The 144,179-nt window shown below is 39.6% G+C and overlaps 2 protein-coding genes and 1 long non-coding RNA gene across 8 annotated transcripts; all 3 read left to right on the top strand.

Annotated features, from left to right (window-relative positions):
• Positions 1–86,138: 86,138 nt before the first annotated feature.
• On the top strand, positions 86,139–93,404 carry LOC144054129 (uncharacterized). The gene is made up of 3 exons (XR_013294608.1): positions 86,139–86,267; positions 92,669–92,779; positions 93,282–93,404. It is a non-coding gene; the product is annotated as an uncharacterized LOC144054129 (long non-coding RNA).
• A 17,835-nt stretch (positions 93,405–111,239) lies between these two features.
• Positions 111,240–122,548, top strand: ehf (ets homologous factor). Of its 5 annotated transcripts, none has more exons than XM_077569476.1 (9): positions 111,240–111,384; positions 113,475–113,560; positions 113,676–113,936; positions 117,022–117,063; positions 117,180–117,221; positions 117,339–117,401; positions 117,502–117,546; positions 119,227–119,422; positions 121,276–122,548. In XM_077569476.1, the coding sequence occupies exons 2-9, from the start codon at positions 113,479–113,481 to the stop codon at positions 121,373–121,375; spliced, it is 831 nt and encodes a 276-aa protein (XP_077425602.1). In that variant the 5' UTR covers positions 111,240–111,384; positions 113,475–113,478; the 3' UTR covers positions 121,376–122,548. The 5 variants fall into 5 exon arrangements, with proteins under 5 accessions (XP_077425602.1, XP_077425601.1, XP_077425603.1 ...); XM_077569475.1 differs by having other exon boundaries at positions 111,254–111,384; positions 113,421–113,560; XM_077569477.1 differs by lacking the exon at positions 117,022–117,063 and having other exon boundaries at positions 111,254–111,384; positions 113,421–113,560.
• Positions 122,549–124,746: 2,198 nt separating this feature from the next.
• Positions 124,747–143,184, top strand: pdhx (pyruvate dehydrogenase complex component X). 2 transcript variants are annotated; one of them, XM_077569177.1, is made up of 12 exons: positions 124,747–124,853; positions 125,655–125,824; positions 129,279–129,362; positions 130,325–130,425; positions 133,156–133,340; positions 134,524–134,622; positions 136,600–136,762; positions 137,809–137,956; positions 138,941–138,999; positions 140,031–140,189; positions 141,248–141,312; positions 142,423–143,184. In XM_077569177.1, the coding sequence occupies exons 2-12, from the start codon at positions 125,689–125,691 to the stop codon at positions 142,676–142,678; spliced, it is 1,455 nt and encodes a 484-aa protein (XP_077425303.1). In that variant the 5' UTR covers positions 124,747–124,853; positions 125,655–125,688; the 3' UTR covers positions 142,679–143,184. The 2 variants fall into 2 exon arrangements, with proteins under 2 accessions (XP_077425303.1, XP_077425302.1); XM_077569176.1 differs by lacking the exon at positions 124,747–124,853 and having other exon boundaries at positions 125,554–125,824.
• The last annotated feature ends 995 nt before the right edge of the window (positions 143,185–144,179 follow it).

Genomic DNA, 144,179 nt, shown 5'->3' with positions numbered 1-144,179 from the left:
ACTGTGAGAACGGTGGTCTTTCCTTTGGAGAGAGGAAGTCCCGTGACAAAATCCAGGGAAATTTCAGCCCATGGTCGAGAAGGAATGGGAAGAGGCTGTAGCAGACCCATGCGCGATCTGGTGGATGTCTTGTTTCGAGCACATACCGAGCAGGCCTCGATGTACTCCCGGACCTCCGGCTCCATGGAAGGCCACCAGAAACGCCGGGAGATGGCGTAAATTGTCCGTCGAACTCCCGGATGACAGGATAGAAGCGAGGTGTGACCCCAATGGATCACCTGTGGGCGCAGCTGCTCTGGAACAAATAGCCTATTCGCCGGGCACCCTTTTGGTGGGGTTGCCTCCCCGTTGGCTTGTTTCACCTCTCTCGATAGGCCATGTCACGGCTCCAATCACACAGTCGGGCGAAAGGATGGTCTCTGGTTCCTTAGTTACAGGCTCAGGATCGTAGAGACGTGACAGGGCGTCGGGTTTGACGTTTTGGGACCCTGGCCTGTAAGTGAGAGAGAAGGAAAACCGATTGAAGAACAGTGCCCATCTGGCCTGGCGTGAGTTGAGTCTCTTGGCTTTGCGTATATATTCCAGGTTCTTGTGATCGGTCCAGACCACGAATGGATGCTTTGCCCCCTCAAGCCAGTGCCTCCACTCTTCCAGAGCAAGCTTGACGGCCAGAAGCTCTTTGTCCCCAACGTCATAGTTCCGCTTGGCCTTGGATAATCGTCGTGAAAAGAATGCGCAGGGGTGCATCTTTCCATCCTTCTCTGCGCGTTGAGACAGGACAGCTCCGATCCCCTCATTGGATGCATCCACTTCCACCATGAATTGCCGCTGTGGATCTGGTACTATGAGGATCGGAGCTGTAACAAATCGTTTCTTGAGTTCTTCAAAAGCGGCTTCAGCCGCCGGTGACCAACTGAACCTCACCAGAGTGGAGGTGAGGGCATGCAGAGGGGCAGCTATTGCGCTGAACCCTCTGATGAAGCGTCTGTAGAAGTTTGCAAACCCGAGGAACTGCTGAACCTTCTTGCGGCTAACAGGAGTGGGCCACTCCGTCACAGCCCTAGTTTTAGCCGGGTCCATCTGAACCCTCCCCGGAGCTATGACGAAACCCAAAAATGAGACGGTTCCAGCATGAAAGACGCATTTCTCGGCCTTAACATACAGTTTGTGCTCCAGCAGTCTTTGAAGAACCTTGGAAACATGGATCTGATGAGTGGCTAGATCTGTCGAGTATGTCGTCGAAATAAACATATACAAACTGGTCCAGAAAGTCTCTCAACACGTCATTGATCATGGCCTGGAACACTGCAGGAGCGTTAGTGAGTCCGAAGGGCATGACCAGATATTCATAATGGCCACTAGGTGTATTGAACCCTGTCTTCCACTCATCCCCCTCTTGGATCCTAATGAGGTGGTAGGCGTTGCGCAAGTCCAATTTAGTAAATATCGTGGCTTGTTGGAGATTTTCAAAGACGGAGGACATGAGAGGAAGAGGGTAGCGGTTCTTTATCGTAATGTCATTAAGGGGGCTATAGTCTATACATGGCCGTAAGGAACCATCTTTCTTCCCCACAAAAAAGAAACCTGCTCCCGCTGGTGATGAGGAAGGACGAATCAGTCCAACCTTCAGAGAAGTTTCGATGTAATCCCTAAGAGCCGCCTTCTCTGGTCCTGAAACAGAATATAGGCGTCCCTTGGGAATGGTGGAACCAGGAATCAGTTCTATGGCACAGTCATAGGCACGATGGGGTGGGAGCGACATGGCCTTGGTCTTACTGAAGATCTCCTGGAGGTGATGGTAGCATGGAGGCACGGCACTCAAATTCGGGTATTCTGCGTCTGTGAAGGATTTGACAGAAATGTGATCAACCGTGGTGATGTCTACTTCTCGGTTTGGTGAACCAATCCCATGGCTCACACAATTCTTTCCCCATCCCAGAACTTCGCCAGTTACCCAGTCTACATGGGGATTGTGTTCACACAACCAAGGGTGTCCTAGGACCAGGGTCCGTGAAGGAGACTGAAAAACGTGAAAAACTAGGTGCTCCTTATGTTTGCCGACTTGGAGCTGGATGGGTTCTGTGATGTGCGTAATAATAAATAGTTCACTTCCATTCAGGGCCCTAGCCTTAATGGGCTTGATTAACGGCTCAGTCTTGGCTCCTAAATGTCTCACCAGCCCCCAGTCAATTAGGCTCTCGTCGGCCCCAGAGGTCTGTGGGAGTGGTGTGATGGTTGATCCTCACTGACGTGAGTCTGCGTGGAGCCGCCGCCAGAGTCGTGACTTGACTCACCTCTTGGGTCCTTTTGGCTGGGCAGGCGACCACGAGGTGATCTCGGTTCCCGCAGTAGAAACACAGCCCTTCCCGCTGTCGACGCCGTCTCTCCTCCAGCGAGATCCGCGCTCTGCCCAGTTGCATGGGCTCTTCCTCTGGTTGCGCGGGAGCTGGTTGGCGCTGAACTGACAGAGATCCGAGAGGAGCTGACCCCCCTGATGTTGAGAAGCGCGGGAAACCCTCCATTGTCCTGGTCCGGCGAGCGCGGCTCTGCGTCACCTCCTGCAGCCGATGATCCGTCCGTATGGCCAGGGCGATGAGGGAGTCCAAATCCGGTGGAAGATCGACTGCGATGAGAAGCTCCTGGATGGACGTTGTCAGGCCCTTGAGAAAAACGTCGTAGAGCGCCGTGGTGTTCCAGCCACTCTCTGCCGCAAGAGTGCGGAAGCGTATGGCAAAGTCACTCACGGAGTCCCTTCCTTGGATCAGACTGCTTAGCTGCCGGGCCTTTTCTCGGTCGGAACAGGCTGGGTCAAAGACTCCCTGAAGAGCGGCTCGGAATTTCGGGGCGGAGCTGCAAAGTGGGGAACAGCGGGCCCACTCTGCCGTGGCCCAGGCTCTGGCTCTTCCAGTCAGGTGAGAGATCATGAAAGCCACCCTTGAACGATCTGTGGGAAAAGCCTGGGGGGAGTACTCAAAATGAATGTCAGAGTCAAATGTCACAGTTAAAAAGGCCTTGCATTGTCCTGGCTCTCCAGAGAATCGCTCAGGAGAGGCTAACTTGATCCCTGATCCGGTATATGGCACGGGTAGGATCGGCAAGGTAGCTTGAGTATCTGGCTCGGTCGGAGGGCTATTGGTGCGACTTCGAGCACCCGGAATCTGAGCTAAAAGCTCAGTCATTTGCGTTGCCATGGCGGTCTGAAACTCCTCCTGTCGGCGTAGACGGGCATCCTGAGCCCGCAAAGCTGCGATCCATTGCTCTCTTTCTGCTGAGTCCATGCTGGCCGAAGTGTTCTGACACAACGAGGCTGTTTTGGACTCAGACGCAGAGGAAGAGGTGGAGGGTAAAGCAGCTTTTAATTAACAAAACAAAAGCTCTTCAATGAGAGAGGAAAAATAAAGACTATACAAACATTAACTGAAAGCGCTCCAAAAGGGAGGAAGTTCACAACTACATTCAAAAACAAAAATCACTCTATGACTAAACAAAACTAAGCTATACAAAATTACAAACAAAGGTTCTCTCACGAGACAAGGGAAATAAAGGCAACAAGGCAATTGGATATCAAGGCTGTGGTCTAAGGCAGACTTCCGTGGCTCAAACGAAAACACTTCGGCACAAGACAGGGAAAACGCAGACTATTTAACACATGAGGGTAATGGGGAACAGGTGGAAACAATCAGGGATCAGGGTTGACACAGACACCACACGAGGAAGGGCAAGTGACCTGAAACGAGAGGAGTCAGACTTTTCACAATAAAACAGGAAATGACAAGACACCCTCACCGCGGTGTGACACATCCCTATGACAGAACAAGACAAAACCTGCCTGAAGCCAGGAAACATCAAACATGGGTGGCTTTAAGATGTGTTGAATTTAGTCATATAAAACGCATTAAGTCATTACTGAGTTTTTCTCGGTGGTCAGTTTTAGTGCTGACATCATTTGTACATATATACCTATTATATAAGTGCCAATGTTCATCCCAATCAAGTGTACCATTAAAGGATCTTTGTGCAGTTTGTCACTTTTTTATTGACGATTGCCACCTCTGGCCCAAAGTGTAACTGCAGCATCTGTGTCAGGCTCATTCAAAGAAACTGTGGAGTGTGCTGGTCCGCACACTTAAAGGGAAGATAAAGATGATAGATGCAGTCAAAGTAAAACAGTCAGAGTTCTTCGTACTCATCTGGGCATTGGTGGAGCATGCATGACTTAGAAAAATATTTAATATTACCATTTTAAACAGCACAATGCACCTTTAAGAAAAAATAACTCCCTATAATTGGCTTATAAAAAATGTATATGTAGTTTTTGTTAAGAGTTTAAAAGAATGTTATTGCTAATGTCAGCAAACTAAAACTCATTCTTGTATGTGACAAAAATGTGTCACCCTTCTGAGAAGGCTCTTCTAAAGGTTTATCCTGCATATTTGAGTTAGCAGCATCGCAGTTCAAATCTAAGGCCTCGTCCACACGAAAGCCAGTTTCAATGTGTCCTCACAAGTTTCTTACCGTTTAGGCCGTTCGTCCACACGATGGCGCGGTTTTGGAGCTTGAAACCGATCACTTTTGAAACCGATCACTTTTGAAACCGTGCTCCAAAGTGGAAAGATTTCGAAACGTGTACGCGTACGTCTGGACACCTTATGCAGAATACTCCTCCAGCGATGACGTAATGGCCGCAGCTCGATGACGACACATTGTCGCAGATTGATGACGTATGCGCCAATTCTCGCGTTTATTCCCACGTTCAACAAGCGGTGTTGTACTTGAATCCCCCTCCATTGTCACTTCTCCTGTGTTCGTCTTTTTCATGTTGTTTCGATACATTCAAAGCCATGTTTGTTTTGTAGATTGCAATAAAGTTAGGAAAAAAAGTGTTGGTCTTCTTCGCTGATTCTTCTTCTATGCTTTCCGTTAACTCCCTGTGGCTGAGCTACAGCGCCACTCCAGACTTGGCATATACATTACAGCCGTTAAATGTCCTCAGCGACTTCTTTTGGACACACGCAAGTCTTGAAATGCTTCTGTGTGTACAAGATTTGTTTGAGGAACGAAGCCGGCTTTGCTTCCATCGGGGCGGGGCATAAGTGGTTTGGAATCATCAGCCCTTATGTTTTTTCTTCTGTAAATGAGTGGCAGGTGATAATGTGTTCCTCTCTCAAGTGGGGTACAGTCATCAATTACTAGTTACAGCAGCTGGCACGCTGTGATCGCCTACAATTTTTAACATATATAGAGCAATAAATTAAGCATGAATAATTGATTGACTCCTTTAATTATCATGCCTCATTGAAGCTGAGTCCATCCAAACAGAATACATTAATCATGTTTAGTGATATAAAATACATGTTGTTGGAAATACATCCTCTCTATTATCAGGAAAACAAATAGTCAGCATCCGCTCTAAATCCTGACATATATAAAGATAGATGGCTGTAAAGTGTGCAGTTGCATGAGTGCCCTCTCCTTCTGGCGAGTCATTAGGATTGTATCATTGGGGTCTACCTTCACACCTGGAAAAGCAGGTGCAGGTCTTCAACCTGGTAATGGAGTACAAGGTGAGCTCAAATGGTAGACATCTCATTGTGTTGGACATCAGTGATGTCATGTAACAATAAGGACTGGGTGATTTGTATCTACTGTAAAGTACAGTGTACTATTGAGTAAACTAACTTCCGTTTGTGAGGATTCTCTTGCAGTTTTGAATTTTAAAACTGAATTTTAAGGTACAGCCTTCAAACCGTGCCACCCAACACAAATAGATAATAAAAGGCTGCCATATGTTTTCCCTTAGTGAGAACACGTTTTTTTTCTGTCCAGGGAGAGAGAATGCTACACCAACCGCCAAGTTGGTTTCACTCTTGTAGAATTTAAAAGGATCATTGGATCATTTGAATACAATGATTAACAGCCGTGTGTTTGTGTGTGTGTCTAGAGTGCACCTCACCATCTATTTTTGCGCGTATATATTACCATAGGAGTTGCTTTCCTCAGAAGGAGGCTGATGAAATATGGTGGGATCAAGCCATATAGGAACTTATAGGTAGTTAGGAGAAGTTTGTGGATAGGGATGATGTGCTGCGAAGGCATTGAGTGGGTTTTTGAGTTGTAGATATATAGGAGCCTTGCTAGGCAACTCTTTGCAGTATTCCAGATGAGTGATCAGCTTGGATGAGGTTCAGTGAGTAACAGCCAAAATCTGTAAATGTTTTTGAGGTGGTAGAAGGCTGACTATTTTGGTTTGGAAAGATAGGTTGGAGTGAATAATAATTCCCAGGGTGTGAACTTCAGGAGACGAGTGGATGGAGCAGATGTCAATGTTCATGGAGATGTGTCCAACCTTACTGAGTACCATCTCAGGGGTCACAACCATAAGCTCTGTCTTAATTAACCGATTAAGGCCGGGAGCGCATTATCGCGTTTCTACCACTAGAGCCGGGCGCACATTAGCGGTCTTCTACCTTTAAAGCCGGGACAGCGGATACGTCATTTTGTTTTAATTTGACCAATTCTTAGCTGATGAAATGCATCAAAATATACAAAGGAGAGTGACGTGGGCCTCGTAATATGTCTTGGAATTTTAGATTGACGATGGCGCAGGGGGACTTCAAATCAGTGTGACCAGTCGACAGTGACATATTGTTAAGAAATATGTTTGCAGACAATGTAATGCTTTGTAACGGAATGGATGACAAATAATTACCACCCGATTCCCCAAGGTTATTACAACTGCGCTTCAGTGTTGAAGGTAAATACAACCACAGATGTGACACAGCTGTTTGTTGATGTTAAATTGTTTAAATATTTTGAAGGTTTATAATAATAATCGTAGGTTTGCGTGAACGCCACAAGTGTAAGCTCTGAAATGTTTTTGGGGAATTATGTTTCTATCTGCTTAAGGATATCAATTATTTAGTAGGCATTACAATGTTGTTGAATTCCCAGGAAAACTTCCGATTTTCAAGGGTAAGTCGAAAGTCACCCATAGGTTTTAGAAGCATGTTTTGGCAGGCGCTTTAGGCCTTAACAGGTAAAAGCAGTGGTCCCCAACATTTTTTCTACCACGGACCGGTTCTTCCGGACCCAGTGGGTTGCGGGGATGCTTGGCTGTTTGGCGGCTGACTAATAAAAGGTTACAACAACAAACACTAATCCACTTTGTATTGTCATGTACTTGTACTAGCAGCACAAACACCAACAAGGGTAGCAACAACGCTTTAATATGGTGAGGTCACTATGGTAATGGTAAGAGAGCAACACAAAAATCTGGGGTATTTTGTATTTATAACAATAAATGTGAAGCTACATTTTTATGTCACTATATTAGCAGCGCCCTCCTTAAATGCACCACAGAGAAAATCTAAAGTCCATGAATAAGTCACTCACCATAACGCTAAATTAAGAACCGCTTCACCACAGAGTGGGCCATGCTTGGGAATCGCCTTTGCATTTCTTCTTGGTCATAGGCTCCTGTGTTGTCTCATCACTGGGCCTTTTTTCCTTTGCAAAGAAACTTTCCAAATATGGCTGTTTTTTACTCATTTTGCTAACTTGTCGATTAGCATCAGCGCTACGCGACTGAGATAATTAGCATGTTGACACGCGTCAAGAGTCCGTCGTAAATAGAGAGAATCCGGTCACTTTTCAAAATAAAGTATTTTTAAGCCATGGCTAATTAATTAATTGGAAGTACAGAAAGTTTTTTTATTCTTTCAATTGTGCGGCCCGCCGAGACCCGGTCTAAAGTAGCCCACGGCCCAGGACCGGTCTGCGGCCCGGTGGTTGGAGACCACTAAAGCTCTGTTGAATCTTAAAGTATTTACTAACTTTTTCTATTATCTATTTTATGTTGCCCCATATGTCTCAAAGACATCTTCTCCCCATCATTTCTCTCTGTGTCTCTTATCAACAATCGCCTGTCACAATTTTCTTTCATGCTAAATCAAACCCCAGCTTACAATAACAAAAACAACACCACCAATATGAAAACATCCATTAAGAGAGCTTCTTTGCAACCATTGAAAGGGCCAATAGTAAGAAAGCAGAAAAACACGTTCTTAAAGAGAGTGTTATGCCATCTTTTGTTTACACGGATGTCTGAAGAAAACTTTGTCAGAAACTCTGTCCTCACAGAATGCATGAAAGTAGTAAGGAGAAGCACAAGAGGATGAAGAGATTTAACATGAGCGGGCCTGAATGTGAAAGTGAGCACATTATTTTACACAGCTAGTGACCACCATACGAGCAGAAAACTAGTTTTAGGAAGAGAACTGAGTACTGGTGACAGTGATTTTTTTTTTTTTCATTTATGGTAGTGATGTGGCACAAACCAGGGTATTCTACTTGAGTACAAGTAGTACATGCTGACAATAAGAGCACCACTGCCACCTACTGTAGTGGATGTACAATTGCACTTTTTTCTAGTACGGCCAAAAAAACTAACAAACATGTTCCCTGAGGACACGCGACCCAGTCTCCCATCCCACACCATTACACCACGCCCACCCTGTTTGAGAAGGATTTGTTTATAGGTACTATTAATAATACATCTTTAGCTTGACTATTATTTATTGTCATCTTTGTATGGATGAGTGTAATGAACCAATTAGCAAACCAGCCAGTGTAGATCACTATTTTTGCCTTGTCTGAAAAGTATGTGGTACTTGTGATTGGTTTCTAGCTGATGGAAGTAGTGGCTTGATGATTTTTGAATATATAGGATTGAACTTCAAACAAATGTAATGTGATAATAGGTTTCCTTGATTGCATTTTTGTCCAGTGTAGTCAATAAAATGATACAATGTTATTAAAAGACCATACTGTAAGCCTTATACTCAATTGTATTTTTTTTTAAACAACAACAACACTGGCCAAGCTCAACCTTTTCATACTTTATGAGAGCAATTAAATATAGCCTGTAATTGGTAATGTGATTGGTAATGTGATGCAAGCATTGTGTATAGCTAATTACAAGGACTGATTTTGATATTGTATATTATTAGTAGATAGAATGACTAAAGAGGGAAATGAAAGATGAGTGATGGTCTGTAACTGTTTCACAAACAATGGCTGGCAAACATCCCAAAAGAATAAACCTATTGTGTGGGTAAATGTCCTTCATAAAAAAAAAAAAAATGCAAATCTGTTGCCAGGCATAAAACAGTCAGGTGGATTTATTGTGCAAGCAGTATGTTGACATTAAACACACAATACAATCCCTTTGTAACATTATAACTGGGGAGAAGAAAAAAATGGAAATTTGCATTACTACATATTTAATTTATGGCTAGAAATGAGTCTAAGATCTTGTTAATATATTGTTTATTTTCCCCTGTGTGCTGATTTTCGAGTGTGGACATTTTAAAACTGTTCAACTTAGGAAGGTATAGTACATGTTGCTACTTTGCTCAATGAGATAATGTTCACATACCATTATTACATTATTAGGGAATGATAGAATGATTGCTAATGAGGAGCACAAAGTATGCAGTCAAGCCCTGATTGATGAACTGTGATAGAAGAAATGTCCTACTAGTGTGTAATTGAGTTTGAAAAGACATGTTCATCTTGAGATATGGGGTAATGATCAATGATCATGTATTGTATCATTATTGTGGCAGCGTTTCTAATTTGAAAATTTATAGTTCTTAGTATCATGGTAGAAAAAGGGCCGTAGCACAACTGCTCCCCATGTTGTGAGTCCACAACTGACATGAACACAATATTGGTATAATGTAATATATTCTCTTGTGTGTGAGGTTGACATTGTAGCACAATTAATGGGTTAATGAGAGGTGAAATGTACAGCTCAATAATGTGCCTTTTAATTTCCTGTAATTTACCAGCCACACTGTATAAAGCTTAATTGCTCATATTATCATATATAAATTAAAACAAGCCCCCAAGGCTGAATATACATCCGCTGTCCAATTTGCAGGGTGTGCTAATAAAAACAATGATTGTCATTAAGTGCTCCACTCCAACAATTAGCATTCACAACTACAAACCATCCAGATTGAAAATAAAATGTGCATTAAAATTCACTGATATGAAAACTTAATTTGTATACTATTGAGTGTTTTATTGCTTTCATATTACAAGTGACTGGAGGCCAATAGTTTTCAACCTTTGTTCACTGATGAAGTGTGATAGAAGAAATATCCTGTAAAAAAAATTAATCAGTCAAGTACCCTCTAACCAGCGCAAAGCATTTTTCGCTAGAAAAAAATGAATTAATTTCTTTAAAAAAGACTTAAAACTGTGCCATCTGTGTCTGATTTATTGCAGTTTTTCTCCATAGGTTTGGCACATTTCTTGAAACTGAGATGATATTTCAAAACTGCAGGCTCATTTAGCCAACAAGAACAGTTTTCAAAGTTTGCGGTTTGACATGCTCCACTTAAAGTCAAGGAAATTGCAACACTTTTTATTCACACAAAGTTACTTACACTTTAGAGTGCAACACCAAAAAGTTTAAGACAAATTATGTATGTTTATGAAAAGCTAATAACTAAAATGATATCTCGCGCACAGCGTAAATTAAGAACCAGCTACTGTAACACTTTCACGCCACAGTAAATTATGTAAAGAGTAAATTTGACTCTATTTAGAGTGGGACAAAATAGACTCCGTTTTAGAGTAATATTTACACTTGGAAGTGTAAAATAAAGAAGTGAAAAAGAAATAAATACAAGTCACTCAAGCGTTAAGGAATGAACTCACGGCCTTCAGCTTGGGAGACAGCCGATTGACTCCTTGAGCCACATAGCTCCTGCTGTTTGTTAGTTACTGTAGTATATTGCTCGTGTCAGCTGGAATCTTCATAACTCCGAGACCAAAAACATCTTGGAGCTAAGCAAACAGTAGAAGTGGCGTAGGTCAGGTGGTACTGCGGCCGTTTCACAACCTGAAGGTTCCTCAGCCCTTGAGTGACTTTTATTTTTTCAATTCTTTATTTTACTCTCTTAAAAGTGTAATTATTACTCTAAAACTGAGTCTATTTGGTCCCACTCAAATGTACTCTACAGAATTTACTGTGCCGTTACTATTGTCACCTTCCCCCTCATTCTTGGCCATCCATACGCTGCTCTCTGTTTGGCCAAATATTTTCATCCACGTCTCAGCCGATATTTTCCCTTGCAATGCAACGAGGGAAAAACGGCGTGGATGTCTCAACCATCCTCTACACAGATTCCCTTTAATATGCTGGACTAATTTTGACAATTGAACAGATGATTTTGCATTTTACACACTGAAATTCTGCTTACATGTTTTGGAGAGGAAAGCCATTAGACTGAAAAAACAACTAATTCAGTTCCATCAGCAAGATCTATTCATTCCGAAAATGTGCTAAATGTGGGCACATTGTGCTAACTGTAGGCTAAATGTACACGACCATTTGCACAGATGCAATGAGGCAATTGAGACATGTACTAAGACATTGGTAATTTGATGAAATCAATGGGAAATGCCACAGTGCAATTGTAAGGTGGTTTTGGGATTTGCCTGTGGTATTTTGAAAATGTCATCTCAGTTTCAAGAAATGTGCCAAACCTATGGAGAAAAACCGCAAACCCTGGAACTCCATTTGTCGTGCTATCTCTACAACGACTTGGAAATTAAAAGTTATAATTAAAGGAAATAAATTTGTTCTCAAAATGAAATCATGATCTTAAATTTAAATAAGAGTAGAGCCACTTGGGCTTCACTGTGGATCTTTGTCCTTTTTGGTTGCAGGGAGTTGACTGCTGTGGTCAAGCTTTAAATATATTTTAAAATCTCATGTACTTTCCGAAGTGCCTTCACGTAGCCATAGGGGTACGCATACCCCCATTTGAGAGCCACTGCTGTAGACAGCTGATTTGTATACATGACTTAAGAATTTTGAAATACTGTATTACTTAAAACTCTGAACATTAAACAGTTTAATGTTGGCAACATCTTAATCCTGCAATGGATTGGGTTTCTTTTCACAGCCCAAAACATATCGGAAAATTGTGTTCAGCCTTAATCCACACACAGATTCTAACAAAAATTACAATCTAAATGAAGAGAAGGCCTATTGCCTGTCTTTTTGTATTACACTGCATTAGTTTTATCTAGGTTTACCCATTATATTGGAGAGTGTATTTTATACTTTAATTAAAAAGTTAATACAAAAACAAATTGTCTTTGTTGTTGTTTAAATGAAATCTCGCTAGCAGGGCCCTCATTATTTTTATTTTTCCTCCACAACCACAAAGGTTGATTACTTCCGATTCACTTAGTTGCAGTGCTAGAAGACCTGTCACATCCTATTCCTCTCCAGCATTCAGCAGGATCACTGCACTGCTGAGAGGGTTAGCACACATATCAGTGTTTCCTGGCCTCGGCAAGTAGAGTGGCAATGACTCGGGATAGCATCGCTTCTCAATCTGAGCAATGCCACAGCCCTCTCTGTTTCCAGACCAGTGGGAGTTGATCAGTTGGCTAACAAAGCATTAATCTGCAGTGACACACTGAATCTCCCCTTGGAGGATGTCCGACACTGGGAAGCAATCCAAGAGCAAAGCACAGTGCTGCTAAAGTAATGCAATGAGTGTGTGAAGCTGGTCTGGAGAGATAGAGGATGTAGTGGGCAAGAGGAGGGAAGTGCTGACACGTTCAATCAGCAGACAAGCAAGGAATTGTTAAGTTATGCAAAATGAAGAAAGGAATGTACCACAGACCTGATAAGGACTCTGAGTTAGATGTTTAAAAGATGATGGAGGATCATTTTCTCCCAAGTTGTGTAAAACAGTAAAAGTAGATAATGAGATAATAAAATTACATTCTAGACAATATCATGGAACTGTCATTTTCGTGCCAGGACAAGTTCAGTTAAGCGCTTGTGAGTTTAGACATGATATACCTTGCTTGGTGTTCCAGCTGCAATCTCTAGTAATATCTCCTCCCTGACTGCACGTCTCAACGGGTGTGGGAGTGGGTACGGTAGATGCACTAAATCATCCACAAGGAGAGCTCTTGAAGTTTACCTGTATAAAACACACTCTGTATGCGCCAATCTCATCTGTCAGACCCCACGAGTCCGTTTCTGCTTCCCCAATGTCAAACGTGTGCACTTTCACTGCCCTGATTTTAATGGGAAAGAGGGGAGCCGCTTCGATTGGCCGGGCGTTAGCTGTGTTCCGTCACACAATAGTGCACGACGACGCAAATGCCCTCCTTACACTCAATTCTATCTGTGCAAAGTGTAGGGAAATACCAAAAGAAAGAAAAGTCAACCCATGCGCACAGTGTAACTGTGCTTTACATTAGACTTGCACTGGGTGTGAAAATAGGGCCGTTGTTGTTGAAATTGTTGAATTTTTTTATTAATGTGGGATAAACCTCTTGAGATGCAACATCTCGATTGTGAGGGTGTCCCACAATGTTGAATTATGTATTGGACATTATTTTTATTAGAAAATACAGTAAAGGGGTTATTTTTCCAGTGTGTGCACAATGTTCCAGTCACCAATTTACATAATCAGTATCTTGCACTGCTGCACTGACACCAGAGGTGTGTGGGAGAGTAATGGCCCAATGCATATGCCATAAAGAAGTTTAGGTGCAGTGAAGTCATGGGTTCTGCATTCCCCACGGCCTGAAAGACAAAGGCAGAAGACCCACCCCACAGATGTCAGAGGGAGCACCTGCTGCCACAATTCACTATAGAGGTAACAGCGAGAGAACACGTGTACACCAGCTGGAAGGGCACACACCAGCCACAGTGGCTCAGAGAAGCATGAGAAGATTGAAGAAAACAGACAGCTCATTAAGCGTTTAACAATATCCACTCTAAGTATTGGACCTGAGATAGGGGAGACCGGGGCTGGTTGTATCACGGGTAAGTTGTGACATTGCAATTGTCTTGTCCTTTAGAGGGTGCAACGAAAAAGTGGAATTCTAGTTTTCTTTGTTTAAATGGTCAGGGGTTGTGTACTATCTGAGAAGAGAATAGCACATTGTGAGCTGAGATGAAGTGCCAGTTATCTATTTTGCACAACCTAAAGTAAAAATGTTCTACTTCATAAATTTTGAAACGGGCATCGTACACAGACAAATTATTGCAGCAAATCATGTGGACTGGTTAGTGGAGAGATTCAGGCATCTTGTAATGCCTCAGTCACTGCTCTGTTTTAAGCTAACTTTAAACTACAGCAAGTATTAGCCAACATGGTAGTTTGGGGCAACTTCTCTCAATCATTTGGGGATTAGTTGTCACATATGCAAAGAATGGGCCAATGAAAAATGCACCTCTGGCAATTCTGTTTTCGTATGCCAGAATTGTTCTTCAGATGATGAGTCTGAAGAGTGAGGAAATTTGTTTGCCAGGTTTTGTTTCATTGTTTAAAAATCCATTTTCCAGTAGTTGGAACTACAGTATGCCCTCGTGTCAGGAATGGTTTAAGTTTCATGATGAACCATCCATCCGTTATCCAAAATGCTTTATTTATTTATTTTTTAATTAAATTTAATCTTAATGTTTCCAGTTTAAGGGAAGCAAAACAGGCATTTGTGGCTGAGAGTTATGACCTACTTGCCAGCAGTTCTTAAGGACTTTAATCGATTTTATATTATTTTATGTTAACGTTTGATCAATGACTATGGTAAATTTTCAAGATCAATGATAAACAATTTGTCTGGCTGTAAAAAAACAAACAAACAAAAAAAACAGGAGAACAAGGATAATTTTGTCCTAGTTTTATTAGTTGCAAAACCCAGTGTGACAACTTAACCATTGGTGGGGCAACATGTCACATGTTCACTATCTCTATTTGATGGCTTATAGTAGTTGTATTTTTTGCAATAAATTGTTTATATAACATCCGATGGTGGTTGAAATTTGACATCTTGGGGCGGCGTGCCTCAGTGGAAGAGTGGTCATCTCACAACCCAGAGGTTGTGGGTTCGATCTCATGCCATTGTGACCACGTCTAAGTGTCCTTGAGCAAGATACTGAACCTGCAGCTGCTGGTGAATGAGTAGTCGAATGTAAAGCACTTTTAGGGCCTTGTAAGGTGGAAAGGTGCTATATAAATGAAGTACCATTTAACATTACCATCTCTTGATATCTGTTGAAATGGTGTTAGAAATGTTTAATAGATGGCTTCTTCTTTGCCATCACTTTCTCTAGTACTCATGTACTTGATGGAACAATGCTGAGTGATTCATATATTTTTCATTTGTAATAGCTCTGTTTTCATGGCATTATCCATTAATGAGCGTTTGATAGTGATTCACTCCATATTCACCATAGCCCGTTCAAGGACACTTAAGTGCTACTAAAAACACATTTCTGGGAATAATTTAATCCATTTATACATATTTATAAAGATGTTTAATTTGTTAATCTGTCCTGTGAAGCTTTTAATAAATCAAGCAACACATTTTACAACCCTAATTCCATAAACTGTGCTCTCTAAAATATAAAAAGCAAAGATTGCAATTGCAGTTAATTTATTCTAAAGCATAGAACACACATCAACCAACTCCAATTGCATATTAATCAAAAACAAATAGGTGTGTTGCTGTGACAGCATTAATCCCTGATAATGTGAAGAGCCTCCTGCACAAAATTCTCAGGTGTGTGTGTTTGTGTTAAATATGCAAAGGTGGGCACTTCCGTCAATTGTCAATTCCTGTCAATGACGATGCCAACCTTTCGGTTAGTGTACAATGATGCGAAGCCTTGAAAAAATACACAGACTGAGAAGCGAGTAGAATCCTGCAACTCCTTTACACAGATATTGCGCTTAATTAAAGCAACCCTCAATTACAATTGCAATCAGGGAGGCAGAAGCTCTGCCCACCAGCCATCACACTATGAGGTTGCTGCAAGTACAAGTGCACAAACGAGAACATAACATTTGGGCATGTCAATCAGAAAGCCTGTCTTGGCTCACAAGCAAACAAAAATGAAGAGAAAGTTGAGAAAAAATGTTATTAATTGGCTGTTCTTCATGCAACGGTTACTGAAAATGGAAACTGGATCTTTTTAAGTCTAAATACTGAATCATGTCCATTTTGCATCCACAACTACACTATGCTTAACACCCCCCCCCCTTCCCCCTCCAAAAATCTTTTTTTTAAGTGGATGAAAACAACATGGGGCAAATGTTCTTTTTTTGTGTGTGAACGCATGTGTTTTGTGCGGATGTTTCTGGCTCTTGAATCCTCTCTGAAGGTGGGATGAGGTGAATGTGGGGTTGGTGGGGGATCTTTACTGTTTGGTTGAGTTGGTGTGTAATGTACAGTGTATTATTTATGGCTTCTCATCCATGTCAATGTTTTTTGACCATTTTCCAATGACATTTAATGTAACAGAAAAATAAAGGTAAAATGTGGTATGTGTAGTAAACCAACACCCATCAGAGCGGAAATGGGCGAGGAGGATGCAGCAAATGCCTTTATTACCTACTTCTCATTCTACTGTATACATCTTGGTAAACCACAGATTAAGAACACGATGGCTGTGGTATACTGTATGTAAATAATCCAATAAAGGAGACCTATGTATTATGTTGGATATGAGCTCCTCATACTCTTTCATCAGTCAAGTCTCACGAACAGATGTTGCTCAGCTGTTGAAGTCAACATGATGGACTGAGTCACTGGCAGGCACATCCATCTGTGGAGAGTTAGTGAAAGAGGTCATCTGGACAGTGAACAGCATGCCAGGGGGTTTTCACGCTTACGTCTTTCCTCCCAACATCGTTCGGGCTCATCTTTGACATTCATGTTCTTTCCACCCCAAGCCCCAGCCTGAGCGCCCGACACCCCACTGTTATGTCCATCTGAGTCCTTGTCAGCTATTCTGTTCAACTGATCATTTACCTGAAGTGTGCCCTTGTCCACAAATGATGAATTCAGCTTATAAAAAGGTCAAAATATTTATAATAAGTTCAGCGAGGCAAGGATGCGAGACGGAGACAAAATAACAGACTGAATCGTTCGAGAATCAGAATAAATTTTATTATCATCAGTGAAAGGTACAGTTCACAACAAAAAAAAAATTCAGTCCAAAGAAAATAAACAATAAGCAATAACATAATAATGTACAATAGACATCAGATGTAGTTGCAAAGTTTTATGGGACACATATTTAGTTTTCATGAGTCTGATACTTGAGGGGAAGAAGCTGTTGGTGAGGCGCGAGGATGTAGTCCGAAAAGACCGTCAGGGGTTGTACAGGCTGTGACCTGGGTGAGTAGGGTCATCTGTAATCCGAAGTGCACACCACCAGGTCCTGGAGACTTACAGGTCCTGAATGGATGTGATCTTAAAGCCGATCACCTTCACAGCGGTGTGCACCCTGCGCCATAGCCTGTGCTTGTCTCTGGCAGTGGCACCAGCATCCCAAGCTGGAGATGAGGATGGGCTCAAAGATGGCCATGTGAACTTCACCAACATCTTGGTTGGCAGTTGATGACCCTTGTGCCCGAGACAATGTTCCTCATGAGCATAGCTTTGAACCAGGGTTAGCTTTTGCTGTAACACACTCTGTTGGACATTGGTCCAAAGCCCTCCTCAAAGAAGGTAATATATGAGGTCACAGTATCCGAGTACTCATCCAGATAGTCTGTCACAGTCCTGAAAACTTTCCAGTCTGTTGTTTCCAAACACGTATGTAGCTCCTCCATCTCTTTGACGTCTTTACAACTGGTTAGCTTCAGCCTTTGTCTGTATGCACACAGGCGGAGCGAGAGGGGAGGCCGGGGTGGCACGTGCCCCTGCTCAAATGTGATTGGACCCCGCAGGCACCAAATGATTGACATATCACGGCACCGGCGCAGTGGCGCCGCACGTCACGTCTTGCATTGCAGCCTGCCAGCATTTTTATCAATCAGTGTCCTACTAATTGTTATGCCCCTCCTGCACAGTAGCTGCCGCTATTTACCACAAAATATTGTAATCCACCTCACTAAGAGTCTGGAGAAGAAGAAGAATCTCCCGAGTCCAATCAAGATGACATGTTTTTGGCAATGTCATGTTGGTTGCCCCATGAGACGTGAGTGACTGTTTAAAATAACTTTTATAGTATGTTCAGATAGATTGTTTTGGACAGACATCAATAAGTTAACGTTGTTTTGCACAAGTTAAATACAAATGCATGAGCTGACTGACGAACGGAGACATGAAACAGGAAACAGAACTACAGAGCGGCCTTCCAAATTAAAAGCATAGATTTCAAAATAAGATATTTAAACATCACACACAACAGATTGAAGAATACTTAACACTTAGTATATATACATTACAGGCCACTACTACTACTGTATGCCTTACGTTTTTAGTCTAGAATTAGGAGATTTAACTCTTTGACTGTCAGACGTTTTCAGAAAAGGGATGCTGTCAGTGCCAGCCGATTTAAGCATTTTGACTGATCTTTCAAGGTTCACAGAAAATGTTGTGTTTGGACTATGGAAACACACATACTACCAAATGAAAGATTGAACTCTCATCTTTCATCAGAAAAAAAAGTTTGTTTCTACCTTATTCCGTTTTTCAGTAATCAACAATAGAAAATGGTTAGTTTCACCCAAATGCTCTGTTTTGAAACAAAAAACGGAGAAATCAAGCTTTTTGTGAAACGATATGATTTCATGCACTCTAGTGGATTTGACACCTTTTTTTTTCCATGAATGATGCCGCAAACACCTAAACAGTGCTTTACTTCTGTAAAACACTACCACCAACAATGAAAAAGTGTTTTTTGATAGCAAAATACGTTTATTTACATTCAACAGTGTAACAATTTGACAAAACAATTTGACAAAACAATTTGGCAAACTATTTACAAATGTGTGCAACCGTGGTACTATTTACAATTGTGTGGATGTTTCAAATAGAGTTTTTCTTTTTGTAACACTCCCCTGCGTGCAAGTGGACGCAGCAGGATTTGCACAACAGATTAGTTTCACTGCGATTGCAGACGCAACACTTTTTTGCTGGCTTTTTTTCCCGGAGAATAGCAAGTATATACTGCAGTGTGTGTTTGGCCATGTTGCCATCAAGTCTACTCTCAGGATCATGATACGGTGACGTTACGGTGGTGTTACGTCTGGCTTCCTCATGTCCTTCAGTTCCTATACCGGGTGGTTGATCCATCTTATCCGCTCCATTCATGGTGGCATCGTAGTCCATAACCAGTGTCTTCTCTGTGATCAGACTGTACCAACTCCTCCGATGAATATGCATTGGACTCGGGGCACTCTTCGTCGTCCGATTGAACGTCCGCCTGAGCAGAAGTGCTTGGTTGTGCTCCACGTTTTCCGGCGTTAGCATCGCTAACCGGTGAGGCTTTATGACGTGATCATAGCCGCCGCGTCAACGCTTCCAACTTCGGCGTCAACCTTGGAGTCACCATCATCATCATCATCGTCGTCATCAATGTGCTCTTTAGCATTGGTCCATGCTTTTCGTCTTTGAAAAAAATGCTCAAGCGTGAGCTGCTTGCAACCGGTCGCCATTATGGCTTCCTCAGCCATTGTCCCCTCAACACTCTAGCTCCGCCTCACGTCTTCTACTGACGCCTACCCAATCTTGTCCAAAGAGAGTCATCGCTGCCATCTAGGGGCCAAAAATAGACATTATGCTAACTAGATCTTTCAGCACAGCTGGCCAAGGCTTTCCTCCACCCGTTTCCCCCAAAAAAACTTGGTGAACGTCTTTTAATGTCTTTGGCGCTCCTCCGTAGGATTTTACTAAACGTTATTTAACGTTTTTGGCAGTCAAAGAGTTAATAACATCAATAACATGTGGCTGTAAAAAGAATAGTTTTTTAGGGTGTGTGGAAAACAAAATAAGGGGACAAAATGTGACTTGTTCCTTAAATGAGTTCCTTAAACTTTAAAGCGTTAAAATTTAATTCATGTTAAACACTGAGGTTAATTAGTTCATAGACGTTGAATGTTTTTGTATATTGTTAATAAACAGCACATTATGTGCAAGAATCTTCTGCATGCTTAATATGTACTTAAATATATTTCAACATTTAGAGACTCCGATTGAAATTAATTTACTATGAAACTAATTATTTGGCATAATCTTTAGATACCCTGAGGTAGACGAGCATCTATCGGACTGAGCTAACAAGCCAGTAATTATTTTTGTGTTGACTACCTGTTCTGCAACGTCAACCATACTACAACCACTGAGCCTCTTCCGAACCCCAACCATTAGTGTCCCATGTAAAGACGTAACATGTACAACCTCACTGAAAGCCTAATACTAATACCATTAGTATCCCATCCCAGAAGTGACAACGAATTGACGTCAAGAAGGAGTATGCCAAATACACTCTATTAGGTCGTATTTTTGTGTATGGTAAAACGACTGATATGGTCATATTCGCGGAATACACTTTACTTAGTCGTATTTTCGTGCATGGTAAAAACAACCAATATGATCGTATTAATTGGACGTCTTGTTCCTCTTGTGACCATGGGGGAGCTGTCGTTGAATACGCTCTATTTGGTCGTATTTTCATGCAGAGTAACACAGCTAATATGGTCGTATTGTGTTGGAGGACTTGTTGGATCTGATAGTCCAAGACTGTAGCAGCGAAGAGCACAATAGGCTCTGCTAACTGTAGGGCCTAAAGACTGTTTGTGCTTAGGAGCCACGTGTGTGTCACTGGTGATGGGCATTGTGATGTTGAGGAATGTTATATAAGTGCTCATTTGAAAATGTAAACAATGGAAGAGATTTACAGTATAGAAATAATATGCATATTTTATTCGAATGTATCCGTTTTTTAAATATTGTGACAAATTATTAACATGATCAGTGTGCTCACATAAATGAATGTCAATTAATAAATAGGGCTGTCGCTAACAAATATAACAAATATATGTTGTATTAAATCATAACGAATACACGCCAAAATGAACGGTTCCATTAACAAAGTGTTTCATGATTTTTGAATTATGCGCCAAAAACCGGGCAAGCCAAACCAAGAAAACCGGATATGACGTACTACAGCCATGATGTAAACAATTCTGCTGGCTCCGTGTGCATGAGTTTTTTCCTACTGATTCATTTAATTTTTTTTATTCATTTGGATTATGCCGTCACATTGCGTTGCTCATGTCTCTTACACTTTAAGATCTATTTGTCACTGAGGCCTTAGATTTTTCCCGTCTCAGGGCAGTCGTTATGAGACAATCACAAGTCAACAATTTTTTATCATCTGTGTATGAGAATTCTCACTTTCTATCCACTTTTTCTTTTTTTTGTGGTGGAAAAGAGTAGAGTATGACAGGTTACAATAATAGTAGGCAGTGTAACAAGATATGTCAATGGGCAGTATGAATGAAGCATTATTTTATCCTATTTTTGTTCTCTCTGCAGTTGTTCCCAGTAAAAGCAGTCATCATCGTGTTATCTTTCGGAGATTTGGGGTTAATGTTAAAGCAAGAATCTTAGCCATTACACATTATTTTACAAAATATGGCCAAGTTAGCTCAAGTCAAAGGTGTTCCACATTTCAATTACTGATTTTTGTTGCTGCTAATCATTGAAGTTACACATGGCGCAGTATTACTAACACTGTTGCTACAATGATATGACGCATCCAAAATTAAATTTAGTAAACAGTGCGTATTGAGGTGATTTGTGCTGCATAAAATCTAACATTGGCATTTCTTCAAACATTGTAAAAAGAAGCTCCAATCTAGCCAAAATAAAGATAACAAATGTTTTTTTATTGCCATGCATAAGATAAATATAATAAGATAAATATGCTGAAATGAAAGATGCATTGCATACTTGTACAATATAATATCTATGTTATATGTTCAATAAAATTAACGAATCCCAACTGCATATTGAATGACAAGCAACATCAAAAATGTCAACTTCAAATGTCAAAATTGAGAAGCTGACAGGGTCTATATCGCAACTTGTTACCTTACCAGATGGTGTGATAAAACCTTCCAATTTCCTGTGGGCTTTCATCCCTCCACGTAGGAAGTACAAAACCTTGGGAGGTGTGGGGGGGTACTCCCTTAGTCCCAATTCAATATGAAATGCAATTGCTTTGTCTCACATTTTACTCCCAATCTTCCACACTCAACCACCTTACCTGTTTGGTTTCATCCCTGAGCAAAGAGCTCCCTTGACATAAAAGAAAGAGATATTGGAGAAAAGGGATGGAAATTTGGGATTTGATGTTACATTTAAGTCAAATACATAAAATGGTGTTCATCCTTATTAATTGTTTTTTTTAGGGCAATATTTCATACCATCAATATGTCGTTTATAAACAAAAACAAAACAAAAAACAGAAAACACGCCTGTGACTTCACCATTCTTCTTTTGCAATATTTCGCTAGGCATCTTTCTTGAAATAGATCCATCCATTTTATTTATTGCTTGTCTTCATTTAACTTAATGACTTAACCCGGCAATAAACTATCCCATGCAATCAAAGGGCTTATTTTAAATTTTGCTTGTTGTACTGTGACTCCTGTTTATTTCAATGCTTGCACTCACCATATTTCTGATCACTCGCTGAGATATATCAGTGTTGATATAACTCTTACCAAAACTAACTTTCCTCATCTCATTTCATGTAGAATTTTAAGGACACTAGCACATATGCTCTCTGTATCAAAAGTCTCCCTTTACTGACTGTCTCTCTACTGCTGCTGTTGAATTGGTCATCCACTAAAACAGAATTATTGATACTCGTCTCAAAAACCTTAGAAGAATCCGATCAATAGCTCTCACCTATTCCCTATTCAGTTTTGCACTAATGAAGATGACAACTTGAACACAAACAGGACTCAAAGTTACCATGGAAATAATTCCCAATCATCAACTATACTACAAGTAGTGCTCAGACTCTTATCAGTGCTAATGGAGGTAATTTCATAAGGCCCCATTCAAAAACGAAAAAGGTCAAATTAACCTCAAGAGAAATATGACCATTTTAGTGGGCTCGTTTACAGAGATATTTATTACAAGAGATGCACAGTACATTTGCCATTCTGTCCCTATTACGAGGACAGGCTGACACCCTCTTTCGTTTTGTAACAAGTGGCCTCAGTTGGGTTGTGACCTCGGCCGTGCTGGCTGATGTTGAGGCAGGTCCGGTTTAAGAGCGATGCCCGATTCTGTCGCCGATGCTCTATGTTCTGGTGATGGCATGGACCGAACGCTGGGTAAGCTTTCCAGCTGTCTAACCGAGGCTGCAGTGACCAAGGCACCCGTCCGTCCCTTTGCTCATTGGCACTTTTAACTCTTACTAAAAGTAATTATTTAAAGGATTACTTTTTATTTTTTCTCTAGTCACGTTATTGTAAACAGTACTCTTACTTGAGTACAATTGTGGGTACTCTTTTCATCTCTGGGACTTTCCCAGAGGAAATTTTTACTGTTCAAATCACGGGACTCAGCGACAACCACCTGCTGGCCCCAGCTGTGCAAGGTAAGCGGCGGTCAACCCACTGGGTCCGACACTAGGTACACCACCACCAGGGCTAGCTATGTTTGCTAAGTTCTTGTTCGGGTTGCCGTAGCAGAAAGATGTCAGCGAAATATGTCAGCCTAATTAGCAATTATTAAACCTACGATAATATTTTTTTTAAATGTACGTTTTTTTTGCATATTACTGAAATCTATATATATATATATATATATATATATATATATATATATATATATATATATATATATATATATATACAGTATATATATATATATCCATCCATCCATTTTCTTAACTGCTTTTCCTCACAAGGGTCGTGGGGGGCCTATCCCAGCTGGCTTCGGGCAGTAGGCGGGGTACACCCTGAACTTGTTGCCAACCAATCGCAGAGCACACAGAGACGAACATCCATCCACACTCACAGTCACACCTATGGACAATTTAGAGTGTTCAATTAACCTGCCATGCATGTTTTTGGAATGTGGGAGGAAACCGGAGTACCCGGAGAACCCGGAGAAAACCCACGCAAGCACGGGGAGAACATGCAAACCCCACCCAGGAAGGCCGAAGCCTGTACTCGATCCCACGTCGCCTGCACTGGGAGGCGGACGTGCTAACCAGTCAGCCACCGTGCCACCCATATATTATTATTATTATTATTATTATTATTATTATTATTATTATTATTATTATTATTATTATTATTATTTACCACTAGATGGTGCAAAATTGTAGACACTGTCTCTTTAAAGAACTTACTCTATACGCAGCTATAAATATATTGATGGACAAAAGAAACATCAGTGTGAGAGGCTCATCTCTACATAATCGGTGGCATTCCCTGCACCCACTTAGGGTTCAAACCTAACACATAACCCATCTTGGAAGCGGAGCACGCTGTCTGCTGAGCTTAATTCCCAAGCCTCAACTCAGCATCCAGCACCCTTTTTTGAAAGGGATGACGTTTCACAATCACATTCATCTTTATAATCGATAGCAAGCCTTTTGGGATGAATAAAGTAATCTGGATACGACAAAAATATTTGTCTTTATTAAATTTCAACAAAGCATTGAACAAAATGACATGTACATTCAAAGTATTCATATAGAGAAGTAAACCAAGAAAGACAATCCTCAATATACTGAGCATGATGTATTTGCTTGCAAGTTAGGGATTTAATAAACAGACAGATTCCCAAAGCAGATGGATGAAGGGAACAGTTGAAAGGATTCAAGCAATTGTCAGGGAAAGTTCCAAAAAAGAACAAGAAAGTGGGAATAGAAAGTATACATCATAAGAGAGTGGAATAAAAAGCTTACCAGGGTGTAACATCGAGGGCACACACACATCACAGTGTCTGTCAGATGGAAATGTTACCCACTTGGAAGGACAACAGGGGTCGGGATTTGGCCATCAAGGGTACAAGCTGTCTGTGTCCTCTTGATCCTGTCTCTTGGTACCCCCCACGTAATCCCTGATTTAGACTTCAAGGCCATTGTGATCTGATTCCATCCTGTTTATCTAGTTCAGCATACCCATTAAAAAAAAAAAAAGGAAAAGATTGAACTGGTTCTTTTTGTTGTTGGTGGTGTTTTATATTGTTTGTTTCAATTCGAATTTGATCGCAAAGAATTTAGAGACATTAAGGTTCCATGACTGACTGGGACCTTAGAAAATAGTTACTGCTTTTGGGCTGAAACGTGGTTTTGACTTATTGAGCACACCTGAGGCCAACCAAAACTATGAATGGCAGTCAGGCAATGTGGTGTCACAAAATAAAGCACACTTTCACATATAGCCTACAATTGACCTTTCTGAATACCTTTCTACATATGCGATAAATTAAAAGCATACAGCGATGTCATCAAATCATACACTGAAGCAGGAACGAACGTTTACATTGTTTTACGTCCTTTTATAAGAAATGTTGCATGTACTGACTTGGAGATTCAGATTGATCAGACAATGAGGCCTTTGGTAAGACAAGAGCAATTTTACAACATTATAAGCGCAGCACAGCATGCGGGAACATTTCCTGTGATGCAAATCACTGACATGTTACAAAAAGATGAGACAGCAGTTGTTGACAGTGATGCTTCTTTTTAACATCTGCACGGTTTGAAGGGCAAGACCTACACAGACCACACCCCCAATTAGACAACATCCCGGGACATGTAATTAAAGGCTCATACAGGGCTGCGAGAATGGAATGGTATCTTTTTTTTCTTTTTTTGTGGATGGGGGGTCAAAGTCTGGATTTGGAAATTCTTGCAGCTTACTCTCAACCCATCATCTTTGTAGAACTTAAAAAAAATAAAAATAAAATAAGTACCACTAATTGTCACACTCACCGAAGTGAGGAGAAATTCGTTCTCCGCATTTGGCCATCCCCTGAGGGAGCGGTGAGCAGCAGTGGGGGCCACGCTCAAGGAATCATTTGGGGATCTAACCCAACAATTCCAACCCTTAATGCTGAGAGTCAAGCAGGGAGGCAAATGGATCCCATTTTTATGGTCTTTGTTCTAACCCAGCCAGGAATATAACCCACAACCTCCTAGTGTCAGGGCAGACACTCTACCAGTAGGCGATTGATCTAGACACACATTTCCATTTTTAAACACTATATTATTTATATATTATATTGTAATCACTTATAATAATTAATACATACATTTAGAATGCAATAAATTGATACAATACATATATTTCCAAGTGATCTATCTAGACTTACTTTCTATTGTAACCAATTTCATTGTGTGTTTGGCTAACCAAAAACATTGGTATGCCCGTAACCACCCAGAATGGTCAATGTCTGACCAATCTATTGGTTAATCAAGCCAATATGAGCTTAACCATCTAGATTGGTAGTATTTTTTAAACCAATCCATATTTAAGAGTGCAGTGGCTGTTCTTTATAAAGTCAAGGATTGTCTAAATAAGGAAGGCCTCCACATACTGTATTTTTCACTTGTATTACCTCACATGTCATATTGTGCTGAAATTTGGGGTAATGTGTATAAAACAAATGTAGACCCAATTGTTAAAATACAGAAAAAAAGCAATTATAATAATAATAAATACATTTGGTTACAGGGAAACAACTAAACAGTTATTTATAGGATCTGGTATCTTTAAATTTATGGATATTGTGTACTTAAAAACAATGGAACCACTTTTTCGTGTCGTAAATAATAGCTTACCTCTTTGTATTCATTAAAACTAAGAAAAAAAATCTATAATTTAAGGGGTTTGACCATGTTTGAAATATGTAACGTGAGGACTAATTTAAAATACAGATGTGTCTCAGTTTTGGGTGTGAAATTGTGGAATAGTCTTGATGATAAGCTAAAGCTATGTACTTCCTTTTTGGGGTTTAAGGAAAAACTAAGATATAAAATCATTCATGTCTATAGTGCCATAGACAAAATGTAAAATATTAGGGAGCTGAGGTGTCCGTGGAATTATGATTTGCTTTGTGGTATTTTTATGTGACTTTGTGTGATTGTATAGGACTGTGTTTTGAATTATGTTAAAAATGAGTCTTGTTGTTTGAAAATATAATTATATTATTACATTATTATTTAAGTTGTATAGGGGTAGGAATTCAAAAAGTGTATACTTCTTTCTACTCCTTTTTTGGTCGAACATGTGAAAAGGTTATATGTTTATGTTTTATATGATTTTTCTTATCTTTGAGTAGATATATATATTTTCTTATCTTTTATATATATATATATATATATATATATATATATATATGAACATTACTAAATTAGTTCATACAGAAAACAAGTAGCTTAACCTTAAACAAATTTAGGGCATTTGTGTCACCCATGCTTGAGCAGTTTTTGCAGCTTGGGATGCAAGTGTGAGTTATGACAGCTCAACTCAAATGGTGTCAAATGTCTACATCTCAGCTGAAGAGTTTGGGGACAGTGCTCGCAGTGTTAATTATGTTTGAGCAGCCACTGTGTCGGTAAGGTTTACACAAAGATGTGTAAACAAGTGCAACCAAACACATTATGAGCTGCCCTTTACCATTTTGTTAATGGCTTGCACGAAAAAGCAACATGCATAAAGCTTTTATTTATTTTATTTTTTTAAGAAACAACAAAAACGGCATTGATTACGGGATAACAGTGAATTGCAACCTGACATGTAAACATTTGATTTGAAAATAGTTCAAATGATCAGTCATATAATTTGAAAGGCAGGACATTCAAGGCTCTCAACTTCTTCTGAATTTAAAGAAAAGGTATCACAGGAGGGTTACAAAGAACAGACCTCATTCCTTCTGACTGATTAAGGGCAGGTTTGTGGGACAGGAGTCTCATTTATAAGGAGTGACATGCGTTCTACTCAGAGACAGAAATCATCTGCTCTAAATTTAGATCCACACAACTTTAACCTATGAACAGCCACCAACAGCATCACAAATTTGAGATAAAGCAATCAAGATCTGATTTAGAATTAGACTTTACTGCACTATTAATGCATCATATATCTATAGCATTTCAACAATCAACTTAAATGCAGACAATACCATCATTTTAAAATATTTCACAGTCCAGTTTCATTTGCAGCTACACACACACCTACCTGTATAGCATAGCACACACCTACCTACACTAAGTTTGGGAGGTATGCTAGAACAGTTCCTACTCGTTCTCCATACATGATGTTTCATCTGTTCAAAGAATTGGATTATGATTGGTGTCTGAAAACACTGTAGCCACTTATTTTGATGCCCTCCGGCAATGTACACATGTTCAGCAGATACATTCTCTAACCAGATATGCAGAAACACTCTTCAGTTTTGAATTGCAGGATTCCCATTGTCTCCAAATCTTTGCCCAGTTGCTGCTCTAAAAGTAATAGATCTCGTATATTGACATTGCCAATCAATAGGGGTGTGCCGAAAAATCGATTCTCATAAGAATCGCGATTCTCATTTAGTACGATTCAGAATCGATTTTAAATGTCCCAAAATCGATTTTATTAAAATTATTTTATTCTGTCTTGTCTTTGTCTGTGTGTGCCTTTATTTGGAGCGCTGTTCATGTTGTACCCGGTTTGGCCACTGAGGGGCAGTGTGGTTCCACACAGTCTAATACACTGTTAAGTTGGAGCCACATTAGATCAAGTTATTCCAATAAAAGTTTGTTTTTTTCAGCATGGAGCCGTTCTTTTGAGTGATAAAAGTGCCGCGAGTAGCGCGTGAAATTAGCATTGGCGAGTCAGACTGGAGTAGATCATTACAATTCTTTGCACATCTATAGATTGAAGCAAAAATCATTGTGAATCAAATCATTTTGAATCAAAATCGTTCTTAATTGAAAATCGATTCTGAATCGAATTGCAGACCTTTTGTTTGACCTGGACTTGCGGTTTTGGCCCCCAGGCCTGTGCTTCCACAGACCCTGGGTGCTAGGAGGGGGTGCCCACTGCCCTCTGTCCGAATACACATTCTTTTACTCTTACTGCGCTTCCACCTGCTTCTCCATGCCTGACTATATTTTCATTTTTGTTTTTTGTCACTTAATTTAATTAATGAACTTTTGTGATTGATTTTAAATGTATTTATATGCATATGCTGTACGACTGTACGCAAGGAAAGTCAAACAGTCTTTTGGTAATTGTAGTTCTCTGAATGTGTATCGAGTTAAGCATTTCCAGCATTGGACAGCGCCTTTAGCGAGTGCATTTGATATGTTTATCGTATATAAAACGGTGTTTATTTATTACTCTGGTCCCAACTCTTAACTTTCACTCAGCTTATCTTGCCCAGCAACGCGACAACCGGGCAAAATGTGCTCGTCTTTTTATGATCCATAAATAAACAAATACTACATTGTACTACCGGGCTTAAGTGAATCAAAGTGTAAATATTCCAAGCAAGATGGAAGAGGAGAAGGCCAATACTCAGCAGCAATGCATAGTTTGGCACCTACTTTCTAATGAAAGACAGCTTCTTTCTTTCTTCTTCTTCCTTTCATCTATCTATCTATCTATCTATCTATCTATCTATCTATCTATCTATCTATCTATCTATCTATCTATCTATCTATCTATCTATCTATCTATCTATCATCCATCCATCCATCCATCCATCCATCCAATAGAAAGCAACCCAAAATACTATAACATAATATTAATAATAAGGTAAGAACTGTGTCTCCTTTAAAATGACATATGGACATATGAAGAATGAAAGTCCAAACCAGAGTCACTCTGGGTAGGTATTGTTGCAGTGGACATGTAAATAAGACACTAAAGGCCTCTGATCAGGCTCTAATCGTATTCATAGTTGCCAGGGGTCCTTTCACTACAATATTATTGAGATCATTTATTATTCATGAGTTACCCTAAATTGTCCTTGGGAAATCTGCAGATTATGGGAGGCGGCTGACCTGAGGGCTGTGAATAAACATGAACAACAATCAAAAACAATCAGTGTTCCATTTAAAGGCATAATTGTCTTCAGTCATATGTCACCATGCAGGGTAAGAACTGAGAAGAGGGTCATCAGAAAAATCATGACATCATGGGATCAAGATGAAAATGAATGGTGATATCCTCTCACTTTTTCCAGTTTAAAGTCACTGAGTGCATTTTAGATACAACAAGTAATATGCTTAGTAGACCATGAACTTGTGCCACACTCATACTCACAATTACATGAGCAAAGAATAGTCAGTTATTTTTAGTTAATTGAACTAATCTATAAATAGGTTAATTCAATTCACTGTTCCAGAGAGAGGCAATCTTTGTTTAAATAGACGGCAAATTCAATGATAAAATAAAATTTGGGCTACAATGAATAAACTGCATAAAATATGCATTCAAGTATTGAAATCCCACCCTAGCTGTCATAATATCAAGGTTTCATCTGTGACCCACTACTTTCAGTCAAACAGCATTGTCGAAGCAGGCGCAGCGACAGGAATTATAAGGGTTCAGGTGCTTCAATTTAGGTCAGATCCTGTAGCTACCCTGAATATTCCACCGCTGGGTATTGGTATATAAGAGCTACAGATGTGACGTTGAAAAACACTTTGGAAATATACAAAATATCATTATGAAACATCTTCCTGTAAAGATGAAATATCTTAATTATCCAAGACTAGAATCAATTAATTGATATGTTTGGCAAATACCAAAACATTTATGATGTTCTACATTTAACTAGCAACATTCAAGTAATAACATCCTTATGAACTCAAGGGCACAAACATTTTCTGATTGAGAGCCATGGCCCTAGATTTTGATGCTTAATCTTATACCATCAGCTTTACACTCTCTTCTTCATGGCTTCAGACTAGACATTTTCCAACAACACCTTTGAAAATCATAAACACCACCAGTGACAAATTACAGCCCTCCAAAAGTTCAATGTCCATTGTAGCAAAATGTATGCAATTGGGGAATTAAGGGCTTCCTTGAATTATACAGGCAAGGCAAGTTTATTTTTATAGCACATTTCATACACAAGGAACCTCAATTGCTTTACACAAGACACAACACCTACAAGCACCAGCAAACATGACAGTTAACAACATTCAGAAGCAAAGCAGTCAAAATAAAATGTGCTTATAAAAATTACTAAAAGAACATGCATTGCATTGTTTAATGATTGATTTGATGTGATTGCTCAAAGTCCGGTCTGAGTCAGCTCTCCAAGATCTAACTTGTTTTTGGCTTCTAAAGACAGTGACTTGAGTTGTATAACAGCTGTCCTCTTTTCTTTATGGCCAAAAACAATGAACTCTGTTTTGTTTTGGCTTAGATGAAGGAAATTTGGGTTCATCAAGTTCTTAATTGGCTCTAGACAGTGAGGCAATACGTTAATTGAACTGATGTCATTTGGGGACATTGACAGCTGTGTCATCTGCATAACCATGATAGTCAACAATGGCATTCTGAAGCATTTACCCCAAAGGAAACACATACAGATTTAACAAGAAGGGGTCCAAGAACTGACCCTTGAGGGACCCCACGCCCTGGCCATTTGATCAGATTCAAAATTTCCAATAGTCATAAAGTGACTCCTTTTCTCTAAATAGGGACTTGAAAATAAATATTAAATACCCATGTTGCCTAGGAAGTTAAATTTTATGACTTTGTGTAATACAGTTCATCATAAGCATCATCATCATCATTCTTATAGGCCAGCTATAAGGAGTCGATTTGAATTTTTTTTTTCAAAACTTATTTTGTCCCATTTATTAAGTAATCTGTATCCCCCATAATCATAAGTGCATGGTTGTGAAATGAGTATGCCAAATATGTGGCTTTACTTCAAGACTCATTTGTTATGCCAAGAATAAGGACAAAAAAAAATAGGTGCCTGATGAAAATGACCTCTATGTTAATAAGATTCTTTCAGACAGACAGCCCTCCTCTTTGCTCTCTAATTGACAAAGTTCACTCCTGCATGACACCACTTACCTGTGCCAATTTTGTGTGTTCATTTCTCCTATAGCCATTTGTTACAGTCAGCCTGTTTCCATTTTACATTTATGCTCTCAATGGGAAAATTATTATTATTTTTTTTTTTACTTTGACACAAATCCTTTTCTACTCTCATTCTAGTTTGCATGTGCATTGTTGCCATAGGTTAATTTGCAAACCCCTATTACATGGACGTTGGAATATTATGTAAAATGTAAATACAACTATACTATTTAATGTTCAAACTGATGAATGTTATATTTTCTCTCCAAGTATTCTCTCATTTTAAATTTGAAGTATGCAACATATTCCAAAAGAGATTGTTCAAATGGAAATTAGGCATCTGCAATCAGTGGGAAGTTCAAAAAACATAATTTGTTTTGTTATTGGTGTGTGTTTTGGAACGTCTAACTTTTGGGAGCAAATTTAAAATAAGTGAATATTTACAAAATAACAATAAAATGTATCAGTTTGAACAAAAGGATTTGAAAATCATTGTATTCTGTTTTTACTTACATTTTAAACGCGTGCCAACGCCATTGGAATTGGAAATGGGATTTGTAACAACGTCAAATTCTTATGTTTTATTACTTCTCCAAATGTCTTGCATGTCTGACAGCTTCACACATAAGCCGGTGTTTACATGATGTTGAGTCTCTGTGCATGAGATGCATGAATGTACGTACACAAGCAAGTCTTGTGAAGCCAGTGGGATAATTCATATTTTATAGACAGAACAAGTGAACTGTGTAAAGTTCAAAAGGAACATCAAAGAAAATGAACAGAGGCAGTGACATTTTAATCGAAACCACCAACCATGTAAAAATAGCATTGTTGACTGAGGAATTTCATTTTACCTGAACACATTTTTACTACCGCAAACACTCATTGAGACATAGAAAACATAAATGCTTTTCCATGAAGGTCAAACAAGAGCAATAAATAATAGATAGAATATACTTTGTGTATTATACAATATTTGACTACCTTTATTATTAAAATATGAAATATATATATATATATATATATATATATATATATATATATATATGTATATATATACATATCTTAGGCTACACACTGCAGGGCGTGATGCCCAATTAGGATTTGTTGTTAAATCCGTTCTTTTTATGTACCGTTCACATTCCAAAAACAAATGCGACATCTAATGTGAACGCAACGCGCCTGTGATGCGAGAGCACACGTCAGGTGACGCACACCTAAAACAACGATGTCACGTTGCGGTCTTCACGGAAGTAATTATTGTCCCGACTCGCAACGTTTTACCACCAGCCAAGCCACTGAGATAAGCGACTTTTATCAGTGCCGCCAGTGGTGGATTCGTTTCGCGGACGTGTTAGGAGTTCGATTTATATGTCTTGTCTGCATACATTATGCAAATTAAGCTGTGTGAACGCCCAGGCTCCTGGTTGGTGGACTGTTTTCACCTTCACTCCTGATTGGCTGCTGTCCTCAGCTTCCTGGTGGGTCAGTTTTGAATGTGCTGTTTACAAACCGAAATCCATCTGACTTTTTTTTTTTCATCTCATGTCGCCAGAGTAGCGAGGTTGGTCTAATTGGAAAGTCTACCGAAGATGACGACACGTCATCGCCGTTCGTGATGAACCGTCTACAGGGCTGACACTTCATGTTTCAAATCGGATTAAATTAAAGACAAATAAAAAATGTAACACTCTTACTCAAAACAGCTATGTATATATTAACAGACGTGTCAGTAGTTTATACATATCCGATTTATATCCACATGCAAAATAGGCCCAGGTCGGGTGTGAAAAAATCAGAATTGTACCGTTCACACTGCAGTGTCAATGACAGTGTGGAACGATGGATGACTGGTGGGCCTCACAGTTTGGAGGTTGCGGGTTCAAATCTGAGCTCCAGCCTTAATATGTAGGATTTACATGTTCTCCCCGTGCCTGTGTGGGTTTTGCTCAGGTGCTACGGTTTTCTCACACATTCCAAAAACATGCATGGTAGATAGTAGATTGTTTGTAGTTGTGAATGGTTGTTTGTTTATATGTGCCCTGCGGATTGGTGACCAGTTCAGGGCGCACCCTGACTCTCACTCTAAGATAGTTGGGATAAGTGTCACAACATTAATTTTATACATTAGCCTAACTAACCCCTGAGAAAGAACTGAAATAATTTGCTCAAACTCAAAATTACAAGACATTGAGCAATCTTCTAAAGCCCAGTTACTTTTTTTATTTGGATGGGAAAGGAACTTTATTTCATGCTATATTATTTGAACTAGATAAGGTACAATAGTTTAGTAATTTCATACATGCAGTATGTGTTTGAGATTTGATGAGCTGCTCATAGAATTTGAGGGAAAAAAATTCGGTCACATATCATTGACTTTGTGTCATGTTTCACCATCCTCACATTGTTCTAAGGAAAATGTGATGTCACATTGGAGCCGTCAGGAGAGAGGGAAAATTGATGGTCGACAGGAGTTCTTCCGATAGTGCCACTGCATTACTGTGAGTGATAAGATCACTTTTCACCATAGGACATCGTTGCCATGAAGAACTAATTCATTTTTGTTCGGTAGTGCCGCCAGTTCGTGTAGACATCATTGAGAGTTTTCAACGTACGTTTATCATGACAACTCACCTCACCTTCAAAATTCCCCGAAATGCAATCTTTCAAGATGACACGAAGGTTGCGTTTTGAATGTAATTTACTTAGAGTACTTTGAGGAAAACACTCCGTACAGCGGCCGTAATAATTGTATGCATGTAACCGTTAAATAATGTGATATGATATATTGTGCAGATCTTTTTTCCCTAACTAATTAATAGGACTGCATAAAATAGAAAACACACCATTTTAGGTCCATATCCAGACAAGCCACGGATTCATTGCTTTACATTAGTAATCAGTTTGTTGCCTTTTTAAGAGTTAATACAAAAAAATAGATTATTAGATAATTAATTATTAGTTAAGATATATTTTCCACAATTTTGTGGCGCTGTTGCCTGTGTTGCCTAATAAGCCAGTCAGGTCTGCTACAAACAAACAAGGTCATCGAGTTCACCAAAACCCAATGACCACCATATACCGGGATATGAAATCTCAAGCCAGAGAGAAGAACTTGAAACCTTTGCAGCCTGCAATGAAGAGAAAAAGAGAGCACCACCGAGTGCTTCCTTTGTTGTGCTAAATAGCTTTGGCTAATGCAAAATAATATTGCTACGATCCATATGACTGATAAACAATGTGAGACGACCAAGCAGTTCCTGTGTTTATGATTTGTTATTTGTCGTTTAATGTATATGCACTTTATTTTATTTTTTCAATTTGAAGACATTAGACATTTGTAAAATGTATTTAAATGTTTTGTATGTATAGTCTTGGTTTTAATGACGTGTGCTGTTGACCTCTTGGCCAGGTCACCCTTGTAAAATAGATCTTGGTCTCACTGGGTTTTTATCTGGTTAAATAAAGGCTGTATTGCTACATTGGTACAGTTCAACAGCTGTAAACAAGCAAATACACTTACTGTACTGTATGTTACTTCCTTGTTCACCACTGGGTCCCGGGGCTTGCCGTAGTCTGGGTGACTAGAGCTGCGTGTGGTGTAGTCTGCACCCAAAGCACAAAAGATCACTGGTGCCAGTCAAAGGGGTTTTTAGTCTACATTGTGTCATCAACCTGCTTCCTGGTACATCCAAGGGATACATATAAAAGCTATATCAAAATTTGGCAGCAGTCAGCATTGCTCATCCTCTCCCACTGTACTACTTGACGAGATCAAGATTCACTTCACGACTGCACCAATCCTTGAGAGCAGCTTATAATAGATGGATCATTGAGGTGTGTGCAGTTGTGCACCAGGGTTGCGAGCATGTTGTGTGTGTGTTTGTGCGTAGGGGTAGCGAGAAACTTGTCTTATCCATCCACCTCTCCTCCTGATAAAAGAAATCATGATATTGATAAATGTGAAATCCTGACAGTTAAATTGGCACCAGTGGGGGCTTACGTGTTGCAGAGAGGCAAGGTACCATTCCAAATTCCGACAGATCATCTCAGCCTGGTCGGTTGAAAAAGAATTGAAGACAGAGTTTTGTTCTTTGACCAGCTTACTTTCTCCTGTCTGTTGAGGGCAATTTTAAGAAAAGCAAAGAAGAGATTTCAGATATCACTCCCTTTGTCCCTGAGTTACCTCAAGGGTCAGCCATGTAAATGGGCTTTCACTTGTATAGCTTTTTTTCTACCTCAAGGTACTCAATGCCTATTCTGTCATGCTCCTGCTCTCAGTTCTGTTGTGTGTCTGGTGCTTTTTCAGGGAGCAAGTGAGGGGGCGTGTCCTACTAGCGCCGCACCTGAAACGCAACAATGATTAAAGGACTTTAAAAGGGACTGTGCAATCGCATCGGGTGCTAGAAGATTCACCTTGCTCACTGTTATTGTGCCGAGTAGTTTTCCTAGCCCTTTCATAGTTCCTTTGCTTATGTTACCGTAGTCTTTACGCGTGTAAGTAGTTTTGTACTCCACGTTGTTTTTTGTTTGTAGTTTCGAGTGTCTTGTTTTTTGTGCGCCCATGTAATAGTATCTTCCTTCGCTCGTTTTACTATAGCAAGATATTTTTAGTTGTCTCGATTTTCCCTTACCAGTTGCAAGTGGTTTTGGTTATTATTTGTCCAGCGGCTTTTGTTGGTATTTAGTTAACCTCTTTTTCTGTAATAAACAACCTATTTGTATCCTCTCCTAGTCTACGGTTGTGGGATCCAACCTACCGGTACTCTGGAACCTAACATATTGGACAAGGGCCATAATCTCTCTTGTGCATAAGCCAGAAAAAGCGTGCTGTTCTGCGCATTTCTGGCTGCACGCATTCTCCCATCCACTCAAATCTGCTCTCTTTGCACCCCTTGTGCCAGGTATGCATTTTTGTTGGAGCAACCATGAGTCATTCAAAGTTTAAAGCTTGCAGTGTGAGTTTCATACATAAATGTCCATAGCTGCCTCATTTCAAGCCATCAATCCTCCAGCAAACTATCCGGTTTTGTTGGTGAGCCCAAGACATAGATGGAATGGCAGCTCATTGAAGCTTTGATTGGTCTCTTTGGTGGCTACCTGTGCACAGTCTGTGCCAGACGTTTCATGTCCGCTATGAATACAGTGCCCTTATTGTGTAATGGGTGTGCTCATAAGCGGCAAAAAACGGGCATCATACACTTAAACATGGATAGCGCTGAGTCACCAGATCTCAGAGCCTGTGTGAATGCCAGGAGAATAGACACAAGATCCATGTATTGTCGCCAGAGGGTAAAGGTTGGTTTGTCTTCATTAACCTCGTTGGACTCTCTAAGTAGATTGTGGACCTCTCCAACTTTTACAACAAGATCTTCCTAACCTGCTGCAGCTGCTTCTACTCCTCCACGTCACGTGTGTTCCATAGTATGCTGCATAGGCTACTGATAGATGTTTGTAGACAAATAGACAAATAAAATATATCATCTGAAATACGTGTCCCTGCTTAGATCGTTTACGTCTGTTGTGATAATCTTCGCTGGAGATTTTGTTTCATGCCTCATTCCAAAACTGTGCTGACAAAACTTTGGCTCCTGTGGTGCAATACTCCTTTGGTGTACCACCTGAATTAGATTATATTGCAAATTTGCTCACAATTAAAGGACAATGGTAATGAATTTTACAAAAATAATATATAATATTTCCTGAGCTGACAACCTGGGTAAAATACATGTTGAGGAGTCAATTATTGAAATTGCATAGGTTGTCAGCTTGCACCCTAAGGTGTCAACATAAGTTACAATATCCATTATGGCCCCCTGACTACAGTGAACCTCCATAAGTCGCGTCAACATATCCAGACTGACCACACAAATCTCTTGAGAAGAAGCTTGTTTAACTAACGATCATTTTCTATCATTTTGTTGAACGCATCCTTTGCCAGTACGATCCATCTGCAGATTTCCTTTTTTTTTATCGTAACCGTCCAAAGTTCTCAGTGTTCCTATGTAGATGAAAATAATACCTGTTCTGTGACTTGATTTCTGGTTCTAAATCTGGCACTGATTTTGGTATACTCATGTATTTGGTCTTTATTGCATCTGCACCCAACCCAAGTCTTTCACTTAATAACCCGTGCATTGTCAAAGGGCTTTTGACACTGGCACTGTACCTGAGCCATGCTGGTTGAGCTCCAGCTCCTATAATAGACGCTTTGTTTCACAACCTTTTTTCCACCTGCATGATGACTATATTATTACTTTGGATTTTTAGAATGCCATGCAAATCTAGACGATCCAAACTTCCAACTAATCTTATTCATATTTAGACACAACTTACCCCATATATGTGTCACGATAGACGGCCAAGTTTCTAAATATTTTGATGTCATGCTCTTCAACCCAACAACTGATGATGATTCATTCCACTGACTTACACACTGACAAAGTCCCCCAAAATGTTTTTACCTTTTCTAAGGTAAAAATTTAAAATATGTTTTGAATTAACAAAATAATTTAAAATGTAGATTTGGTCAAACCTAAACTCTAAAACCAAGTTTTGACAAAAGTTTTGATCAAAAAGAGGTTTGGACTGATGGGGACCACCCAAATGTCCCCACAAGGACACGTGATCCCCACAATGATGGTAAAAAAAACGAAAATGGTCCCCATGATGTGATATTAACCGCTTGCACACACACACACACACACACAACAATGTAGCAAAGACAAAGGCGCACACACACACACTTGAAGCCTGCCAGTCAGTGCAGTGTTTGCTCCAGCTTAACGCCTGCCTCTGAGTTGTCTCACTGTTCTTGTATCAATCCTCTGACAGTGGACACAGATGGACCCAGGAGAAAAGGGATGTGGCTCCAACCACTTGTTCTTTTGGCCTCAGAAGTTGTTGGAATGTTTAATATTTGGATTTTGCTGAAGTTTGGATTTTGATGAAATTGGCTTGTAGTATCAGGTCATCCGGGAGGGACTTGAAGAAGAGTCGCTGCTGGGAGTAGAGCCGCTGCTTCTCCACATTAAGAGGAGCCAGCTCAGGTGGCTCGGGCATCTGGTTCGGATGCCCCCTAGACTCTTCCCTGGAGAGATGTTCAAGGCATGAGCCACCGGCGCGAGGCCCTGTGGACGACTCAGGTCACGCTGGAGCAACTATGTCCAACTGGCTGGCCTGGGAACGTCTTGAGATCCCGCCGGATGAGCTGGACGAAGTGGCTGGGGAGAGGGAAATCTAGGCTTCCCTCCTAAAGCTGCTGCCCCATGACCCGACCCTGGATAAGTGATAGAAAATGGATGGATGGACGGCTTGTAGTACAATAAGAATCGTGAGCAACTGGATAAATTTGTTTTTTAAATTTTGATTCATTTTAAAGGAAGGGAAAGGACAGAAAGCATCTGTCAGACGGCTAGTCTATATTGTAATGTGTTCACCAGTGTATGACTACCCGTTTCGAATGGAACAAAATTCATTTTCATTGATACATAATTGAGTGGGAATTTCTAATGATATTTTCTTGTGATTGGATGCAGTTTTGTATCTTAGCACCACATGTGTTCCTGGGGAATTTTGCTTTGTGTTGGATTCCTTTTTCTTTTTTCTCCCCCTTCAGTCTATGCTGCGCCTTACTAGAGACAACTAATATATGGCTCTGGATTTGCCCTTATGGAGGGGGCACAGCAGTTACACTCAATGCACAAGAGGGATCTGCAATTTTGGTATAAAGAGAAAAGGTCTCAAGGATCAAGGGAAGATAAAGTATTAACACGCAGGGAGTGGGAAAATAAAAGCCAGTACCATTAAAAGGGACAAAATGCAGGCCATCCAGTGTGAGGCAGACTGCTGAGAGCACATTACAGTTATATATGAGGCCATGGTTCTCCCTTTGTCTCCAAAGCTGTACCTGCAGACATCTGATAGGCTGAAACCCAATGAAACTGCAGGGTGGAACTCATCTGGCATATTTCAACACATTCTTATTGTGTTACTGCACAAAAATCTGCATTTGTCCTCCCTTGTTTGTTTTTATCTGATATAATAAGTTCCCCCTTAAGCTTCCTCAGTGTGTTGCTCCCTGTGGCTGTTTGTGCCAGTGCAAAAGACTGGTGAAATGATTGAAAAGCTGTCCTGTACATCAGGGTGGTTTGTGGGGCCTGTCCGTGCTCTAATCCATTGTGCTGCCCTGCCACACAGGTAGAATATCAAACAGGCAATCCCCGAGGAGAGGAAGAGAGAAAGATGGGGTTGGAAAAAAACAGAAAGAGATACAGCACAATACGAGACTTGAGAAGCGAGAGAGGAAGAATAGGCTAATGATCAGGTCTGAAAGAAATGAGGAAATGAAAGTAAAGAAAAAAGACAGAAAGGGTCTGGGAGGGTTTAACAGAGTTGGTCTGCCTGGCAGCCCTGCATATGTGGAACGAAAGGATGCCTGCTACTCCACCACTTTTCTTCATTTGACTCTAATATTGTATCTGTGCCATTACTCCCTTAAAAGGTTGTGGAGCAAGTGGTGCGATGAACTACCTGCTAAAATAAAGTGACAGAGCTGCATAAACGGGGCACTTTCTGAGCATCTGTGATGTGAGGCTAAAAACCCGGATTTAAAGAGTGATCCAGTTTGTCGTTTTAGATAGTGTGAAAAGGTCATGAAGAGGTTAGTGTAGCACCGTCACCTTCTATAATTAACTTATGTCAGCAGAGGCTTCTGTATACCTGAATAAACAAAGGATAAAATATTATACACAAGGAAAGCGGGTTTGCATGTCAAATCTTTTAATATGCGCTTCATTAAAACTGCGACTCCAACGCCGACAAAAGTACTGTTGCGAATCAAACAGTTCACATCAAAGAGCCCGCACATGATTGTCCATTATTAATTGTCAGTGCTTGCACGTGCGAGTGGTGCCGATGAGCACAAGGAGCAATAGAGGGCAAGGGAGGGAGGAAGAGAGCGAACACACTTGTCTGCAAGGGAAAAAACAAGGAAAACAGTGAAATCAATGAAAGTGCCTTTTATTTATCCCATGGGAATAAATACAGCGACTTGATTGTAAAACCACATTGCCGTGTGATATTTTGCACATTGTAGCACTCAGAGTTGGCATTGCTCCTCCTCCTCTTTCCAACCCTCCAATATGGTTAGAGAGAGGGGACGGACCCCACCTCCTCCAAGAAAGTTATCCCAACAGGGATCATGGCTGCTTGACCAGCTCAAGTAGCATTTGTAAAGGAACAGCAATTAAGGTATGTTTTGATTATATCTTTTAAGGGGATTATGTCACTGTATTTTAAGCCCTTCCACAGTTAACTATAGGCATATACTGATTAAATCCTACCTTTGACACCATTGCGATGTAATTGTTTATGAATTATGAGTTTATGGTTCTTTTTCTAACGCGTATGTAAAACGCTCGGTTTAGTAAAACACCGCCTCACCCCGTGTGGTTGCCGCACCCCCGGCGAGCCGGCTGTAGCCTGCTGCTGTAGCTCTGCGTCCTTTGAATGGCCACACAAGCCATCAATTCTTCAATAAACATTTGAAACAAAAAATGACGCAAAAAAATCATGGAGGAGGGGATGAGAAGGGAGAAGAGACAGAGAGAGGCAAGTAGAAGGGGACAAAATTGAGCTGGTTGCGAACCGGGGACTTGTTGCCAACCACTACACCACTTTACTTGTTCAGTTACATTCAGCAGCGCAAAAGTTCTACTTGTACTTTAACCAACAATTCAGCCAGAATCGGATTTTTAGATGGCCAATTGTCATTGCACTTTGGCAATAATTATTATTTTGGCTCTAAAACTAGCGCAGCAGTGGTTCAATCCAAGTGTAGCGGATGCCATCTTGTGCTGTGCAATTGTACATTAGTAAAACATCACTTCTCAGAGCCTGCAAAGAGGGTGCTGGCCACTGAGCTGGCAGCTCCGGATTTTAGCTCAGGGGTCAGCATTCTCCGCTCCCGAGCCAGTGATGAGTTGGCAATTATCTGTAAATTGAAATAACCTGTCCTAAATAAACATAACTGAAATCTAAAAATATATTGTTAAAAAAAACACATAATACCAATAAATTTTCCCTGAAAAGAGATATGATAAATAATGTCAGACAAAACACATTGACAATAAATTACCTGTACGATACCTGCAGATACCTTACACCCTTTTAAATTCTCATCGCGTTATACCAAGATTAAAACCAGACTCACAAAGAAGGAGAGAGCTGTATGCAACAGCCATGATCTTTTTATAGATGGAATCACTCAAAGGGAACAGTCGGCGTAAGTACAGAGCTCAGTGCAATGAAGGCTGACTCCAGATGGGAATTGGCAAGTGACCCTTGAGACGGGTCAGTGACAATTCACAGAAAGTAAATTGCGTGGACAGCATTGATTAATGGGCAAGACACAGCTCGTTATGGTCTTTCGGTATTACCCTCCGCCTTCACCTTACTATCGTCTGATTTGTCTCTTACTGTTCGGATCAGTTTGCTGGCCAAGATAACGTTTCACCAATTGACCGAAGCCTTTCATTAATGGTACTACGGGTCTAATTTGTGAAATTACTATGACCGGCTTAAGAACTCTTGAAGAGAACATCAGTGTTCCAGACAGCATACCATAATATCCTACTAGCCTTTCTATGACATTTGATGTTACATTAGTAGAAGGGAATTTCATTTCCGTTTAGTCATTGTAGTAAACAGGATTATAATCCATCCAGTCGTGATATATACAGTTTACTCTGGTCAGGACATGGGGAGCTGCAACCTATCACAGATGATATCAGGTGAAAGGCGGACTAGATACTAGATCGACAATGGTCGACAGTCAATCACAGGACAGATGTAGAGACAGTCATGCTAACATTCGCACCATTACTGAGTGGGAATTGAAGTCAGGCAAGTGAACCAGGTCAAGGCACATGGAGGAACTTATTATAGGCATTGATCAAATTTCACTTTCCTTAAAAATGCAAATTTTCAGAAATGTGTGAATCTCCATTTATAATTCAAATTCATTGATTGTTTTACACCCTAAAAACAGATTGGTCAAATTGATCCCCCCCAAAAAGGTTAAATTCTAGCTGGTAGTTATGTGTCCAACAGATCCTTTGGTTAAAATAACCACTCTACAATGGTAGGCGTTTTCAACCAATATATTTTGGTGATTGGGCCAACTGATACAAATTGGTCATTCTAAACAAAATATTGGTTCATCTGTGTTAGAGGCTGACATTTTTTTGAGAATCTCGCGGGTCATGGGATTCCCCCCAAAAAAGTACCACTGATTGTCATTCCCACCTAACTCCGCATTTGACCCATCCCCTGAGGGAGTGGTGAGCAACAGTAGGAACCCGTTGGTGATCTAACCCCTTATTTCCAACCCATAATGCTGAGTGTCAAGCAGCGAAATCACATTTTTATAGTCTTTGGTATGACCCGGCCAGGCATTGAACCCACAATCTCCCAGTCTCAGGGCAGACACTGGCCACTGAGCTGGTCACGCCGAGTTATCTATCCAGACACACATTTCAATTTTAAACACTATATTGTAATCACAATAATAAATACATTTAGAATAGAATAAATTGATACAATAAATATATTTCCATGTGATATATCTAGTACTTTCTATAGTAACCAATTTCATTGGTTGTTTGGCTAACCAATAAAATTGGTATGCCCGTAACCACCCGGAATGGTCAATATTTGACCAATCTATTGGTTAATCAAGCCAATATTAGCTTAACCTACTAGATTGGTAGTTTTTTTTTTAACCAATCCATTTTTAGAGTGTATAAATCGGGGTGTAGCTTGCCTTTCCACCAATGTCAGATTAGTGAGTCTGAACAGGATAAGGATTTAAAAAATGGATAGATCCAATATATTTCACCAAATTTTATTTTTCAAATGTTTGTTTACAAAATTACACTATCATAAAATGCCCCCTAGCACACATGACACAGATTCATGGCCATACTTTAAAATGTTCATGTTTCATGCTTAACATCAATTGAATCCCGAGCGCGGATGTCACTAAAAAATATGTCTGGCCTGTTGTCCACAATGTTGACACATAACAACTCTCCCCTCTTTATTAGGTTATTTTATCATCCCTTCCAACAGCTGTGACAGCTCCAGCAATGATTGAGTTTGGCTTGTTTTTACAACATCCTCTGCAAACTCTGACACCTGATTTCACTGAGAGAGATTGGATTTGAAACATGGAGGACATGGGTCACCAAGCACTCCTCTTCACATTGTCCAATGAACTATGTGGAAACAACTGGTTCAGAAAATGTGTATTCTTTCATTACAGATGCCGTAATCTTTATCCAATTACAAAAAAAAAAAAATAATCGGTTTGGTTTTGATTTTAACCTTAATGGCTAAATACAGTGAATCTATTAAGTCATGCGTAATAGACAATAACGGTGATGGTATCCAACTGAATAGAATGCTTTATTTTATTTTATTTTTTATGACAGTATGCCAATGTACCGAAAAATAATTTCTTAAACAAGCAAATTTCATTAGGTTACTGACCTCCCAGCGATTCCCAAGAATACCAGATGTCCTCTTAATTGGCCTTACTTGCTGGCAAGTTGTTTAGGACGTGAAACCTTTCAAAAATACACAGACTGAGGACTGACTCAAGCAGGTTTTCATCCGTCTCCACATTCTCGACCATTGCCGAAATCGTCACCAACATGGTCACGTCTTCTTAGTCCATGTTTTTGGTGAACTTTCATGCACATCTTTAAGAACAAACTTATTGATGAATCACAGATGTGTGCATACGCACGATCTAAGCACACATTTGCACACAGACACTGTAAGTGAATGAAGGCCAATATAATCTGGCCTGTGGGGTTTTGGATGCAAGAAGTGTGTCTAACACACAATTTGTTTCACTACCAGGCCACAGTTCAGACAATTCCCACAGAACCAGTTGTCAGCGGGCACTTTCAGCTACCAACCTGTTTTCCCGTGGGACGTAGTCCCCGAAGAGCCATTTTCCTCACTGCTGCTTTCTCTGTCTTTGTCTACTAATCAAGAAAATAGCCCCAAAAAAGGTATCTCTAGGCAGACTAATGCTGTTTGTGCTGACATATAGTGGTTGCTTAATGCTTTGCCAAGACCTTGGGCCATGCTGTAATGTACTGTTTTGTAAAATAGCATCACAATCAGGAACACATCCATTATGTAGTGTAATCAAGTAGCTACATAGTTAATTGCGATATATAACACTATGTATATAAATATCATTAAACCAGGTAAATATGTTACGTACCTATAATAAACACTTGCTCTCAATACTGAGCACAGCTTAGTAGTTAATTAATCAATTATGCAACTGATGTTTTTCCTTAACTAGTGGCGCGGTACGATGCAACCAATTTCTCCTTGAAGGGTCGGGGGTCAGCAAGGGAGCGAATTGTAATCTGGTGATTAAAGTGTTTATGCACACTATAGAATATAAGGAACATTTATAATAACATTTCAAATTTAGTATTGATAGATGTATTGCCAACAGTAGGGGAGTCAACTGGGGTGGCAAGGCATCCCCCTTGCCACTCTATACATCCGCCTATGATGGAGTGCAAAGTTACTCCATACTGATGAAAACGTTCAAGCAAAAAATGAATTACCACACATTGTTAAGGAGAAAATGCAGTCTGTGAGACTCAATTTTTTTGTCACTGAAAAAGCAGTACACTGCAATAGAATTGGTGCGCCCAAGAAAACAAAACTTTGTTGTTAGGCGTATAGACTTTTGGTTTGAAGATAATATAAAGTGATTATGAAATCAGACATCAGAGAAATCTGTAGTAAATCGTTACATGCAAAGATAAAAATCAGTGCAATCCTTTCTTTGTAATCATAAACAGAAAAACACAATAAATGTTGTCTCGCTCTAGCTTGTGATTGTATGAGGCTCTTTTGGTATTGCTGGTAGAGATTCCTTTTGATATTCCTGATCTATTACTTCTTTCGCAGGCTCATCTTATCTTTGATTTTAACTCGGGACCTTTATATTTATTGCTTCAAGGAATTATCCAGCAAAGATTATTTTATCAGTGATGAAGGTTTTAACCACGGTACTCTGCACATATCGCGTTTGTGTGCATGGTGGAGTGTCAATTCAAAAGGTGGATGGCCCAAATGCGTGTAAGCAGGAATACTTTTCAAAACATTTTCAAACAAACAAAAGGAAAATAGAGTGAAGAATGAAAACACAAATGAACAAAGTGTCAAAGAAACAAAAGGAAACAAAATTATTACTAGAGAATGGATGATTTGACTAGGGTTATGTGACACATGAGAGCGGCATCAACAACACATGACAGCAACAGCAACAATGAACCGACAGAGACTGAAAGCAAGCAGAGGCCTCATTTCTCAGAGTACCTAGAACAGATTCTAAATTTATTCGTATGACTGAAATTTAGTATGTGCGTAGGCACAGAAAAATAAAATCCGTATTCAACCAGAGAGTTGTTCTAAGCTGCCACGCTCATGCATGTCTATCCTCATTAAGAACCTCAACATTGATGTACTTGAACTGGAAACAAATACATAATACGGCTAGGTTACCAATCAAAGAAAAAAAAAATAATGGGTTAGTTTAAAGAAAATTGACATAAACTGTAATGCCATCCAATCGCCCCCCACACTCCAAAAAATGTAACAAAAAAGAAACAAACAACCAAATGGAGGGAACACGACGTGGCAAGGACATTGACGACGAACCGACAAGAACTGAAAGAAAGCAGGGGACTATGCACATACTAACGAGACATCGAGTGACACCTGGACAAGACACAAGGGGGTGAAGGAGCTGATTGGATGACACGAGGAACCATAATGACAAGCACAGGTGGACATGATAAAACTTGATGAGACATTGAGAAAGGCCCAATTTTATTTCATTTTTTATATATTCTGTAATTGTATACAATGTAATTGAAGTGCGTCATTACATAAATTGAATGGTGCGTGTGTGTCTACGATAATTATAGTAAAACGTAGTTCAAACATGGATTTTAATATCACCAGTCTCAAAAGTAATTACAGGAGCAACTAATTGAATTTACACAGTCAACAGCAGTTTATTGCCTCATCAATTAAAACCTACACAGATATATTGTAACCAGACAATGCTGCAAAGAGATGTGTAGGTTAATCAGGAGAAGACACACACAAAAAATATTTGAATGTATCAGAGTCTGCCTCACTCTAATATGCGGAGAAGCAAAGGATTACAGTCAGCAAATAAGAAGCTTAATACTCATACACTTCAATAGCCGTCCTTTTGTTATTTACTTTGTGTGCACTCTGCACAGTATTATTAAATTACAGTTACCCTCCGTAAAACACGAGCGCAACTAATTCACTAATCTATATGCTACATTTTTTTTTATGAGGGAGATCTGTTCAATGCAGTAAAACACTACAATGGTTCGGGTTCTGCTCTGAACCTGCATGGACCAGTGGAAGCAGTCTCATGTGGTTGTTTATCATGGTCTGTTGATGACACTTACTGTGAATGGAGGAATGCTACTAAAGTTAGTAGAGCTCAATATAAACATCATATTATAAATACGTGAACATTTTATTTTTTACTCTTGAGTAGATGCTTAACTGTCATGTCATGCTATGGTTCCATTTTAATGGTTGGGCTACCAGGGTCCGAATCCCCCATTCATTCCTTTGGATGAGCTACCAGTGGTCCGTAATCCCTATTCATTTGAATGACTGGGCTACCATGGGGCAAACCTGACTTAGTCGTTTGAGAGTTCAAGGACTAAGTCGTAGAACTGGTCACCATTTCAACTATTGTTCCATGTATCTTCATGTATTCAAATGTTTAATGTGTCAAATCAACTCTTATTTTCATCAATTCTGATTTTGCAGAAACGCATTACCAATTTTTTTTGCCAGACCAACCACTAGGCTAGTAATTCTTCCCACCGTTTGGTTAAATGAATATAAATTTCTTACCCTAGTAAAACATTTAAAGTTCATCACAACTCCTTTTCATTAGCGAGCGTTAAAACTCTTTATAGACCTTTTTGGAATTTGGAAGGAATATGAGGAAATGTCACTGTAATGTGTGTGAAACTATTTCATAAAAAAAACTCATTTGAATGAAACGCAAAGTTCACAATGTGTCTGTGTTAAAATTGGATTGGTTTAGGGAGCAATTCGAGAAACAGTAAAGTATCACTTGAAATAACAATTATTACCATTTTCCCAACCTTGAAAACTCTCACAGGACAGCACTAAACAAAAATGTCTCAATCATGAATAATGATGATCGTGTTTCAATTTACTTGAGCGTTATATGAATCACTGTAAAGTCTATGTCTGTTTAATTGAGCACAAAGCCGATATACATGTAGGGAGCCTTGACTGGCAACAAGTGGATACTTGTATTTTCTCTGTCTGTGACTATATATTGTTGACATAGATAAATGGCTAAATACAGTATTTTCACTTAACAAATAATAATGTTTCGGCAAATTAAGTGAAAATGGATCATTTTCCACACCACCACTGAGGATCTCTCAATGCACACTAGTGTGCCACGGCACCCTGGTTGAAGGTCACTGCATGAGTATGCCTATTAACTTTTTTAAAGTTAATTGTAAAAATAAAAAGAGTTCATGCAAATATTATGTAACGTTACGAACAGCAACACCCACCCCCCACCCGCCCCCCACTGACCATCAAGCAAATTGATGACGTGTTGATATAACCTGTTTGGGTGTGAAGGTTAAGAGTCCCCCAGTGGTATGTAGCCATAGTTACCCTTAAGAGCCCATTTAAGTGACAGTGATCAGTCTGGAGGACACATGTTTGTTTGGATTGTTACTCATCATCCTGCTGGAAATGGCCACTCTGTCGAGTGAGGTGAGTCCCAGAGAGTAATCACCACATAAGGGACATAATCAAATACAAGGTTAATGAGAGTTTGATGGAAGCATATGCCGCACCCACAGCAGTTGTTTTGCACCACAATAACCGGGACCATGAGTTAATGGCGCAGGACCAAAGGCAGCATAAACAAAACGCAATCAAGAGAAATGTTGCAACACTATCAATTTAGTTGAGCATGCTCAGCTAACAATAACATCAGCTCAAATGTTAGCCCAGCAACCATTCCAGTGCTATTGTCCTTTGATGCTATTCTTAAGTGCAGACACGGACCGTTAGTGAGCCTTGATGACTTTTTTGTCTCACCAGGTGTAATACATGAACATTTGGTTGAATAAGTGTTGTGACCAATCTCGGAATATGGCAGATGACGGTAAATCAAGCTTGACAGCAAAGGGCCCTTCAGCAGAATGGGATGTGCGGCACTTCACTTCCTCCCTTCCTCGTTTCCCATCATTCTGATGCTTGTCATCTACCTAAAGCCCAGCTGTGAGGATGCAATGCTTGTCCAAGCATAAATTTAACAACATAACATTCCAGATGGATCATGTGCAATGGTGTGCAACACACAAGCCACACAAGTATTTTGATTATTTACTGCCATGGTTTTTAGACAGTACTTGTTTTGAGGTTATGACTTATTGATCAATATATTGTTGTTGAAAATTCTTTATTAACAAGGGATAAACCTTCTTGCAAACAAACATTTAATTTTTTTAAGAGAGATATTTGGGGTATTTTTAATAGAAAAATTGTGTTCAAGAATGCAGTGTACAATGTGCAGGGATGAATAGTCAGGTGCCCGTCACAATACATATTGATTATGTTATGTTTATTATTACTGAGCCCAAGACAGAAAAAATAAAGTAACTGGCCTCACACTTTTTACTGACTTCAGATCTAAATCTCACCAAACCCTAAATACATTCAAACAGAAGTCAACCAAGTTTAACAGAGACATATTTTCTCGATACTATTGTAATGACTCATGCTCATGTTGTTAAACACAAATATTTTTCCCCCTGTTGTACTACTGTTGAAGAATGACCTGACCAATACCCACCAGTAGCCATTTCAAGGCTTTACCTAGAAAGTCATGTCAATAGTAATTACTGGCATGGCTTTGTTCCTCACAAGAATAAATGTTAGCTGTCACTCTAACAATGGTACGTTATGAGGAACCATTCTGCTTTCACAAAAAAAAGAAACATAACAAACATGAACCACACATGCGCGCGCACACACACACACACACACACACATGATGCATTGAGATATAACCTCAAAAGGAGATCTAATGATTCAAGTTATTGGGAGAAAACTTATTCTGGTGGGCCACAACTAAATAACAGTAGGGAACATTTCAAAGTCAGCATCCCTCTATATCAGCATCCATTTCAACAATAAACACTGGTGGGTGTTGCTTCTTGGCTGTCGCAGTAGTGCTGACCTGTGATCGTAAATTTTATGAGGTTGTAAGAAACAAGAAATTCATACGTCGAGCTGTGAGGCGTAACTGATATTTGGGCACAACTGAGTCAGCCATTTTATCATAGTGTTTTTGTAAGAAAAAATTCTACATGGAATTCCCAGCATGACATCAAGGTAAGTCAAAATCAGCACCTCTCACCGTACTAGCCCTGTGCATGTATAATTAAAGAAACACTGCAACCCTCGTGAGGATAAGCGGTTTGGATGGATGTTTGATTGCCTTTCACTCCTCTGCGACAAGTATTAACACTGAGATCAATGTTTTCAAGCAAATATATGCAGAGCACAGCAATCCATCAACTTGGCCACCTTTATCAGTCTAATGGGGAAGCAACCATCAATATTTTTTCTACCCTACACTTTTTTCTACCCTTCTAGCTAGCACTCATCATTTTCAGAATTAGTCATCTTTTAACACATTTCCTGAGACAGCCAGTTAAATTCTAATAGATTATATCCAGTGTCTGTTACCATGAAGTAAGTAGGCTAAATTTTAGTCACATTGTTCCTTGGCCTCGACAAACTTGCGCCTTGCGCATGCACAATAATACTTTCCGCTCGCTTCAAAAAATCAGCTCCCCTCGATGGTACACCGTTATGTTTGTGCACCAAAAAAAAAAAGTATGAATTCCTCATATCACAAAAACATAACAAACTGTTGAATAACTAGTTCTTCAATCAGAGGCCAGTAAGAACGGTTTGCTCAAATGTTACCTTAATTTTAAAAGGTGGATTGCTAACAAAAATGCTTGCAATATCTCAAAATTAAAAAAAAAAATGCATTGATATTTTGGCAAGAAAGAAGTTAATGCACTCAATTTGCTTGGGCGAGCCACATAAAATGATATAGCAGGCCAGATATGGCCCCTGGGCCGTAAGTTTGACACTGATGTTGTAGACGGTGACATCTTGTTCCATTTGAGGCCATAGCAATGCCACCGGGAGAGTCCCTGTGACCCATTCCTCATAGAGTGCCGTGGTCTGGCCACTTCCTCCTGTCCTTTAAAATAGTGGGAAGGGTAATGGCCTCCCCAAGGCCTCCTCAGTCATTCTGACTGTGCTGCCTGGATCAAACCCGTCACACCTTAAAACAATTAGCCCCACTTATCAACTATGCGTCCCACCCTGGGGGGAGGAAAGAAAACATGAGTACGCGGAGTAGACGGTTACATGAAGAGACTCTCTTCTCAATTAATTTTGTTTACTTTTTTTTTTCTTACCTTACCTTATTTGTCTTTTGTCCTACTTGAAATGAGATATATGATATGATATGATATGATATGATATGATATGATATGATGCCAGCATCATTACTTTTTAGTAAACTAAAAGCCTTTGGCAATGATTTTTAGTCACACACGTCTTGTTACTTGGCCAATGCCCTCAGAAATGATAAGGAATATGTAAATTAAATTAAATTAGAAAGCCCTGACAAGTAAGCAACGGGGTGGGCACTGGTCGACATGACAGTAGATCCGACGAGTAGACCAGAAGTGGCAGGAGTAGACCACTCAACTGATGTCATTATCTTTTAAGATCCATGATGGATTTTGGTGAATAATTCCAACACAATTGTCTACTAAACCACCTACAAACAACCACTTATAACTAATAAGTGATCACCACCGAGTGGAACTGCTATGACTTAAACCAAACATGTCCTTTTGCAAATGTTGGTCCAAATGTAGTGCAAAAAGAAAATACTCCGAATTTGCCACAGGCAGTGCTTTATTATTGCCATAATCTTTCTCCTGTTATCTGGGGACATATATCAGTGCATCTCCAGCCGTCCCAACGCGGTGTCTCATTGTCTCGAGGGCACGGAGGGAGATCTTGAATCGTCAAGGGAAGACACTGCGATGCGTGGCTTTCCGTACCCCAGAGACGGGCACTCGTGATGAACTAGCTAAATATCACAAACAAAATGCTGTAATTGCAGAGTTACAGCACCTCTTTCATCAATTCAAAATATTTTCAGTTTAGTTTTTCTGTGTGGCCATGCACAGTGGTTGGGGACTTTATCAAAATGATAATAATCACCAGTCAGGGGGTGATTAGTCTGTCTGGCAGGAGAGCTGAGGCTCATGTCAATATGCTGTCGGTGCATGCTTAGAAATGCGTAAGACTGTGGTTAAAGGAATACTTGACTCAATGAGCCTGTTTCAGCAGTAAAAAGTTTAACATTTTGTCCAGGATGAATTTGATAACTATTTTATTTTTCATGTACTATATTAATACTTTAAAAATATATATTGTTTTTCACTTGCTGTTGACTGAAGATGACATCACCTGTGTTGAGGAAATAGGTAACAACCAAATATGTCTCACCAGTTTTCTGGGTTTGGTCAGCAAACTGAGCCATGGTTGGTCGTTACCTACTTCCTCAACACAGGTGATGTCATCTTCAGTCAACAACAAGTGGATCAAAGAGTTTTAAGAGGTATTCGTTGTACAGGAAAAAAATATGAAGTTATCAAATTAATTTTGGACAAAATATTAACATTTCGAAAATCAGAAGAAACAGTGTGGCAGTTTATATACTTAATAGTTTTCTGGAAGTCACCTTTAAAATATTAATAGTGCATGTGGCATATATTGTAATTGAATCCAAACTTCAATTGCAATATGATGTTTAACCTTCCTAGGTCACATGGCTTACTTACAACACAGTTAAATTGACTGGAAAATGTGTACAAAGCCAGATGTAGCATGGAATACCCCAATTTTAGGGATGTACCATCTTTAGTGTGTATCTGTCATTAGGGTGCATACATGAGAGCCTTAAGTACAAAGTAGATGGGAGAGTCTGTGCAGAAAGAAATATGCACTCTGACATCTTATATACATGTGAAAATATTGCCCTATGTGAGGCATAAGACAGCGTTCTTTAAGCTCATAAACTCACCGTCGATATCAGCAGAAAAGTGTAATACTGTATATATGGCTTTTTATCATGCCCTCTACACGTCATATAGTCTTTAATTAAGAGTTGATCACTCTTTCTGCCATTCCTGCATTAGTGTGTTTAATTTCCTGCTGTCATATAGCCTTCCCTTCTGGATATATTATTCATCATGCCTACAGAGCCAGGGGCAGCAGGATGACTGCTTCTTTTTAAATAGTCGACTTGACAATAAAGGCAAGCTTAAAACCGTAATTTCTTTAGATGTTCCGCTCCGGTTCAAATGTCAACATTCACCATAAATAACCGGGCTATTGATTCAGCAAGCTCAGTAGATGAGGGATGAAGTCATAAATGCCTGCTGCTGTTGAATAGAAACTCTAGTGTATTTGTCAAGCAAAATACATTTGTGACAAATACAGTATGTGTGTCAATTGAGTTGGGAGTTGTAAATTTTGTTGCAAATTAACAAAACTCTGCATAATATTGGCCACCCAATCGGATATACAATAGCCGATTTGTCTACTGTGTCCATAGTGTTTCAAATTCTCACATTTTAATTTCTTTTTAACTAATTGACTCCCAGCTATTTCCACTGTAGCAACCCCCTTTGCTCCCAGCCGTTTTACTGGATTTTGACTGATTTTGCAAGGCCCACAGAATATTGTGTTTGATTGTTATAAAAACATGGAACCTACCAAAAGAAAGATTAGAGTCTCTTCTTTCATCAGGAAAAAAAGTATATTTATATCTGTTTCCGTTGAGCAGAAATAAGCATTAGAAAAAAGCTAAGTTACATCATTATTCACAAATCTGTTTAAAATAATGGGGAAAGAGCTTGTTGCAACATGGCCCTGGTTGATCTCTTATACTCTATTGCCACCTGCTGGCCGTTTTTGTAATAACTACCATTGCTTCAACCGTTCTTTTCAGTTCAGAGGCTGCATCAAAGCCTTCTGTATGCTCTAGCATAAAAAATATATATAAATATGTCTTTGAAAGCATGGTAATATTTAAAATAGAACCTATTTATACGTTTTTGGGAGCACATGAGTTAACAGGCAGCCACAAATGAACTTTTGGCTGCCACTGATAGAGATGCTGCTCTGCTGCTTTTGTGGTCCTTGTGTTTGCCTAATCAATACACATTATTTTCTACTATAAACTGTAAATACAGTGCCTCAAATGCCTGAACTATCAAACATATCAATGTTTGAGTTTTGATCTTACTGACATTCGAGGCATCAACAGCTCAAGCATTGTCGGTGTCGTTGAAGTACCGGTAGGCTACTCTCTTGTTAACTTATTTTTCAGATTTTCAGTACAAATGCTTTAAAACGTGCAATTTAAAAACAATATAACAACATGATAATGGTCCATATTCTTTTTTATTAGTTCCCTTCACCACCCCCGCCCCATCTCAGTATTATCATCATCTTCGTATTAATCAGAATGGCATAAAACAAGTGGGATCCATAGAACATATTATTATAAAGAACATTTTTTAAACTCAAATTCCGCTTTAATGAATAAATGCTTCATAGTTAAATCATACTTTGTTTTTTCCACTTTCCTTTCGAAGCAAAAATGCTCAAGTATACTTTTGTTGATACTCCGTAAACCCGGTGGTAGGCAATCCTAGTCCTTGAGAGCCGCAGTCCTGTGTGTTTTAGATGTCTTCCTCCTCCCACACGGGTGATGATGAATGATCAGCTCATCAGCAAGCTCTGGAGCAGCCTGATAACGAGCCTCACCTGTGTTGGAGAAGGGAGACATCTTAAAACACGCAGGACTACGGCTCCCTAGGACCAGGGTTGCTAAAACAGGACTGGAAATTCCCGGTTGGCTGTCCTATATTTCATCCCGCGAATCTGTAGGCAGGAGCCTACAATGCACGAGCCCACAATGCAAAAAAAAAAAAATTATATATAAACTTCAGGACTGAAAATGAGTCGCAGTCCGGGCCCTGCCTGCTGCAGCCCACACATAATCAGCAAGTAAATAAAGAGTATACCTGTAAATTTATGTCAACAGCCTCATTGTCAATCACCTATACTTCTTATGACTTTTACAGACTATAATATATACCATTGACTGCCTGCCTCTGTTACTAAGGGTGTCACCGAGTTACAATAATTTAACATCAAAAGTCGCAAAACTTTAATCCACGAATAGGAACAATAAATAATATAATAATAATATAACTATATTAAACCTTGTCTGTACAAAAATAACACATAAAAGAGGTGAAACACAATCACACGTGTTACTAGAAACAGCAGCAAAGCATGATGGGAAAGCCTCCTACGATTATTGTTGCTCTCTTCAAATTAGCGTCAGCTCAGTAGTGTGCACTAAAAGTGGTCAGAACCAATTTCAAAATAAGAGTACTAACAGGAAGTACAGTGTTAGCTGCCTTAATCTTGCTGGTTTAACTTCATTTGGTAAGTGTGTCTTGTGAAGTGTAAAATGTATTATCCCATTCAATGTACATTTTCTTATTGGTTTCTTTTTGTCCTTTTTTGCACATTTTATGTTCACAAACTTGTTCAAATAAACACTGGTCGTGCTCTTGTAGAGCATTCAATTGTAAATTACATTTTTGATCAAATGCAATATGAATATTATTGGAGGAAATGCTCGTCTATTTGTCATTGATACACAAGCTGTAAAATTGTGTATGTTAATTAAAATGTGAACTAAAGTGGTCTGGTCTGAGCCCTGAAACTTCAGGACTGAAAATGTGTCGCAGTCCGGCCCTGCCTGCTGTAAACAAAACCCAAATAAGTACATTATTTAAAAGATAAATTTGTGATCAGATCAGTGATTGGTTTATTTAATCTCGCTGAACGGTGATCGACCCCAAAAATCTCGATCATGTAAAGTGACCTTCACGATCACGTTCATTCTTTTTTTTTTTGATTGATTGAAGACTCCAGAAAGGACAAAACCCATTCAGTGCTTGCTTATCCAGACGGCTGGGGGTCAGTGATTCACATGGATTTTTGCTTTTCCATTTTCTATTTCAACAACATGGCAGAGAGCATCTCTGTTTGCTCAGAAAGCCAATAAAGTGTGGCAACTGGCCACCCACTACTGTGACAGGCCCAGAATGAAAAACACTCCAGAGCATGACACATAGAGCTGCTGCCACCCGTCAAAAGGTTGTCTTATCGGTGCGACGCGGGCTGTGAGCACTTGAGTGAAATGGGTAGAGAGGCGCTCTGATACGAGTGGAGGAGAAAGTGTTGCTTCTGCTCTGGTTCGTTAGCAGAATAGTGAGGAACCGAGACCAAAGAGGAAGCATGTGGGTCAACATGCCTGCACAATTGTACACTTGAAGTGCATTTGTCACTATAAATGGTGCTGCTTTGTTCCAAACAGTCTTGTTTAAGTTGTACTAGAAGCTACGGAATGTGACAGAATGCAGGTTCTGGTATTAAATATTTTTTCAATCCTTTTTTCCACTCTTTTGTTGCTACTGCAGTGACATTTGTTCAGCCATCACAGCAACACAACTTCAAAATCATATTGTATGTATTACTGTGCCGGCTTTGTAGATGGAAGAAAATAGCACAAAGACAATAAGGACAATCCAAACTGAGAAAAGGACATAAGAGAGATTGCCAGCTATATGAATAGCATTCCATTCCATACTGCCCAATAATCAGGGAGTGAGGGAGCGTAAACTCGATTTCTTTAAATAGCAATTTTTCAAAGCTATTAACTGAGTGATAAGTCCCGTTAGAGATTTCTTTCATATGCTAATACCATTCATAAATATTGTCATTGTTTCATATTTAACATGTGGTCTGAAAGGTTTTATAAAGCAATAAAAGTCAAGGGCTAATCTTAGCTGATTTATTGCGGTCTGCATCATTTCAAGTTACTTAGAATTGCAAATGTCATTTGGACTGAAAATTATTGCATACACAGAGATGTTTAATTTCCCTACAGTTAGCTATCACTATTAATTGCAGTTGGTGGTGGCCTCAGGCACTATGATGGACCGGCAGCAAAACATAAATGGGGAAAAAAAAGAGATGGAACAAATGAATAAAGATTTTTGATGGAACACATGGGTGAGTAAAAATCATCAGGCATGTTCCCACTGGCTCTGCATTTAAATTTGGGCGACTGCAGTGTAATCAGAAGCTGATGTGACGTCTTGATGTAGTCATCTAGTCACATTCAAATTCAAAGTATGTACAGTGCTGTCACTAATCTTTTTGGAATCAATCATCCCATCGATTAATCCATCGATTATTTGGGGAATACCCCCAGCTAAACTTATTTCATTTATTTATTATTTTTTTCTGGGGAAAATGACAGACATTGATAAGGACGTCTCTACACATAACACTTGAGTTTGCACACTATACTTACTACAAACTAAAGAACATTTTAACTCTCCTGTTATGTTGTCAAATCAAACCATTTGGGAAATCTAGAATTAATTGATTAATTGCATTGCATTGTGTTATGTGATATTCTTTGATGATTAACCATTATATCAGGTCACATTGACCCACCAGGGGACATTGTTGCTTTTCATACAGGCCAGGGTCTTGTGTGGCTCACAAACACAAGTGCCTCTCATAGCCATTAATGTCTACTAATGGACGCGTGGACATTTAAAAAAAAAAAAAAAAAAGAATAAAAATCAAGCAGCAACAGTTATGCTCAACTTATTTCCCACAATAATTACGTCACGTTGCACTCAAATATGGTCACTGCCACTTCGATGCGCTTTGGAGCAAATTATGCTAAGCTAAGTTAGCTAGTAACTCTTGTGATTTGCATAATGAATACAGTGTTTTTTTTTGTTTTTTTTTTCTTCTTCTGGAGAGCTCAGTATTGTTCATTCGGTAATTTTACCATTTTGACATGTCATCATCATTGCTCTCTCTTTTATTTTTATATATATTATTTTTATTTTGTATGTGGGTGAGTATGTGTATGTGCGTGTGTGCGTGTGTATTCATTAGTTCACCTAAAACCTATTAAAAAATCCCATCCCGTTCACCTAAACCGAACACTTCAGAACCCAGCTAGAGCCGTGAGGCCGTCAGGAGACCCGAGGAAGGACCAAAGAAAAGAAAAGAAAGGAAAGTGAAATCCTGAATACATTGTTTTCTAATGTAGACAAAATAATATCTGACAATGAGCCACTTGAAAGTTTTGCATATTTAAGTAGTTGTCCTAATCAGAATTGGACGTTAAGATTCACAATGCAAATTAATCTAAAAAGATTAAGGACAATATACAGTATGAATACAAATACAATCATACTTCATTAATTGCAGAGTGTGCATGCACAGCACACATTTTACTCTGCAATACATCATGTATAAAACAGTGACAGTATTACAGTGTATAAAGTTGTGTATATCCAACAGCATAAGCAGTGATGGAAACAGAATGCAAATCTCCGTTTGCCTCAAAGTCAATGATGGAGACTAATCGGCCACCTCTGCTCAGTCAGCATTGTTCCCCTCTCCTGAGAGCCCACAGGGCCTGTGCCTTGTGTCCTGGTGTTTGGCCCATGGGTGGCCTCCCGATGACAGTGAATGCTCGGAGAAGCGAGATAGAAATCACAGAGCATTGGGCTGCTCTCATCTATATAGGGGCAACCTTTTTGTCACCCACCCAAGGGTAGGTGTTTCCTTTTGTTTCCTTTCTGGTTCAGCTCCCCATTGCCTCCACATGCTGCTGCTCTGGTAGCAAAAACCTGGGTGACATCAGCTGGTATTTTTTTCACCCACCCCTCGGCACTGCGAGGTTGCCCTGCAATCATTCACATCCGTGCAGTTTTGACACGTCTTTATATAAAAGCCATACATCATAGGTGGAATTTCAGTCTGTTAAAAAGTTGGAAATTGTGGCAAAGTGAAAGACAAAGTAAAAATAAAAGTCACAACATTACAGGGTCTGACCTGATATCATGTAAAAATTTGGTTTCTATGTGAGTACAGTGAGGCAGGGTTGCGAATTCAGTTAATTGTATCCACCCACATGCATTCTCTTTACTGCTTATAGTTTTGGGTCACAGGGAACGAGCAAGAGGCAGGGTGCAATCATGCTTTTATTTTTACTGCAGGAGACACTATTAGACAAAAACACACAAAGGTAATAAAAGACCTTGTGCAATATTGATAGAAAGCTCCGTAGTAAGCTGGAAACCTGATTATTTCACATTGGTATACCTTATAGATAGTGACAGACACACATTAGTCATGTTACAAAATTGCATACAGATTCATAATTTTTATTAGTTATGCAGAAACATATTTTAGCATTTTTCATTATGAAAGAGCATATTTTATAGGTGTGATAAAGAAAATTACTAAATGGCTCATAAATGGAATATGTACTGCAGAGCAAGATCATGAAATACAATTTAAATCAGAACAGACAGACTGAAAAAAAACAGCTCTTATCTCCTCAATGAGGATTCCATAAATGAACAAAAAACCAAATTGCTTAAAACTTGGAAATATTTGATGGTGATTGAACTGGCTGAAATGGCCTTACACGGCACATTTAGTAATTTGCACACCTAGCACCTCTTCAGAGCAGCACAATTACCAAGCGTCCTGAGTGTCGTCAATGGCCCGGCTGCACCCGAGCTCCATCCCTCTCCCGGGGCCCAGCAAGAGCCAGGCCGGGCCGGGCCGGGCCAGGGCACTGAGGTGTGAGCGTGAAATGGTTCTTAATTCCTACCACTATCTGTCCCATACAGATACGTTTTTTAAAATGCATGAATATGGGTGGGGAAAGTATTTAAAAACCTGATAAGCGCAGAAACACAAGGACAACAAAGTTGCAAAATACCAATTACATGATTGAACAAATGTTTCAACATCAAGTAATGCACTCCGGCCCCCGAGAAAAAGGAATGATGAAGCCTGACATTCACATTCACACAATACAGGCACTTTTCCAATTAGTCTATATATTCACTGGCGTCTGACCAAATCCTCTTATGTCAAAGTTTGGTCAATTTCAATTTCAATTTTGTTTGTTTGTTTTTATTTTGGTCACAAATAACCAGAGGTGGGTAGAGTAGCCAAAAATTGTACTCAAGTAAGAGTAGCGTTACTTCAAAATAATATTACTCAAGTAAAAGTATAAAGTAGTCATCAAAAAATCACTCAAGTACAAGTAAAACAAAATATTCGCTGAAAAAAATACACAAGTACTAACTGTTTGAACATGAAGCCTGACTTATTTTGAAAACAATTTCACCAGAGAGACAAAAACATAAAATTATGTGCAAATGCTGGTATCTTCAAATCATAAAATTAAAAATAAATTTTGGAGATCGAACAACAGTGCAAGCAGACACGTTGGCCCAGACATGCACAATCCATTCACAAATTTTGGTGTAACTTGCTCGGTGCTGCCTCCCCGTGTGATGACCATTGGTAGCAGTTTCTTAAAGTGAAAGCACCAAGACGTCATCTTTCAGTTGACTCTTTCGGTTCTCATCATGCCTGCCAGTCTTTAACCAGGGCCACATTTCCCGTATATAAGCAATGTGTCCATGGAAATGCTCCCACACAGTCAGTCAAGCAGAGTGAAAATACGGGAAATCTTTTGTATGAATGAGGCGGTGGGTAACGACTTTAATGTAGCCCAATATAGCGGCGTAAGAGTAGCATTTCATCTTCACACATCTACTCAAGTAAAAGTAAAAAGTATTGTGTGGTGAAACTACTCTTACAAGTAGATTTTTTTCAAAAAGTTACTCAAGTAAATGTAACAGAGTAAGTGTAACTCGTTACTACACCCTAAAAACGGATTGGTCAAATTTGGTACCTGGTAGTTATGTGGCCGACAGATCCTTCGGTTAAAACAACCGCTCCAAAAATGGTAGGTATTTTTAATCAATATATATTGGTGATTGGGCCAACCGATACAAATTGGTCTTTCTGACCAAGATATTGGTTAATCTGACAAAAAAGTACCACTGATTGTCACACCCACCTAAGTGGGGCGAAATTCGCTTGCGGCATTTGACCCCCTGGCTCCCCTGTGGTGGCGCTCAGGATTCATTTGGTGATCAAACCCCACCATTCCAACTAATATTGCTGAGTGTCAAGCAGGGAGGCAAATGGATCCCATTTTTATATTCTTTGGTATGATCCGGCAAGAGATTGAATCCACGATCTCCCAGTCTCTGGGTAGACACTATGCTGGTTACGCCTAGTAATCTATCTCGACACACATTTCCATTTTAAACACTGTATTGTAAACGCTTCTAATAATTAATAAATACATTTAGAATACAATAAATGTATGCAATAAATATATTTTCAAGTGATCTATCTAAACTTACGTTTGGCTAACCACTAAAATTGGTATTCCCATAACCACCCGGAATGGTCAATGTCTGACCAATCTAAACAGCCAATATGAGCTTAACCTACCAGATTGGTTGTTTTTTTAACCAATCCATTTTTAGAGTGTACCCACCTCTACAAATAACTATGACTATTGGTAATTCCACACATGGGCGTTATTTTTATTTTTTGCAAATTATTGACCAATCTACCATGTTGAAAATGTTTTACTCTCTTTGACCAATCTACAAGGGTTGAAATGTCTTGCTCTCTTTAACGATACAAGGTTAATGGTTGAGCAAACGTGCCGTTTTGGGGTCTCCTGAAAAGTGAGGATTTTGGAGATACAAGGATTTCACCCGACGCCATGGGCCAAAGTGGCTAGTGGTAGTGTCATCTGTTACTGCTGAAATATGGGTATGGGAAATATGACTATGGGTAATTTATTAGTAATGTATGTTAATAAAATGAAGTTAACAGGAGAGTCTTTTTCATGTTCTCCAAAGCACAAGGCCTCAGGTGAATAAACTTGCACAAATGTTCTTTTTCAGTTAACAGGCAAATGTATTGAGGACTGAGTAAGAATAAGAAGTTTGGGATTTAAAGTGATAACGGTGAAAGAAAATCTTTTCAAGCATATTGTGCCGATAACTATGATGAATGGGTCTCTCAGTCACACACAAGTTTAGGTGTGATTCATATAAAAGTGTTGCAGAATAAGCTATGGGCAATGATCACTGAGCCTCTTCACTCCATGGCACAAATGAATGATGTTTCAAACACACACACCCACGACTAGAAAGCACAGTACATCCTCATTTTTGTTCTGTTCAACGTATTCCAATAGTTGGGAGCTATAATTTAACCATAAAAGTACTCGTAGCATGAGACTCATCATGTTTAATGTTTTTAACTAGATGAACAAACCTCTCACGTTTGTTGCAAGAGAACAGCCTCTACTTGAAAGCCTTCACATGAAGTAATGATAGCGCTTTGTTTCCCTCTTCTGGTACTCGGTGAAACTACAATTTTCCTCCACCGTTTGTTGTTTGCATAGTTGTACATTTGTGCACACAATTGAAGTCATGCACATTTCAGCTTGTTCCAATATACAACAGGAGTGTGGCAGCATTGTGCAATCAAATGAGGAATAGCAATCAAAGAGAGGCATAAACTGAGTGGGGGAAGTAGTGACAGATGAAACAACAAGGAAAATAAAACAGTGAACCAAATGGTGTGTAAATGCTGTACACTGGCAACTCTGAAGCGATCAAAGTACTGTATGGCATTCACCCTAAATAGAGCAGCGCTTGGGGAGCATTTGTTTTTCAGCATACATCCCATTGGGGATGGGCTGTCAAGTGCCAAGGGATCATTTTGCTGTTAATTGATAGGTTGATAGAGACAGACCAAGAGATAAAACGACTTCCTGCTGAGTACTCTGCTGTGCAATCCCCCGTCCTGTATCATCTCCGTGGAAATCTCAATTTATCCCAGAAGCAGTCTCAGCATGCAATGGGATGGACTTTTTTGATGAACATTCTATTTTCACATCTCAGTTGCAAGTGTTGACAAAGTGAACACATGTCTGGAAAAAGAGTTGGTCCGTGCTGGAAGGGCTGCCCTTGAAGGAACTGTTTATATGTGAACTATTCCATCACTTCTTTTTTTTTATTTTTATCTCACATCTGAGAGGACAGGGCAGTAGTTCGAATATAAACACACACTCATGTACAGTACATCGTGTACAAAAAAAAAACACCATGGACACACTGCACGCAAGGCTACTGGCATCACAACCCCTGTGTGATGAGCTGATGCTGGTGTGGCAGTGTGAGGCCAAGGTCACGCAGTCTTATTCCTTTATTCCCTTAATCCCCCATGTTGGCTGGGTGAGAGGCCTGCTAATGGCCAACACTCTCCAAAAGGGAGACACTGTGTTGACATGAGCTCTCGAGACTCCCACAAGCTGCTGCCCTATGAAAAGAGCATTATACATTTTCTCTATAATCAATCAACATGGCTAATTAGGTCCAAACCAAATCCCACAGAGAGGCATTAGGGTTGGAACCAGAGGTGTGGTAGTCACAATCATCAGTGTAGAAAAAAAGTTAAGACTTCGGGGAATTATCTGACTTGTTGAATCCCTTGTGCCAACAACACAGGTCAGAACTGCGTACTAAATAAGAGCTGTGAATAAATCATGTATAAGTTAGTGTTGTGAAACAGACTGGTCTAAGAAAGCAAATATGATATTAAAGGGGGAGTTAGCAGGTTATTCAGTACGTGTTCACTATTCACTATAAATCTTATAGTTCGCTGCAGAATACGCAGTCTTTCAGTCTTTTGCCATGACAATGAAATGATTATAAATCGAGCTGATATACTGGCCATCATTTATAAAATTATTAACTTCTATAAGATAAACCTTGGCATCCATGATGAAAACCCTTTGAGTTAGTTCTGGCATGAGGCCAAGATTTATCACTTTGGTGTACCAATGTCATTCAATCTGGAGGCTGCCAGGGTGTTAAGAGAGCAGAAGTCATGTGTGTCTGACTTCGCGCTTGCAGCACAGTCTGTGTTCAAATTTAGAAAATCTCCGTCGAGCATGCTATGCCTAGATTTCTAAAATGTTTTTCTTTGGATCATGTGATTTCCTCCGCCATTCTTAAAATCATGCTTCTTAACTCATTCATTTCAAGTCATTTTCACAGAAGCAATCCCATTCACTCCTAGCTGTTTTACTGGATTTTGACAGATTTTGCAAAGCCCACAGAATATTGTGTTCTATTGCTATAAAAACATGGAACCTACCAAAATATTATATTTCTATCTGTTTTCGTTTTGCAGCAATTATAATTAGAATATAGCTAAGTTCATTATTCACAAATCTGTTTAGAATTGTGAGTAAATGATATTTTTTCCAACGAGGCCCTGGTTGATCTCTTTTGCCCTGCTGCCACCTGCTGGCCGGTTGTGTAATAACTACCATTTCTTCAACCGCAATTAAGTTCCTGGCCGCGAACGTTGCGTTTCATCAGGGTTTGGAATAAGTCGGCAACGTGTTCATAATTAATCTTAGTTTTTGCCATTGTCGTAAGTACATATTGAACATGTTCACGTTAATTTTTAACATGTTCAAAATGTCCTTGTGAATCCATTGCTTCACTAACACAGGCTTCCTCACTCCTGGTCCTCGAGGGCCGGAGTCCTGTAGGTTTTAGCTGATTCTAAAGATCAGGATTGTTATCAGGCTTCTGCAGAGCTTGCTAATGAGCTGATTATTTGAATTAGCTGTGCTGGAAGACCGAAACATCTAAAACCTGCAGGACTCCGGCTCTCGAGGAACAGGAGTGAGGAAGCCTGCGCTAGCATGTGCATTTGTTCGTAATACTGTCATAATCATATAGATATGACTTCAAGTTAATTACATATTCTAATTACAAAGGATAACAAAAGATAATCATTTTCATAGTGTTTCCACTTGCTAAACGTCACAAAAATATCGCAAAATGACAGAGACGGCAACCTCATAGTTGGCAAATTTAACATTTCCTTCGTTGGGCAACGTTCGTCTCAGTGGGATACGGCTATTAATTCAGGACTGTTTAATTAATTGATGGTGCTTCTGATGATTGATTGGCAACCAGCTGGGATATTCCCCTTACCTGTGACACAAGAGGACAAGAGGTATAGAAATGATATGGATGGAGTGATTAACTCTTTTACTGCCAAAAATGTTAAATGACGTTTAGTAAAAACCTACGGAGGGCCGCCAAGGACGTTAAAAGAGGTTCTCCAATTTTTAAAAAATTTTTTTTGGGAAACGGGTGGAGGAAAGCCTTGGCCAGCTGTGGTGAAAGTTTCAAGCAGATCTAGTTAGCCTAATGACTATTTTTGGCCCCTCGATGGCAGCGATGACTCTCTTTTGACAAGATTGGGTAGGCGTCAGTAGAAGATGTGAGGCGGAGCTAGAGGGGACAATGGCTGGGGATGGGAAGCGAAAATGGCGACCGGTTGCAAGCAGCTCACGCTTGAGCATTTTTTTTCAAAGACGAAAAGCATCGACCAGTTCTAAAGAGCACATTGATGACGACGATGATCATCATCGATGATGATGATGGTGACTCCGAGGTTGGAAGCGTTGACGCGGCAGTAGAAGACGTGAGGCGGAGCTAGATGGCTGAGGAAGCGAACAATGGCGACCGGTTGCAAGCAGCTCATCAACCAATGCTAAAGAGCACAGTGATGACGACGATGATGATGATGATGGTGACTCCAAGGTTGACGCCGAAGTTGGAAGCGTTGACGCGGCGGCTATGACCACGTCATAAAGCCTCACCGGCTAGCGATGCTAACACCGGAAAACGCGGAGCACAACCAAGCACGCTCAGGCGGACGTTCAATCAGACGACGAAGAGTGCCCCGAGTCCAATGCATATTCATCGGAGGAGTGTGTACAGTCTGCTACTTGCTATTCCCCGGAAAAAAAGGCCGTCAAGAAAGTGTAACGTCTGCACGCGAAAGGGGCAATCGCTGTGAAACGAATCTGTTGTGCAAATCCTGCTCCGTCTCCTTGCACGCAGAGGAGTGTTACAAAAAGAAAAACTGTATTTGAAACATCCACATAAGTGTAAATAGTACCACAGTTGCACACATTTGTAAATAGTTTGTGAAATTGTTTTGTCAAATTGTTACACTGTTGAATGGAAATAAACGTATTTTGCAATCTAAAAACACTTTTTCATTGTTGGTAGTAGTGTTTTACAGAAGTAAAGCACTATTTAGGTGTTTGTGGCATCACTGACAAAAAGAAGTGTACAATTCACTAGAGTGCATGAAATAACATAAAACAAAAAGCTTGATTTCTCCGTATTTTGTTTCAAAACCATTTTCTATTGTTGATTACTGAAAAACGGAATAAGGTAGAAACAAACTTTTTTTTCTGATGAAAGATGAGAGTTCAATCTTTCATTTGGTAGTATGTGTGTTTCCATAGTCCAAACACAACATTTTCTGTGGACCTTGAAAGATCAGTCAAAATGCTTAAATCGGCTGGCACTGGCAGCATCCCTTTTCTGAAAACGTCTGGCAGTCAAAGAGTTAAAATATTCAAGATACAATTTTTTTTTTTACCAATGAATTACAAAACATTTAGAACAAAAAAATTCACAAGATGTAGACTATTGTGCTGAGTAGGGATAAGAGAGCAACACTGCAAGAAGTCCTTGAACTGTGTATAATTTTGGTACATTTGATTATGGGCTTCAATGGGAAGCTGAAATGGTGTTGTTAGAATATCACGGCTCAATATTATAAATGATTCATTTTATCCATCATCTTCAAAACCGAGCACATTTTTGCATTAGGAAAAAACAAATTATATATATATAATTATTCTCCAATTTAAGACTGTGATGTCAGTCTTGAATATAGCACACTGTGGAACACAGTGGGTTGGGTTCTGCATTGTGCATATTCACACGTCACGAGTGACAGCTCATTATTGTTTTTTAGGTAAAAGAAATGTTCTTTATTCACCGATTCCAGGCTACTTCAAGACACACAAATAGGATTTTCTCAGTGCTCAGATCGACAATCTGTCCTCTTGGTAGGTGAGTGCAGTCAGGCAGCTGAGAAAATGGTTTAGATTAAAATGAGGTAATAGCACATTTACTAGGCCTTTTGTGTCAGCAGCGCTTGCAATTTAAGGGGTTGCCATACTGGCAGCCCCTTAAATTGCCATACACAAGTTAATATTTCATGAAATGGGGATGGAGAAAAAATGCATACAACACATTCTCCTGACTGATTCTTCCCAGCAAATCAGCAAGAGTTGGTGTCAATGAATAATGAACGTTACCCCACTATTCCAAACTTTCAGCTGCCATGCTGCCTAACTTAACACCCACCAAAAGGGATGTGTATTTCAAGCCTAAGGAAAGGATAAGTGTGTATGTGTCACTACTGCTCCCTTGTTCTAGCTCCCTATTTGACCTTCCCTGGACGTTCCATTTTCTTTAGTGTGCATTTACTCACCTGTTTTGCCCGCTTGTTTGATGAACATTAAATAAAATAAAATAAATCTATTAGTCCTTAGGTGTTCTTCAAAGAGCTTTCCTCTTAAAATTGGTGGGATAATACACATTCATAGAAAAATTATTTTCACAACACTTAACCAACTTAAAGTGCAGAGGTGGCTGGTCAATAGAAAGTGCTAACCCACTGCTGCTGAGTTAAATTCAATAAGACAAAGGTTTGACAGTAAAAATACGAATCGAAATCTACAGTAGATTTAGTTGAGAAGGATAAATATTAGTGATGCACGATATGAAAAATTCCAACCGATACCGATAACTTCCTGCTTTGTATGGTTGATACAGATAAATTTATTTTATTATTTATTAGTTTTTATATTTAATATAGTCTTCATATAATCTGCAATTTGTGCATCCAGGAATGGAAAAAAAAACATTTATTTGATTTTAGTAGCTCTGATTATAACAGCAAACCAATTTGTCTCTTTCAAATGTTTATTTATTTTGATTCCATGCCATACAAATATTTTGTTGGGTCTGATATTACAGATCCCCTTAGTTACTGACCGTGCACCAAGGAAAAAGGAGGCAGAAGCTGTTGCTTTGTTTTATTGCAACCGCGGCTGGGAGAGGAGAGGAGACGCAAGACCTTAACTCACGCTCGGCTCCTTCCGACTCTCTCTCCTCCCCCGGCCACCTTGTCGCTTTTATTACAGTTAAGTTTCGTTTCATACAAAACATGGTTAAGTTTCTGTTTTCATACGTCATAGAAAAATACAAAACATTAGAGAAAGTTGAGCAGCGCCTCTAAACGACAGTTGATAATATAAAAACATAAAAATATATACAGGATATTCTTTAAAATACACATAATGTTAAGACTACTGTTTTAAGCAACTTCACATTCCCTCCTGTTGTGGATTTAAAAGGACATCAGTAAATACTAAAACAATTAAGTTTTCTCAGTATTACTTCATTAATAGATTCACAACATTTGAACCATTCTCAGGAAATGGCGAAAACCCTCAACTTAAAGGGAAAAATTCCATAACTCCCCCACCGCACGGTGACGAGAACCTCTTGGTCTGAGAATGGAACTGAATTTGAAGTTAGGAAAACACAATAAGATGAGGGTCACACTTTTGTGTCGGTCTCCACAGTGTCAACATAATCCTCTACGCGTAGTAAGTTATATTGATACATCTGGGCCACGAACATACGGGCGACTAATCTCTTAGACATTGGGACAATACAGCAGGAACAAATAACACATAATAAGATAAACATTATAATGATCACAAGGAAGGGGCCCAAAATTTTAAGGAGAACCTGGGACCAGGAGCCAGAGAATAACCAGTCTAACCAGCCAGGGGTAACCTGGTCTTCACGTGTCATGGTATCCCTAAGGTTCTTCATAGTGTGTAGGACGTCTATTATGGTTTGGTTATTGTCAGGGATGTAAGTACAGCAATGATCTCCAATCATTGCACACATTCCTCCTTGGGGAGCTAAGGCCAAATCAACTGCCATTCTAGTTTGAAGGGCCATAAGGCGAGTGGCAGAAATAACTTCATTCTGGGCTTCTTCTAAAAGGATGGAGGCATTAAAAAAACTTTGGAATCTGTAGTCAATAGTTTCTATTCTGAGTGCGAGTTTCACTACACCAGTGTGGGGGAACAGGGCTTGTGTAATTCTGTCACCAGTCGACCAATATCTGTGCTCTATGGGGACATTACTTCCCCAAATGGGATCATGTTCACTGAAAGTAACATAGCGTTTGGGCCTTTTGATTGGGGGGGCTGGTATTGCTGTTACTATGTACGTGTGATCAGAGACAGAGACAGGAGTACAGATGGCTGCGGCGCTGACAGGCAGTTGCATGTACGCCTTCCAGCCACACATCCACCAGACTCCCTCAATTGCCTCGGGTGTATCATTATGTGGCACGAGTGTAGTGTGGTTACAGTATTTGGAGTCGACTGATGAGATGGACGTGTCCCCTGTTCCTGTTAAGTTGACACACAAGGGGAAACAATATGAGTCGTCTTCAATATCATTACAATGAGCCAAATGTGATTTGTCCAGGGTGACTTTAAATCCTGTAGCAGACGCTTGTTTGAGCACAGAAAGGCGCTTGGCATTAGAAGTGGGTGGGGAGGCAAAGGTTTTGGCCCTGGCTTCTAATCCGTCTGTGTATGTAAGTGGCGTAGCGTACAAAGCTGGCTGTGCAGCTGCATGGGGTAAGAGGGAACAAACATAACAACCAGACACGTTATTCTTGTATGCAGTCATATTGGCATATTGCCACCAGGTGTTGGCTGCTAGGGGGTGTGTATGTTCACCATTATTAAAGGGGTCATCCCAAGCTTGTAACAGAGTGATCGGATCTTTTTCTTTTACTTTAATGATGCTAACGGGGACAATTTTGTACGGATCGGGGTTGCCCCCAGTATAAGTGGGTTGTGCTTCTGGTTCTAAGATACAGAATTGAAATGGGAATGCTGGATCATAAGATGATTCCCATGGCACTAAAGCGAACTGGAGACACCCTTGTTCCTCAGTTTTTACAGTTATGGTCAAATGGGTATTGTTCTTCTTGAGTTTGGGGACTTCTTCCTGGTATTGTTTTGCAGTGTCAGTGATCTTCCAGGTGATGGTGGAATCGGACATGGCAAAAACTGAATCCCACCCCTCCCCATATTTCATCCCGTCCCACTCTGGTTGAATCCCTGCATACCACTGTGGTGTTGGATATGCGCTTCCAGTCACCAGTGTAGTAGTATCGAAGTACCCCATACTACAGGGAGTGCACCTGCTTCTGAGTCCTTCTAGGGGCACCACAAGATCTACAGTTCCAGGGGCCTGTGGGGAGCAGACGGTGTAGGCGTACTCGAGGGTTTTGGGGTTCAGCCAAGTTGGACACTGTAAACGTGACGCTTCAGGGCCCCAGATTTGCATTTTTATCTTCGTGGCGCTTGTGGTGATGGTTAGCCACAGGCAAAGTCCAAACAATGTCTGAAAAAGGGTCATCTTCTCCTTTGTTCTTCTTCTTTTTGACAAGAATCAGGGGGTAATCCCTTATCTGAGTTCGGTGACCTTTTTGCAGTGACTCTGGTGGATCCACGTCTCTCTCTCAGCGATTTTGAGAGCGGTGGGTGTGGTCAGGAGAACAACGAATGGGCCGTCCCAGCGTGGGCTCGACCATGTTTTCCTTTTTATCACCTTCACCAACACCAGGTCACCCGGGGTCACCGTTTCCTGTGCAGGAGGAAGAGAAGTAGAGGGCAGATCATTTGCTCTTGACACAGTCCGTTCTTTAAACAAGTCACATAACCATTTAGTCAGTGGATCTGCCTCTCCTGTTTTGTCTGACCATGGCTGATTTTCCCATAAGGGGAGCACAAAGGGTCTGCCTGTTACTGCCTCAAAGGGCGTGATCCCTTGTGGGTTTGGTGTTATTCTCATGTAAGTTTTTACTAGAGATAAACACTCAGGCCATGGTTTTTTGGTTTCTTCCATGGTCTTTTTGAGTCTTAGTTTAATAGTACCGTTGGTCCGTTCAACTAAGCCTGCGCTCTGTGGGTGATATGCACAATGATTTTTTAGGGTGATCCCTAAGTGAATGGCCATATTGTCAACGATGGTATTTACAAAATGGCTACCGTTATCACTCCACAAGACTCGTGGAATGCCATGTTCTGGTATTATGTGTTTACAAATAGCTTTAGCTACTGTGAGGGCGTTTGGATGTTTTGAAGGAACAAGTTCAACCCATTTAGTTAGTGAGTCTACTAACACTAAACAGTACTTGTGCTGACCACTTCTGTGTAGTTCAATAAAGTCCATGTGTAAAACTTCAAATGGGTAGGAGCCCACTGGGCATTTCCCTCTCTGTGGTCTTAAGTTTCCCTGAGCATTGTGATGACAACACACCATACATGACCTACAAAAAGTTTTAAAATAGGTTTGTAAGCCCTGTGGTATTGTCATTGTCTGTTCTACCATAGATATCATCCCTCCTGTTGAGACATGGGACTTCCCATGACTCAATGTGGCTACTGCGTGGAACAGACTGCGGGGGATGACTGGTCGGTCTTCTTTGTGGTAGAGGCCTTCTGGGGTGAGTTCAATGTTCATCATTTTCCATAGTGTTTTTTCTTTGTCTGGAGCGTTGTTTTGCATGTCAATTAGTACTTGTTTTGGAATGTTGTTGTGTTGTTGTGTTTCTTTGTGGTTGGCGAGCATGACGATCTTTGTTTTGTCTTGGCCTGCTTGCTTGGCTGCCAAATCTGCTTTTGCATTTCCTACAGAAACGGCGTCTTTTGCTGAGGTGTGAGCTTTGCATTTGCAAACTGCTATTTTGGAGGGTAGCAGTACAGCGGCCAAAAGGTCAGTGAGTAATTTGGCGTGTTGAACAGGTTTTCCTGTTGATGTTTTCATTCCTCGTCGAGCCCACATGGCGGCAAAGATGTGCAATGTCGAGTGGGAATATTGGCTGTCGGTCCAAATTGTTACTGCTTTGTCTTTGAATAATTTACATGCTTCTGTTAGCGCGATGAGTTCTGCTGCTTGTGCTGACAGATTTCCTATTAATCGTCCGCTCTTCAGTGTCTTTTGTTGTGTGACCACTGCATAGCCTGTGTTGGTGTTGCCTAGTTCATCTTTGCTTGAGGAACCATCTACAAACACTGCTTCTCCTTCTTGTAAGGGTGTGTCTAACAAATCTCTTCTTGGTTTGCAGATTTCCTCGGTGGCTTCTGTGCAACTGTGTGGTGTCCCATCTGTCTCCACTGGGAGGAGACTTGCAGGATTGAGAGTGCTGCATCTCTTGATGGTAAGATGGGGTTGGGACAACAGTACAGCTGTTAGGCCAAGATGTCTTGCTGGTGAGAGAAATGACATCTTTGTTTGAGTCAAAAGAACATCTACTGAGTGTGTTACTAGTAGAGTGGTGGGATGGAACAACACCAATTCGGCGGATGCTTGGACAGCCATTGCTGCGGCACACACTGCTTGGACACACTGGGGCAGGGCTCTGGCGACAGCATCAAGTTTCTTTGAGTAGTAGGCCACTGGTCGCATTTGTGTACCATGTTGTTGGAGTAGGACGGATGTCATGAATCCGTCTTTGCAGTCCACTGTTTGGGTAAACAGTTTCTTGTAGTCGGGTAGGCCCAAAGGGCCTGTGCTTGTGATGGTCTGTTTTATCTGATTGAACTTGTCATTAGCTATTTTCGTCCATGTGATGGGATCGGCCAGGGCGATGTCTTCTTGGTAAATTAAATCCACCAGTGGTTGCGTTATTTCGGCGAAGTCCAGAACCCATAGACGGCAAAAGTTCACTAGGCCTAGGAAGGCCATCATCTGTCTTTTGGTCTTTGGTTTGGGGGCATCAAGGATAGCTTGTTTCCGATCAGAGGTTAGTTTTCTTCCTTCTGCCGATATGATGTGACCTAAGAAAACTACTTCGGTCTGAGTCCACTGTAGTTTGGTCAGTGAGGCTTTGTTTCCTGTCTTTGCCAGGTGTTGACACAGTTTCACTGCTTCTTCTTGATTTTCTTCTTTGGTTGGACTGGCGATGAGAATGTCATCTACGTAAATCAAGATTTGAGTGGTTTCACTGTGTTCATGGAGGCTCAGACAGTTGTTGATTTCTTGAGAGAAAATGGTGGGGCTCTCTGCATAGCCTTGGGGTAGTCTCGTATAGGTGTACTTCTTTTGATTAAAGGTGAAACCAAACCAATGACGGGCAGACTCGTGCAATGGGATGGAAAAGAAGGCGTTGCTTAGATCAATTACTGTGAACCATTTCTGTTGTGGCTTCAGCGCATTGAGTAGAGTGTGGGGGTCGGGGACGCAGGGGGCTCTCTGTTTTACAGCCTGATTTACGGCTCTTAAGTCGTGGACCATTCGCCAGGTCGTGGTGTCTGCTTTCTTTACTGGAAAGATTGGAGTGTTACAAGTTACCTTGGGGGCTTCTATGAGCACTCCAGCTTTTACCATGTTCATGATTACTGGTGTGATTCCTTCTTTGGCATCAGGTTTGAGTGGGTATTGATTGATTCGTGGGCGATAGTTTGTTCTTGGTTCAATTGTTACTTCTGTGGCTGTGGTCATTAGGCCCACATCGGTTTTTGACGCTGACCACAGCTGAGGTGGTATTTGATCCATGGCGTCTTTTAGTGCCAGGATCGTGGTTTCCTCCGGATGTCATGTACTTAGGTGGGTGCTGGGGACAAATGTTGTCACCCAGTTTAGTTTTTTCCTCCAGACCATGTTTCCTGATGACATGATGCGTTTAAATCTTCCATCTTGACATGGAGTCCACGGAAGTCGTTGTTCAGACCATGATACATCTCTTATTTTTGATCCTATGTCCTTCCATCTCCAGCCTGTTGGTTTTGCCAGTGAAATGTGGAAGGGAATGCCAAAGCCTTCATATGTGGTTAATGCATATATGTAATCTGGAAAGATTACTGTGGCTGCCATCCATCCTGCCTGTTCGTCCCAAATTAGGTCCTTTATTTGGGCCCGCATGGTTGTCAATCGGGACCATTGATCAAAGAAGTCTCTGTCCTCTTTGTTCGGGGCGAAGCGGATGGTGGAGTGAAGTGGGTACGTGGTTTGGGGCACCCAATTTGAATTTGGTAGGATTTGTTCTGGCATCTGTTGCAGATTGTTTGTTACTGATGTTGGACCTTTTTGGATCGGATCCAGACTGTAGAATGGGCGTGGTTTGTCTTTTCCTTCTAGTACTAACATCTGCATTGGTGTTTCTTGTCCTCTTTTTGTCACGACCATGCTAGAGCCTTCGACCATTAATACAAGGCTCATGGCTTTTATCAAATCTCGTCCGATGAGGTTTTCAGGACAACGAGGCTCGTAAACGAAAGTTTGATCTGGGTATTCTGTTCCGTCTTCATCAATAATGGTCAGTGGTTCGGTAAAGTAATGGATGGCTGGTCTACCTCCCACTCCTATGACCATTATTGTGCTTTTTGACAATTTGACACCTGTTGGTAGATCAGTGATCACGGAGGATTGTGCTCCTGAATCCACAATGAATTTCAATGTTGTAGTAAATGGCCCTAAGCCTAGTTTTCTTACTGCTGGGTCAATAGAGGACATCTGGCTAAACAGGACTGTCAGGTCAAGCACCTCGACGATCGTTCTGGTGTCATCAGGGTTTTCATCACTTGACCTTTCCTGCTCGCGTCATTCGGTTGGATCCCAGTGGTCAGATCTTGGGGTCTCAATTTTTTGTTTGGAGCGGCAATCTCGGGCGAAGTGGCCGTACTTGCCACAATTGTAGCACACATCCTGTCTGGTGGCTGGTCGGCCTCTTCCTCTTCCGCGTCCACGTCCTCTACCCCGATTGGGTTGGTTTTGGTAGTAAATTGGTCCAGAAGGTGGAGGAGAGGCATGTTGAAAAAATGTGTGCATGGCATTGAAGACTGATGATTGCGCTTTTTGTCTTTTTAGGTCTTCAGCGTGTGAGGCCCAAGCTACGAGATCATTCACCGGGGCAGTTCTCCAGGTGTGGTAATGTTTCTTGATAAAATTGACTGTACCGTCCACTAGTCCATCCAGGAATGTTGCCCGCAGTAATGTTTGGTATGTGCTTTGTGCCTCAGTGCTTTCTTCGATGCCACCATGTAGTTTCAGTACGTCTTGGAGGCGGTCCACATATTTTTGTGCGCTTTCTTCAGGTTCTTGGCGGCATTGGCGGACTTTAGTTAAATCAGGTGGTTTCTTGAACACTGCGATGGCTCTTTCTAAAAGAGTATTTAGGGCGTTGTCTAGTTTTTGGCCTGGTTGGTAGACCTGGCCTCGTTGGTTGGCTGGAGCAAAGGCTCCTTGGAATCTTCCGACTCGATGTCCTGCGGTCAGACGTAGTACGCTTAGTAATTCATTGCCATTGAGGTGATAGGATCCATGTAGTTCTCTAATTGCAGCTGCCCATTTTTCAACGTTATCTTCAATGGGAGGAACTGATGCGCATGCGGCTACTTTTTCTTCTTCGGTCCATGGGCGATAGAGCAGCAAGGTCTGTGGATGAGCAGGTTGACCAGGATTTGGCATTCCATAAGCTGGGTTGGCTACAGCTACCATGGGATATGCTGCCACCTGCTGAATGTCTGGGTATAATTTTGTTGTTGCAGCCAGGACGTCTGCTGTTGGTTTGTTTGATCTTGTACGGCTTCCAATAGGAGGGGAGGCTCCGTCCCCAAAACTCGTGGAGGTGGAATTTGGGGAGGAGGTAGACGGGGTAGGCGGTTCCCGCTGTTGGTTGACATTTACTTCCTCTTCTGGATCATTTTGCTGTCGCACTTCAGCCGGTGCATTTCCGTTGTCTCTTCGTCTGGCGCCGGTTTCTTCCGTTGGTCTTATCTTCATCTGGTACATTTTTCTTTCTGTCTTTTCCTTTTTTCTTTCTTCACTTTCCAAAATGCTTTCTGCCCTCATTTTACACTGTTTTATCCACACTTCAACAGCACGTAGTTGTGCTTCCAATTTTTCTACATTCTTTCCCTTTTTAATCTTCTTTGCTCTTTTCTCCACTAAACTTTTCTTAACTTCCTCTTTATTCCTGACATCTCTCAAAGACGGGTTAAAATCATACTTGGTCACCCAGGATTCCAGATACTTGCACGCATTAGCGTCAAAGCTTGCAATAAACTTAACATCCTGGTGTTGTTCTATTTCTTTTCTCAATGACTGGCCCATTGTTTCTACTCCCTTCTAACCTTATCTCATAAACACACATAAAGTACACACACACACACACAAGCACACACACACAAAAACTCACACACAAACACACACACTTAGTATTTTCTGTGGTGCACCACTTTCTAATTTAAAACCATGATTTGTGTTTTAGGCGATTATTTTTAATCGCAGTCAGTTCTGTTCTGACCTGATAAATCTTAGTTATATTTTGAACACAGATATTTTGGTAAACAATGAGTGGGGAGGTGTAAATTGTTACGTATTTACGGCAACGTTTAATTTCCTCTACCCGGGCACCCGAAAACTACACTTTTTTTTAACAAGTTAAAAACTAGTCAATAAAAGTATTTTGGATCTCATCTAATAAAACCGTGATCCCTTTGATGCCCGGATCATATATACCATGGGTTTTTTTTCTCTTCTTCACGGGCCAACGCCCAAGCGCTTTTCTTTTACTCCCCACTTTTCTATTTTTCTCTTACTTCTTCAGTATATTTAGTGTTCCTTTTTCAAACTTCTGTGTAAATCGTGATAATTAAACAGCATAATACCTGTTAGTCCTCGGTGCCGGTCTGGTTCGCAGGACCCGGTGTCCGGGCGAACGGCCGTGGCCGGAGCGACGAGACCCGTCACGCAAGGGGAGACGCTGTCGACAGATTCTCGGTGTCCTCGGTTCGGCGGCGGTCGTCCGTCCAGATGCAGGTCCCGGGTTTCGGCACCAATTAAATGTTGGGTCTGATATTACAGATCCCCTTAGTTACTGACCGTGCACCAAGGAAAAAGGAGGCAGAAGCTGTTGCTTTGTTTTATTGCAACCGCGGCTGGGAGAGGAGAGGAGACGCAAGACCTTAACTCACGCTCGGCTCCTTCCGACTCTCTCTCCTCCCCCGGCCACCTTGTCGCTTTTATTACAGTTAAGTTTCGTTTCATACAAAACATGGTTAAGTTTCTGTTTTCATACGTCATAGAAAAATACAAAACATTAGAGAAAGTTGAGCAGCGCCTCTAAACGACAGTTGATAATATAAAAACATAAAAATATATACAGGATATTCTTTAAAATACACATAATGTTAAGACTACTGTTTTAAGCAACTTCACAATTTAAATATATAATATTCTCAAAATTACTCACAGGCCAAACATTTACCATATGAAATGGCTGACAAATAATCACACAAAACAAAAAAGTTAATTTGAAAATTTCGAGATAGATGACATAAGCAGCGCAATTTGGTCTATAGATGACGTAAGCAGCGCAACGTGGTTGTCTATGGGCTGCTCGCGTTGCAAACAGTTTACAGACTTTAATAAATTTATCGGAACTTTTTATCGGATAAAATGTATCCATCGAACCGATCAAAAATTACGTCATCTTTTCCCAAGTCGGCAGATATTTTATCGGTTTGATAAAAATCGAGCAACCCTAATAAATGTTATGCTGTACTGTTAATGATGTGTTAAATTGATCCATTTAATTTTGTTGTCTCATTTTATTACATAATTGTGTCAATAAATGTGTAAATAAAATGTTAATGTAATGTAATTGTTACTTCCGGTTTGGATGCAAAGACGTGTGGGGATTGGAGAATGGGAATTGGAACAGAATGGCTGCTTGTCAACTTTGTGATGTTTTTGAAATAGAAAATAAATGCTGGAGTTAAGTCGGTGTTACACACATTTTCGAAAGGGCTATAGCGTCCCTCCAGGCCACGGTGTAGCTGTGTGTGAGCTGAGTTCATTTCAACTAAGTCAACCAAATGATCTCAAAAAGCAGCAACAAAATGGCACAATCCAACAAAATTCAAGAACAGATCAGTACAGTAATTTCTGGACTACAAGAGGCTACTTTTTTCACTTGCATTCGACCCTGCGGCTAATACAAAGGTGCGGCTTATCCATCAGATCACAATGGGGCACTATAAAGGAAGCGCAACCCGGTGCGGTAACATTAAAACACCTGCGGCTTACAGTCGGGTGCGGCTTATATGTATAACAATATATGTATAATTTGTATATTCCCCAAATTTAGCTAGCGCGGCTTATAGTCAGATGCGCCTTATAGTCCAGAAATGACTGTAACTGACATCTATTAGTCTGGAAAAGGTTACAGAGTCATTTGCCAACTGTCAGAACGAATTTTGTTCTTCTTGTTGAAGAACAACAAGGAGCTGTTCTTCTAGAAGTTTGTTCTTCTTGTTGAAGAACAAAAATACAAACGGATAAAAGGAAGCCATAGAGATTAGGAAACGGGGCCCGGACACACCCAACAGAAATGAAGGAACCTTCCTACTATCCTCCACATTGGATCCAATTCTCCAGAGACCATAAGGCGACGGAGGGCGTAGTCGGCGTGCAAAGTCATATGACAGTACTGCCACACCGGCAATATCTACTATAAAATTAAACTACATCGTATAAGTTAGGTAGGGCTATAATACGTTAATAAGTTAATGTATACAGTATACAATAACATGGTAAACGTTATTTAGACCTAAAAATAAAGGGGGAGCTTCATAGACATTGAGATCATCTCTGGGCTAGGCAATTGTTACAGTTTCATTCATCTAACATTGCAGTCTGGCATAACAGTCTTTAAAAACTGGGTTAATTATACAATTACTGAAACAGTTACGCCAGTTCCCTACATCAGCAGTTATCAAATCGAGGGTACGATTTTAAAATATATTTTAAAAGTATCATACATGCAAGAAACCATCTTGATTTTTTTTCCCGGTTTCTGCTTTTATTTAAAGGTAACTGAATTATTTGTTTTGAAGACCAAACTGTGCTATGATCCCAAAGGAGGACATGTTGTGTTGATAATTATTGCAAAATTATTTATTTACCATTAGGATAATTACTTGACCGATACATAGTGGGACTGTATTCAAAGTTAAAACCAGTTCCCAAATTAAAACCAGACAAATGAGGGCACAGCACTGTTTTGCTTTGTTCATCCAAAATGCTTTGAGCTGGTTTGGGGTACTAGGTTAAAAAAATATATTTCGCAGTGGGTACATCACTGAAAAAAGGTTGAGAACCACTGCCCTACATGGCCCTAATCTAGCTAGTTTAGGGCAAAATTGCTAATATTAGGATAACATTACATTTCATAACATAAACTATACGGTATATGTACAGATTAGACATACACAACTCGTAGGCAGTCACTATTTTTTAACAAGTAAAAAAATATATATTAACAAGTAGATGGTATGTGCTGCTTTGAAGACCCCTTTTATTCTTTTATCACTGACATATTTATACATATATATATATATATATATATATATATATATATATATATATATATATATACACATATATATATATATATATATATATATATATATATATATATAAAGAGCGAGAGAGAGAGAGATTTGCACTGTCATTGGCTTTACAATATAGCATGCACGTAAATAGTCGGTCAACAATTAGAAATAGGCCTGAAATTGGAAGTGGGCACTTAGACCTGCAGTGTAAATCCAATCAAACCAGCCTTTGAGTGCTCTTTTTTTGTGGGGGCACCTGAATTCCGTTTTCTTTGCTTCCTTTGTCACCACTCTGAACAAATGTCTTTCTCCCCCCACCACACCTTCACCTCCGCCTCCTCCCAAGGCTGGGTGACAGAGCCAAGATGAGGGAAAGAATGAAAGGTTGTGATTGACTAAAATGCTGAGATTGAATCCTGTGCTTGCTGAAATGTGAAGTGTGTTTGTGTGTGCACAGGCTCACTGGGGCAACGTGTGATGCTCAGTTTATTGCATCAAAAGCTCATTTGTTTGTATTTTAAACCTCATTTCAGCTTAGACGAACCAGTTTTCACATCATGGCTGTCAGTGACCCACTTTAACTCTTTCCCTCTAATATCCCCCACTGCACCACCCTTTTGATCCATTACTGTTACTCTGCACTGGATGGATGAGATTTAATGGAATATGCCGACAAAGTAGTTCAGTGAGGAAAATACAAAGTCTGCTATTCTGCTGCGTTACTTTTTCCTCCAGTGCCTCAGGCACTGCTGTGCCGTACGTTTGCATGTTAGTGCTGTGCTTGACACCGCTCTGACAGCACTCAACACATCAGAAGGACTTAAGCTCATCTGGCCCGTCAGGGGCATCAACATTGGTTGTTCAAACTTAGTTTGTGTGGTTTATGTGAATAGAGAAGCACCTGAGGAGATAAAATACATATGGATAATGTGCCATAAATTTTCAACACATGCCTTTTGGGGCTTCTTTCTAAACCAGTGGTGTCCAAACTCAGTCCTCGAAGGCCGGAGTGCACACACACACACATACACACACACACACACGTGTTCACGAGTGAGGGGAGGATGGAGCGGAAGATCGACAGGCAGGAGATTGACAGGCAGGAGATCGACAGGCGGGAAATTGACAGGCGGATCGACAGTATCTGGAGTGATTTGGACTCTGTATCAGTTGGTCCTGGATAAATAGGAGTTGAGCAGAGAGGCGAAGCTCCTGGTTAACAGTCCGTCTGTGTTTTCTACCATCGCCTATGCTCACAAGCTCTGGGTCATGACTGAAAGAACAAGATCCGGAGTTTTCATGTAGTTACTTAACATTTTATTTAGAAAAAAAAGAAGAAGTTATTATTGCGCATTAAAACGTGCAGGTAAGATGGATTTCCAAAAGGCATCAAATTACAGATGAGACATTCTCAAAAAAAGCAGCCGTCGGAGGAGCTGTCTGAAGTGGCTGGGGAGAGGGAAGTCTGGGCTTCCCTGCTAAAGCTGCTGCCCCCGCGACCCGACCCGACGGATAAGCGGTAGAAGATGGATGGACATTCTCAAAAAAAGTTGGATTTTATTTCCGTCATTTACACTTTCAAAACACTAGAAAACTAAATCATGTCATCTGTAAAAGTTCGGGCACCCTGTTTAGCATGCACCCCCTTTGGAAAGCTTAGACCTGGGGTCTATTTCACAAAGCAAGTTTAGTGAGAACCCTGGGTCAAGAAACTCTGAAATTTGGGAAACTCTGCGTCTTCCGTTTCAGAAAGGGAGGTAACTGAAACCAGAGAAAAAGAGGTAACTCTAGCCTGTTTTATAAGAAGAGGTCATTTTAAGCGCTCGGTCAGTTACCGTAGTAACAGAGTCCTGAACCTAACCTGGTTGGTCGCAGGTTTTTTACAATGAACCTCGAGGTTTTCTCTGTCCCGCCTCCTTTCAACTACGCACGACATTTCATTTCCTCATTCATCAAGTCCGCTGCGGTGAGTTTTTGCATAAATACGCCTATAGTCTATAGCGTAAAGTCCTTTTGTCACAAACATGGCATGTCCTTTTGACAATGACCCTATTGATGAAGAAGCCACATTATTGCGCAGAGAATTCAATATTTGTCGTAAGATTGTTATCAAATCGCGCATAGATATGCTGGAATTTCCGGACAGTTATCTTTTTGAATGGTACTGTGTCACATCACAGTCCATCACCTACATCATCCACATCTTAATCCGTCCTTACATTTGCAACTCTAGTCATGCGCTCATATCACAGTATATATTATGTGTTGCACTCTAATTTTTTTCATTTAACCGTTTGAAGATTTTTTTTATATTTCATCTTAAATCAAGTGCTCTTCTCCCCCGCAGGATTGCACCTAAATGAAATGAATTAATGAACTACCATTCAACAGGTTTCCCCTGTAATATTATTGTGATTGCATATGATCGCATTTAGATTTGAGAGGGTAAAAAACGCGGAAGCACAGGGCAGAGCAGTGGCTTGTGGCGCCCCAACCCTATGATTTTCTTAAGCATATAAAAATCCCCTTGAAGCCACAGACCAGGCTTTGTCTGCATCCTTGTTCCTCCCTTATATGAGTTGTCAAAGATTTTCCATCCTCCAGATTGGCAAGATTAGTGTCCGTCCATCTTTCCCATCAGGTATAATGAATGCTGTCGGGCAGAGATGGGACTGCCGAGGGACCGAATGGGGCATAGAGGCTGAGTGAGTCACTGTGGGAAGGCTGGTGTAGCTCAATCGTTGTCCTACCCTAAAGGCAGCTTGGATGTGTGGCATCTGTGAGAAGGCTGCCATTCAGGGAATTTAATTTCATGCATAGCAAATGTTTGTGATATAGCATGCAATGTGTGCCTATGCATACATGACATACGATTATCTATGCCGACTAGCAGACTCGCAAGCAAAAGGGAGAGGCTAATCTATTATTAACTAAATGCTAATCCTTACTCCCACACTGTTGCATCCGAATTTCACTCACTTTGTTCAATTCACTCGCTATCCACAGTCCATACTTGTGCTCTCTACCACTCACCTCCCCTCAGCCCATTCATTCCTCCCCCACTTCTCACTATAGCGACAGCACAGCGTGGATGGGTAGTAGTTTGCCTGTGTGCCATCCATTATTCCTAGGCAGGAGTGCATTAAAGATTCATCTCTGCAGCTCAACCTCAAAGGAAAGACTACGACCTCTGGTATAGCTGCTGAATAATGGAGAGCGCCAATAAAGTTGTTTGCGTTTGATGTCATTCTCAGCTTTCTCCTTCCCAGGTGAATGTGGACATGTGACATACAGGCACACAGCAGTCACACAAAGTTATCATTACAAGTTATCATATGCTGTATGTACTTTTTTTCTTTTCTTTTTACTCTCCTATATTTTCACTTGTGTTCCACTGGCACCCTCTTTTTGTTCCTCAAAAGTGTGCTGTAATACACAGAGAAGTGCCTGAATAAATCCAAACAAACAAATAAAAAGAGACAAACAAAAGCACATCTCTGAAATGATGATGATGAAGCAAGTATGCAAAAATAATCTTGGCTGTTTCCACTCTGCATACCAAGTGACTGGCACTGTAAATTTCACAGCAGCCATCATTCCCCTCCTCCCTCAACCCAGCTAAAAAGGGACTTGCAGCTCCGGTGGCTCTGGTCGTTTATATTGTATATGATCAAGGGGAGGACACACCTTAAAATGTCTTTTGTCTCATGCATTTACAGTATAATTCAGTCACATGAGCACAGAACAGAATACTTAATTTCCCTCATGGGATTAAAGAAGTAGACATCCATCAAACCATTCAATACAAAAACAAAATGATTGTATTAAATATGACATGTGAAAGAAATCACTTGATATTCATGCCAAGACAGTTTAGACAACTTGATTCTTCCAACTTTGATTGGGAAAATTATTTTTCTGTCCCAGTATAACTTTGCACCAGAGAAGAAAGAAAGCCACATAAAAGACGCAAAAAAATGTGTCAGATTCACAAACCATCTGGGTACATTGTCTGTAGGTGTGAATGTGAGTGTCAATAGTTGTTTGTCTATGCACCACACCTCTCACACAAAGTCAGCTGGATAGTGCTAGAAACTGGGTGGAGGGCAGGAATGTTGTAACTGTAATGTCATATTTGAAATATCAACTGACAGGCAATAACATTTTTTTTTAATTGTAATTAATCGCATGACTTCAATAATCAACTCACAATTAATCGCAAATTTTATGTCTGTTCTAAATGTACAGTACCCCCCCCCCCCAAATTTACATAAAAGTGGAAAAAAGTGTTAAATACAAATATGGCTGCATATTTTAGTTATTGATAAAGTAATTTCATAATAATTAATAAAACTGTGTAAAATTAAAAAAATGTTCTGTACTGTAAAAACCGAGTGTGATGCTGATTTGTGTTGAGGTAATTTTTCTGCTACTAGATGGCATAATTGCATTTGTAAGACGGTAACAGCTCAGTGCATTTTTCTTTTCATATTAAGAGGTATCTAATCTTTAACATTAAGTAACTTTAACATTAACACCAACATTAATTTAAAATTGTAAAATACAACTTGAACCCAATCTCCACAAAAATATGCATCATTATTACATTTATTAGGATCTACTGCTAAATGTTGACATGGACGTGTCTTCTGCATTGCTACCGGAATTCCCCGAGTACAGGCCTTCCAAGTAACCTAAGGGTCATTAATCGCACGTAAAAATCGTGGCATTAAAGGAACTTTAAATTAACTCAAAATAACAAACAAATTTTGACACCCCTCGAAGGCATAACAGGGACATGGAACTGTTATAAAGAGGTTGCCGGATGAACCATAAAGACCGGAGCCCAAACATAAAGACAGATGGGCCCTTGAAGTACACAATATGTCAAAGCAAGGTGCAAATTCATTTCATCATGTGTTATGCTTAGTAGACAGCTGTACTTGAGTGACCATAATGGGACATTAGTTATTTTCATTGGTTCAAGGGACACACATATAGCGATGTGTGTGGCCTTGAAGAAATAGAGCAGATGGGTGAAGGTGGGGTAGTCTCTGTGTGTGATGGGAATGATACAAGACAAGTGTAACGCTGCGTTTTAAAAAAGGAAATCACTTCCCTACCTTAGTGGAAGACCGGACATTGGGAGAAGGCAGCTAGCTTCTCCTAAACAGAAGTAGAGGTGCTGGTTGGCAACAAGGTGGTCGTCAGTCATTGAGGCATTGAAGAGAGGCAGTTTTGCCTCACCAACAAATCCCATGAAAGCATTAAAAATATCTTCACCTCTGGTGTGTCTTTTTAATGGCAAACTCTTTCTTGATGCTCATGTCTTTGAAAAGCATCCTGATGAAAACACATCATTGTGCCACATCCGCCATATCAGTCGATTTGTCAAGTTCCTTCCTCAGTTGCTCCTGTTCATCCACGGCCATTTCTTCACATCGTCTTGTAGTGGTGTTGCAGGAAAAAAAAATATTAAAAAGGCTATCCGCTGTTTCGAGAATGGTTTCCTTTACAATATCCCTGTCCCTGAATGGCTTCTTATGTTTAGCAAGAACACGTAACTTACACCATATGAAGCAATAGTTTCAGCTTTAGCCTTGGCCTTCGGTTTGATGAAAATTGCTTGTTGTGCTGCAAGCTGTGCTTTCAAATCCCGCACTTTTGCAGCGCGTAATGCGTTTTTTGCCGGTATGTCCTTCTTGTAGCTCCCGTGTCGAGTTTTAAAGTGCCGCTCCACATTTATTTTCTTTGCCAACGCCGCTGTTCCCTGTTGCAGATTAAACAGACGGGTTTTGAATTATAATAAACAAAAAAAAAATACCTTCCTCCCACTCTGGGTGAAAATGACATGTTTTGGCTAGTTTTTCCGCCATTTTAGTGCGTCCTGTAAGTGTTTTATGTTCATACGGAATTTTCAAAAGGTTTATGCTGCATTCGAATATAAGATGTTTATAGTTACCATGCTGTAATATATTTTCATATACGACGCTTATACAATAGTTAGCAGTTATTTACTGATTCATACTGTATTTGCTTTCTTTAGTTTTACTCTGGTTCATACTGGTTATGACAGTTCTGCTCAATAAAGCAACTTGGAGCTTGGATGCTACTTCCTGTCAAGAAGGCAAAGTTTGGTGGAGGACCCAGTCGCAGGGAAGCAGGGCAAGGTGGCAAAGGTGATGTAAAAAAAAGGACTTTAATTACTACAAAACAAAAGCGAATTCCAAATGGCAAGAGAAAACAAAACGTGGGGAGGACAACAAGGCAAACACTGGTAGCATGACGGGAGGGAAATGACAATGAACCGACACAGACAGAGGGGAGACAGGAGACTAAATACACACACGCTAATGACACAACAAGACACACCTGGGGCAAGACACAAGTGGTTGAGGGCACTGATTGGTTGACACGAGGAAGGGCGGGATTACACTTAACAAGACCAAGGGAGACACACAAGGAAAAACAGAACACAAACATGACACTTCCTGACTCTCTTATATATTTCGAATGCAGTTTGACTTCCTAACTTGTGTCCACTTACACATGCAATAGTAACAGTACACCCACACTATAACAAAACCACAGCATAAGAAAATGAAAACCAATGGGTAAGTAAAACACGCAGAATTATCATTACTATGTTGTTGTTGGTAGTAGCAGGGTGCTGAAAAGTAGTTTACGCAATGATGCCATTCAAGATAGGACTGCCACTATACAAACCTGTACAAAAGTATGTGTCTATCATAAGTGTTGACAAGAGTTTGTGAGGTTGTTTCAAAGGATATAGGAGTATGGCAGAAAGCAGAAAAACAGGGCTTCCTAGTTGATTAATGAGGTATGACCAGTCCTCTGCATGCTGATTGAGTGAACTCTCTTTTTCTCATGGGATTCCAAGGGAATAAAAGAAAGTAACACACATCAAAACGCTGACTGCTCAACTCCCTGTGGAATTCCTGAGAAGTCCTTGTCAAAGTGCACATGTTGACTGGAGACCGCTAATGGTGCATTGTTGCCTTACAGATGTGTTATGTTAGTGATTTGGAAAGCGGAGGAGTATATTTGTGTCATACGATAAAATTAATTCAGAGTGGCAACTTCACCAGTCAAGGGCAGGTGCTCATCGGAGGACGCCAGGTGGAGAAAGAGAATGTTGGTGGGGGGATGACAGAGGGTAACGAATCATACATGCAGTGAAGTGGGACAAAACAAAGTGAGAGTGCTAAGAAAGTGATGGCCATGTTGTGTTGCTTTTGCGCATAAGCAAGAACAAGGTGATAAAAAGCAGCATTCCTAAAAGGAAAATACATTTCTACTGTCGGGGGAAACGGAAGTTGTTTTCACACCAGTTCCGCCTATCTCTTTGTGAAGGTCATAAAGACTGTGAAAAAGCAGGCAAAGTCATCCTCTGCATGAGTAATAGCCTTGCCTCAAATATCTATCCAAAGTGGCTTCAATAGAACACGCTACGGCGCCGCCCTCCTGCTCAGTTGAATCACAATGAATTGGATAAAAATTTTTAAAATTAAATATTGTAATAAAACGTCACATGTTTTTCGATGATCAGGATAAATAGCATACATATATTGATGAGTAAGAATTCTTTGTTTATCTCTGGCGTCTCAAACGGTGACATACTTCCAATGTGGGAGCACAGACCATCGCTAACCGACATTTGTTAAAAGAGTGACATGCACAGTTGGTCTTCATGCAAAACACACTTATTGGCCACCTTTGGGTGCCAAATTCCACCACCCACAGCCATAATTGTTGAAACGGCAATACCGGTGAAGCACGTCATATTCTGTCTAACTCTGAATGATGATCCAATTTTGGCTAGGTTTCCACAGCATATCTACTTTTGCCTTCTTATTCAACTCGGTGAAGTCAGTTAAACATATTTTGAGAGGAAAACGTTGAGTCCTGGTGGCATGGATAAGAACAGATATGGTGGTATTTATAGATATGGTATTTATGGACGTAATCAAAGGTATTGCAACGACATATACAGGGTCTTGTAGAACTACACTACACATAAGACTAGACAAACTAAGGTCTTATGCAGTTACTATGTCCCTTATGATAATGTAATTATATGGTCAGTTGCTATAAATTTACAATGTGTCTATATTAGTAATTATATTCTATTATATAATTATATTGTTACTATTGTGAAGCTTTTAGTTTGTTTTGTCAGTCTTTTTTTTATCATCTAGGCCTTTATTCTGTCATATAGTAATTGCTCTGGCAAGAATTACTGAATGAAACTGTCAGGACGTCGAGATTCCTTAGCCGAGGATTCTCTCAGCTTGTCGAGGTTTCCTTCCATGAATATTGTTCTTGCTGTCGTTATTTCGTATTTTTTTATATGAAAACTCCCGTGTCTTGTCTGTGTTTGGCTCCTAATTCTCTATCTATCTATCTATCTATCTATCTATCTATCTATCTATCTAACATCCATCCATCCAATGTGAAAGCAACCCATATCACGTGAAGGCAGAACAGGATCTCAATAGAGAATTTTATCTCTATGCTGATGTTAAGTTTATTAATCATATTATTGCCGTAGCACAAAAGGTCAATCAAATTTCCTTCGCAGCCCTTTTGTCTGATGTATTAAATCCACCATCTAAAAACGCAGACACATAATGCCTGTGATGTGTGAAGCAAAAACGAACTTGACAGCACTTGAGCTCTACCCCGTGACCCTTGCAAAAATGTCTGTAATCGAAGACAATAGGCCTTCAAAAGAGAATGAAATTCATCACATCACATGCTCCCCAGTGCCACAATGGAAGGTAATAAATCATTTTAGACTTATGTGACCCCTTTTAAATAACCATCTTCAAAGTTTGTCATTCTAAGTCCATTACTACCACCATCAATTGTGCCTAACATGTTTCACCAGCTGATCCACCGTTATACGAGCGTACAAGTTTAATAATTCATTGGCGCACACATTTAATAGCTGATATGTATTTTCAACTGGGCAATGTTAGAGAGAGGCTTGTCTAGGATACCACAGAAACAATATAACAAGGTTAACACAATAGTAACAATAGAAACCAACAGTTTAAATGTTCCATTTACAAATTGTTCTTCTGCATCAGTAATAAAATAGTATTATAAATACAGTTAACATTCCCAATCAGCAGTTTAACTATTATAAACAGATTCCACATTGAGGCACAGGAGAATAAAGACCAAATGTGTTATATAATGGCTGGATCCTATGAATGTTTTGTCTGTCTTGGATGGATGGATTCAGACTTTACATTAACTGTTCACCTGATGACATTCCGCTCACTTGCAAGTGCAATGTCACAATGAAGGTCAGAAACAAAATATCTGTAGTTATATGCCTGTACAGTACAGTATAAAATGCTTGGTTACTGCTGATAGGCAAAGGTTGAGTTGAGGCAACTGAACTTCTTCTTTGTTCTTGTTTACTGATTTGTTTGATTTGTCTTGTTTACTGTTTCACCTTTAATCCCAAAGTTTTCTTCAGCTTTAAATTTTAGATCTAATTTATGCCTTAGTGGCTGTTTCTTTTTGTGGTGGTCAACAATAGGGTGTTGCTGCTGTTGTTCGACATGGTTTTTGAAATGATGGGTAGCAATTAGTCATTCACGTGAATGTGTTGTGGCAAAATAGCTTGCTAGGCCGCTTTTTCTGTGGAATTGACAGACAATTGATGGGAGGAGGGACAACAGGAGATTATTATAGGCAGATGATAGCTGATGCCTCAAATCTCCTTTGTTTAGAGACGTCTTCTCTGGTTTGATTTATATGGCCCTTTTCACACCTTTTTCAAACCAATGACCTTCCCTGTCCAGAATTTGGACCATGTCTTCAAAGGAATGTCCCTTAAACTGTAAAATCTTGACCTGAAGAGGCCCCTCGCTGGTGGTGTGCCATGCGCTTGAGCAAAAGCTGTGCAGTAACTTCAATGTGATGGTTATTGCACTCCTCACTGCACTGTACTGTATTAACATCATTGCTGAGTTTGATTTTCAGGATTCTGCACTTGGGTTGAACCAGCTTTTGTCTGACGGTGTTATTCGGTTTGAGATAAATTCTTCTTCTTTTATTGGATTCTTAAGAAAATCCTTCTGAGTTTTCTTGACAAACCAACCACGTAGACTCGTAGAGGATCACCACATCCCACCGCCTGTTTCTGTTTTCTGGTGGACTTGACAAAGACACAGTTTGGGTATCTATAGATCATCAAAGCTCTTCTTATGGGCGTCTGCTTGGTGCTTGGCGTCTGGTTGGGTTATTATCTGCTCCATCCTCAAGGATTTTGATGAAGCCGTTGTTTGAGTTCTAGTTGGTGTTCAGTGTCAATGAGAACATGCTTGTTGGAAGGCTTTCTGTAGACCTCTTTGTTACTGCCATTCAAAATTAGGGATGTAGCGAAATGAATTTTTGCGGCCAAAACCGAAAATGAAAAATGCTTGGCCGAAAAAAAATCATGCCAATTTTTACTATCATTGCATATATTATAATTAATTAAAATTATAATATTATTCTAAATTTTATTTAGCACTGGCATTTTAACAAAACACAATACAAATTGGAATGTGCCCACGCTTGCTTGCAGCGGTTTTTTGCTTTCATCACTACAACATCCTATTTTGGCCATATTCTTCTGGCTTTAATTTTATTTTGTCTCAAAAAATTTGGTGGCCGAATATTCGGTGCATCACTATTCAAAATATGTGGCCCTTGTACACTTCTTCCTCAGTCGCTTTGGCTCAGTTATTAAAACTTTATTAACACTCAGATCCACTTGATCTTTGTCATCACATTCATAGCTAAGACGCCTTTTCCTTTAAATGTGTGAAAATGTTTCACGCATCTCCGAGACGTTTTTCAAATTAATACATAAACTTTTTTTGTTTTATTTATTTATTTATTTTTTTTAATTGATTGAACACCACCCTAATTTGAAGAAGAAAGTGTTAACATCTGTCTGTCATGGTTCTTGAGTCATCATTTTAGATGATGTTGCCTTCTACCTCTCCTGCCTTATGTTTTTCCACCCAGTCCTATAAGACAATGCATTTCCTAACTGCATACTCTATTACTCCCCTTTCCACATTGAGGAGTTCTTCTCAGCATGGTCATGGGATGTGTTTGATAACAAGCCTTCCCAGGAGATGTGCCTGCTGCATGCAATGAATGCAGGTTGCCTGGGAATAGATGCAGAGGAATGTTGGTGATGGATAAGATATGCAAGAATTTTGTTTTTCCCCAAGGTGCATCGCAAGAGATCACATAATGGCTCAACTCTTTTTAATTGTCAATCAACTCACGTCATAACAAAAGGTAACGAGTGGTCTCCTTTTGGATGTTCATATTTGAACAACAGGGCTTACAAAGTTGCATCTTAAATAAACAAGCCTTTTTAGGGAATCATCAATAGTGCCGATGTGTATTATTGTTCCTCTTGTCTTTTTTTAATGCCACCACACAATTCTTAGGCGTTATATTGTGTAATATAAAACTAAGGTACTGCTGTCTCTTTAGCCAATATCTTTGCACCTCAGGGTTATTTTGTCATTCTGCGCCCTTTAAAATTGGTAGAAAAAAAAACATTAGAAGCCAATCTTTTTTAGCCAATACTGATCAGCCAACAATCGGGATCATGCCTGATTTGCAATCACTTGATTGGATACAACCGTAGTTCTGTACACGGCGCCTAGGCAAACGTTGGATAAAAACAACAAAATATGTTCAGCATCTTTCTAAATACGTAATATTTTTTATATTTATTTATATGCTTAAACCTTAAAAGGTTCAGACTTAAGACTTACAGTACTTGTGACTTACTCATATACTGTATGACTAATTACCACCTCTGCTAAATGTTTTGAGAAATGCACCAGCTATAGCGCAAATGGTGATAAAAGAGCAGCCTGAAAGGGATTGAGAAAAACGGTAAGATAATGCCTGGCATCTTTTATGATCTAATGTTCAGTAATAATTTGTATCCATTTCATGATGCGACGAACAGTATTTTTGAACACTCAGATGTTGAGTTGAAATGCTGGTGTGCACGGATGCCTCTGCGTGTAGTGTCCTGCAGGAGATGTTCCTCTGGGGGACAATTTTAGCTTACACCTGCTCTATCTGTTTCATATTTCTGCCTCTATTCAGTCTCCTTATCTGTGGAGATGCAACCAAGCACACAAAGCTTATTTGATTTCTGCAGGGCAAAGCCCCTGGATGGAGTATGTCTGATAGAACCATCTGGGCAGCAATCATATAAGACAGTAGCAATCATATAAGGCAAGTGCTGCTGTCTGTTGTTGTATCATCAGTTCATGCAGCTGCGAAAAAAAATGCCGTGAACAATTCAGTTACATCAACTCGAGAGACTCTGTCCAGAATGGAAAGAAATAAGGTAAGAAATCTATATGAATCACCTCAGACCTTCTTTTTTTATGTTTGAAAGCAATCCATGTTTACATAGTCCAAGGTAATAATTGTGCACAAGCTAAGATCTAATTCCAATATGCTTGGTGTGATTTGTAAAAAGTGTCCCATATTTCTTTGCTTTTGAACTGGGTAATTATAATGGCCCCATTCTAATTCAGAAAGCCCACCCTCTACTGATTTTGGGAGGGACAGAAAATAGATTCATAATTTCTTGTCCACTATAAGAAAGGGGATTGATGAATTCACTGAAGACATGCACCCATGTTTACAGTAGTTCTGTCTTACAACGCCTTACATGCACACAATTAATAAACACTCAAAAACCTCATATGGGGAAAAATAAACTTTGAGAAGGGGGACTCCACCTTACAGGATGACCAGGCTGCAATGGCTGCCAGTGGGCAAAATTTACCATACAACGTTAACTAACACAGCGTGAGAGCCCATTTAATAAGACGGTGCGCTGCAGGAAGACAAAACCTTGAAATCGTATCTCAAGTAGACCGAAAGCCAACGCAATTTAATTTAGTATCACGGTAATATGTTCATACTTTCTTGTCCTTTTCAGGAGTTGCTGCATTTCAAATCAGAAGAGAAAAAAGTACCCCGACTTCACCGACGGACTACAAGTGAAGTCACTCTACAATGGCGACCCCTTTGGAAACACAGACCGTGAATGGTAAAACACAATTTACTCGAGTATAAAACTAGATAACTTTCTTCATACATAAATATTCGACATAACTTGACGTAACACAACATACTTGACAGTATGCCGCTATCTCCCTGCATCTGCATGAAATTATACGGTTGAACTCCTGAACTGTATAGAATGCTTATAAAAAAAAAAAGATAAAAACAATCAATGAATGAATAAATTGTGAGAAGGCCAGTTTGTTGGAGGTCAAAATGAGTTTTGAGGGCCAAAATAAAAAACAATTTATCACTTTCCGCCATTTTGGTTGTTTGCTTTCGCCGCAGTTCGGAACTCAGAAAAACCAACTCGAATATATCCGACCATCCTCGAATGCAGCATAAATCTGCCTGGTTTAGTTTCTCTCTCATTCAGTGTTGTTGTGTTGTTTCTCTGTCTTTCTTTATGGCTGAGTTCCTTTGTTAGCATTTTTACTGTGCTTCCATGACATTTATTTTTTGTATAATTTTTTTCTGTTTTGTTTTAGCATCGAGCTCCCATCCTGTTATGCCTGTCCACCTTGCATTGTCTTGCTTTTGTTACTCACGTCAGCCTTTTGTTGAAGTAGTTTTTTATTTTGTTTTATTGAATTTTGCTCATGTTGTTGTGCTCCTTTCAAATAAAAGCTTTGTTAAAATTGAATTTATTTTTGTGTTAGACTCTGTTTTGGGTTTCAGGATCTATGTACACACAACTGGAACAGTCATTCTGAGTCATTCTATAACACGTATTACTTATTAGTGTGTTTGAATGTCTTCATAAAGTGAAGTCATATCTTAATACTTTTTCAAAGCCATACAGTAAAATGAATATTCCGCACAGCTTGCTGTATACCTTTCTTTGCCTAGATCTGTCTACTTACTAATCATAATTTGGAATCCAACTGTGGTTAGGAATAAAACAATAACAAATGAATATAAACATTATGGGTAAATGAACGACCACCTAATTGTAGCTTGACAAAGTAAAAATGTGCTCACGGACAATCTTGGCCTCTAATAGTGTCTGCACTGCTGTGATTTTAAAAATTCATGTTTTTAAAATTGGTGTGAAATCTAATAATGTGGCCCAGACACTATTAAATATGAATCATGTGTACTGTTTATCTTACAGCTGCTCACAGTCCAATTCCATAGCAATTTTTCACTTGTTCTTCTTCATTAGGTGAAATGCATGCGCTATAGGGAGATCGACTAGTCCAGTCTAAAACCCATTCACTTCTTTCCACTGGTGAACGCCATTGTGGATGTTGCAGTGTGTTTTGGATCTCAGTGCACAATGAAGGAACTCTCTATCGGTTTGGTTGCATCATTCTTCAAACTAGTAGACAAAACGTCATGTGTGGACTTTTGAGCTCACTTTGCTGCATCATTGTGACAAGCCCTATTGAGTTGAGCGGTCAAGTTAACTTTATCGGTCCCATGTTTGCCTGATTAAAAAAATTCCATCACATTGTTATAAGATTGTTCCTCTTTAGCTGATTTTTCTTATATTTGTTTATGTTTTCCTTTTATATTCTTACTTGTTCCTATTTCTTATCACAGTAGTTCGAATTTTGCCTTTTTAAGTTCTTAAGTAGATTAGAAAATAAACCTGTGTCCCGGTGGGGTGGGTGGGGGTTTTGGTGGGCGGGTGCGCCTCCCCCCCCCGCCCGGTTGGGGGGGGGCCCAGCTGGTCGCTCCTCTTAACTCACTGCACTAGTTATGCACAATACATTTTAGGGCAATTAACACACTTTGGGGGGGAGTGGGGTGGGGTGGAGACACCGTCTCCGCCCTGCAGCTCCCCTCCAAATTTTAATGCACCACACAACTGGGGGGGGGGGGGGGGGGGGGCATCGGTTGGGGCGGCCGCGGTATGGAGCAGTGCTGCGGTCGCCTGTCCGTGTGCACTCTGCTTCGTCTGTCCTTTCTACCTTTCCTCAGTTTCTCCTTTGGGCCCTTGAGGTTTCCCTGATTTGTTGGAGTTTGGATGTCTCTGGGGTTGGTGAAGGTTAGTGGCCCGGTGGGTGGTGTCTGGTCGGTGCTGGGCTTCGCTTTTCTTTCTTTTCTTTGGTCCCCCTTCAGGTCTCCTGGCGGCCCCACGACTCTGGCTGGATTTTGAAGTATTCGGTTTAGGTGAACGGTATGGGAATTCTTATTTATTTATTTATTTTTTTTCTCACGCACGCACGCACGCACGCACACACACGCACGCACAAACACACATACAAAAAAAAAAAAAAAAGGGAGAACAATGATGATGACATTTCAAATGATCAATACTGAGATCTCCCAGAAAAAAAAAAAAATAAAATAAAAAAAATAAATAAATAAACCTGTGTGAGATAAGCAGTATTTTTTTCTAACAGTAATTTTTGACTAATTGTAAAACCCCGCCTACTTCATATTGTATATGAATATTTTTTGTTGTAATTATTACATATTGGTGAATTTATGTTGGACTTATATAGATATAAACACTTTTAGTCAGGAGACAATTGGAAATCCAAGCAGGCGGGCGTAGGCAGCTCAGGGGTCCTCGCAGGTCCTAGTCAGTTATTGCCTTCCGTGAGAATGGCGCGCATGTGTGGCACAAAATAGTAGGTTTAAAGTGTTCTGTAATTCTTGGTCCTTGGGTTGTTTTGATGAAAGCATACCACATAAATGCTATTACGACACCTAGGAACTGTGATAAAGCGTGGAAAATCGGTATCTCCTTTCAGCAATTCCCACAAGATCGAAACAAATAAATTTCAATGTTCCAAAATGCCTTTGTTTCCTATATCCTCTCCAAGGTCACATGATGAGCCAAGAGATGGGCTCCTCTCGTAATTGTTCCTGACATGTTTTAGCAATTGTGCCTCATGCCAATGAAATGGATACAAATTACCACACAGCAATGAAACTTCTACACTCATTTAACACAGACTGGAAAAGGAGGAGAGAATCGAAATGTGCAGCTCTGCCACCCAAAGTTTACAGAATAGATGACAAAGTACCTGGCCGCTGATAATGCCATTTAAATGCAGCCCCACTTTGATAAAGTTTAAAGTCAGCCGGCTTAGCTTGGCAAATCCTGGCTCCTAAATCAGAGCAACCAAGCCAGCTGTAAAAAGAAAACATGAGCATGGCCACGTTTCAGAAGAGGCCGCACAAAATTCTCACCAGCCAGAGCAAAAATATTTTAGCTAAGTCATTCACAAACATCTACAGCTGTACATTCAAGTCTACTGGTCCTTTCATGTCTCAGATGGATTTACAATCATATGCAACGTGCTTTCATCAGCAGAATATGCTGCATGGCAAACAGAATGCATCAGCACAGATACAGTATACCAATAGCATGATGAACATAGATTGTAGCTGGAGATTTGAAAAAAGAGCAAGGCTATAATTAATTTCCCATGATTTAAAAATGCATTGTAAACTAAACTGTGGTTGTCATGATGTGGTGCAATTGTGTCTACTCATAACCAACAAAGAAGGTCCACATATGTGGGTGCCACTCTGGCTGCTTGATTAGAGAGCAATTAATGTGTGTTGCAAAGTTGTTGGGAGGGGGTCAAGAATCTCATTTTAGATGCTGCAAAATGTGCAAAAATCTCGGATATGTTCTCTGGAGGGAAATCTGTAGCCCCTACACCTGTGACAGCAATACTTATGCAACAGCAGGTTGAACAGCTGAACAGTTGAGGCAGCAGCCACAGATCCAGGGTTTTGATATCCGAGTGAGCGGAAAAGTCTAAACATTAGTGCAGGTTGTTACATTACGTTGATAAAGGGAACTTTGAGATGATGAAGGGTAACATTAGCTAGTAGCTACCCTCCATTACATGTCTTGAGCAGTGGCAATAGATTAACAATTATACAAATCCCCATGGACATGTAATGTTGCATCATTCCTTTCTAAAACCGGCCAATCATTTTTACTTTATTTTGATAAAATATCAAATAGTTAAAATTTTGGGATGTAAGTGTCCATTTTAGTGTCCAATAGCGTTTTTTAAACATTTAGGTTTATGTGTGGCATCATAGTATTTAAATTTTATAGTAACCCTATATGTTGTGGTTAAACATGTCCTTTTAAAGCATCAAGTAAAATAATAATAATAATAATAATAATTCAGATTTATGTAACGCTTTTCTAGACACTCAAAGATACTTTACAATGGAATGGATAAATTATTCATGCACTAACACATTCACACGGTGGTGGCGGTAAGCTACTTAAGTAGCCACAGCTGCCCTGGGGCAGGCTGACGGAAGCGTAACTGCCCGTGTGCACCCACGGCCCCTCCGTCCACCACCAAACATTCACACCTTCTACACACCAGTGTGAGTAGCACTGGAGGCAATGTGTGTGAATTATCTTGCCCAAGGACACAACGACACATGACTTGGGGAGAGCGGAGATCAAACAGCCGACCTTCTGGTTAGTGAACGACCGTCTCTACACCCTGAGCCACGGCCGCCACAATTAGTGAAAGCATTACAATTTAAACATTTCCTACATGTAAATAAAATATGAAAATATTATTTGCAAAAAGAAGGCCCACGCTGAAAAAGAATAAGTGCCAAGTGCCTTTGCTCTCCTGCTTATTTTGTTCTCTCCTCCCGCTCTTCCGGGTAGTGCACATCACATATACTGTAGCTGTCTCAGGCTATGCCTGTCAACAGTATGGACTCCATACAAATTCTATTGCGTCAACTTGCACAAGTTCATAGCTGGCAGTAGTGCACATACGCTAAAGAGTTACCTTTTTTTTAATTTTTTTTTTTAACACTGGTTCCGGTGACATCACACCATTTGATCGGAGTCCGCAAATTGTGATTTGATTATTAATTAGCCATGCCCACTGAGAGACAATAAAACTGAGCATAATTATCCTTGTAAATGTGAGTATTGCATTGCTCTTTCTATTGCTATTCATCGGACACTATGTGTATTTCGGGTCTTGTTTGATTAAAAAATGGTGGTAAGTATTGAGGCAAAACTAAGCCTGACATGTGCTTGCACCTTGTGACTTTAGCCCTTTCTCAATAGTAGCATTATATTACAAACATCATTGAATGTGAACATTGCATTTAAGAAGGTGTCCTCTCTATGACCCACTGAACTGGATGTGCTCGTGAGCACAACTGGTAGCCTATTCTTCTTGGAGCACATAGGAGAGTAAATATGTGTCTTCTCAGAAAGGAAAACATAATCCTAATGACGTTGACGTTGAAAAAGCCTGATTATATTGTTGATGTGTGGACTGGTTGTGGACATGGCATTCAAAGTTTTGTCCCTCAGGATATAAGGGGGACATCAGAAAGCACAGTGCCTGTCATCTTATATCCATCCCCCCCTTCCTGTCATCGATGATTGGAGCCTTGGAAAATGACTCTCTCAGGGACCCTTTACTGGAGAATGGTCATTACGCAGATACGGCTGGTGGAAGAGCCACAAATGCAGCTATTCCTACGGCAGTTAACTAAATGCCAGAGCACAGTAGCTGAAAAAAAAGCGTATATACAGTGTAATAAATTATCCTATCACCCTTAACCTCTCGCTATTGCAGAGAAAGGAGATTTGAGAGGCAAACATAACTGATATTATTCATTCCTTGACATACAATAACTCAAAGCTTGTTACGTCCCCACAACTACCGTTTTTGCAACATTTGTTTACCAAAACCAGTGAGTGGGTGGGTAGCAACTTGTTCTTTCATTTCATGTTCATTGCTATCTGAATATGAAGGTTACGACTTTGTGAACAAAATAAGTCAACATATGTATAGAAGCAAGCAGCTGGATAAGATGCTGTGTGTTGGCAGATGATTCTTAGCTAGTCATCTTTGTAAATCATTCTGCCAAAACAAGCATTATGACTGGCCAAGCTGCTATAACAAAAGTATCTTTCCCTGCACTAGCTCAATCTGTAAGGATGTTGGCTTGGAGGCCTGAAAGCAGGCTCAAGATGCATTGCGGATGATTGTGTGGTGGGAAAAAAAAAGGAAATTGGGACTGGAAAAAAGGATGAAAGTGATGAAACATAACATATTTTGGGAATGTTAGAGTAAATACTCACCAGGAAAATTCAACAACCATTCGGTTGTAAAAATATCTGGGGGATAATCCCACAATAATGTGAAACAATAGAACATCACTCACAAATCTTTTTACTTTGTCTGTTGAGGCTTTAACCACGACCAAGGCTTTGCCACTTGCATTCTGATTTATAGCATGACTTTCTACACCTCCCGATACGGCAACCCGCAGAGAGGATGACACCCTAGACACCTATAGTATTTAAAGGTATTGATGTTAAAGATGACAAAGTCTAGACAGCGGTAGGCTGTCATCTGCAGGCCCTGTCTGTTTATGGGCTGTTAGTGTTTGAACTGCAGGGTCAGTCCAACTGTGGTGGCACCATAACACTGGCCACAAAGTGAACAAAAATAAATCTTAATGAACCTTTTAAGCCCTCTTGTCTGTCCTAAGGGTGGGAGCGCCATGTCTAAAGTGGTAATGTGAGGGGACAGGGGGAGAAGTGGTCTGCCATCGGGGACAATGAGAACAAGCTGAGCGACTGTCACTGTGAGGTAAACAATGGTGAATCTGTGATCGTGCTCAAAGGTGACAGATGCTGCAGAGGTGTTAGTATACTGGTGCACATTTTTCCGGGTGATTGTTGAGTGTCTAGTTAGCGCTTTGTAGTCAATCAAAACTAAATATTGATTAACATGACATGCAATCTGTGGGTGTTTCCTTATTTATCTGAACTCTTCAACAAACTCTGTCAGCACCAAAACGTCACCTGACATCTTCCCTTCATCAACAATCACATTAAGTCTCGCCGACTCAGAATAGTCATTTTGGCTGGCCACAAAGTTGCTAAAAGTCATCAAGTGATGTTACAAAGATATTAATCTCCTCCTTAGGGGTTTTCACTAAATGCAACATGATTTATGCTGTCAGTGGAGGGCAGAGTGGTGGACAGATTTAATTGCTAAACAAGCTGAACACAACGTTATATATACTGGAAGTTAATGTTTGTGGAGTTTTTTTTATCATGTCCTTGATATTGAAGAATGTATGTTCCATAATGAATAAATATCGGATTAAATTGAAGTGAATCGAATTGGATTGAAAAATTTAAATCAAAGTGAATTCTTGAAATCGAATTGATTGGGGAAATTAGAATCAATACCCAGCCTTACCAAATAAATCACGTGGTGTTTACATTGATCTACGTGTCACACCGCTGTACATCGACAAATCACATCCCACGTTAACAGGTGACCAGCGATCTTCAGTCAGAATCATTTCAATCAGACTGAAAAAAAAAGTCTCTATATAAAACCTGGCCCAGTGCAGGGCCTGGTGAGTTGTGTAATTTACACCACGCTATCCTACTTTTGAAATGGGTTACAATTATCAGAGAGCTTATTGACAACTTATAAGAGAACAAAACATAAGACTTAGACACAGCAGGCAATTTGTGTTCAGTGAATAATACACCTCATATACGGTTTAAAATCGCAAAATCAACATTAAAAATATTTTTCCCCCAGTACCAGTGTATAATAATTGATGGTATCCTTTATTATCAGAGTGAATATTGTGGGGTGTCAGGCCTGGACCTGACTGCATACCAAAAAGCAGGCTATACATGGAAGGGGGTCCACTTCCCCAAGTCAGGCCTAGGCTGACTGCACATCAAGGGTGGGTTAACGACAGGGTCATCAGCTGAGGACCATAATTCGTTAACATTTTGCCCCTTATCCCGGGACATCTCCTGTTGGTGTGCCTTCTCTACTTCCTCTGAGGCAGCCCTAGCCATTATTTAGTCCAAGAACTTTGAGGAGAGATGTTGACACTCCCACAAAGCCTCCCGCTTCCACAGGGTAGCGCTTTGCAATCAGTCCACTTCCCCTACACTCTGCCATCAAGTCTGTATACTTTGCTCGCTTCCTCTCGTGAGCATCCTCCAACCCCTCTTCCCGGGGCACCTTCAGCTCGATGACCAGCACAGTTTTTTCCGGCTAGAGACCTCTATGTGTGGCCGCAAAGTGGTGCTGCTGATCTCCCATCATGGGAATTTGTGCCTCCCTAGATCCACCTTCAACCTCCACTCCGCCGCACTTTTACCAGGTTGTGTGCCTGTGTGCACGTCCCCACCTGCCCACAGGCCAAAGAGAGAGAGCGTAAGTTGGAGGCCTTCACATCCTGCGGTTATCCCAGCTGGTCGTGTAAAATTTGCATGTGCTGTAATTCCAGAAGGAACAAGAGCAAGCTGGGTGAGAAAGAAGAGTGATGATGCAACAATCTGTGGTGATCTGGAGCCTATCCCAGCTGTTTTGGGATGAAAGATGTACACCTTAAATTGCTTGTCAGCCATTCGCAGGGCACACATGAACAAACAACTATGGATACTCACAATCTAGTACACATCAAGGGAGATTAAATTGTATTGAATCAAAAAGATTTTCTTTCATGAAACTCCAAAATAAGTTTGTTTTTAGGAAGATTGAATGTAAGTTACACATTTTCATGATATGTGAAAATATATTTTGCCATCAAGTGTCTTAAACAAAAAAAAATCAGCTGTTTTATTGATACGTTGTTAAAAAGGCTTAGCCACGAAAATTACCACCATCTGGACCACACCAAAGAAAAATTATATTAAGCCTTAATCACCCTCTATTGTCACCTTCATTTATTTTCATTGTCTCTTCATTGGATTAGAAAATCAATTCATCACTTAAGGGTGGAGAGTCACAGCTTCACCTCTGTAGCACTCCCTCCGCCATTATTCCTCCTCAATCAGAGAATGTGTGAACAGAGGCCCAGTGAAGATGGGCACCGTCGAGGCAGGCTGTGGAGGGAGGTAATTTTTGCTGTCTCACCTCAGCGCTTTCCTCATTCGAGTCTGATTAGCTCCAATAATGTATCTCAGACTTTTCAGCTGTTCAAAAAGGACAAGAGAGTGAAAGGGGGTGAGCGAGAGGGCCATGATGTGGAAGAACACATCCTTTCATTCACAGTTCTTCCACATCATTAATCTTTCTTTTTTTGCCACCGTCTTGAGAATTTTATTACTGTTGTGATTATGATGGTCATTGTGGTTGGAGGTATTTCTCAATACAAGCCTCTATTATAGCTGGATGCCTTTGGAAATTTAAAATGGTTTCATTTTCTCTGGTAAAAATAATGATTTTAAAATGATGTCTCATATGTTACGGCCAACATAGCAGCCGAAATGATAATGCACATAGGCCTCTTTGATAAAAAAAATAAATAAAAAATAAATAAAAATAATAATAATAATAATAATAAGCAATTAAGTTTCAGTTTCAAGATCAAGTGTAATTTAAATGACAGCCAAGAAAAAAATGGCTAAACCTGATATTCTTAATGCAATGTTGCACCCAGAAAACACAAGACATAATAGAGATTAAATTTGAACCAGTCCTATGATTTTTATTCAGTGTGTTAATATATAAAGGTAGTATTCCAAAAGCGGGGGGAAAAAAGTGCTCTATATGTGCAGAGAACCTCCTTGTTTTTATAGATGCACAGATTTATGCATAATGCATGTAACTTTGAAACACGCAAAAACAAATTTTGAGAAATGATGCCCATGTCTCTCGAACAAATATACAGAAACCGGTGAGTTGCCTCCACTCCAATGTTTAAATTGAATAACAACCCTTATAGCAAATCTTGGGGAGAATTTATGATAAAAGGCCTACATAAAAAATGGGCATTCATAGATTCATTTAATCCTGCTGACTTGCTTAGTTTAAAAGATAGTCTATTCATTTTTAGTGTTAAAAAAAAGACTTCAACTTGACCAGGGTAGCCGGTAATCATCAAGAATTTTCTCTTTCCTTCAGAACAAACAAAAGCTTTTGACAAGTTCATTAAGTTGCAGTGATCCCTCTACATTGGACAGCCACTCTCTCACAATGCTCACACATAATTAGTTCCACGTACAGCCTCCAGAATGCTAATTATTGCTCTGCTCCCCTCACACGTTTTTTTCTTTCAATGCAGTCGCTCGTATCCTCCTTCTTTACCCTCATTTGGTCGCTCTGTGGGTGGTGTGGAGCGCCACATTTAGACTGTCAAAGTTGTTTTTCAGAAAGCTTTCAGTTTCACTTTAAATGGCCTTGCTGCCAACGTGCACAGAAGAAAATAATAATCCTATGGGCCCTATTTCAATGATGTATGCAAGAGCTAGCACGTAACATGATTATGGGATGTATTTAATTATTACCATTAAATGAGCCATGCTTAAACTGATGCACAAGGCTAGTTCTAGTCTAAAGCAGTATAGCCAACTTTTTTTTTTCTTATTTATTGTAGTCTTGGGGGGGGACAAAAACCCTCAAAATCACCTTTAAAAAAAATGTTTTAAAGAGGAATTTTTTCTTTACAACATGTTGTCAAGTTTCACAAACCATTTTATGTATGTGTAGCTACTCTGATGTGTCACCCTTCTGCTAACAAGTAATCAGAAAAGGAATAGAAAAGTAGATCAGTCAATGTCTCGCAGATGCATCAACTATTCAAATCTATTCAATTGAGGGTTCATTTATCTTAGGTTACAAGGAGATTGGCGACAGCAACGCTGCTTAGAGTAAAAGGAAACCTCCAACGTAAATAAGACACACTGACAAGTGAAAAGTTGGAAATGTATAATATGTATTGAGGCAAACAAAAAAAACGCGGGGGAAAAAAAAAGTCCTTTAACAGGATTTTCTCAAACCAAATTATTAACAACAACAAAAATGGTCAAGTTCAATTCAATATAATCTGGGTTACTTTATGTTCTTTCCCTTTTTTGTTATTTTTTTTTCTCTGTCTAATCTATTTGAAAATACTCTCAAAGCCCCTGTTCGTGTTGCGAATGTTCAGTTCTTCCAGTATCTAAACGGATATTGGTTTGGTATCTGTTTAGTATCAGTCCGTGTATCGAGTAAGTTCATTTATCAATTTGGTATCAGGCCTGACCCACAAAAAAAAACTGAGATCTCAAGGAAACAAATAATGTGTCCAATGGAAAAAAATAAGAATCCTTTTGATTTGTCCTACCACCCTCTTGGGAAGTAAGCGACCATGGAAATCTTAATGTCCCTCGTCAAAGTCCCACGTGGCATCCGGTCCATAGATGGCACAGGTCAATCCTTAGACGATTCTATCACTCAAAAAAAAAACAGCCTGCACAAAACGTGCAGCGCCATTAGTCAATGTGAAAAAACATACAAGACAGCAGAGCTTCGATTGACCAGCGAATAAAAAGTAATTTGTATATCTAACTCACATAGAGTCTAGTCTAGCCTGTTAGCTTAGCTTGCGTGCTAATGCACCTGCTAGGAGTACATGTGTAAATACACTCGTTTCCCTTTTACCTCTACTGCTAACAGTAGCATTTCAATAACATCCAATAACAATTACAGTAGTCACAAGCATCATGTCTTGGCTGGTTTTACAGCTTAAACATTGAGCAATACATTGAAATAGGAAAGCTATATTTGCACAATTCAATAAAAAACACTCACCTGGATTCAATTTTCCTCAATATTCGAGATGTAACATTTCATTCTCTCTGGTAAAAGCATCACAGGACTCGACTCCAATGCTTATCAGTTTATAAAAGAAAGCTTTCTAATCTTAAATTTCAGGTTTTTTTTTATTTTATATCAGAGCGGCTTTTCACAATTAGGATTATTCGGCCATGTCTTGTTAGTTTCACCTGTGGTCTTCTCTGTTTTGCCCTCCCATGTCGGCCAATCAGTCCCTTGCTTTCCCTTGAGTCCCCAGCTGTCTCTCATTTTGGTTATTGGTCTGTAATTATGATGACGTCCCTTGGTGTGGTCCATGCTTGGTCTGTTCCTTGTCATGTATTAAGTAGTGCTGGGCGGATCGATCCAGATATCCATATTAACGATACCAAGTAATTATCGATATCGGATCAATACTGACACTATAATATCGATCTAGTAGTTTAGTTTCAGTTTGGCTCTTTTTGTTGTTGCATGGTAATCTTTAACATCTTGTTTATTTAGGTTCAAAAAGGAGTGACAAAGGCAGAATTTTAGTTATGTATTTGTAGTTTCTGAACAGTATATGATAAAGTATTTGTTTAAATTTATTTTCCTATGATCACTTTGTGCACTTTGTTCAAGAAAGTAAAAAAATAAATAAATAAATATATATATATATATATATATATATATATATATATATGGTTGAATTTTTTCTGGGGGGAAAAAAAACATTGATAAAGTACTGTATTTTCTATTTATCATTAAACTTTGTCCTAATTTTGTCCTTTGTTTGAAAAGGAAACAACACAAAAACACTTGAAGGTTGAAAATTTATTCTGCATAAGCAATTAGATGATACAGCTACCTTAATTTAAAAAAATGTATATCATATACCATCATTTTCAAAAAGTATCAATATCGGTATCGGCGATGCTGGCCCTGTATTTACTTGCTACTGGCCGTGGCTCAGTAGCAAGCGCCGGTCGTCCAGTAAAAGGAAGGTTGGCTGTTCGATCCCCGCTCTCCCCGAGTCATGTGTCATTGTGTCCTTGGGCAAGACACTTCACACGCACTGCCTCCAGTGCTATTCACATTGGTGTGTGAATGGTGGCGGTCAGAAGGGCCGTGCTGTGGCTACTTAAGTAGTTTATCGCCACCAAAGTGTGAATGTGTGAGCCTACAACTAATGTATCCTCTGTGAAGCGTCTTTGTGTGTCCAAAAAGCCCTATATAAGTCTGATCCATTATTAATATTATTATTATTGTAGTATTGCACACCACTGGTGTTAACGTGCGTAACCTAACCGAGAAGTAACACTTAGAGAACAGTAAAAGAAAGTTAGTGAAAACCAATATGTAACCAACACGTAACATTCAGAGAAGTAAAAAAAACTTTCCATTGCAACCATGGAGTGCCCAAATTGCAGCCAAACATAACGTTCAGAAAACATTACTAACGTTCCTGGCAAACGTTTCAAGACCGTTTTGGGAACCTAAAATTGTTTGTAGGGTTGTTGTTTTGCACTCTTATTTTGGGCCTTTTCATTGTTTTGCTGCCCAACTGTGAGTTTTCAGATATGGATTTGGCCTGTACAGACTACATGTATGGCCTAGTTAGTGGTGAAACTAGCATGGAAACCGTAGAACGAGCTATGGTTGTAAAAACAAAAAAATTGTCAGAAGATGGAAATTAGAGACATTACAGAAAAAAAATGTTCAGAGACAGGCTAAAAAAATCTGTCACTCACTCATTCACTCACTTTCTGGTGGGCAGTTTGCGAAAATTGGCATAAACTGCAAAACATTAGTTTGAAGATTTTAGACCACTCATATTTAAATAATGGATGATAGATTTCCGTTGCTTGTAGTACTGTGCAGGGGTACTGAATACCTGCACCTGGCTGTTTGTACAATGACCTGAAGAATTTGTATCTGGCATGTCAAAGATTTAAGTTTGATAAAGATGAAGCACATTTGCAATCTGATCTGTTTGAATTGGCATGTTTTTACACTACTATTTACTTTTTCCCCCAAACAAATGATGAGCGAAGCATTCTACTTTGTTATCATTATTTAGCAGCTTCCACACAGAACTGATATTTCAACATACAGACAATATTTACATGTTGGCATTTGGTGACAGTTAGAAACGTTCTATTACCGCCACCTGCAGGAATGAAGTAAAACTGCACAGACATGAACATACAGTGTGAGCTTTGTTAACTTAGAGTTTGGATTGTAGACAGTTTACTCATTTGTAAGTTACACACACAGCCCATCAACATTAGTATTCAGTTCCTCTAAATGCACTATTGGTGGGGGCACTACGCATAGTGCACTTTATACCCAAAATTGTTGAGCAACAGTGAATGTGTTTGGCAGATTTGTTCTATTTTACATGTTGTAATTTTAAATTGAATGAGGCTGAAACATGTTTTTAGGTTCTTAGCAAAAAGCACACACAACAAAACAACTTTAAAACTTCATTTCACCTTTGCCACTTGCTTCTCAAGTCATGCAAATAAATCTGTCTGCATAGTACTGCCTGAAAATGTGTTGAAATGAGTTTTAACAGCATCCACTGTCATTACTGAGACGGCCTTCGTTATTATAATCCAGTATATGTCAGAGATTCCGTCTGTGTGTGAGGCAATAGTGTCACCTATGGGTGGATATGGGTAATCTACATTCTACCTCATCAAAGATCTTTCCAGCACCAGGAAGGGGGTGGAAAATGAGAGGAAGTAATGTTTACATCTTGCAAATATTGACACAAGGACAGGAAGTGGCAAATGAAGTTACAAAAATGTGCAACAACAAAGATTTGAATTCTAACTGAATGCCGCCAGTTCAACGCAGAACAATACAAAATCATGTTTGTGAATAATTCATGCTTTTCCAGTTGCATGTCTCACCAGTATAATTATGTAGTCACTGTTGTTTGACAGGGAGAGAAAAAAATCTAGTTAGTTTGTGAAATGATCACTTGTAACAGTAATTGACACTAATAAAAAAATAGTTTTCCTACTTTCCCTGCGGATCAAATGCTAATCAAAATGTGAAGGATGAAAGATGACACCAACAGGCATGAGATGAGCAGCTAATGAAAGACAGTCGGCAAGTGGGACAGTAATAGACATACTGCCGCTAATAAGTTCCTGTTCATTAGAGCATGGAGACGCTTTGCATCTTGTCTGTTTCCCTTCGACTGACAGTCTTGACAGCCTCTTCTGTCAAATGGAAAGTTTTTGCCACATTTTAAAACCACAAATTTATCATAGTGTCACCATATATTATTAAAAGCTTCTTTTGGTAAATGGTTTAGTGTACTATTATTGGGTGATGACGTGAGCTTCCACAGTATGTGACTCAGTGTTTAAAAATAGAAGACATTGTCTGTTACGGCAGCAATTTGATGACATTTTCTTGTGTCTGAGTGGATCGCTGCCTGTTGTACGCTGACTCACAAGGAGTGGAGTCGATGTGACAGACTTGGATCTCTTGCTCATGACCCAGTGGACATCTGCAAAAACCGACCAAACCAGTACAACAATCGATGAAATCAGATGGGGGTAACATGATTCTCCCATTGTTCTGTGGCAAATAACACATTTTAGATGTGCGGTAAGGGGGAAACAGACAAAAACAGATGATGTACAAATGCAGGAAAATATATACGTTGCTGCTAAACAGCTTGTACTCATCTGGAAAGATTTTCAACAACATTTTGGAGCATGTTTTGTTTGGTCATCCAAAAGAACATTTGTGAGGTCAGATGTCACTGATGTTGGATGAATGGGCTTGGCTCACAATCTCTGTTCTATAGTTGATCCCAAGTGTGACGGGTGGGGTTCAGGTCAGTGCTCTGGCGTTCATCCACACAAAACTCATTCAACCTTTTATGTGCTGGTGCACAATCATGCTTGAACAGAAATTGGCCTTCTACAAACTCATCCTGCTAAGTTACAACCACAAAATTGCCAAAAGCACACTGTAACAAATTTCTGTTAAATCTACAGTAAAAAAAAAAAAAATGGCAGCATTGTCTTGTTTTTTTAATTTTACAATATTTACCTGTATACCGACGTGCATTATGGGTAAAACAAAGAGCATTATGGGTAAAAACAAAGCACAGTAATTTGCTGTATAATTAGCATGTCAAATACTGTAAATTTTACAACAACTATGTTTTGGCATGTATATATGTGGATTGCATGTAAATACTGTAAAGATTGTCGGATTTTGTCGGGTATACACTCGAAAAAGAGAATTGTTAAACCAACTCAAGTTTAACTCTTTGACTGCCAAAAATGTTAAATAACGTTTAGTAAAATCCTACGGAGGAGCGCCAAAGACGTTAAAAGACGTTCACCAAGTTTTTTTTTTTTGGGGGGAAACGGGTGGAGGAAAGCCTTGGCCAGCTGTGCTGAAAGTATCAAGCAGATCTAGTTAGTATAATGCCTATTTTTGGCACCTAGATGGCAGCAATGACTCTCTTTGAACAAGATCGGGTAGGCGTCAGTAGAAGACGTGAGGCGGAGCTAGAGTGTTGAGGGGACAATGGCTGAGGAAGCCATAATGGCGACCGGTTGCAAGCAGCTCACGCTTGAGCATTTTTTTCAAAGACGAAAAGCATGGACCAATGCTAAAGAGCACATTGATGACGACGATGATGAAGATGGTGACTCCGAGGTTGACGCCGAAGTTGGAAGCGTTGACGCGGCGGCTATGATCACGTCATAAAGCCTCACCGGTTAGCGATGCTAACGCCGGAAAACGCGGAGCACAACCGAGCACTTCTGCTCAGGCGGACGTTCAATCGGACGACGAAGAGTGCCCCGAGTCCAATGCATATTCATCGGAGGAGTGGGTACAGTCTGATCACGGAGAAGACACTGGTTATGGACTATGATGCCACCATGAATGGAGCGGATAAGATGGATCAACCACCCGGTATAGGAACTGAAGGACAATGAGGAAGCCAGACGTAACACCACCGTAACGTCACCGTATCATGATCCTGATAATAAACTTGATGGCAACATGGCCAAACACACACTGCAGTATATACTTGCTATTCTCCGGGAAAAAAAGCCAGCAAAAAAGTGTATCGTGTGCACGCGAAGGAGCCATCGCAGTGAAACAAATCTGTTGTGCAAATCCTGCTGCGTCTCCTTGCACGCAGGGGAGTGTTACAAAAAGAAAAATTGTATTTGAAACATCCACACAATTGTAAATAGTACCACGGTTGCACACATTTGTAAATAGTTTGCCAAATGGTTTTGTCAAATTGTTACACTGTTGAATGTAAATAAACGTATTTTGCTGTCCAAAAACACTTTTTCATTGTTGGTGGTAGTGTTTTACAGAAGTAAAGCACTGTTTAGGTGTTTGTGGCATCATTCATGGAAAAAAAGGTGTCAAATTCACTAGAGTGCATGAAATAATATCGTTTCACAAAAAGCTTGATTTCTCCGTTTTTTGTTTCAAAAGTATTGTATTGTATTGTTGATTACTGAAAAATGGAATAAGGTAGAAACAAACTTTTTTTTCTGATGAAAGATGAGAGTTCAATCTTTCATTTGGTAGTATGTGTGTTTCCATAATCCAAACACAAAATTTTCTGTGGACCTTGAAAGATCAGTCAAAATGCTTAAATCGGCTGGCACTGACGGCATCCCTTTTCTGAAAACGTCTGGCAGTCAAAGAGTTAAAAAGGAAATTGTTGACCAACTTACAAAATCACTTCAATTGGTAACACACGATTGAGATAAATTAATCCAAAGTGAATAGGCTATATTAAGCTTAATGAACAGTACAATTAATATATTCACTTTGGATTAATTCAATTAAATTGTGTGTTACTAATGAAAGCAATTTCATTAAGTTGGTAAACAATTCTCTTTTTAAACTTAAGTTGGTTCAACAATTCCCTTTTTAGAGTGTATGACTCTCAAGAGGAGAAAAAACAAATAGCGGACCCTGTATTATCATGGAGCAAGGACTACAATTCAGCGAATTGGTGAGTAATATTTTAGCGCGAAGTAGTAGAGGATCGGTCCATTTTTGACCCATAGTTATAGGTATTGGTGAAGCATGCATGGTGTAGAAAAAGCTTTAATATTACCTTTTTAAACAACACAATGCACCTTTAATGGTTGAACAAACATGCCATTTTTGGGGTCTCCAGATGAGTGACTATTTTGGAGCAACAAGCTTTTGGTCTAACGCCAAAAATGTTACACAGAAAATACTTCCTTGACTGTGCTTAGTACAGTAATTGCTGGCTTTCAGCCTTTCTTTCACTCACACACCTGTAGCAAAAGAAGTTATTTTAAGACTTGACATGTGATTGCAATGCGTGAGCTCATTTATTGGAGAAGATTAACTTGTCGGTAAATCTTCTGTACTATAGTCAATGTTCACATTGATGGTTAATAAGCAGGTTTACTGTGTAAATACCGATCTCTAATACACAACAACAAAAAATATCCGTTCAAAGTTCACCAAACATTTTTCACCACTTTTGTTGTATAGATAAGTGACTTTTAAATAGGAACTCAAAGCACCCCATTTACCAAGATGAAACAGAAACTAAAATGTGCTTAATGACAACCCAGGGGTTTCCTTTTTTTTCTTCTTAAAGGTTAAGCATTATTTCAAGAAGCTATATGAGCAATTCCATTTTCTCTCTGTGGAAATGGATCCAAGTGCGTCAGATAGAGTAAGTCTCTTCACAAGCTTTTCTGCTTGAAAGAGTGATAGAAAAGAAAGCGGGAGCTGAGCCAACAGAGAATATAAAACGTGTCAGGTGAGTCTGCGTGTCTTATGCAAATAACTACCAGTGTGATGCAAGCATGAACAGCCAATTGGAGTATCTTAAGGAAGTTTGATGGATTAAATATTCATTGTAGTGGGAAGCACCTACGATTAGCAGTTCAAACTCTTTACTTACTGTAAACCCTTGCGCTAAGAGTATTTGTAATCTGAGGGAACTTTAATGACCATCATTCAACTAAGGTGGGAGTGAGACCTCTTGTTGGCCTGGTTGGACCAATCTACTGCACTGGTAGGCTACCAAAATATTATTGGATATTATTATTGAAAAGTATTCAAGTTAAAACAGTCCAGTTTCATCCATTAAAAAAAAGATGAAGCCTTATTTGCATTATTGTGTGTGTGTGTGTGTGTGTGTGTGTGTGGGGCCCAACTGTTCGTGTGGGGCCATTTTGCTGGGCCCCACAAGTTTAGACCTCTTTTTGAGGGCCAAGACTTAATTTTAGAGTTCAGGTTTGAATTGGGTTATGGTTGAGATTAGGGTATGGGTTAGGGGTAGGGGTAGGCAATCATTTTTGATGGTTGGGGTTAGGGGAAGGGGCTAGGAAATGCATTATGTCAATGAGATGGCCCCACAAAGATAGTAAAACAAATGTGTGTGTGTGTGTGTTAACGATTAATTAACCGGTAGTCACCGAATGGTGTAGGGGTACGTTCAGCTGGCCAGTGTAGGCAGCATGGGCAGTCAGTTCCCAGTCAGTGACGATGTGAATATGAGTGCAAATGGTGGCCCATTTCAATATTTGCCCTGCGGCTGACTGGCAACCAATTCAGAGTGTAGTCCACCTTTCGCCCAAAGTCAGATGGGATTGGCTTCAGCACCCCACAATCCCGAACAGGATAAGCAGTACGGAAAATGAATGGCTTGGATGGGAAATTATATTGCTTTTCAGCAGTTGAGGGATTTAAAAAAAATACCAAAATATATATTTGGTATTTAGTGGAGTAGCTTCACTACAGCTGTCTGTACTTACAGAAGTTGTTATATCTACTGACAATACACTATTATACTGTAATCATAAATGTGTCAGTGTCAGATTGAGAAATCAGATCAATATATTAAGACACTGAGTTTATCAGGGAATAAATATACAAGCATGTAAATAAGTTTTAGAATTGTAGATTCAAACATTGTGTTTTTTGTGACATGGTATTCACATTAACCTTGGTTGCGCATTGTAACACTTCTGTTCCTCATTATAATGAGAGACCAATGTAAACTGTTACGTTTTTGAAATCAGCTGTGGTTTCGGGGGCCTGTATAACTGAAGATCTTGTTTGGCATGATGGTTTGCCTTTTGGAAAAAACATAATCAGTGCCATCTGTGTTGGAACCAGATTTGCCAGATTGGTCTGTTTCTTATGTTGAAGTGAAGGTGAGTGTGTTTTATTAAGGTGTGACCAAGTTCTTGAAGGGAGACGGGAAGAAAAAAGAGTCATTGCAGTTCTCATCAGGTATTTTAATTTAATTACTCTGTGATAAAACTGCATGCATATCTAACTCTGATTTGCCATATAGATGGTTTAAAATGTCTGTGAAGACTTGGCCATTTTGCATGTGCAACCTGTAGTATTTAAATTAGAAGCAAATTCAGTTGCTTATGAAAGAGTATGAAACAAAAAAAAATGGTTATCAGTTAAAAAAATAACACTCACACTTATAATGACACTTAATAAGTGTTGTGTTGAACTGTTAAAATTGTTCTTAAATTGTCCTTGTTTTTCTGGTTCATTTAAAATAGCTACCAACCTGCAATCTTTTGAAAGTAAATGAAATTTGCAATGAATGTTAAATACTTCTGAACATGAATACTTACCTCTTACATTTATTATAATATCTTCAGAGCTTTATCTAATTTCACTTTTAGTTCTGAAAGTTGAAACAATAGCATGTAGTAAATAGCTAAATGGTACACTGATATGTAATAAGGAGAATATTGTCATTCTAATGTGCTGGACCATCAATGAGACTTCTCATGTTGTTAATGTTACCTGAACAAACTGCTAAAATTGTGAAAACAATAAAAAAAAATCCAAAACTCAATTGCTGATATGTTTTGGTACTGATTATTATTTTTTGTTACACCCTCTCATTAAGAAGAAAATATTTCACACACCCAAACTCTCCTTGCTGTAAGTACACTTCTGCAATGGAGCTAAAACCCCTTGTCCTCTCTGACAACATGCACCCCCACTGGCATGGCATCACACCATTTTCAAAAGGACTGATTAGACTGTACTGTATATGGATTTATTTGACTTCTTCAGATTTGAAATTCTCTTCTCCTGCTGCACCCTGGCTATGGTGAATGTGTGTTGCAGCAATATGAGCATCACTTCGGACACCGCTCTGGACAGTCAGCTAACCACTAACCACTGGGCTTTGACCAACTACTATCATCCTGATGGTGAGATGAGATGTATGACTCACCCATGACTTTGTACACCCACACCTGCCCTTTTTAACATGTGAGGATCTTATGAAGTAATCACAACGTAATATATTTTGTGGTTGCCCCCCAGTTCCACTAGTGATGCCTGGATTTAGCAGCAGTTCCCAGTGGTCTCATGATTCCCAGCCTCAATTCTGGAGTAAATATCAAGTGTGGGAGTGGCTGCAGCAGGTTATGGACATAAATCAGATTGATGCCTCCAACGTCCCCTTCCAAAACTTCGATATGGATGGCCACCAGCTCTGTAGGCTGACCTACCAGGACTTTGTCCATGCTGCAGGGAGTCTGGGACCCATTCTCTTCCACAGCATAACACAGCTCAAGTGGGCCGGTGCGTGTCTTAAAAGTGGGATTTAATGTAAATCAGTCAGAACGGGCTTTCACTGAACAGTGGTATATAGAGACAATTAAACGTGGTTTATCGTAAAGAACATGATTTAATTAAGAATCTAGCTAAGTTTTCTTAAAGTAATGGTCTAATAAATTTACACAGGCTTTTAGTTTAAGCTTGAGTAGCATACTGTCTAAGCATATGACAATATGAACATCATTTACATTATAATGAATTACACCCAGGATGTATTTTGGTGTCCTAGGCAAAATTTTGTATGGTGCATCCCTATATATATATATATATATATATATATATGTATATATATATATATATATATATATATATATATATATATATATATATATATATATATATATATATATATATATATATATATATATATATATACCAAAAGGAGCAACGACTTCACCTCTCTGTCTCCCATTTTACCTTGTATTTTTGTTCTTCCCTGTGCTCTGGATAGTTTTGTTCTTTTGACATGTTTACAAAGTTTTCTGGGCTCAGTCAATAAATTATCCTCTCTCCCCTCAGAGAATGAGCAGTATACCAATCAGCCAGAGGAGGGTCTATTTGGTTTTATAATTTGTAGTAATGCTAATTGGGCATTGCTTTACATTTTAATCTATCGTTGGCTGTTCCATGCTCAGGGTTAGTTGTCAAGTTATTGTAAGTGTAGCTTCCCCACTTGAAAGAGACTAATTTATCCACAGAAGATTATATCTTTATTTTATTCAATGTAATGTTTTTATTTTAACATTCAGTGGTTTGACAGTACACTAATAAGTTTCCTTACATTAGTCACTGGCAATAAGGAGCATTAATTACATTGGGAGAGGACGTTGAGAAAAACCTGCCAAAATAACACAAAAAAATATGTTATTTTAAATAAGTGTAGATAGTAACGGATACATTTTTCATTTCAACAGCCTTATTTTGACTTTTCTCCACAACTAATCAGGCTGTCACTATTGTAACTTTTTGTTTAACATTAAATAACAAAATAATGCAATTTCTGGAGAAATTGATGAATGGCGTGCACTTACGGTTATATATTGGTAGTACTTTATCACATTCACCCATTCATTGATACACCATTAGGACGCTTCTGCCAGGTCCACTGGGAGCAAATTAGGATTCAGTATCAAGCTCGAAGGACACATCAACATGGTCATAAGGGTTGGAAGACGACCACTCTACCCCCTGAGCCATGCCATTGCGTGCGAAGGCTAACAGGCTGAATGTAAAAACCTAGAATGATGTGGAATGATATACAATGACCTGGAATGAGCTGAGCATGTTGAAGTTGGAACCTAAAGTTGTAACGAAAGGTTTAACCTCAGCCAATTAATGTAGTTACATTTTAATTTTTCTTCAAAAACAAAAAAAATATTATTTCAAATGTTCTTGTTCAATCATGGAATCATTTGATTTTTATATAGGATTTAAAGTAAAACTATGACCATCATAAATTTAGAAATACGAGAGTCCAGTTGGCCTTAGCATCTGCCGATTTCACCGAATAGGTTCGATTACACATGTCATCAAAGGCATTCCAAAATGCGTGCAGTCATAGCCGTTTCTTGCTATAGGCCAAGTAGGCGACTGCCTAGGGCCCCCAAGCTCTATGTGTAGTCTTACCTGAGGACGATAAAAATGTCCTGTCTTTATCTGTCTCTAATATTTGTTTATTACATGCCTTTTATGCTTAAAAAAAATAAACATAGGATATAAATAAAATAAAACTGTGATAATACGCTGTGACTGGTGTTTTTGTGTCACACAGTTAGTGACACAGGGCCTCTACGCCACTAAGTGTGTGAGAATGATTGACAGCTACCCATCTACCTTTTCCGTTAGCGAGAGTACTTAACAAAACAAACACTATAACGGCATCAAAAAGTTATCTCAGTAATGCGAGAGAAAAAAAACGGAAGAAGAAGAAAACTGAAGAAAAAAACAGTCAAAAGAGAAAGGTTGGCACTTGTTGGCGATGGTTAGTTGGAGGCGAAATTCAATTTTATTTTACTTTTAGCAAGTTTGTTTATTTGTTTTGCTAGCCAGCTTGCTAGCCTCGGGCATTTATTTATAGATGTTAACCTTCCCTTGGCCAGCTCCTAGTTTAACTAGTATAATATGTAAATTATTGTAGAAAATGCTTAAAAGAGACAAATTTGTAATTGGGTGCAAGCTTTAAAAAGACACTGTACATCACAAGTTTTAATATTAAAAATGATTTATTTTAATAGTCTGTATTACTGCAATATAACTGTAATAAAAAAAATAAGAATATTCACTCATGGTCTATTTGCTTGATAAGGAGCTATTTCAAGTTAGTTTGTTTTCCTTTTTGCACTTTAAAACTGAGTTTGTTTTGTTGTGTTTTATTTAAATGAAATATTTGTCTAAACACTCAAAAGCTGTTTTGTTTATTGATGTAAAAATAACTGTCAACTTAGGATGTTTAATTTTAACTGTAGTCTGTTTTGCTCATAAAGTCTAATAGATTATAGTAATTTAGGAGACCATCTTAAGGGTTAGGAATCTTTTCATTGTAGTTTGGTAAACTACGGGCCCCCAAACAGCATCTTGCCTAGGGCCCCCATGAAGCTAGAAATGGCCCTGCATGTAGTGATGCAACTATCCATAAAACAGGTTTAAAGGGCATGCTGGAACTTTACATTATGCGTTGATTTTTCTCTTTAGCAGTGTGGAAGAAGCTTATTTTCCTTTTGGACATGTATGCCGTTTTATAAAGAAGTATTAATTCTGTGTAACCAACAATACAGTATACAGAGAGACTTAATATCCTGTATCGTAATAGATGGTGGATTCATAATAGTTTTGCTTAGTAATTTTATGTTTTCATATTTGTAAGCCGCACATGTGTATACTAAGAGCTACAATACATAGAATTTATTTCTAAAATATGAAATGTAAAATAATATAAGTAATAATAACAAATAATACAATAGTAAAAATAAATTTTCTGACTTTCATAACATTGGACATGGGGTGATGAATTAGGTCACTAATTTTCTTATGACCTCTCATCCATCTGCAGAATATCATGTGGAAATCAGTCAACAGGAGCTAAAACCAGAATGTAAGAAATTAAATTTTGCTGGAAAACAAGTTTGAATTCATTAATTACAGATAGTATTATTAAGTAAAAATATAATTGTCCTAATTATTGTCATTATGTTTTTTGTTTGCATTTAGACATTTCCTGCCCTTTTTCAGAAGTACACTATCCACAAACAGGTACAGTAAATGTCTAAATTAGATGTGTGACTTGATTGTATTCATTATATAATACATTTAGTTAAAGTAGTTACAAAAGCATATTTCAATCAGCTATTTTTTCCTATGTTGATATAGATGGTCATGACTTGTCGATTCAACCTCATGTACAAGATGTCTCACCTACCCCTTCCAGCCCTGGTAAAATGTTAAATATATTCTGTAAATATCGTAAGAAAACTTTTCTTTTTTTTAAGATTTAGCAACATATTCACTTTTTCACCTAATCTCTGTTTCCCAGAAATAAAAATGTCCAACAGTCATCATCGACAGGCCAAAAAACACAGTAAGAAGAATAGAAACCCACATTCACGTATAGTCAAAAGTATTGGGACAATTCTTAAGCTGTTAATTCATCTTTGGCTAGACCTTTTATATGTCAAACTCAAGCCTTGTGGGCCGAGATCAGTCTGCCACATTTTTTATTTATTTAAGGCAAACCAGACCTGAACGCACCAAAGTTGTATTAAGAGTCTATAGTAGGCCTATAGACTTTTTTTTTTTTGTATAAATAATGCACCAGCATTTTGGTCGTTCTCCAAATTGCCATTTGGAGTGTCTATTTTTAAGTACCATGCATAATGTCTGCTTCTTTTTTCTATTACCTTCTGATGTAATTTCAAACCCATCAGTTCATTGGTAAAAGTTGATAATAATTGAGTGCAGGGCATTTTGTGCAATATGTGTATGATGAAGAGTTTATACTGTATAGGGTTTCACAGTTTATCCAGGTTGGGGATGAGATCCTGCCCCAGATAGCGAAGTTCACTTAACTTGGGGTCTTGTTCACGAGTGAAGGTAGAATAGAGTGTGAGACAGAGACAGATTGTTGCAGTGTCTGCAGTGACTCTGGAGCAGTCTGTCGTGGTAAAGAAAGAGCTAAGCTGGGAGGGGAAAGTCTCAAAAAACTAGATGATCTATGTTTGCACTCTCATTAATGGTCACCAGTTATGGGTCATGACCAAAAACACACGATCACTGGTACTTTGGCCAAAGAGATCACCAAATGATTCCCGAGCGCGGCCTCTGCTGCTGCTCACTGCTCCCTCAGGGGATGGGTCAAAATGCGGAAAACGAATTTCGCCCCACTTAATTATGTGTGACAATCAGTGGTACTTTAAAATTAGGTTTCCCGCAGGATGTCCTGGCTCTTCCTTAGAAGCTCGGTCACCTGGGAGGGCTTCAGAGCAGAGCCGTTGCTCCCATGTATGGAGCCACATGAGGTGGTTTAGGCATATGATTATGGTGCCTCATGGACACTTCCTGGTGAGGTGTTCCGGGAACATCCAACCCGGAGGAAGCTCCGGGGATGACCCAGGACACGCTGGAGAGACTGTCTCTCCTGACTGGCCTGGGAACACCTCAGGACACCCCGGAAAAGTTGGACAAAGTGGCTGGGGAGTGGGAAGCCTGTGCTTCCTTGCTTAGGCTGCTGCTGCCACAATCCAATCCAGAATAAGCGGAAAAAGAATGGATCCTACAGACAGACTCCCAAAATTACACCTTTTACAGCAATTTTAAATATTATTCAGCTCATTTTCATTTTCAGCTCAGTGGCCTAGTGACCAGCTCAGTGGCCTAGTGGTAGAGTGTGCCCTGAGACTGGGAGGTTGGGGGTCCAATACCTGGCCGGGGCAGACCAAAGACTATAAAAATGTGACCCTTTGCCACCCTGCTTGACACAGCATTAAAGGGTTGGAATTGGGGGGTTGGATCACCAAATGAGTACCGAGCGCGGCCCTTACTGCTGCTCACCGCTCCCTCAGGTGATGGGTCAAATGTCGAGAACGAATTTCGCCCCACTTAGGTGGTTGTGACAATCAGTGGTAATTTACTTCTTTGATGGTCCAGTGTCCCAATGCCTTTGTCTATTTAGCTGTTTGTTTTTATTGTTTATTTTGACCTTTTCCAAATATAATGCTTGCAAGTTCCCCCGTACTATTGAATCTTGATTTATCCAAAACAGATCCAAGGGGGACCCATTTGTGGGAATTCATAAGAGACATTCTACTACATCCTGAATGCAATCCAGGACTGATCAAGTGGGAGGATCGGACAGAAGGGGTATTTCGCTTTCTTAAATCAGAGGACGTGGCACAGTTGTGGGGAAAGAAGAAAAACAACAGCAGCATGACCTACGAGAAGCTGAGTCGGGCAATGAGGTACAGTAACACAGCTAACACATACTGACCAATATTGTTGGTGAAGTTTTGAATGTCCATAAATTGTCATCCGATGTCTTCATCCTATTTGATGTTTTATTGCTGTTAATCCTCATTCAAATAATTATTTTCTTTAGTTCTGTAGTACATATATTTTCCCTGCAAATTGATTTGGTTTTAGCAACAGATCTGAATGGTGACCTTAATTTCAATGTACACTAACCACAAGGAGGTAAAAATTGGGCCATTAGTTCTCCTTTCCATTTTCTGTTTACTTTATCTCACCAGAAGACTCATCTGTGTTGTTATATTTTCTGTATTTCTTCCTTCAGTCCTTGGTATTTCGCTATATTTTCGTGTTACCTTTTTCTGGATGTTGCTATCATTCGAGATTGCTACATCTATCACATCTGCGTTCTTCGGATATTTATCCACCACCACTATGTCAGGCAATCGCAGGTTTGTCAGTCTGGATCTGGAAGTCCCACAGGATCTTGGCCTGCTTTTTTCTTGGCCACCTTCGGAGGTGTCTGCCATCTTGATTCGTCACTTACTGTACACTATTCCTGCTACTTGGTTGTGTCGCTCCATGTATGCCAACATCTTGCACCCTGCTGTGATATGCTTCACCGTCTCTGAGGCTTCTTTGCACAGCCTGCACCTGGGTTCCTGTCTGATGTGGTAGACCCGACCTCAATTGATTTTGTGTTTAGAGCCTGTTCTTGCTGCCATAATTAGCGCCTCAGTGATGTTTTTGAGTCCAGCTTTGTCCATCCACTGGTATGTTTTCTCGATATAAACTACTTCCTCAATAGATAACACGCAAGGCCTTGTCTTTCCATTGACAGTTCATCTGGCTCCTTCTCACTTGGCTTCTGTTGCGTGCTTGGCAGCGGCCACCTTAATCTCACTTCATACTCGAAACGTATTTTTGTTGTTCCTCATGTAATACAATATGGTATATTTTATTTCCCATTACATCTGTGACGTTGCCGTGCACCATACAGTGGTGATAGCAGCAAGACTAGTGGCCGGTGGTTGCAGAACCCCACACGCTGTGTGAGAGTTCAGGCAGGTTGGTCATGCTGCTGGGTGTGCGGACAGCCTCATTGTCCCTTCATTGTACTAAGCATCTAGCTCCAGACCACGTACTGCTTTCCAAACTTGCAATATGTGCCACTTCCTCTTCTATGTTGGTCATCCCTTTTTTTTTATAGCTATCATCCACCGTTGTATCCTTCTGTCCATCATATTTGGAATAAGTAGCATCAAAGCACACAAAATAGCCAATAGAAATGAAACCACACTTACATACTGAACTGAGGTCTTGCAAAATAGACTAAATGCAGGTTTTGATTTGCTAACCTTCAAAACCAGAATTGATCAACCATCAACTTTTTCCACTTGAGAGGGTCCACTTACACTCTGACTAGTAACATTAGCACTGACACAAATCCTAACCTAGTACAATTGGCTGGATTATACCATGGGTGGTCTGGAGACTCCAAAAGTCCCGTTTCCTTATCAAAACAATATTTTATTTATTTTTTAAAGCATATTATTTTCACTTTAACTCTCAAAACTAAAACTGAATCAACTTACGGTTCATTCCAAATTTCTCATAGACGTGGCCTGTAGTGACTGACATATAAGCGCTAATGCACACAATGACGTGTGTTAAAGTCCACCCACGGGGATGTCTTTCTGCAGATTTGTGGGGAGTCTACCTCGATATATAAAATGGGACTGATTGATTGATTGATTGGTTGGTTGGTTGGATGATATATTGATTGATTGATACATTCTCAAATCTATCTGCTGATTCACTAATTTGTGCATCTTTTGTGTCACAGATATTACTACAAAAGGGAAATCCTAGAACGAGTAGACGGGCGCAGACTCGTGTACAAATTTGGTAGGAACGCCAGAGGATGGAAGGTGTCTGAGAAATAATTTTCTATTATTTTTTTTTATAGTTTTCAATGCTGCACTATTTTGATCAATTTGATGGGTCTTGATGAGATCTATTTGAAACTGTGACTTCGTACTTTTGCCGAAAACATGGAAAAATGAAAATATCTTGCATATCACAACACATTGGGCCCTATTTTTGTGCCCAGCGCAAGCCTAGCCCAAAGCACAGTCCACCTGTACGCATGGGTGGAGGTTTCTGTTCGTAGACAGGCACAGTTCAAAAGTAGCATTAGCTCTATTTTGGGAGTGAATACAGCCAACTTACTTTCTGGCCAATGAAAGTGGTTCCACTCATTCCCTTTAAATTCAGTGTAGGAGAGGCACGCACAGTCTTTGGCATTGTGAAAGCAGAAATAGACTATCTTCAGTCCATGCAAAAGATCGATGTGTGCAAAGAATGCTTATAAGGAACTGCAAGCAGACTTCCACTTGATGATGTTAAGTTGACCAGGGCGGTCACCGATCACCGCTATAAAGTTGGCAGTGGGAGGTCACCTTGCACACTGATCGTTTGTGTCCATGTGTAAACTCTCCACCCCCGAATAGCTGGGCCAAGGCCCAAAGGGGTGTTGTACATATATATATATATATATATATAAATATATATATTAATATTTATACTGTAATATATTATAATATATATTAATATTTTAATATATAAAATCAGCGGGTTTGATGCACACTGTTGTCATGAATGAAATACGATGATGCAGAGCGCAGAATCTGTCTGCCTGGTCCTCAATCAAATTCACCACCTGTGGCACAACTTAGACCTGCTTTTAGCTGCTTGATCTACCAAATTCCCAAACACTGTTAACTAAACTTGCCGTCGGATGAAAATGAAGATGTGCCATTGGCTACAAAAATAGAACCCATTTGTGTTGCATGATTAAGAATTAGATCCCAATGTGTCCCAAATGAGGATATGTTTATACATGTCAAATGGATAATATTGTGAATGAGGCCGCTTGTGCGAAGAAGGACGAGGATTACTGTATATATGTGAAAAAAGGCAATGTAGCCAAATATAAACATGCTGTAATTTAACTTCTTATATTACTTGACATTCTACATTTTTTGCAGTGTGTGTGTATATGAATGTGTTTTTTTAATGTTTGATCCAAATAAAGCTGGCCATTCCTTTTTATCTTACTAAGACTGTTACTTTTACAATGTGTCATGCTGGTATATATGGGAAAAACATTATCACTGCAATCATTCTTGTCTAACTTGTAATAGTGTGGATGAGTCTACACGCATGACACTTACTGTAACTGACTGAACTTTATATAACTTATCTAGATGACTGCGGTTCGATTGTGACAGCTGGGTCGCAGGCCGTCTCTAATACAGTGCTGCACACATTGGCAGCCAACAAGATAACAGTAAAATGAACAGAATCCACTTGTGCTACTGTTCTCACATGCAAATAAGGTGTCTAATCTTGACTCTGATTCATATGGCTTACATTACCCTTCATTTGTATGGTGTGTTTTTGATTGACACCTCATTTGATTAACTGACTGCCTCAAAACTATCCCACAGCAGTGTTGCACCTGCATTCCATCATCATCTGTGGCAATTAAAATGGTGTGGATACCCACAGGAGTGAATCTACTGTAATTTATTAATGTAATTAATTGAACAGTAAAGCTACCAGACTGTTAAACATCCATCCATTGATTTTATGTTCTGTTTATCCTCAATTGGGTGTACTGGAGTCAAGTGTATCCTAACTGATGTGGGATGAAAGGAAGGGTACAACCTGGACTGGTCACCAGCCAGTCACAGGACTGCTAAACATTTTGTTGTAAAAAACAAACAAACAAACACAGAAACCAACAAACAAAAACAAATGGGCTGTATGTAAAATCACTTTTTTAATCACATGATTGGACACAGAGTGCCAGTTAACATGCCTGATTACCGACTGGGCTGAGATGACATTAAATTAAATAATTGTTTCATTAAAAGAAACAAAAACATGCTGCCTGTTTTTGTTTCATGTTCTCTATCATGCAAAAATCTTGTTTTTGTTTTTCTACGCTAACTTTACAAACACCGTGATAATTCTTGGATATCACTTGTGATAAAAACAAGATATTTTTTTAATTACACATGCAAAATTACAGCTGTGATTACAAATTATAGGCTACAACTCCAATCAAGCGCCCCAACAATATTCTAATGATTCTGCTGTTAATTAATTCAGTCTCTTGCTACAAGTACCTTTTTGCAGTGTTATTTCAAAAGTTCTTAAAACACACACTAGAGTGACACGCTATCATTCTAAAATGAACCTTCTACAGTATCTGATTTAGGCTGTAATCTGATGTAACCCAAACAACTTTTAATGCTTGAGTACTTTCTCCATAAATTACCATCTATAATGATTGATGTCAATATTTATCAAACTTCTTGTAAATGTGGGCCTGCTTGGTAGGCTACAGGTTAAAAAACTGTAACAGGCCCATGTTTGTATTCATTATTGAGGTTCAGTATTTTCTGTATGGATGTAAAGAAAATATAATTTATTTGTATAGTCATTGCCTTGCCTATTATTGTATTTTATTGAATGAGAATGCATGTTTGACTGGTACTGTTCATACATTACGAATGTTTCTGTACAGCTGACTGTCCCATGGGAGGAGGTGGTATAGGACAAATGCCTGCGACCGCTCCACACTGGTTGGAAGTAACTAAGTACTGATGAATATGAGAGATATCTTTATTGACAGACTTAAGTCCATTAAAATAAACAATAAAACAAAACATAAAAAGCCAAACACACTGGAATAGGTACACAAGAGTTTAACCCTTGATTTAAAAAACATATGGCCTACTGGCTAATAACAATACTTTGTTACTGTAAAAAAAACAAAACAAAAAAAAACCTGTGCTTGAGTATTTATTTTGTTCTGAGAACTTTTTACTTTTACTCCACATACTTTTGAAAACAGATATATGTATTTGTATTTGTATGCTCATTAATCCATACAAATCATCTTGTTACCTTTTTCAACCTTTGCCAATGACAGCACAATGTAAAAAAAGACATTTATAGAGAAAGGCAAAATCAACCAAAATAAAAAAACACAGCAACGAGGACAGACATGAACCAGGAAGCATGAACGAAAATGGTAACAGATTTGGAGTAGCAAGATACTTTACTTTTGCACATAAATACAGTTTAAAGTCTGTACTTACAGTTTTATATGTCTTTTTACAAGTACATTAACTGTACTTATATGTGGTGTGCGTACTTTTGCCATCTCTGTCCGCCATGGTGGGGGTTAAAGGAGCGAAACATCTACTGTTAGATGACGATGACACGTCTAGTCTCCCCGTTGGTTAGTGAGGCGCGAGTGCACAAGGCATTTGCAGAGAGCACAAAGGCACTTTAGAGGTGCGTCAGGCAGAAATACCCAGCAGGAAGACCACCAAACCTGTATTTCAGGTATGTACAGTACATGAAACAACTAAACAGTGTGGGGTTTATGACTGCACTCATTTGAGCTCTGCTGCTGTTGTTGACAAATCTCTGAGCTTCATCGCTAAGTACCAAACTGGCAAAGCCAGATTGTAGGTTAGGGGAATAACACACAAACATGACGTGGTAATTGGGCATTGTTAATCTACTTAATTTGCCAACAATTCAAATGCTAGGCACAGGTGACACAAACATTAAATCAAACTGGTTGTAACCTTCCATGAGTAATTGAAGCATGAACAAACAAAATGAAATCAGTATTTGACTTTCATTGTTGTGTAAGTGCTTAATGAAGAGAAAGGGTTGGTGATGATCACAGTCACGAAGTTGAAGAGATTGGATTGCATTTTGCGTGTAACATACTGAAAATGTTCATATTGAATTGTCTATATGAGTATGTCACATGTTTATTACAGGTTTCCCATATATATATATATATATATATATATATATATATATATATATAAATAAAAGCTTTAAGATATGCATTCAATGTACTAGCATTAGTTTTATGGCAGGTCTGCCACATCAAATATGGCTGACGCGCTGACTTTCGTGACAAGCCCTGACGATTATACGTAGACGTCTATGGCCAGGGCCCTGAAATGACCTACAGGCTATGCCTGTCCATTTGCGTCGAAAGTAAACAATATCAAACCCTACAAATGCCACAACATAAAATGTCTTAACCAGTATGTCTATTGTTTATAACTACATGATAAAACAAGCAACATTTGACTCTCTGAAAATGTAACCATTTTTGATCAGGCACCCGCACGTTTCTTCCAATGAGGGCATCAACATGGCGGCCTCCTTGCGTCTGGGTCGTCAAGGAATCTTATTCGGCCTTAAATTATCTAACATAACTAAATCTGTGTGGAGCACGCAGTCATTACAAGAGCACGCCAGATACTTCTTTCAGTCTCCATGGACCTTCGGTGAGTGACGTTATGTGCAGTTTTGTGAATGACGAAAGCTTGACGACCGTTGACATTTGCCTACACAATTTTCTCTCGCTTTATGGTTCTTTGGCAAACAATTTTGTAACCACATTTCAGTAACGCCTTAATATAATTTTTTAGTCTCACTTCTGACACTTAAACGCGTCCACACAGGACAACGTATTAAGCGGTAAATGTCAAGGAAGGATACACCCTTCACTATGTTAGGGTTAGGGTCGCCTATGATAATAGAATTAAAATTGATTAAATACTCCGTAACCATCATTTTACAGCTGCTGAGTGCAGCCACAATGAACATGGTACAGAACGCATGCTTTCCTTACTATGTCTGACATGTAGAGCTCCCCATCACTGTGGAACAAAACCGCTGGGTCTGTGTTTTGGGGTTAATCAGGAAAATACTTATACAAATACAAAGATCAATGGACCTGAGTTGTAAAAGACTGCCATGGTTTGTAATGAGCCCTTTCTCTCTAGTGAGGGGATGCATCTACACATCATAATGCAAAACTGTCACACATCATCCAGACGTCCATTTTCTATACTGCTTTCCTTATCCAGTTCAGGGTTGTGGGGAGCCGGGTCTGGAGCCCATCACAACTGACTTTGAGGTAAAGGTCCATAAGGAGAGACAAACCTTTACATCAGGCTACCTCAATTCTGGTCCTCAAGGGCTGGAGTCCTGCATGTTTTAGATGTCCCCGTCCTCCAAACACACCTGATTCAAATAATCAGCAAGCTCTGTAGAAGCCTGGCAATAATCCTAATCTTTAGATGTGTTGGAGGACAGAAACATCTAAAACATGCAGGACTCCGGACCTCTAGAGGCAGGATTAACCACACTGTTCCTCACGTGCACACTGTCACTGAGTGGGAAGTATACCCACGGTATACTTCGGCCCTAAAACTAAACCTTCATGATCAATTACTACCCAGACTCATTTGTTGAACCTTTGAGTTTTATCATTGACCTTGTGATGAAGAATTTACACAGAAACATAAAACACTTGTGATAAAAATAAAAAAACAGCTGGTAATGTTTTCCCCACTTTTGCTTGTACTCTTGGTTGTATTTGAGTTGTAGCAGGAAATATAATAATGGCTGTATTTTGAAATTAATATGATAGTAACCACCCCCCTCTCAAATTCAGCTGACAGTGCCAGTTATTCGTGTTTGCTGCTACTTTGGGAAGAACTCCCTGAGAACCCACACGGGCTCCATTTTTAACTTTGCACTTGCAGTGTATCAGTGTGTCCAACAGATGCCAGCAGAATGACATATGAAATAGAATGCTCTGCATGTCACTATGTTAATTGGTTCTCTAAGAAGGTAAACTTGAACTCTTCAATTAAAATGAATAAATAAATAATAATGCAGTTGTGGTTATTGGATATTATTTATTATTATTTATACACCACATTTCAAAACACAGTCATAACTACCAAAAAACAAAAACTACCATGATCTTTAACATAATTTAATGTTGATTAAAATGAGTTAAAAAAATAAAAATAAAATTAAATACCGACATGACTTTAGTCACTCTGGCGTAACTCTGGGGTGGCAAGTAGGCCACCCGCACCAAATGCCTTGCTACTTGTTGGCAATTAATCGATCAATAATAAATTCAAAATGTGCTGATAGATTTGAACATTGAGGTCATTGTGATGTTGAGATGGGTTTAGAAACAAACCATTCACTTGACAAGCACAAAGAAAGAGCTACGAAAGGATGGATCATTTGTGGGCATGCTGGGAATTGCAGGCTCACTGACCTCACTGAAAGCTATGTGCTGCTTAGCGGTTACAAGATTTAGATGCCTTTTGTAGAATATTCAGTAGTGGTGTTCCGATCGATCAGCCGATTTCTGCGGGAAAGTACGTGATCGGCATGTGTTGATCAATGGCACTCATTGCCGATCGCCAAAAGCGATCACCCGCAGCTCGTACTTTGCAGCCTGAAGCCAACCTGTGTGCATTGTATCGTCCCCTCCCCCTATCCTTGACACTGCACGTTGCAGACCAAAGCAGTAACGGAATCATAGAATGTTTGTGCATTTTTTGCACTGTCAATTTGAAATAATGTCCTGTTTTTGTATAATTAAGGGATGGAAATTTGCATAGAATGTTTTTTTTTTTTATCTGATGCATAAAATAATTGAAAATTAAACAATTTAATTGATTTTTAATGTAATGCAATCCTTAGTGAGCAACTCTAAAACTGAAAACTGGCCAGCCAATCTATGTGATTGGTATCAGAATCGGCTGATCGCACTCATGGATGATCGTATATAGATACACACACTAGTGCTGGTCAGAAAATTTTGAATATCGAGGAAAGTAGAAACGTCCATTTATTTCAATAATTTGTTTCAAAAAGTGAAACTTTTACATTAGTTCACCACACACAAAATTAAATATTGGAAGCTGGTATTTGTTTCAATTTTGATGATTATGGCAGAAAGACACAAAACTAAAAAATAAAGAAAAAATCCAGTGTTTGACAAAATTAGAAAATTGTGACAAAGCTCAACATTGTAGGCTCCTGATGTCCTAAACTTGTCAGCTATTTAATGCAAAACAACATCAGAGGTTTTCCTCAGCCTCTAAATGTTCTCAGTCTGTTTTAGTAGGCTTGAGTATCACGGGGAAGACTGCTGACTTGATGGTTGTACAGAAAATCATCATTGACACAGTTATCAAAAGAAATCCCAAAATAAGATGGATGATCAGTTGCTCACAGAGCACTGTATTAAAGTACATGAACATAATGTTATTTTGTGTGTGTCTTTATGCTATAATCATCAAAATGGAAAGAAATAAAGGCTTGAAATATTTAACTTTTTGTGTGGTGAACAGGTTGGGCAGGGGTAGGCAAGTTCGGCCCTAGAGAGCCGCAGTCCTTCAAGTTTTTGATGTCGCCCTCCTCAAACACAGCTGAGAAGCTCCTGCAGAAAGAACATAATTATGAGCTGATGATTTGAAACACCTGGGTTGCAGGCAGGAGACACCGAAAACATGCAGGACTGCGGCTCTCTAGGACCAAACTTGGGGAAACCAGGTCTAGAAAGTAAAAAAAAAACTGCCACATAACCCTAACCCACAAGTGCTTCTACTCACCTAGCAGGTTATAATGAGCTCGTCGCCACTTGTTGAGTGGAAGCACCTGTGGCTAAACCCAAACGGTTTAAGGGTTTTTACTTTCTGGACCTGGATTCCCCAACCCTAGCGATGAACTAATGTAGCCTGCAAGTTTCACTTTTTAAAATTTTCCTCAATATTCAAATTTTTTGCCCAGCACTAGTCTTTTTTTTATTTATTTTATTTTTTTACATTGCTGCCAGAAGTGTTCAAAGGAGTATTTCGGCATTGGCTTCAAGTGCCTATTCAAGTGGAGTGTAAGTCATGCTGTGATCTTTGTGTCCGGTAGGTGTCGCCCCACTCAACTTGCAAATGCCAGCTCTCTCACCAACCATGGAGGAGGGAAACATTGTCAAATGGCTGAAGAAAGAAGGTAAAAGGAATTTACAACTTCAAGTCACAACCCTTCCTGGCGCTATCCCAAATTTTAATATTCCTTCACAGCTCAGTTGTCAATACCACTAAAGAATGTGTGCATGAAAACTATGGTAATATTTACCTTGCAACTGCACGGGCCAACAGCAAGCGCTAATTATCATTCTCTATGACAACACATCACGCTCATGCGGCGTTGCATGCATAGGCCTGGTGATTAATTGACTTATGGAAACCCAGCAGTCACTATTCATCACTTCTTAGTGGTTCTGCTCATCCAGGCACTGCATTCGTCATGAGGCAACTGGGGTGGGGGGTGGGGGGTCCAAAGGCTTGAATTATAAACTTTGAACTAGTAAATATATTTTATTTATATTATTTTATATATCATTTATATTTATTATTTATATTAATTAAATATAATTAGGGCTGGGCAATAATGGTTTGTTGGGTTTATTAGACTAAAATCGATTAAAATCGTAATCGTCCTGAATGTCTGTAAAAATCGCGCTTTTTTTTTTTTTTGCCCTGACCTAAATATAATAGACAGTAATCAAAAAATATATATTGTGAGACAGGCGTTAAACAGGGCGCAGCTGGGAATCTGTAGGGGAAAATTTGAAAAAACATGATTTTTTGTTTGTTTACCATCTTCCACATGAAGATTTTCAGTTAAGATGCTGCCCTCACCCGGAACATTCTTACACACTTGTTTGTGTCAGTAATTATTTTCTGTTACTAGTAAATTTGAAATAAAAACAATAATAATATAACAAAATGTTTTAATTTCAAAATGACATTTTCATACATTTGTACAAATTCGTCCATTGTTGTGAAGCTAACATTTTCACAAATGTTTGTAGATTCTTTTCATTTTTTTTTTTTTTAATTGAGCGCTCACAATGTCTTTAAAAATGTTCAATTTAGATGATATATTCATGTACTCTTTAACCATTGCAGGTGAGGCAGTGGCAACAGGCGATGCCCTTTGTGAAATTGAGACTGACAAAGCTGTAGTTACCATGGAATCTAATGATGACGGTATCATGGCAAAGATTCTGGTGAGAACAAATGCCAAAATCACACACAGCATCTTGTGTACATCAATGCTGAAGGTGTTTTCTAGCTGCTATCAAACAAGATGATTTGCTGCTGTTTTCAATCCTGTCCTTAAAATGCATTCTGTTGTGAAAGTCATATTCCGCTTTCCGGGCACAGTGACAGTACATAAAAGGATTTTCTTTCATGGCAGACATTTCTCTAGGTCCATTCCCCATTGTGTTGCTGTTGGTAGGTGTTTGCTTTTTTTTAATAGGCTTTCAAAGAAAGAGCAATTAGTAGTCTTCTTGACCTTCTTTTTGCTCCACCGAAAAATATAGACTTTTTTTCAAATAGAATTTGAGCACCTTATTTCCCCATTTTAATCTTCTAGTGCATGTTACAGGATCATGGAGTGTTGCCCTTCGCAAAGTGAAGACAAACCTTTTTTTTTTTTCAAAGTGACAGAAGGTGCCTGAACTGTGACGACTAGATATGTGTTCCCTGTCTCATTTTCTCATGTTACTATAGACTGCAACCTTGTAGTGATATAAAAAAAAGGTTAATAACCGGCAAATTTACCATTAATTTATGCTTTTATTTATTTTGCTTTTCCACAATTCCTTACGCTAATCTTTCCTTGCTACTGTGGGTATGGTAGTTTCCATGGCAACCACTGAGGAATTGGGGGTAGGGGCTTGAGAGCTGAGGCAAGCAGAGAAAGGAGGCCGGTATTTACTCCCATAGTTAAAATTGTAATGTGTATTGTAGTTAATACAAAAACCATCAGCTGGAAACATTGCATGTCCAATGTGAGACTTTTTATTTTATTTTAGCTGAATATAGTGTAACAAGTTAAGAATAGTTAATATATGGTAGCTTCTATAACTGTGCTTTTGTAAGCACGTTTTTGGTTTATTATATTATTTTAGTTTTATTACTTGACCACCATACCATCAGTAGGCCTAACCACATTTGACTAAATGAGATTCCCATTGGCATGATGGAACTTATGCTGTAATATAGTTATCTAAGGGGGGGGCTCTTTTACCAATTTCTGAGAATCTGACCCTGGGCTAGGCTGGGTGGATCCATTTCACTGTGGCCAGATATTGCTAAATGTCATCATTCTGTTACAGCATTGCTCTACCATGGTTTTTAATTTTGAATCTGTTGTGGGTAAAGTCAATTACACAGGTTAGTCATACCCACAGAATATTAAACAAAAACTGTACAAGTGTTCCCTCACACAAAAACATTTATTTGTAATTAAAAAAGGTTTACTAATTATTGGATAATTACAAATTGTATTTGTGTTCAAAGGAAAAGTATTATCGCTAAAAGTACTTCCGCTGATGTACTTCCGGTTTGTGGAGCGAAACATGTCAGTCTTCATGGAGTAGCATGATTTCTTGTTTCACTCATTTTTTCATGTAAAACATGCTTTCAATACAGTTAAAAGCAATTGGGCGCACAGTGTTTGGAGGAAGTGTGTAAGTTTTTAAATTATTATTATTATTATTATTTTTACTGCTAAGCCAAAGCAGAATTGCTGTGTGTCTCAAGATCCAGTCGGGCTGTTTACATTAACAGGTCCATGGAGTGATAGGGCTAAAATAAATATTTGATAACTTGTCCTGCAAGATTTGATTTGTTGTGGTTGACCCTGGGAAGTAAGACTTAAGTAATACTACACTTGATAATGTATAAAGTGCTGTGGGAGAAAAATGGATTGGATTGAACATGATACTGTATATTAAAGGTGCTACTCAGTCAGGTTACTTGAATACTCCAAATTGTTTTATGTGTGATTCGTGATAACCAAGTGATTCACGTGGTACGCAGGATCGATCGCTTTAGTTCCTGGATGGACTGGGCCGCAATTTTTCATCAGTGATACTCAAGGGCCCACATAGGACCACATACTTGCTAACCAAATATAATAATAATAATTTGTTTTTAACTTGAATCAATTGAAATGCTTGTACAGTATATTCAATCAGAAATGTCTTGATTGGCCACCTATGCAGAAACACAAGGAATTTGTCTCTGCTAGACTGGTAGTATCACAGAACGAGCAACAATAAAACAAAAACAACGGTTGAGACATGGCACATGAGTACAATTACTGCACTACTGGTCATTGTGTGACGATTTTTCACATTATCTGTACAATTGTCATCGCACTGTAATTATTGTAACTATTGCACAAATGGACACTTATTTTCAGGCTCTTTTTGCTTGATGACTGTCTGCATAACTTGCATAGCACTGCTGTCATTGTTTGGTACTACAGCACCAATGGCACATATTGCATGTTTTTTTTCAATATTGTACAGCCCTGCAAACAACAAAGTATGCGTTTTAGCACACAGTATTTGACTATTTTAACACTATCATTTATTTTGCACGTCTGCAGAAAGCAGCCTCGTAGACTTTCTCCCTACTTGGACCATTTGTGGATACCTTTTGAAAACTGACCAAGTGCGGACGGCAGTGTATTAGGCATGGCCTTTCATTTAGAATGAATTAGTATTGATTGATTGACAATGTCCAGTGGACCATGAAGAGAGTAGTAAAAGTCACACAGTGTATTTAGATGAGCTCTTAACAGGATCTTGAATCATTGTGACAGCAACCAACCATGAAAAGTCACTCACCGCACTACACAGCAACCTATTTTATTTCAGTGTTTCAATTACAGTGAGCCACATCACAGCATGCCATGTTATTCTATTTGTCCTGCATTTCAGATGGAGGAGGGAAGTCGCAACGTGCGCCTAGGAACTCTCATTGCTGTTATGGTGGAGGAGGGACAAGACTGGACGCAGGTTGAGATTCCACCTCCATCTGCACCTGCATCTGCTATACATGAAACCGTTTCCACCATTGATCCTCCTGCTGCTCCTTCTCCACCAAAAATAGTCCCAACAGGATCGTAAGTGTCATCTAATTTTGTTATCATGGTACCAGAGCTGTACCTGCAAATAGTGCCTCCATGCTGATACTAAAACAACATCACGGCAGAAACTTATAAAATACGTATAACACAGTGGAATGATAACTGACACATAAACAACTTCAAATTCAGATTTTTTATTTTTTATTAAACATTTGTAATAACTGAAGAACCATTGAACACTTAACATATTTAAACACTACTGAGCATTTTGTATATCCAGTACTGTAAAAAACATTTAGCCGCAAGGTGGCACACGCCAGTGTCGTCTTGTGCCGGCCTCGAGCCCGGATAAATGCAGAGGGTTATATCAGGAAGGGCATCCGGTGTAAAACTTTGGCCAAATGACATATGCAAATCAAATATATGACTTCCATACCGGATCGGTCAAGGCCCGGTTTAACAACGACCGCCATCGGTGCTGTTGACCTACAGGATGTCGGTGGAAACTGGGCTACTGTTGGTCGAAGAAGGAGAGGAAGAAGGTGTCTTTGTAGGAAGAAAGAGAAGAGGAACACCAGGAGTCTCGGACAGGAGGACATACTGTGTGTTCAGGAGACCTGGTGGAAAGGGAGCAAAGCTAGAAGTTTAGGAGCAGGGTTCAAGTTATTCTATCATGGTGTAGATAGGAAGAGAAATGGAGTAGGAGTTATCGTGAAGGAGGAGTTTGTTAGGAATGTCCTGAAGATAAAAAGAGTGTCAGAATGATGAGCCTGAAGCTAAGAATCGAAGGTGTGATGATCAATGTTGTTAGTGGGTATGCGCCACATGTAGGATGTGAGCTGGAGGAGAAGGAAAACTTTTGGTAGGACCTTGATGAAATGATGCAGAGCATCCCTAGAAGTGAGAGAGTTGTCATTGGTGCAGACTTCAATGGACATGTTGGTGCAGGAAACAGAGTATGTGTTTGTTATACTAACATTTTGCGGTGAGCCAGTTGACATATTACGATTTATTTGAAAGTCTGCATAAACTCGGTTGGATTGTATATTTAAAAAAAACCCTGCTCAGATGGTTTAGATTTAGAGTTACAGGAGTTCAATTAGCTAATGTCCATAGGAGACTTGAATTAAAGGTAGAATGTGACACAAAATTAAAAGGTCCATGAAATAAAACATTTTAGTCTAACGGTAACTTGTCATCATGGCTCGTTGTCCTTCAGGTTACGACTAAGCCCAGCAGCAAGACACATCCTGGACACTCATGGCGTTGATCCAAAACTGGCCACACCTACCGGACCAAGAGGACTAATCACTAAGGAGTAAGTTTGAGCAGTGAACTTGTCTCTACGTTCACATTGAATGCGAAATGATGCTTCACCTCATGTTTCTCATGAGTTTGATTACTGATACTATGAACGTAGCCGTTTCATTTGCATGCCACAACAGAGAAAAGGAGAGGCATTTCTTCTCCTCTAACAAAAAAGAATGCACGGCATGTCATCATGCTGGTCAATCAGGTCATTGTATTAATACTTTGGCTAATGGGAAATGCTATCGCTATCTTTGATCACAATTCAACAGCTGTAAGCAAATAAATACACTTACCATATACATTAACGTCCTTTTCACCATTCTTATGTGCTTTCTCGTTTTTGTCTCATCATTGGAAACTGGCAGTGTTGTACAAGTCCAGTGCCCACAGACTGCAAGAAATATTTTGTCTTACATATGTATATAAGTACATTCTCAATACCGATTGGCTGCTGTGACGCAAAGTGTGTCTTCCAGTTCAAATTTACCAACTTCAGCAAATGTGTTCGCCCCACTCTCGTTGCCTATAAACTGCGTCAATTTTCCAACCATCACAGATTTGCACCCATTTACACCAACTCTATTTACGTTGTATGTGATCGCATCACAAGAATAGTTCAACTTGTGTTTGATCTGACTGCAGCATAAGATATTTTACATTTTTTGAGGTATTTTGCGTTTGTTTGTTTTAAAGAGACTCAAAACACACAACAGATGTTCTTTTCCACCACGTGACACAAACACGACACAGCGTTTTTAGTGCATCGAGCAACAATGTCAATTGTGAGATGTCCTTTCTGGAGCAAAAAATGATTAATAAGATTTGGGGGAGAAATGTAACTATACTATAACATGGTTTTAAAGGTAGTGTGTTAGTGCTACTTGGTGTAGACAGTTGGAGTTAAAAGGTGAGATGGAGAGAATCGGAGAATCTCTCTTCTCGTTCCCCTTAAATTCAGTACAAGAGGGGCGCACACTCTGCATGGCTGGAGTCCATTCACGCGATTGTCATGTGCAAAGTACGTTTATAAATAAAAATAAAGATCTAAACGTGCAAGTAAAGTTGTCCAGGGCAATTACAGATCACCGCTGCAGAAGTGGGCATCCAGACAGTTAGTGTCCGTGTGTGAACCCCCTCGACTCCCCCCAAAGCTGTGCTGTGGGCAGGGGGGTGATTTTAAAGGTATAATAAAGATTATAATAATGTGTTTTGTTTGTAATGTGTTGATTTATACAATGATTCAGAACGTTTTAAATCTTAATTACTGTCAGCCGTCAAATTTTCAGATGCGCCAAAGACATGTAAAATAAAATGCCCCCGGATCGTTGGAACGCCCAGCATGGCACAGCACACTCTGACAATTTGCCAAACACGCCAAATGAAAAAACAGATTTGCCAGTTTTTACGCAGAGCGCATGTGCGTTGTCTACGAAAATTCAGCCCACTGTGTTATCTCTGACTGTCATGATGTGTATTTCAGGTTTTGTTGTTTTTTTCAAACCTAAATGTCTTACCAGTTTTTCTAGGGGGGAATTTCCAAGTGACCTCAGTCCTTCCACAATCAAATGCTCCTATCAGTAAAGAAACAAGGCACTTATGTACTACAGGAAATGTTACAATGCATGAACAAGGGAATGGTATATCAGCTAAGGTCAGAGGACAATGGACCCTGGTGCACTGACTTGAAACTAGAACTCTACAAATAGAGGCACCTGATACATGCGCTTCCCTAGGATTGGGCGTTAAGGCCAAGAAATCAAATCAGATTTTATTTGAAATTTTTGTGAACGCGAGGGGTGCACAAACATTGCTGCACGTTTGAGCTATGGGCAGTGGGGTTGTTACCTTGCTCAAGGGTCCATTGGTGGTAGCGACAAAACCAGACCGGCATTTCTCAGACAACTTCCATTTGTCTACAGTAGGACTTTAACTGTGATCCTGCGATTCCCATTTCAAATTTTTGGGGTCTATTTCGGCTCTACAGAGATGCATTAAATCTTCTGAAGATGTCTCCAGAGCCAAAAACGACACCAATGGCTGCTCCGCCTTCTTCTGGTCCTGCCCCAATCCCAGCAGCTATTCCACCACAATCAAGCAGCAGACCCAACATACCTCCTCTTTCTGTACCAGGAAAGCCAGGTGCACCGGTGGGTTTTAAATGACATACCATATAAAACATAAAGCTCATGTCATGCTCTTTTCTGATAATACTGTAAATGCATGCATGTCATCAGTTAATTCATTGATTCTGGTTTCACCAATTCGCACTTTCTTTCTTTTTTTCTTTCTTGTGTTTATTTCAGACAACATATCCCAATTGACATCAATAACAAAGACATAAAGAAAAGTACATATTAAATGTTGAAACAAGATGCCTGAAAGGGAATGGGAATAAGACAATTTATTTAATCCCACCCCTTTTTAATACATTCAATGTAAAACATAAAAGCATTTACCACTTGCAATTTTCAAAACTAATTAAGCAATTATCATTCACACAATATAACAGAAATACAAAAATATTCACACACGGGTATTGCCGCAGGTCAAGAATTGTTAAATGCATTACATCAGTAAATTTTCTACCAACATTAGGAACCAACTAACTAGTAAATGTATTGGTTAAGACTCATGCAAACCAACACTGGTAATAGACAATACGTACTAACAATGGTAAGAATATAACAAACAAAAGTTGCCACTAGGAAAACACACTAAATCTGATGCTATAAAGGTATGAATCTTAAAAGTGTATAGACATTGCTTTATTAGAATATCTTATGAATTATTTTAGTTATTTACAGTTATATGTATATTTATGCTGGATTACAGTACAGCCTCCAGGCCCTGCCACCCGCCCCCATCATTATTACTACTACATTATAGACATCCTCACAACTAGCCGCATGCATAAATACAAATGAGTATTAAGCAAACAACATTTTAGCTAACACAGCTGTTAGGAATCGGTATGTTTGTTATTCGAATGTTCATAAATTGAGTGGTATCTTTGTCAATGTCAGACATGTTCAATCTGTTTTGACTGATTAACCACCTAACCTTTTCTCTTAACCATGACCTTAATATTAATGGGTCTATAAGTAATGTATAATCTATATGTGTAATGTAGTGTAATATATTCCACGTGTACAGTACTTCACCGCGTCTTGACTTCGATAATCTTATTCCCCAGGGCACTTTCACGGAGATTCCAGCATCAAATGTCCGCCGCGTGATCGCTCAAAGGCTAACACAGTCCAAAACCACGATCCCCCATGCTTATGCTTCTGTTGACTGCGACATGGCTGCAGTAATGAAGCTTCGTAGGGACTTAGCCAAAGGTAAGCAAGAGGCTTGTCTGTACACTTATTCTGGGTCACCTGTTTATATTAACATGTTCTAGCTTTTGTTGATAATGTGAATATCAATAATTGTCCTTGAAGATGAGAATTTCAAGGGTTTCACATGACTGCTCATTTGACAAAGACTGAAGCACTGAAAGAAACTGGCACATACAGTAACTGATTAGTCACGCTCGTTATAACTCTGATTTCACAAACCAGACACAAACATTTTGCCAATAATAGGAATAAAAAGTAATTGTCAAACAGATTGATGTGGCTATATTGTTCAATTAAATGTTATTCATTTTAAGTTAATTTAATAATGTCTGTTCAGTACTTTGGTTCACTTGAAAAGTCGGTGGCTTCAAACAAAAGGTGTTCTGTCCTGAGTTGTTTAAGACATCTGCATGTATTAACAATAGCTGGATTTCTGAACTTTGGCTATATCTCATTTTTTATGTGAAACCCAAGTGTCTTCATAGTATACAACAAAAACAAAAATTGACCTTACAATTGCAATACTTTTGGAGGGCCACTGCATCTCTGGTTAGCTACTGTATCATTGAGGAAATGGTTTGGCCATTCCAGACCAGTAAGCAAGTGTTCTGTGTGTACTGGCGGATTCTCTCTCCGGTTGTTATCGCGGACTGTCTTTGTTCAGGATCGTGCAATTTCACGGTTAGTTCGGTCATCACGCTGCACACGACATTCATAACCATCTGCGACAGTAACAACAAATGCAGGCCAAATTGCCTGTGGTGTCCTACATTGGTTTAGGGAGTGGAGCAGTTTCACTTCCTTAGGATAGATGTTTATTACTGTATTTTGTCTTGTATTTGTGTCTTACTTGACGTGTTTTTGACACTCACTCTTTTTCTCAGTCTTGTACACCAGGGATGAACCCATAGGGCTTTTAGGCAGCACCTGTCTGGATTGTGTCACAATGAAATGACTCAGTCTTTTGTTTCCTTGTCTTTCCAGACCAGATCAAGGTTTCTGTTAACGATTTCATTATCAAGGCAGCTGCTGTTACGCTTAAAGTAAGTATTGCTCCTCTCTAGTTGTGGTCTTTTAATAAGTGAGTAGTGTGGTCATAGATTTGCGCTGCTCCATTTGTAAAGTGCCCTGAGATGACTTCTGTTGTGATTTTGCCACACTATAAATACATTTGAATTGAATTGACAGGCTCTAGTGGATTGGAGAATCTGCACAGAAGGAAAAATGACATGTTGTGACTAGTTGTTACACCCCCCCCCCCCCCCCAAGCACACAGGAGAATATTTCTTATCTCATATCATCATATATCATATCTCATATATCTTATTGTACAAGCTAACCAAAGACATCCAATAGACAATTTAGTGCAAGCACATAGTATTTCGTTACAAATTTCTCTGGCCCACTACAGTTGACCCTGTGGGGGATAGGGACCAGGTCAAGTTTGACGTCCATTGAAATGTATATGGAGTTGCAGTGGGGGGGGGTGAGATTCAAAATAAAACAATATGTTTTCCTCGAATAACCGAGGGAAATAGGGCGGAAAGAAACTGATTTTTGTGTGTGTGTGTGTGTGTGTGTGTAAGGAAGAGTGGCAAAAAATCCCCCAACGTAGATGTGAAAGACTCATAAGTCACTAAAGAAAAGTTTTGGAAGAAGTTATCATTGCAAAAGGAGGTGCAATTTCTGATTAAGTGAAAGGTTCACATACTTTTGCACCCATGAAATCTGAGTTTTTCTTAAATCAACAACTTTTGCTCAAATAATGAATGACAATATTATCATTCTTTTTGTTCAAGTCAGCATTATAGATTGGCGTATGACTAAACATTTAATAAGATTATTTTAATATTATATACAAAAAAATCTGACCATGCCTGCAGGGTTCACAAACTTTTGAATAGCACTGTATATAAATATACATTTTCAAAAATAAATCCACAAATATGCAAATCTACGGGTAAAGGTCTAATCCCATTCCCTTTGTAATGAATTTAAAAACTTGGGAAAAAGTGGCTTGACTTGCAATTTGTTTGGCATTGTTGTGACACTACCCGTGAATTTTTAATGACAGGAGCTACCGGATGTGAACGTGACATGGTCAGATGATGGACCCCGAGCACTGGACTCCATTCACATTTCAATTGCTGTCGCAACTGACAAAGGCCTCATTACCCCCATCATCAGAGATGCCGCAAATAAAGGAGTTCAGGAGATTTCCACCAATGCAAAGGTAAAAGCCTAAATCTGAATAACTGCTTTGTTAGCTTTTTACCTACAGTCATTGAGGGCTTTATATATACAGCATTAATCTTTGTGAGATTTGTATGATTTTGCTTAGTGTCTATTCTCCCTTGTCTTGCGGTTGTGGCGTGCTTGAGTGTATCTCAGCAGGCTACGGGCAAAAGGCAGACTACACTAAATTGTCACTAAATCCATCGGAACGGTTGCAATTTGTCATGACAAAGACGTGCAACCAACCATTGCACGTCAGTGGGGACACATTTTGAACTACAGAAGCCTCAAAATATGTTCAACTTGCTTTCAAATTACCTTGTAGTTTTTGCACCTTTCCAGCGAATACTGTTAGTGTTTGTACGAGGGTCAGTACCAATTTCCCGTGATGAAATATTTCCCCAAAAAGAAAACAAAGAACATTTTGTACACATTCCTCCACTAGAGACAATCCCGTAGCCGCAGTCTTGAATGTATTGTGCTTTTTCCAAGGTTGCTCAACTCGGTCACAATTTGCCATAAAACCCTGGCCACAATAATGTGTTTGCTTTGTTTGCCAGATGCCTCATCTTCCTCTCTGGGTTTTGTCAGTTCCATTTCCTCATTTTATTAAGCTGATGGTTTCCATTTGTCTCAAAGGCTGCTGTTTGACAGTTTGTTGGTTTTCGAACACCATGTTCCTGTTTGTCCTTTTTTTATTGGGGGGGATGTTAAACAACTGTTGTTATGTTGTTATGGTTGTTTAGGAAGTCATACAGTACAATTTACCAACCAATAATAATTTAACCAATTATAAATGTATAATTGGTTATTGTGAATGCTGAAGCAACATTCTAGCTTTATTAATTTAGTCTTCAACCATGTTTCTAGAAATATTCCCATTCAACTTGAATAGTGTTCTGACAGACTGACACATTTGTATTTTTATTATTGCTCTAATTAAGTGTAAAGTGCGTACTTTGTGCCAAATTTCCAAGGCCACTGTCTCATTAATAGTTGATTGGTTTCTTTGATACAGCTCAATGGTCTAAAAATGACATAATGTGTGCTTCATAGGCATTGGCCGAGAAGGCTCGAGATGGAAAACTTTTACCTGAAGAGTACCAGGGAGGCTCATTCAGGTAAAACAAAGACATAAAAAACATACATGATATGATTCTATCAAATGTTTTGACATCGGACATCAGCCCATCATTTGCAGCAAATGGGGATGGAGGTTAAATGAATGGTGTCATTTGGTCATAAAATGGGTTTCTTTCTGTGTCAGCCGGGAGCAATGAATAACTAGTGGGAGATGTCGTGCTCTTTGTTCTCTTTAGCTGCACGTGTCGTGCACCCTTGGGCCAACCCTCTAAATAAGGCAAAGCCGAAACTGGCCTGTAGCAACCCTACGGGGCAGTTTCGGCTTTGTTCTACTCGCTTTGAACATCATGGTAAATGGTCTTTCATTTGTAACTAGCACTTTTCCACTTGTTGATGGATTCAAAGCGCTTCATACCAATTTCGCATTCAGCTATTGCTGGCACAGCATCCAGAGCTACTGGGGGTTCAGTATCTTGCTCAAGGACACTTCCACATGATCAAAAGGGTCAGGAATCGAACCCCCAACCTCTGTGTTGGGACAAATGACTACCACTGTGCCATGCCACCCCATCATAGTACTTAGGTGGAGTAAATTGAGAAAACGATAGAATATTTGGTGTAGTTTGTAAAATTTGAATCTATGTATCTCATACTTATATAAGTATCTTAACAGAAATTATGTTTATTGTGGGCAAATAAAGGATTACAATTGCCTATAGATGCCACCAGATGGAGACAAAGCTCAACATTTTTATTAGACAGGGCTATGGATTACTAAATGAAGCTCCTCCACTCACTTCAACATAGTTACCAAGAACTGGTGCACCATAAGGTCTTTTGATATTCGACAGGATTTTGCCCCAAACAAAAAAACTGCAAATGTGCGGGGGAACGTTGCTTGGCATATGTGCATGGACATTCTAAATCATAAAAACTTTTTAAAACATTAACATCACATAATTTGTTTGTATTCCTTTAGCATCAGACTAGTTATTATTTTGTCTTTTTTTTTTATTTTTTTTTTTTACATTGATTGTATTATTATTTATTTATTTTAAGTTGAGCTATATGTTGTTGTTTATTTTGTGCTTTTTCTCTGAGTATATTCACTGTCTCTTATATTTCTCCATATTCTTCGCTTCCCTCAGTATATCCAACCTGGGGATGTTTGGCATTAGTGGCTTCAGCGCTGTGATCAACCCTCCACAGGCTTGCATTCTCGCCGTCGGGACCTCCAGGCCCGAATTAAGTCTGTGCGAGGACAACCAGACCCTGCGTACCCAACAGCTGATGACCGTCACCTTGTCAAGTGACGGGCGGCTTATCGATGACGAACTTGCCTCGCGATTTCTTGAAAGATTCCGCGCCAACCTAGAGGAACCTCGGCGCATGGCTTTAGCCTGAAATTTGGAGAAAAAGCAAAGACGCACTTGTGTGATAACGCCTGCCCTCTCCTCCAGGTGTCAGTACAGGAGGTGCAGGGTCCTCTTTGTGTTTGTTTGCAGTCACCAGGCTTTTGTGATGCAAGAGTCGAATTGAGCTACTGTTAGTTATTGAGAATTTTTTCCCAACTGTCAGTTTCCATAGAGGCACATCCTTTGATGTTCCTTCATCACGCCACTCGTGTTTGTGTATACATACTGTATATTTAAAGGTGTCAGTTCTAATGTGTCTGTAGGCTGTCAACATCTTTAAACATAACAAAAATAGAACTTTATTTATTGCACCTAATTGAGACGTTTTTGGTTTTTGTCAAAATTCATTAATTTAATGTTAGGAAAAACATTTGAAAAGGCGCATTGTAATTATCAAGTTAACTATTATCAATGTCTCTCATGCGAACACATTGCAATCATTTTTAAGAGAGACACTGTCACATGCAAATATAAAGTCTGTTGATTGCCTGTTAATGTATTTTGAGGCTCAATTCATCATGTCAGTTTAGCACACATTGACAGCGAAACCACAGATGTGTTTGTGTGTGTTTTAATTAGAATACAAGAGATTGCGTCAAGGAGAATCATTTCATAGAAGCCAATTAGGATAATTTCCTGTGGCAAACATACTGGTCAGCCTACACTAGCAGATGTTTATTTGCCCCAAGTGCGCCGAACAGCTGCTTCAGTAGGTGGAGAGATGCTTGTTTGATTACATCCCAAATTGGGCAATGCTGTGACATGAGACCGGGCCATGTTCTTGTTGCAGTTTGGTAAGACAAAAGAGTGAATGGTTAATGACATTTTGACCACCGCTCTTGAGAAAATCTCAGTTTGATTGCTCCCACACTACCCGGAAGACTTCACACACTGCATGCGCATTTGTTTTTTGTTTATTGTGGTCAGATCAGAATGGACAGATATAAAGTCGGTCAAGTGTTGAAAAAGACTGTAAACACTAGGGAGGGTTTGAGCCACAGACTCGCAAAAGCAGAATTAGTAATATTTGATTAAATCTGACCAAACAAAATTGCTTTTCATCAAATATAGTGAATGTATTGTCCGGTCAAGAGAATAATTGGCTTGTTGCCTCAAGCCAACAGAGGACAACATTTCTTTACAGCATTAATTATGTATTTCTCATCTCTGTTTCAAATGAAAGTGATTCATTGAGGAGTGAGCTATATTGAGCTCCTAATCGGACACTAGTGCTCGTGTGGCCAGCTGCTAGCTAGAGATATGAACCTCACAGATGAACCAGAGATCAGCTCAAACGCAGACTGACACAAATGTGGACAACTGCAAAATATATTTCTGTAGAAAGTCAAGAGTCCACCTGCTCATGCAGATACAATATGAGTTGTTTAAAATGTATTCCTTTAAAGATATATTTATTTTTTATTGACATAGTCTGTACCTACTAAAGTGACAGTGTGTAGTATTTAGTGCCATCTAGTGGTAAACTTATA

The sequence above is a fragment of the Vanacampus margaritifer genome, chromosome 6, assembly GCF_051991255.1.
Source record: "Vanacampus margaritifer isolate UIUO_Vmar chromosome 6, RoL_Vmar_1.0, whole genome shotgun sequence".
NCBI classification, from domain to species: Eukaryota; Metazoa; Chordata; class Actinopteri; order Syngnathiformes; family Syngnathidae; genus Vanacampus; species Vanacampus margaritifer.
The sequence above is the reverse complement of the archived record's forward strand: the minus strand, read 5'-3'. Positions and strand labels throughout refer to the sequence as shown.

Excerpts from the sequence above, each read along its gene's own strand:
- ehf (XM_077569475.1), top strand. The coding sequence starts at position 113,455 with ATGGTGAATGTGTGTTGCAGCAATATGAGCATCACTTCGGACACCGCT. Across the intron at positions 113,937-117,021 it reads AACACAGCTCAAGTGGGCCG|AATATCATGTGGAAATCAGT; the intron begins GTGCGTGTCTTA and ends ATCCATCTGCAG. Across the intron at positions 117,547-119,226 it reads TCGACAGGCCAAAAAACACA|ATCCAAGGGGGACCCATTTG; the intron begins GTAAGAAGAATA and ends TATCCAAAACAG.
- pdhx (XM_077569177.1), top strand. The coding sequence starts at position 125,689 with ATGGCGGCCTCCTTGCGTCTGGGTCGTCAAGGAATCTTATTCGGCCTT. Across the intron at positions 133,341-134,523 it reads AAAATAGTCCCAACAGGATC|GTTACGACTAAGCCCAGCAG; the intron begins GTAAGTGTCATC and ends GTTGTCCTTCAG. Across the intron at positions 140,190-141,247 it reads AGATTTCCACCAATGCAAAG|GCATTGGCCGAGAAGGCTCG; the intron begins GTAAAAGCCTAA and ends TGTGCTTCATAG.